The sequence below is a fragment of the Bos grunniens genome, chromosome 13 (genome assembly GCF_055505025.1).
Source record: "Bos grunniens cultivar Pamir isolate PY7600 chromosome 13, Bosgru_T2T1.0, whole genome shotgun sequence".
NCBI classification, from domain to species: Eukaryota; Metazoa; Chordata; class Mammalia; order Artiodactyla; family Bovidae; genus Bos; species Bos grunniens.
Window position 1 is genome coordinate 29626158 of NC_141177.1, and position 132154 is coordinate 29758311.

A 132154-nucleotide genomic window follows, 5' to 3' on the forward strand; every position below is an offset into this window, starting at 1 on the left:
TGAGCGGTTTGCCTGGGGATGGGCTTCTCTGGCCCCACCAGCACCACCCAGCTTCTCCTCATGCTGGAAGTCCCCAGTGGCTCCAGTCCTGGACCTTGAACCCTGGTGCTGTTTCTGTGACTGGGAGGCTCCCTGAGGCTGGAGGAATTGCCCCTTTCTCCAGTGGCACCCCAAAGACCCATTCATCAGGTCTGTTTGGAAGGTGACCACTTCTGCCATCCCTCAGGGTCCTGGCAGGATGTGGCCCAAGAACCCCCCTAAGCTGTGACCTTGTCTCCGGGAGATGTCTCTGGTGAGGGACCCTCAGCTTGAGGGAGTAGGGCTTGGTCCTAGGCCACCACTGACTCTGGGGAAGTGGGAGGAAGCTGTCCCACCCACAGGCTGGTGGCTGAGTAGGGTGAGAGCCCTGAGCTGCATCACACATGTGTGTGTCTGGGGCCATGTGCTTTTTGCACACGCATGAGCAGGTGTGGCTTTGATATCTTCTCTGGGAGCTAGTTAGCCCCTAGATGGACTCGGGGGCCCCTCCTGGGATGACCTAGTTCCTGCCCAGCTCATCAACTGTCTGCCTCATTTCTCATCTGGGAAGAGCTGGCCAGACAGAAGGGCATCTCTGCCTCCTTGCCTGTCAGCACTTGAGCAGGGCCAGGCCTGCTGCAGGCTCCAGGCACTAGAGCACAGGATGAATGAATGAATAAATTTGGCCCTGGAGACGGGGCTGGAGCGGGGAGCTGTCCACTTACCAGGTTGTGGGGGAGAGGTCCCTTCTGCCGACCTTAGGGCTGTGTCGCTCCTCTGGCCCTGCGCCTGACCACCTCTGGACCAAACTCCCGCCTTTATCTGCTGCCCTTCGCCTGGCCCCCACCCAGAGACTTCCTGTCCCCGCCCCACAACTAGCTTTTCCATGACATGGCCTTTGTGAGGGGGGGCGGGGAACCAAGAGAGACCAGGAGGGCAGGAAAGAGTGAGACCAGGCCATGAGGTGGAGGGGACATCTGTGTGGGGGCTTCTGACAGCCCACCTACTGCAGCTGGGAATCTGCCTCAGGTTTGTGAGCCAGGCAGGTCTGCACCCTAGCAGGTACCCTTGCCCAAAAACTGTGAAGGCAGGGCCGGACGTGGTTTCTGGCCCTGACAATGTGGCCGGCTCGCTGAGGCACCGGCGTCTCCCCTGCAAGTGGGGCCCCTGTGGCCAGCACGAACTCCTCACTGCTTCCTTCAGCCACCCGCACACCAGTCTCCTCCCCCCACCCGCTCCCCCTGCCGTGGGACAAACATGCGGGGTGTGGGGGTGGCGGGGGTAGTGGTTGTAGAGGCTGCTGACACCTTGTAAGACCCAGAGCCCTAGGTCCAGGCCAGGTGGCCACCAAGGGCCTGTCTAGCAGGTCCAGGAGCTGCAGGTCGAGCTCTGCCCTCTCCTAAATGTGGCCGAGCCTGGACACGAGGAAAGTTAAGTACAAGACCAGGACCCCTTGTCCTGCAGGGGCTGGGGGCGGGAGGAGGCAGGGCCCTGGCCAGAACCCAGTGGAGGGCAGGCTCCCTCAGTCCTCCAGTTCCATGGGGGCCTCAGAACTTGAGGACTGGGGCAGCCCTGGGGCCTGCTCCCCAAGCCAGGTCCAGGTGGGACAACAGTCCTGGACCCTGCTCACCGGCTGCGGCTTCCTTTCCCTAAAGCTTTATTTTATAAAATGTTTAGACAAGTTACATGGGTAACACTTTTTTTAATTAAAATAAATTAACATCTCTACTCCGAGCTTCAAGGGAGACAGGGAGGCGTGGGGAGTTGGGGCAGGTGGGTGGCTACCCAGTGGAGCCGCCTTCTTCGTCGTCGCTCCCGTCAGGGACGGCATCAGTCCCAAAGTAGCGGTCACCGAAGTTCCCTGGGGGAAAAAGCAGGTCCTTGTGGTGGGGTCTCAGGCAGGCCCATCTGCCCACCCCCTCGCACCCCACCCCACCCCTGAGCGCCACTGAGGAGGCCAGGCAGCCTCACCGATGCCAGGGATGATGCGGAAGAGGTCATTGACGCGTTTGTCTACTGCTGTGGTGATGATTCTAACGCGGGGGAAGGCATAGGCCACCGAGTGGACGCCCATCTCCGCCATGAGCAGTGACAAAAGGAAGATCTTGTCCTCCGGCACGTCGTGGTCCTGTGGGGTGAGGGGCTGAGCTGCGGCCCTGGACCCGCCCGGCCCCACCACACACCCACTCCTCGTCTCCCCCTCACTCACCAGCAGCACCCGCACAGCCATCATGGCTGCCGCGCCCGTGGACACTGTGCAGTCCATCAGGATCACGTGGTCGTCACTGATGTCCTTGGGGAGCCGCAAGTAGTGGAGCTGCAGGAGGCCCCAGGGTCAGGAGGTCCCAGAAGGCCCACCAGGGCTCTCGGGGACTCCACCGCCACCCCCTCCTCTGGCTCCACCCATACCCCGCCCTCCCCGAGGTTCCACTCCCTCACTCCCAGGGGCCCCTCACCTCGGGCTCTCCAGTTTGTTGGTTGGTCTGGATGAGGATAGTGCCAATGCGCACGTCCTTGCATACGGCCCGCAGTGCAGGCTCCATGGTCTCGCCGGCCCGCAGGATGGACACGCCGGTGATCTGGGGGATGAGGTTGAGCTGGTCAGACCCTGCCTCCCCAGTTTCCACCTATCTCCCACTGCAGGCCAGGCCCCTGGTACCTGCTTCCCCGCATAGCACTTGCCGGCGTAGTCCTGACCCTGTGGAGTCTGCACCACACAGTCCTGTGCAGGGCAGGATGGGGGCATGAGGGTGAGGAGCCTCTTCTCCCCCTCCCTGCTACCCAGCCTCCCCCAGCCCCGTCCTCAGACCTGGAAAGGCAGGAAGGAGAGTGCGTGCTCGATAAGCAGCCGCATCAGCCTCTTAGAGTAGAAGATGAACTCGTCGCGGCTGGTTTCCCGGTCTCTGTGGGTGGCGGTCATTCGCCAGGTTAGGGAAGGGCAGCTCGCCCGCCCGCCGTGCCCTGAGGGGAGAGGGTGGCTCACCTGATGATGGTGTGCATGCCCCGCACCTGCGGCGTGCTCTTGAGGACACTAAGCGTCCTGGGCAGGGGGTGGCACTGGTGCGCCGAGGCCAAAGCAGCTCTGAGGACACAAACCGATTGGGAACTCAAGGAGGGCATTTCCCCCAGAGCCCTACCCTCCCGCTGCAGGCTGGGGGTCGGGGGGCAGTAGTGGTGCGCACCGCAGTGTGTCGGGTGGGGGCTATCCTCCCCGTAGTTGATCTGGAGGAAGGCCCCTATTCCCGGATGCCCTCCCCCATAACAGCCAGGCAAGGGTTAAAGGGCACGGTGGAAGGCAGAGCAGCTGACTGTTAGGCTGGAAGCAGGGGTTTCGGGCGAGCCTCCCTCCCCGCTCCAGGTGCCCTCCCGGTCCGGGTCCTGGCAGACGAATCTCTGCCCCCAAGCTGGGCACCTGGTCCCCAACCTCAGGACCCCTCTTCCAGGGGAAACAGCCGAGCTTTGAGGCCAAGCCCCGCCTAAGTTTCCCCAAGGTGATGCGCAGCCCCCTCGGGAGAGGGGCAGAGCTGGCTTCACAGCCCCTGCTGCCCCGGCCTGGAGCGGAGAGGGGCGGGGCCTGCGGGGGGGGGGGCGGGGCCTGCGGGCGCCGGCACACAGCTCGCGGGCAGCACCACGGCCAGAGCACTCTGTCCTCACAGATCCCAGCGCAGCTTCCTCTGCCCGCCAGGTGAAGAGGCGAAGAGTAGGTCAGGGAGGGAACAAGGCAGGAAACCCCAGGGTTTACAAAGAGGAAAAGAAGAAAGAGAGAAGACCACTTAGCGGCAGCACCGTGGTCCCCGCAGCCACCAGCTGGACTGGGGAAGAGCAGGAGGCTGGGGGAGGAGGCAGGCGGGGCGGTGGCAGGAAGACCCTGCAGCTCGCACCCCTGGGCCTGCGAGCACCCGCCAAGTCCACAGCAGGCGGCCCTGCAGGTCCTTTCCACCCAAGGCAGCCACGCTTCCTGGAAACTTTTATGTCTCTGAACCAAGGCTTCCGCTGGAGCCCTGGGCTGGGTGAGAGGCAAGCGGAGACTGATGCGTGGGCAGGAAGCTGGAGGCCGGCGACCGGCCTGGAGGCATTTCCAACGCAGCTGGAGCTCGGGGCTCGGTCTGGTGCTTCCGGGCTCCGAGACTGCTGCATAGGGATGGGGCACTATCTTCCGCCTTGTGGGCGGAAAGGGCACTCAGCCCAGAACTCCTGAGGGCTCCACCTGGCTCTCTGCGCCTTGCCTCCAGCCCCAGGGTGGGCCAGCATCCCACGGGGCAGGGTGTGGGGGGGAGTGGGGGCGCGGAACGAGAAGGGGGGAGGTGCCTCACCACCGCTTAGGGGAGGAGACTGGCTTCTTGGCTCAAGCAGAGAAGGGGCAGGCCCAGGCCCTCAGCTGCAGGACGGGCTGGTGGCACTGCCCTGGGGCCCAGGAGTGCTGGCTCAGGATAGCTGTGCCCTGGAGTCGGACCATATACAACCAGCCCCAAGTCAGATAAAAGCCTCCAGAGAGGTCAGGGTACTATGTGATGTTGGGCAGGTCCTTTGACCTCTCTGGGCCTGAATTACCTGGCAAGGGCAGGTAGAAGCAGTGTGGGGGCCACCACACCACCCCTTCTGTGCCTGGGGCAGGGCCACCACAGAGGGTGGGCATGGTGGGAGGGGACAGCCCAGACTCCGAGCTCCCTGTGGATGTTGGAAATGCCTCCATCTGTGCAGACAGGTGTGGGAACTCTTACCTGACACTGAGCTCACGCTGCGGCAGCGACAAGGAGACACAAGGGAATGGGGTGGGTGTCAGAGACGGCAGCACCGCTCACCTCAAAGTCATGGGACGGCATGGCCTGTCGCCACCGTGTGCCTCAGCCAGCCGGGCCACCCCCACCCAAGAGCAGACACACCATAGCCCCGGAGGGGAGGGTCATAGGGGCTGCCTGCCATGGGAGAGGGTCAGCTTCCTGTGGTCTGACACGGTTACCTCTGGGCGGGATGTCAGAGCCAGGACCCCTGGAGCTCTGTTCGCAGGCCTCAAGCACCCCACTGTGAAGCCAACCCCAGGGATAGGTGGCCCCCATGGCCAGCCTGTGGTGTGTGACCTTCTAGGATTTTGGGGACAAGGGACCCAGTGCCAAAACCCCAGTCACCCAGACGGGCTGGAAGGGATAGGCTGTACCCGTCCCTGCAAGGCCCACACTCCCTCAGGGAGCCCAGCTGCCCCTGGCCAGTAAATATGGGGCTGCTTGGACAGGTAGCCCTGGGCAGTGGCAGTGGGGGCTGGCTGGTAGGGCTGTGGGGTGTGGGAGTGGGGCCAGCTGTGGCTCACCTCCTCCAGCTGGCTGTGCACGTGCTGCACAATCAGGTCGATGGCCACTGTGTTCCCGCTCCCTAGGGGTGAAGGAGGAGGGTGAGGTCCAGTCCCTACTCTTCAGGGGAACAGGAGGGAGGATAATGTCTGGCTGTGCCCCCCATCCCCGCCTCCCTGCCAGATGGGCCTGCAGGCTGACCCCGGGGCACCACGATGTCTGCCACACGCATGGTGGGCTGGATATACTGGTCGAAGGCGGGCTTCACAAACTTATTGTACTGCTTGATGACGCCCTCGATGTCCCGGCCCCGCTCGCTGATGTCACGGCGCAGTCGCCGCACGAGGCGTATGTCAGAGTCCGTGTCCACAAAGATCTTCATGTCCAGGAGCTATGGAGGGTAGGTGCAGTGAGCAGCTGAGGGCCAACACTGGCAGGGCAGCACAGGCCACAGGGGATGGCCTCTGGCAGAGACCCTGGCTTGGGTGTGGGCCCAGGAGCGGACAAGGCCCTCAGGGCTCCTCTGGGGTGGGGAGGGTGTGGTGTGGCTGAATGTGTGTCTGGTGTGCATCATGCGTGGAGTGTGTGTGTATGCACAGCAGGCAGTGGGGTTCCCAGGGCCTGAGCAAACTCACACTCGGGACCAGCACAAGCAGCAAGGCCTAGGGCAGAGCCAAACATGCAAAGACCTCGCTCAGAGCAGGGAAGGAGCCATCCGCAGCCTGGCTGGAGGGTGTCACCTGCAGGGCAGCTGCCCAGAGGACAGGATGCCTTTGCGGACAGCGCCCACATGGGAGGCTAGTTCCCTCCCAGGTAAGAACACACATGTGCGCACACACACGTGAACCTATCCCACACAAATGTGGCTCTGACCTTGGCAGCCACGTGACGCAAAGGGGCTGTGTGAGATTCAGGAGACAAGGCAGCTCACCCAACCCTGGGCCTCAGCACAGGACGGGAACTGGGATGGAAGCATGCTTAAGGCCAGTCCTGCAGGAGGACCCGGGTCGTCCACCTGGAGCCTGTTCTCACCTCCAGCAGCGTCTTGTCAGCAAAGGCCATGATTCCCTCGAAGATGATGACATTTGCACCGTACAGAGTTTTCTGCAAAGGAACCGTGTGTGTCAAAGCAAATCGGCCTGGGGCCCCTGCGCCAGCCCAGTGCAGCTGAGCCCACGGCCTACCCAGTCCTTCTTCCGGCTGTGGGTGGTGAAGTCATAGATGGGCACCTTGACGCTCTTGCCCTGCTTGAGCTTCTTGAGCGTGGAGATGATGAGGTCGAAGTCAAAGGCATCTGGGTGGTCAAAGTTGAAGTTGTTGTGGGCAGCCTGCTCCTGCTGCTGCCTGGTGAGCACCTGCGGTGGAGGGGAGGGGAGGAGCTGGGGGCAGCTGCAGGCTCAGGCCCCAGGCCAGGGCGGGGGCCACGAGCCTCCCAGAGGCAGCCTGCACCACAGGGCACCCGCACCTTATAGAAGGAGTCCATGGACAGCAAGACCACCCAGGGCACATCCAGGGCCTCAATGATCATTCTGGCCACGGTGGTCTTCCCAGAGGCACTGCCACCTCCCAGACCTGTGGGTGGGGTGGAGACCCTGAGCACAGTGGCCCAGCCCAGCTCACAGATGAGTCCCAGTGGTGCCCGCCACTCCCACACAGCCTCTTCTGACCTGGACCGAGGGGCCCAAGCAGTGCTAGTCACAAGACACCAGCACAGGCGTTGGACATTGAGGTGGGTCCCACCCCTCTACTCGGGGGTCCCACCAGATGGTAGCTTTGGCCCACCCTTCCTGCCACAGCCATGCTCACCAATGGCAAAGGCCTCCTTGGACTGGGTACCATGCTCGTTGTACCATGGCGGCCGCCCTGCTGTGTAGATGGTGCGCTTGCTCGTGCGCAGGAGGGGCGGCTCAGACTTGCACTGGCTGGTGGTACGCTTCCTCGGTGAGCGCCCCGCGCCCACAGGTGGAAGCAGCCTGTCCAGGGACTCCGCGTTGCTGCTGTGGGGAAGGGGGACACGGTCGTCTTGGCCCAGGGCCATCAGCCCCCAGCCACCCCACATCAGGACTAGTGCGACTAGTCCATGTGGTGCCCCTATGCACGCACGTAGGCATGGTGAAAATGAGCAGACTTGTGTAGGGGTACAGCACACCCGGCTGCAGCCCATCCATCCAGGGGACAGCGGGGGACACCAGGGGAGCACTGTCCTGGCCCAGCTCTTCCTCCCACGTGGAATGGGCATCAGGGAGATGGGAGGTGGTCACGCCAAGGACAGTCAAGACCCATCAAGGACTGTGTTCCTTCCCCTGACACACTCGGGGCAGCCCTCTCCTTTTGTGAGACCCAGTCCCTGCCATCCTTCTGGGCACAGAGGGAAGGGCTCCAGAGAGAGAGGATGGAGCAGGAGGGAGACCCAGGGCACCGTGCCAAGTACAGGGAAGAGGGTGGAAAGGCTGCACTTGAGGTGGGGTGGAAACCTGACCTGGGGGAGGGAGGCAGACCCCACTGGGGCCTTTTCCAGTGAGCAGAGCTGTGCTGACTTCTTGGCAGATTTATACCCCAAAGGGGCATGGACATGATGGTTGGCTCGAGGCCCCAAGGCCTGAGGGGACAACAGGGGAGGCTCAGGTTGTCAGCCTGGCCGAGCGATCAGACGGGAGACAGACTTGGACACAGAGGCCCGTGTGAAGGTGGCCCTAGGCACAGGACCAGCTTAGGGAGAAGGCGCTTCAAGTCACTGCCTGAGAGAGCAAGTGGACTGCTCACAGCGTCAGCTTGCAGACCTGCCCCAGAGACGCCGAAAACAGGCTGACAATCCAGGCAAGGAACCAGGGCACTCTGGACAACCCGGGTAGGACATGTCCACCTGCAGCCAGAGCCCAGTGATGGATGTTGCTCAGATACGGGTCAAAGCCTGAGAAGGAGCCACACACTGAAGACGTCCTCGATGTGCCATCAGGTGAGAAGGCAGAGTGCCACGAGCCATAAAGGCCAGCACACGCCTGTCAGGTGGAAGCACAGACAGCAAGCTCCGGCCTCAGACACCAAGGTCAGGGGCAAGGACTTCAGGTGTGTGTGTTTTATGAGCACATGCCCCTTCATGATCAAAAACCAAACCAACCCTTGGTCTGTCCCTGAAGCTCGCCGTCACTGCTATAGCCTGCCATCGTGGCCAGGATGTGGCCAGGTACAGGGCGCTGTGAAACTGGCCTTGGGGAGATGTCCCCAGGAGTGCAGGGCCGTCTGGCTCACTTCAGGATAACCTAGCATTCCCCTGGCATTCCCAGCTGTGTGGCTCCCAGTGCACCCAGTGTTGCCAAGAGGCAGGAGGACAACGTCTGTGCCCACGTGTATATGGAGGGGGAGGCGGGGAGAGGAATTAGCTCAGGGCTAACACGTGATGAGTCACACCAGCGGCTTCCAGGGCACAGAGGGCCCTGTCAGCACAACTGAAGCAGCTGAGAACCGTCAGCTGGATGTGACAGGAGGTGCAGCGTTGTCCCAGGGGACACAGAGCGCCGGGCTGCCTTGGTGCTCTGTCATCTGGATGGTGTGGGTGGGGAGCAAGCCCGGGTTCCCTGGCCTCTGCCCCCAGTGTCGCCTCTGCGGCTCTGAGGAAGCAATTACGACGCGTCTGTGGAGCTGAGCACAGAGCATACAGCAGGACACCCAGGTGACGGGGCAGGGCTGGCTTGCCCGGTGTCACACTCCTCCAAGCTGGATGTCTCCAGACCCTGGTCAGAGGGCACCGCTGGCCATTCTGCTAGCTGCGCTTGGCCCCCAGCAGTGAGCACAGGGCCTTAGGGCTCAAATATAGCTGCCCCCAACCTGCGAGCAACCCCCAGACCCTGGAGGTGACCTATGGCCCGTAGCTGGGGAGAGGAGCTCCACATGCCCCCAGAGGAAAAAAAGTCCAGTCTGTGCCTTCTACTTGAAAAGGAAATGCCAACACAGAAACCTGGGTTTGCAGAGGGGCAGAGAGGCTCTGCCAACAGACCAGACATCGTGCCGAGCAGGCTCTGGGACAGACAGGCCGCCTTGCGGGACCGGCGTGGGACAGGAGGCCTGGGCGAGTGCTACTACCGTCCCCCCACTTTTCCCTCCAAGCTGGGGCCCCAGCAGGAGCATCACCTTTCTCGGTGACTGACCCTCATCCCACTGAGGTGACGATGACCGCCACCACCACTGCTCCCGAGGCCTGCGGTACTGACAGCCTGGGAGGGATGCCTTCTCAGGGAAGAGCTGAAGGTAAGCAGGGGTGACCTTGCCAGAAAGCCGCCCACCGAGGGCTGGCAATGGGTCTGAATAGCATCCAGCCGGCAGCCAAGTCAGGCCCCACCACCTCCCCAAGTGCCAGGCTCTCCATTCACTGCACCCTCCAGAGCAGGCCTCTCCCCACTTTGGCAAGAAAACAACCTTTGATTTGGAAAGTCATGCAAGGCCTCACCTGCCTGCTCTCAGATGTCAGGGTGCTGCCATCCGCAAGGACTAAAGGCAATGTCAACCCAAGGGATTACAAACCATAATGGACAAAGGTCAGCCGATAACTGAGAGCCCCAAGCAAAGCTGACATTTGCAGGTGGCAGGCCTGCCTAGCTCCCTGGCCTGTCTGCCCTGGTGTCTACCAGACAGTGCACGGGGCTGGGGGTAGCCGAGACACAGTGAAAAAAGGAATCCTCACCGGAAGACGGCAGGCCTACCACTCACCTGCCTTCTGCTCCAAGGGTCCAGCACCCTGACACCCGGATGCCAGGGTAAGCTGGGGGGCTGCTCATGGCCAGGACACGAGGGAGACTGGGATGGCAGGATGACCCCAGGTGTGTGCAGGGGTGTCCCTGCACTGCCTCTTAGGCTCCCAGCAGTCCCTCAGGACAGCTCAGGAGCCCCCTGAGCTGCCCCTCCATGGGTGGGCAACACAACCAGTGCGGAGCTGCAGTGAGGTCCGAGCCCTGATGGGAGAGGCTGCCCACTGGGAGTCGGGGGGCCAACGGGTGAGAGGCCCCAAGAGAAGCAACAACACTCACCACCAGCCTCAGGGGCCGAGGCCACAGGCATAAGAGGATCACCAGCTTGGGGCTGTGCACTGGCCTGATATTAATAGCACTGACCCTGCCGAGGAGAACAGCCAGGCAGACTCAGGCCAGCATCAGGGTGAGCTGCCCCTCCTGCGCTCAGGCTGGCATGCTGCCCAGCCAGGGCTGGCTAAGGAACCCCATCCGGAACACCCTGGAGAAAGTCCCAGACCCCACCTCCCAGGGGCCGCAGGGCGCAGGGCCCCCAGCCCCAAGACAGGGAAAGCAAAGGTGTCTTTAGGCTGAGCTATCAGCACAAAGCCGAGCTAAGCGCCCCACCCCTGCCCCAGGTGCCTCCTGAAAGCATAAACAACCTGAAACTCTACCCCCCTGAGGCCTCCTCCAAGAATAACTGCCCCCTCCCCCAGGAAGGCTCCAGCACATCCCTCAAGGCCACCATCAGTGCTCAGTGCTTAACTAGGGTCACAGCCACGCCCCAGGCCAGCAGTAGGAGGAAAAGCAGGCCCTCTGGTGTGTGGCCGCAGTATTCACTCACATCCCAGGTCCCCAGCCTCCTCCCTGTGATTTAATGCAGTCCATACATCAGCTTTTCTACTCTGTTTCAGGGCTCAGAGGAAGCCCCTTCTGGGCACCACCTTGGGGTAACAGGTCTGCCCCCACCCACCAGGAGCTGCTCCCTCCCGCCCCCACCCTACCTGCCCTGCTCAGTCTCAGGGCTGCAGAGGGGGCCCTGAGCCCCATCCTGCTTTAGGAGAATTTCCTGGGCGAGTGAGTAAAAGAAGTCAGAGGAGAGAGCAGCTGGCCCACTGGGGCCTGGTCTGGGGGTAGGTGGCCCAGACAAGCTCAGGAACAGAAATCTGGGCAGACAGAACTGGGGCCGGGGGGCTGCAGTCCTGAAGGGGTACAGTAGGCTCCAGGGACTTGCAGTCACCACTCCTCCCACTGGGAATCCCCCTACAGGACCCTCTCCTTCCCGCTGCTTTGAGCAAGTAGGCCAGCTTCCTTCCACTAGCCCAGTGGCAGCTCCCAGACCTGTGTCCACCTGGACCCCACCAGAGACAGCCCAAAGGGTGCTCACTAGTCCACCAGCACCTCCAGTGCAAAGGGAAAGTCAGTCCCTTCCGGAAGGCCAGGCGCACAAGAAGCCTTCATGCAGACCACAGAAGGCAAAGTGGAGCCGAGGTCAGGCGAGAGCCTCAGTGCGGAGGCACCTGCACAGACACCCAGACAAGGAAGGGAGGCAGCTCTGGTACCTTCACCAAGGGGTTGGGGGGCAGGGGGGTGTGCAGGGACTGCGTCAGGGTGGAGAGGTGTGTAGGGCTGTGCAGGAACTGCGGGGGGAGGGGAGCACGTGCTTGAGGAATATCCCAGAGAAGAGAAGGCAGGGTGTAATGAGAAATTCCCCGAGATGTCCAGAAGCTTCAGGGCCACTCCATGAGGCTCTGTGGGAGAATGTGCTAGTCTGTGCTTACTGCCCACAGGCCCTGGCTCCCCTCCTGTCGCCTGGGGACCACGCTTTTAGGAGGAAGACCACTGTCACCCTGGCCCTGCCAGGGGCACCTAGGTCCACTACTCCATCTGTGCACCAGGCAGGGCCGCCAGCCGCTGCCAACTGGTGTCTGCAGAGGGCGCTCTTTTCAAGAGTTTATCTGGTCTCCGACACATCAGATTCTCTGGAACTAACAAGTGTCACAGATTCAGGTCCCTCATCTCCCACCCTGTCATCCGAGCCAGGATCTCAGTCACTGCTGACCAGGAGGCTGTGAGCCTGGAGGGACACCAGAGGCTCCTTCAGGCGCAGGGGGCCTGAGACCCTCTCCCTGCTTGCCCAGCAGCTCTGCTGGCAGCTCCAAGTCCTGAGCAGTCCAAGCCATGGCACTTTGGCACTTTCCAGACACACCGCCAGGCTGAAAAGTTTTTCTTTGGACCCAGCCTGTGGCCAGCGCTGGGTCAGGCGGGGAGGGGGGGTGGGGCGGTGTTCAGACCCGGAAGTGAAGAGCCAGCCCTCCCCTGAGCGCTGCTCTGCCTCCTGGGTCCGGGCCCCAGAGGCTGAGCGGGAGTTGCCTCCCCAGCCAGGGGACAGAACTCCGCCTCTCCGCCACAATGTCCCCTCCTGCAAAGTCCCCAGAGCCGCGACTGTCCGGGTGCCTAGGCGGGAACTGGAAGACACCGTGCCCCGCACCACCCAGCATCACGACCTCTGGCCTCAGCTGGGAGGCCGAGTCTGTATGGGTCCTGGAACGAACTGACCACCTGGGAGCATCCGGCAGGCTAACAGTCCAGCCCAGTGCTCGTAGGCCCGGCGCCGCGTCGGCTCGGGACAGAACGAGCCCCCATACGGGCCCTGCCCGCGGCAGTCCATGAGGGCCCTCCCCCGCCAGGCCACGGGGACCGGCCACGGGGAACGCTGGCTGGTCCAGGCCCGGATCCCTGGGCCGCTCCTCCCACGGAACACGAGGGGCGCGCCGCGCCTACCGGTCCTCGCACGTGGTCTCGGTCTTCCCCTCCGGCCGGTCTGGCCCGTCTCCAGCCGCGAGGGGCGGCGGCGCCGGTCTGGGGGCGTCGGCCGAGGCCGGGGGCGCAGCCATGAGCTCGGGGGCCTCTCCGCGGGAGGGGTGGGGCGGGGCTTGGGGGACGGCCGCTCAGGCTGTCGGGAGCTATGGTTCAGGGCCTGGCGCCGCGCGCCCTCCAGCGCGCTCCGCGGACTACAAGTCCCACCAGGCCGCGCGCGCCCCGCAAACTACAAGCCTCACGAGGCCTTGCGGCGGGTGTGCAGGTAAGGACCCCAGCCCACGCTTTACCACAAACTAGGCTACACAAAACCGCTGAAAAAAAATCAATAAACATTTATTTGATACAGTTATTTTTAATACATACAGTTGATGGCCCGCCCCGGGCCACTCCCGGGACCGGGGCGGGGACGAGGACCAGGGACAGATGGTCACAAGGCGGGCAGGGCCCGAGCTCACCGTCAAAAACATCTTGCAAATAAACACTTTGTAGATAGAATATATATGTATATATATGGTTACAAGTGATAGCTGGAACCTCTCTTTCAAAATGCACTTAATACGGAGAACTGGCATTAAAAAACCCAAACCAAGAAACCCAAAGTACAGGCAGGAGGTGCTGGCTCCCCCAGAACCCCAGGCCTTCAGGACAGCTGCCTGGAGCCCACGGAGGACAACACACAGGGACTCTGTGGGTCAGGGTGCACCCATTCTTTCCCTTCCAAACCAGAGGGACAGGAGGGGGCTATGGCCGGGAGGGCCATCAGTCACACCAGGGGACACTCATCTGCCCTTGCATGAGCAAAAAAAAGTGCATCCTATTTTGTGTGAAGTTTCGGTCCCTTGAGTCAACCCTTTCCTGTTCTCAGGGCAAGGGGGGTGGGCTGGGCCAGAGGTAGATCTTTAGAAAGGGACCTGGCATTGTGCCCTGGGCCTGGGGTCTCAGGCAGGGTCCATGCCCACCACACGGAGGGGGTTGTCTGCCACTGGGTCCCTCTCACTGAAGGTGTCAATCAAGGCTAGGTGACTACCTGGTTGCACTCCCATCAGAATGCGATGTAGACAGATTCCACCAAGCCACCAAGGGCTCCACTGCCGTGGGAGGAGGGCTCAACAGACCAGCTTGTCACTGCCACCCACCAAGCCAGAGCATGGACCAGCAGGGAGGGAAAGAGGAGAAAGGGGCCCCCACCCAGCAGTCCCCACACCTTAAAGACAAAGAAGGGGGTTAAAGTGCTAAACATCAAGTTACCCAGGACCCCACTTCTTCCCACACGTCTGGTGAGGTTCCCACATCAGAGATCGCACGTGGATGGCAGGGGTGACAGTGAAAGTAATCCCCCAACCAAAACCAGCCCCCACTCCCCAAGGGCCAAGTACCTGAGAGGCCGGCCAGGCGGCCATCCCCTGCCGAGGTGCTGAGGTCCAACCTCTTCCCACCATCGATGACAAGGACAAAGTGCAGGTGGGGCCCCACCAGCGCCTATTCCCTGGCACCCTCCCACAGCTGCCCCTCTGGTGGCTGCCCACCCACCTCTACCTCCACCAGCCATACACCAGCGACACCCAGGAATACAGGAAGGAAAGCCCTCCTGCCTGAAGCTGTACTGCCTGCCTCAATATTTGATGCTGGATTTCCTGCCCCTGCCCAGGCCTCTACCTGCCGATCAGATCAGGTGTGTGTGAGTTGGGGGAGTCCACATTTCCACATCCCCTCCCTAGCACACAAGCCAGGACTGCCCAGGGTCAGAGCACTCCGGTCAAGCGAAGAAGCTAGAAACAGGCAGTATAGCGCCTCAGCCCCCAAGCCTCCTGGCAGCCGTCTCCCTGGTGCAGGGTGAGGAGAACTGAGCCCACACTGGACCCTCCTCTCCAGGGGTGGGATGGGGACAGGAGCCCAGGGGCAGGCATGCCCAGTTAGCACTGCCTCCCTGAGCAGGGGAGGGACCCCAGCCCAGCCCCTAGATCCACCGTCGGCACCAGGAAACCCTTAGCACCAAAATGTTAGATTGTGGTGAGTTTTTGTATAAAAAACAGAATTAAAAAAAAGGTTTGTTACTTGTCACAGCAACGAGACTGGCATCCACTACACCCAGGAGACACACGCACACAAGCAAATATCAAAATTCACATCATCCAGGATCGGCAAGGCCAAGCCCTCAGCCCACCCCCACCCCCCAGTAGAAAACAGCCTCCGTCAAAACCTACAGCTCTGAAACCCTCCCTGCCCCAGCAATGCCACGGCGGGAAGATGTGGCTGCATCCTCAGTGCCCTGGACTCCACTTGACCCAACCTACAGACCTCACTGTCCTCAGGGCACCGAAGGGAGCCAAGACAGAGCCCTGATGCTGCCAACTTATGTGACCTCGGCCAAGTTCCCACCCTGGCCTTCGGCTCTCACATCAAAAGGCCACACAACCAGAAATGAAAGAGCAGGTAAAAAAGGAGGAAGGAGGCTTCCACGGGAGCTTGGCCATGGGTCAACCCAGGCCAGCAGACTGAGGCTGCTTCCCACAGTGGTCACTACTTAAGCCAGGCCCCAGGTCCCCACTCCACAGGCCTATGGGCCCCAGGTGACCCTGGAACCCAGACTGGCCCTCCCTAAATCCATTGGGCTATGTGATCTAGGCCAGTGGCATTAGCAAAGCTGGAGGCTGAGGCCAGAGCTCGCTTCACACAGTCCCTCAGCCCTGCTCAGCAGTTCTGCGATGGCAGAAGAGCCTCTGCTGGCCTCAAGCAGAGAGCACTACTGGAGACTGTGGAGCAAGACAGCTTCCCCCATCACGATGGACACAGGCCAGTGGGGCAGGGGCCTGAGCACAGCAGGGGTTGCACAGCAAGGGAGGGTGGGCCTAGAGAGGTAGAGCGCAGAAGTGCAGGAACCAGAAGGCAGCGGGGCACGGGTGGGGTGGGCCATCAGGTCAGCACGGTAGTTGTCAGACTTGGGGTCTGTCCTGGGAGGTAGCTGGGGGTGCTGGGGTTCCAGTGTTGGGTCAAGAGGCGAGGCCGCTCACGTATCCTCATCAGCCCAGAACAACGGGCTACCCAGGGACCCCCTGAGCCTTGGACTCAAAGCAGATGGGGCATAGAGCTCATGTGCCAAGGGCCAGAAGGCCATATGCCTGCTCTGCAGTACCCACATCTGAAGCCCAGGCTGTAGCCCTTCCCCCACCGCCCGTGATGGTCCCTCCAGACTATTGCACTCCCAGCTGCCCGGCCCTCCTGGGAGCCCCAGCCCAGGGCATCCTGCGGCAGCCTGCATGGGAAGGGGCTACCTTCAGGGAGGAGAGGACTGCCCACCGCTGCTGAACAGACAAACAGGTGGGGTAGGGGTGGAGACCTGGAGGGCAGGAGGCTCTGGTGCCCCACCCCAGACACAGGGGCCGGGCCAGTGTGGGGGCCGGGCCCCACCCACCTGCCAGGCTCCAAGCTCACTTCTCAGGTGCCTTGCCGGCTCCCACCTTCCGGCCAGTGGAGCCCCGGGCCCCCTTGTCTCTGCCTGCTGGGGGCCAGTCGTCTTGGTGGGGAGGCGTCCCGGGGGCCGGCTCCTCGGAGGGCCGCTCTTTGGGCTTGCGGCCCCGCTTCTTCCCGCTGGCTGGACTCTTCTCTTTCCTGGGCACAGGGGAGTCCACGCCCTTGTGTCTGGGAGGCGGGTCTGCCGAAGTGCGGAACCAGTTCTGAGGAAAGAAGCAGCAGTGGAGACCCTGGGGTCTGGGACACTGCAAGGCAGAACAGAGGGACCCTAGGGTCTTGGGCACCCAAGATTCCAGGGAAGCCACTCTGAAGAGAAACCAGAAGCTTCCTCAACAGTGGCAACTTGCTCAAGCAAAGGCAACAAGAGCTGTCATCCCGACCCCCTCCTCTGCCCCTCCACGGGGCCAGTCCATCCAGCCGCACCTCCGCATGGGTCTTGAGGATGTGGTACTTGACGCCGCTCTCGGAGCTGAATTCCTTGGGACACAGCAGACAGCAGTACTTCCCCACCAGGTGGTCCCCCTGTAAGGCACATGGCAGTCCAACCCCCAGAGGTTGGCCCCCACCCTGGCCCTTGGAGGACCAGAAGTTCCCAGATGCAGCCGGGGCCCCCACACTTGTGAGGTTTGTCTGGATGGGTGCCCACTGGGCAGGCTTCACAGACCTACGAGGCTGCTGTGACAGGACCACCAAGGTGCCCTAGCTGCAGGAGAGAGCACAGCGAGGGTGGCAGGAGGCAGGTGCTCCAGGGAAGGGTCACACCCCACTGCCGAGGGTGTCAGCCCCAACCCTGGGTTGACCACCCACCTGTATCAGCACAGATGAAGAGCCCATAAACAGGACCAACCACGACTGACTGACTTACGGCTGGGCTGAGGCTGGGGGGAGAGTGTCCTGGGCTGCGCTGGCCCTGGACCCCAAAGGGTCAGGGGGACACACAGGATGTATGGGACCCTGGGGAGCAGCTGGGAGCACCGAGCACACAGATGAGGGGAGGGCCTGGGCACTGACCTTGCTGCAGCTGGCCAGGTGGGCCTTGAGGCCGGACACGCTGGAGTAGATGGCTTCACAGCACTGGGGGTGGGAGGTGACTGTGGGGGCGGGCTCTCCAGCCTGAGCCCACTGCCCACTGTGCACCCCTTGCTCAGCCCAGGGGACCTGGGGCCCATCTGAGGCAGGTGGGTGGGTGTGATCCCAGAAGTCAGAGGGTGTGACAGGCTGAGCTGCTAGGGCTGAGGTCAAGGCCTCTGCCTAGGAAACTCGGGCCACACGGAAGTCTCCCCCAAGGCCAGCCCTGGGCCCTCTGTCCTGAGTCCCAGAGCTCCCACGCCTGCCCAGCCTGCCCAGCTCACATCGTTGGGGCAGTTGACGTGGCCTTTCTCCTTGACCTCATTCTTCCATGCCTCCAGCAGCTCGGGGTTCAGCACGGGAAGGCCTGGCCGTGTGTAGTTGAGCTACAGACACAGCAGTTGACAGGGTGAGCTGGAGGTGACCCAGACATTCCCCTCCACAGATGGGAGGTCTGCACCCAGGAGGCGGGTGGACTGCCCAGGTTCCTCCCGGGGGCCTTACGCTCAGAGACAGGGAGGAGGGCTCACCCGTGCAGTCTCAGGCACCAGGTCATCCTTCATCCGCCGCTTGGTCCAGTCTCGGGCCAGCTCGTCCTCTGCGATCTCCTGCAGGTGGAACACAGCGACCTGGGCCGATGTGCGGCGGATACGGCCGCTGGGAGTCCGCTCCACACCCAGTGGGTCCTCAGCCTCAGAAGCCTTGTCGGAGGGCTCCTCAGGGGGCTGTGGAGGAGGAGGCTGGGTGAGCTGGTGAGTCACATGGCATGTGCCACACAGAGAACACAGGAGAAAGCAGGCTGGGGACACAGACGCCCGTCACAGGTTCATTCCCCCGACACACCAGTCCCCCAGAAGGGAAGAGGGAGCCCACAGGGCAGGTGCCTGAGGAACGAGCGCCCAGGCTGTGGCCACTCACCGGGGCTGTGTGCTCTGAGCGCACGTGGTAGTCATGACCTGCTTTGGAGCGGTAGGGCTTGCCACAGTGGGTGCAGGGGAAGGACGGGGTCTCCACTTCGCAGGGCGGCTTTCCACAGCGTCGCTGATGGTACTGGTAGCCCATGAGACTAGAGAAGGCAGCCCCGCAGCCCTGGAGGTCCGAGGGGCAGGTGAGTGTAGCGAGCAGCCGGACCACATCCACCTGGCGTCCACACCTGCAGGCCCACTCACCTCTTGGGGGCAGCGCAATCGGCCCATCTGCTTCAGCACCTTTCGCAGCCGCTCCCGCTCCTCCTGCTCGCTCCCCTCCGAGGCCTCGGCATCAGAGGGCTGAGGGGCAGGCCAGCCTCAGTGCCCCTGCCACCATGGGGCCCGCCCCTGCCCAGGGCCACAGATGTCCCTAGTCAGGCACGGGAGCCACTAAGCTGTGCCAGTGAGGCCAGTGGTCAGAGCCAGGCAGGTGGGGGGAAGGAGACCCGCAGCCAGTGCGCAGCATGGACGGCAGCTGGGCCCGGGGGAATACCTTGGTGCTATGCTCAGCCATGGTGTGGTAGTTGAGGCCGGCCTTGGACTTGAACTGCTTCCGGCAGTGCTGACACTTCAGTGCATCCTGCAGCTGCAGATGGGCATGTTGGTGAGAGGTCGGTTCTGGGGTGCCTCCCCTCCCGAGCCAGGGGGCAGCCCTACCTTCTGACACACTTCCATGTGCTTCTTAAGCCCCACGAGGGTCTTGCGGGTGACCACATTGCAGGTGGGGCAGACAGCCTCCCCCCGTTCGTGGATGGCCCGTTGCCACTGCTCCTCGGGGCCACCTGCAGGGCAAGGCCAGGGCCTCAGGTGAGGGGCAGGAGCTCCCAGATGACCTTAACACCAAGCACAGAACCCAAAGCCCACACTCTGTCCCCGTCCCCATGGTTCAGGACTGCCCCCATTGTCAAGACTTGGCCTGTGCCTCCCAACTCAGCAGCCCCTACCTGCGGCTGGGTGGGTCATAGGAGCTGGCACCTCCTTGCTGACAGCGCTGGTGGGGGCTGGCCCCTTTTTCCGCGTGTCTTCAGGGCCTGGGCCCTCCTGCTTCTTGGCCCGATGGATGCGGGCTTTGTCTTCTGCCTTGGCCAGTCCTGTGCGCACAGGCAGGGAAGGTAGGTGTCACCTGAGGGTGTGGCCACAGCGTGTGTCCGGCCCCGAGGGTGCCTGGCTAGTCTAGGCCTCACCTTTGAGTCCAAAAGTCCCTGAGATGGACGGCTGCTCACCCGTAAACTTCTTGGGTGTTTTCTGTTTCCTTCCTGACTCAGGAGAGAGAAAACAGAGGCCAAGGCTCTGGTTAAATAACCATTGGTTAGGTTAGGCCGGCTCACTACTGGCCTCACCCTGGCCGCTGCCTCCCAATCCCATCTTACTGTGCTTTACGCGCTCTGCACCCTCCTCAGGCGGGGACCCGGGGCCTGGAGCCCTCGGCACCTCCTTGCCCCCTGAGGGCCTGCTGCCCAGAGAAAGGGGGCTGCTGCTGGGGTCTGTGCTCAGCTGGAAGGCCGAGCTCTGCTCTGGGGTGGCCGGGCCGTACTCTCCGTTCTCTGGCCTCGCATGCTTGGGTGGGATGGGGCAGGTGTCCAGGCCATCCGCAGTCCTGCAGGGAGCAGGGAGTAAAGACAGGAGGGCCTGCTCTGGGCCCTGTTACCCCTGGACTGCCCTGGGGACACCCAGTCCCAACCTGGCAGGAGCCCCCATACCTTTTCTTACCGCTGCTCCTCCCTGCAGCCCGAGGAGCTTTGTTCTCAGACTTGGTCAGCAGCACCACCTTGCAAGGTGGTGTGTGTCTGCTGATGGCAATGGGCCTGCTGACCGTCACTGGCTTACTGACCACGATGGGCCTGCTGACCGTCACTGGCTTCGCAACTGGCACGGGTTTTGTAACTGTTACAAGCTTTGTCATCGGCACCGACTTGTTGATAGTCACTGGTTTGGTGACTGGCACCGGTTTGTTGACTGTCACTGGCTTGGCAATTGGTACAGATTTGGTGACTGGTATAGACTTGTTGACTTGTACGGGCCTAGTGACCGGGACAGCTTTAGTGACTGGCACGGGCCTGCTGATCGTCACTGGTTTGGTGACTGGCACGGGTCGGCTGACCGTCACTGGTTTGGAGACTGGCACGGGCCGGCTGACTGTCACTGGCTTGCTGATGCCAATGGGCTTGCTGATAGTGACCGGTTTGCTTACTCCAATGGGCTTGCTAACCCCAACCGGCCGACTGACAGTGACTGGCCGGCTGACTGGCCCAGGCTTGGGGGCAGGCAGGGGTCGGTCCATGTGGTTCCAAATCCGGTGCTTCTCCAGCTGGGTCTTGGAGGTGAATGCAGCCTCACAGAAGGGGCAGGGAAAGGTCAGCCTTTCTGAGATGGCACCCTGGTGGAGAGGGCAGACATGGACACTCCCAAGCCAACAGCCAGGGCAGGGTGGGCCCCAGGCTTCCCCTTCCCCAGGCTGCAGTCCCTTACCCCTTGGCACCGCTGGTAGTGGTACTTGAGCCCGTAGATGCTAGGGAATTCCAGCCAGCACCCGGCATTTGGACACTTTACCCTTGAGTGCGCCTTGAACTCGTCTTTCCATTGGTTCATCAGGGAGAGCTAGGTGTGGGAAAGGCCAGGCTGCTGACTCTGCAGCCACCCAGGCCTCTACCAGCCAGCCCCAGACTCATTACTGTCCCTAGGCCTGCAGGACTCCCACATGTGGTCCACTGGGCCCCGTCTCGAAGCCCTTGCGCACAGAGCAGCAGGCAGATGTGGGCAGATGGCTCAGCGCTAGACCCACAGCAGGCAAGCCCGGCAAGGCAGTGGGCTTCCAGGCACACCTTGCAAGAGCCCACCCAGCCCTTGGGGAGCTCACAGGAATGTCTCGGAGTGCCTGATTCTCAGCTTTTGGACGCCCCTTTTTCTTCCCTTCCGTCCTGTCGCCAGCTGGACTTTCCAGGTCAAAGCAGAGTGCGGCCTGGCTGGGCACCGTCTGCCCAGCCCGGACCACTGGCAGCCCTGCAGCACACGACACATCAAGCCTCAGAGAATGCATTCCCCACAGCCTCATCTGCCAGCCGGGGGGGCTGGTCCTGCCTGGAATGAGCCTCATGTCCCCTGCACTCATGGAGACAGGGAGGCAGGAGGCTGTGGTCCGCTTTGGTCAAGAACCCTGGGCCCCGGCTGCTCCCTCCCCAGGAAGCCTCTCAGGAGGCCAGGCTGGGCACCCAGGAGCCTGACATCCGGGGAGGCCTACACCCAGCACTGGCCACCCAGGACCACTGGCCGCCTCCTCTTACCCAGCTTTGGGGGCTCATGGAGCACAGGAAGTCGGACCTCGTTCCGGCTGCCATCCTTCCCAGGCCCACTCCTGCTGGATCCTGGGACCCGGCGGCCTCCTCCAACACAAAAGGGATCAGTCATCTCTGCAGAGCAAGTGGACAGACCCGCCGGGCCCACTCAGGACCTGAAAATGGGCTTCCCTTGATCCCACCCCCGGAAAGGCCCACACTCTGGCCTGAGGAGGGGGAGCCTGCTGGCCTGTGCTTTTAGTCACAAGGGAAAGGTTGGGGGTGGGGGGGGATTAGTTCTCTTTTAAGGGAGGGGCTGCCCAGCCAAAGTCTCCCTGGATGGCCAGGAGACATCATCAGCTTGGAACAATCTAGCCCTGTCCTGAGACCCTCACCTGCTCCAGAGGGCTCCCTGTCTCCAGACACATCACCCCAGACAGCCCCAGGGAAGGGAGGTCGAGGACACCCCTCGGAGGCCAGTTATGACACCAGTGTGGCTGCAGGTCACAGCTGTGCTGGCCTGGCACCTAGGAACACCTTCCCCCACAGCCCCGCCCAGACCCAAGGCCATGCTTGGGACCTGAGCCGACACCCTTGCATTCTTCTCCCCAGGACAAACAGCCAAGGTGGGAGCTAAGGGCCCCCACCCTCCCTAGCTGCACACATACCTTCTCCAGTCCCTGTGCCAGCAGAACTGCCCTCCCGGAGCCTCTGCTCCACCTTGTTTCCAGCCGCAGCCCCTCCAACCAGATGGACGCCTCATGCTGGACCCCTCCATCACTCCTCACCTGACTGGCCTCCTCGCCTCCACCCTCAAGAAATGCTGTCTCCAACCTACAGGCCCACCAGCCCCACTCCAGAGACCACAGACTCTGAAAGCTGGAGCGACTCTGAGTCCAGCCCAGTGGGTCCTCCCACAGGGACTCTCAAGGCCACAGAAGGTGGTAGGGGTGTGTGGGCAAGTGATCCTTCCCCTGATGATTTCTAACTTCTTTTTGTTTTTTTCAGGTCACACCTCATGGCACGTGAGATCTTAGTTCCCCGACCAAGGATGGACCCTGAGCCCCCAGAGTTGGAAGCGTGAAGTCTTAACCACTGGACCACCAGGGAAGTCCCCTCACTAACTTCTATCAGAGGAAAACGGGAGGATCTGCTGTGCCTAGGAGGTTCAGAGGCCCTCTGGGCAGGATGAGGTCAGAGATCAGGGCAGTCACTGCCCATGGCCACAGGGTGGCCTGTATCCAGAGCCTGAGGGAGGCGGGTAAGGGTCCAGAGAGCTCTAAACAAACTTCTCTAGAGTGCTCACACTGATGTTTCCAAGAAGACAACCCAACAGCAGTCACCCCAACCCCACGATGACCCCAGCGGCCAGCGGTGTGGGTACCTGCTGAGCCCGGCCTTTCCAGTCCTCCTCCAGCCTGGGTGGAGAATTCAGAGTTGGGTGGTCGGGGGCCAGAGCTGGCCTAAGAGGCAGAGACCCTCCTTCCATCCAAGGCCTGTGACTCGCGCTCCAGGAGGAGAACAGGCTTCTACCCTCCCTGAGGAGCCAGCAGGGTCGCAGAGGTGGGACCCTCACTGGGATGGAAAGGAGTGCCACGCGCTGACCGCAGGCGACGCTGGAGGCGGGACTGCGGTCCAGGCCGCTCACCCCGGGACCCCGGCCTAGGCCCGGGCGCGCGGATGAGGCCGGCCAGGGGACGCACACCTGGAGGCTTGCCTCGCCACCCACCTGTCACCTGCGGGGGGTGCGGGCCCGTCCTGGCCCCGGAAGGGCCGATCCCGCGAGCCTGGGGGGGGGGGCCCAAAGGCAGTGAACCAAAATGGCGACTTTTTCTGGAGAAGGAGGAGGCAGGGACGCGGCGCCGACGCGGGGCGCAGGGCGAGGCGCGGGGGTCCGGGCGCGGCGGGGGCGGCGGGCGGGGGCTCGGGGCCCGGCCCCCCCGATTTGCGCGCGGGGTCAGGGTCGGGGGCGCGGCCGGCGCGGGGGCCGCCCGGGGGCGCGGCCGAGGGTGCGGCGGGGCGCTTACCTGCGGCGCCCAGCAGGCTGGGGCCGGGCGCAGGCAGGGGCCGGGCCGGGCCGGGCCGGGGCGCGGGGCGAGGGGCGCAGGGTCCGGGCGGCGCAGGCTGCGCGCCGCGCTGCGCACATGCGCGCTCCCGCCCCTCCCACCTTTGACAGTTTTACTGTTGGGGGGAGGGGGCGAACTCTCGCGGTATTCCTGCTGCTGCTCGGCGACGGGAGAGACGGGTCGGGGGAGGGGGCCTGTTCGGCCATTCCCTAGCCCCGCTGCCTGTCGGTCCCCTGCGTGGGCTGGGCCGTCAGAGCAAAGTGGCCAGTGACGCCTCCGTCGGCGGTTTTCAGGCACTGGGGTAAACTGAGGCATGGTGGGGCGCTGGGTGCTGTCCCAAACCCAGCACGCACGGATGGAAGCGATTAGGCATCTCTACCACCTGGCCCGGGGAAGGTGTGGCCATAAAGGCCGCGCTCTTCTGGGACCTTGAACTCCTGGCCCCGGGGGGCCATGAGCCTGCCAAGCAGGATCCAGCCTCTTTTCCAATCAGCCCTGTAACCACGTCTGCCTGTGGCCACCCTGGGGAAATGGCCTGGTTCCTGGCAGTGCCGGAGCAGTTTGAGGCCTGTGGGCTTTCCTGGGGTTGCTGATCATCTTCTTGCTAATCTGGGGGGTGGTCCTAGACCAGCCACCAGTGCCTTGCTCCTCTGTGCCCCAGAATTGGGCCCTCCCCGGGGCTGCTGGTATCAGGTCTGGATGTGACAGCGCACCCACCTCACTATGACTTGTAATGAATGAAGTAGAGTAGGGGAGTAGTTTGGAACCGGAGGCACAAGGAGCTCCCCTTTCCCCGAGGCCCTTTCTGCCTCCTCTGCTTGTCCACACTGGAGCAGGTGTGGCTGCACTTGTGGGCAGGGCGCAAAGCTCTTGGGCAGATGTGCATCCTGTTCTCCCAGGGACCCTTTGGAGCTGCTTCTCTCAAGACATGTCCACTCTGGGGCAGAGGCAGGGCGGAGCCCTCTGGGGGGGTCAGTCAGTCCTTCGCCTGGAAATCAGAGCTAGAGAAGCCTGGGTGATCCCTCCTTAGTTCACTGTGCCCACCCTGGGGTCATGACCTGCAGGATTTTGCGAGGTAGTCACTGTGTCTGCTCTGATGCATCCAAGGCTATAGCTTTCCCTGTATAAGTCTGCATGTGTGGCATGTCAACCTCTCTGTGTAGGTGTGTCTACGTGACCACGTGTGTCAAGACACCAGGGTGTCAGGGTGTGTCTGTGTCCTATGCTAGGTGGGAAAGATGCCTGTTGTATGTTAGTACCCAAATGGTTGTCCAGGTCTTAGTGAATGTGTGTCCAGGCCACAGGGCAACATGTGATGTTGTGTGTATTGTGTGTGGGGGGTGCACTGTGCCTGGTGTTTTCTGTGTGCTAGGAGGTCACAGGATGTTGGGACCCTGTGTGTCACTGTGTTGTACATCTGGACACAGGTGTCTATATGTCCGTGTTTGTGCCTATGTGTCCAGCTGCAGGGGCCTGTTAGTATTTGTGTGTGCCTGGTTGCTGTGTGGGTACGTATGGGGGCATGTACTGTGACCCGTGTGTTTCTTATGTCAGGGCATTACCTTCTGTGAGGGGCTAAATGGGGACCCCCCCCCCAAAAGACAGCCATTTCAGGTCGCTGGAACCAATGAGTGGGACCTTATCTGGAATGAGGGTTTTGCAGACGTGATTAAATTAAGGATCTTGAGATGACAAGATCACCCTGGTTTATCCAGGTGGGTCCTACCTCTCAAGACAAGTGTCCCTGTAGGAGAGAGATTTGATAGAGAGGTGATGGGACCCCAGAATTCAGGATGTAATGGTGTGTCCATGAGCCCAGGGATCCCATGGGGCAGCCCCTAGAAGCTGAGAGAGACAAGGAGGTGTTCTTTTGTGAGTCCTGGAAGGAGTGCTGCCCAAGGATTTCAGACTTGTGGCCTGTAGTACAATGAGAAAGTTCGTTTCTGTTAAGCCTCCTCGTTGTGTCATTTGTTAAGGCAGCCCTAGGAACCTAACACACCTGTGTCTGTGTCTGGGTGCAGCCCACCTGGCAGCCAAGGCAGGCAGGGTCTCGGTTGGGGTGGGACACCACTGCCCCCTAGTGGCCCCAGCTGGAGGCAGGTGCTCAGGGCACCCACTCCTCCCAGGCCCAGGCTTGTGCCCCCTACCAAGGCTCTGAGCAGCACCCCACATGCCTGGATGGTCTCAGTCAGACACCACACTCCGGGCACTTGAGAACCAAGTTTATTTCTGATTCTTTTGTCAGAATATAAAAACGCAAAACAAGGAAGACAAGACAGGAGCACAGTGAGGTTGAGGGGGCAAGACAAGGAGGCACTAGGGGAGAGAGGAAGGATCCCTAGAAAGGGTCATGTCATGATGGCATGAGGTGGCTAGGGATATTCAGGGCAGCCTGGAAGGACGAGGGGCTTCCTATGGTGGGTGCACAGGGTGGGAGGCACCAGGCCAGTTGTCCAAACTTCATGTGAGACCCCCAACAACCAACCTCCCATCCTGAGGCCGGCTCAGGGCACAGCTTAGGGGCTCATGGCTCAGCACCAACTGACCCGAGGTTTTCAGAGTCCCCTTGGGGAGTGAGTGGGCAGAGGAACAAGAGGTGGGGGCTGTCTCGACCACCCTAGCTCTCCCTCTGCTTGGCTGCACCAGTCCCAAATCTGGGGCCCTCTGACCCACTGAATGGTTGCATGGGTCTCCATTCATGGTTGCATGCTGGCTGGGTCTCCCCTGGGTGGGCAAGGGGCGCTACTGTCAAGAGATCTCTTGTGTGGATCCAGGTTTCCTGGAATGCCCACCCATGATTAAGCCTGGAAGGCAGTCTCCATGACCCTGGGAGGACAGAGCCATCCCGCAACCTAAGGCCAGGACATAGCTGAGCCTGGTATTGGTGCTGGGTGTGGTTCTCCTTGTGTCTGTCAGGTCTTGGGTGTGAGTCCCAGTCCCCATGAGTAGATGGAATAAGGGTTTCAGAAATGAGTGAGAGCACTTGACATGGTGCCTGGCTGGACCTGTGCTGATGACCACTCTCTGGGTGGGAACAGGGGAGGGGCACACACCAAAGGGAGCCTTGGCAGTTCATTCCACCTGTGCGGACAGTCCTCTCAGGGCTGGGGAAGGGTGTGACTGGGGCAAAGGGCAGACCTCTGGCCCTGGGAGAGGGCAGGGTGCCTAGAAGACACATGACTCAGCAGGCAGTGGAGGGCGGACATCAACGCGGGTGAAGGGAATATAAATAAACAGGCTCCCTGGGAGTCTAGGGGGATGTCGAGATCTGCTCTGGCTCCAGGTGGCTGCCCTGCATGCCGCCAGCAGCACCAGGGGGTGGGCCTGGGCTCAGGTCCTGGTAGGAAGGACCCCACCCGGTAGGGGGCCCTGCCTACCCGCTCACCCCACTCCCAGGCAAGCCCAGAGTGCACAACCAGAGATGGTTGGTGGAGGCGACGCTGGTCCCACCTGTCCACTGGGCTAGGTTTGGCCACGCAGGGTTTGAGGGGCTGCAAGGCCAGCTCTGCTTCTTCCTCACTGGGGCTCTGGTCACAGTGCTGGGGTCCGGATTTCAAGCCTAGGCAGCAGCTAGGACATGTTTCCGAAGGAAGCTAAGAGGTGGATGGGGGTAAGGAGAGTCGGGGGCCTCTGGCATTGTCCCCTCTGCCTGGGTGCAGGATGGCCCTTACTGAGGTCCCGGGCCACCCTCCTGAGGTCAGTGTGCCCACCCTGTACTCCAGGGCTCCTCCAGGCCCAGTCCCCCACCCCCAGGCCTGTCTGAGCAGGTTGGCTCTCTTGGCTCCTCCCACTGACCTTGGCTGAGCAGCTGCAGGCTCCGCCCCTCCTCGCGCACCTGCAGGTGCAGCAGCTGCTGCAGTACCTCCTGCCGCTGCGCCTCCTGTGCCAGCCCCATCCGCTGCAGCTTCTCTGCGTTCAGCCGCAGCAGCGCCCGGCCTGGGAGGGAGGGGAGAGGAGAGGGGTGGAGCCCAGGTCACCATCCGGGGCTTCAAGAGCAAAGGTGGAGACAAAGGAAAACAGGTGGTGTGGGCAGAGACAGAGACTCAGAGAGAGACTCAAAGAGACAAGGCAAGAGAGGGAGAGAGGTGAAGGGAGGGTAAGGATGAATGGAGACTGAGCAGAGCAAAGCCAGGTAACAGCAGAAACAGAGAGACTGGGAGAGATGACAACCCAGAAGAAACCGAGAAAGAGAGGATGGGGGAGGAGCCCCACGCCCCTGCCACACCCCAGTCCCCACCCCCCAGGCACCAGTGATGGCGTGCTGAGAGAAGGCCTCCACATAGACGAGGTAGTTGTGGGGACAGTGCTTCTTGAGCCACTTGCAGACGTCCTGCTGACTCCACAGGACCACAGGCCTCGTCAGGCCACCCAGGGACGGACTCGTGTGGTATAGGCCATAGTGGTCAGAGTACAGCCGGCCCTGTGGGGAGAGGGGTGGCTGGTGGAGAGAGGTGGTGAGCAGGGCAGGTACTGAGGTGGGTATAGTGGGTGGGTGGATACCTGGGGGGCCTCGGTGCCAGGCTGCTGCAGGAGCTTGACTGGCCGGCCGCCAGCTGCCCTCTGGCTTCGGGAGTCATGCCACGTGAGGCTGGTACCTGGTGTCCGAGGCAGGGGGCAGGGGATGTTCTCGGCCGACACCGTGTGATCCAGGAGGCTCCGGCAGAAGTTGAAGTGGGCAGTGGCTGCAGAGTAGGGGTACCTGGTCACAGCGGTCAGGGACAGGGGCTCATCTCCCTGTAAGCTGGCTTCCCACTGCTCAGCCCATCTTCCCTCCACTGAAGGGGAGAAGCACTTTCCCAGCTATGGGTTCACCAGCCCCCTAAACAGAAGGAAGTGTGCAAGAGCTGTCTTCAGGACACCACCTTTGGGAAGCACAGTCTGTGCTCTGGTGAGCTGGATGGATTTTTTTTTTTTTTTTAATTTGGCTATGCTGGGACTTAGTTGCAGCATGTGGGATCTAATTCCCCGACCAGGGATTGAACCTGGGCCCCCTGAATTGGGAGCATGAAGTCCCTTGTTGGATTCTATTTAATTAGAGTGAAACATGCTTGCCAGGGAGCTTCACACTCAGAGCCAGGTGAGGCACTAGCCTGGGTCAGCCCTGACCCCTCCTTGGACTGGCATAGCCACATCCGACCAGGATGCGCACACAGGACTTGCCTGTGAGGAAACGCTGGCCCGAGCATCCTGGAAGCCCCTGTGTGGTGGTGAGACCTCTATGTCTGGGCTGCCTGCCCACATCGTCAAAGGCACCCAGTCCCTGCAGCCCTCCCTGGCATTCCTTCCAGGCTCGGCCTCTTCCTGCTGTGCTCACTGGCTGTGACTCATGAACAAGAAGCTCAACTCAGGGCAAGCCTACAAGGTTCCTGTTCCCCCCCAATCCCCTGCAGGGCCCCAGCCCAGGGCAGCTCCTGGCACTCCTGCACTGGTCAGCACAGACATGCAGGCTGCAGCCATGTGCTCAGGGACCTTAGCTGACACCTTCTGCTTTCTCTTCCCACACCAACTTCATTACACTCACCACATTTTAGTTTTACGGTCATTTCTGTGCTGGTTGCTGACACAAGTCAGGGGAGGGCAGAGCCCCTCCCAAAGCCTTGCACAGGTCTTTGGACACAGGAAGTGCCCAGAAACATTGTGAATGACTGAATGGATGGATGTATGGTATCCACAAGTCAACAGTACCCTGGGGACAGACAGAAAGCAGGGCTCAGCCTGCCCCATTTTCCAGCATCCAGGCCTTGACTCAGGGGGCAGGATGGGGATCCCAGGCCGGGATTCTCCACCCACCCTGTCAGCAGGATGGGGTGAGAAACCCTCGTTATGACAGACACAGCTCCTCACCCCACTTATGGTTGGCTTCGGTGATGTGCCCAGAAGGTTTCAATACTGAGGGAAACCCACATCCTTCTCCCACTCTTTCCTTCCCATTCCTGCAACTTTCTGGAACTGGATGGCCACCAGTAGCTCTAAATTTGAGGTCTAGGGTCAGACAGCTGAGAAGGCAATGGCACCCCACTCCAGTACTCTTGCCTGGAAAATCCCATGGATGGAGAAGTCTGGTGGGCTGCAGTCCATGGGATTGCTAAGAGTCGGACGCGACTGAGCGACTTCCCTTTCACTTTTCACTTTCATGCATTGGAGAAGGAAATGGCAATCACAGAGTCGGACACGACTGAAGCGACTTAGCAGCAGCAGCAGCAGGGTCAGACAGACTGTGTGGCCAGTGTGGCCGCTGCCTAGCCTAGGTGGGTTCTAGTAGGGAGGAAGGAGATTCATTCTAAGCCAGCATCCTGAGGGAATGGGCTCTCGGGTCGCAGGGCTTCGCCTGGTGTGGCCTCTGGGCGGGATAACCAGTTGGAAGTAAGTCTCTGCACCTGTCTTGGGCCAGCCAGGCCCCGCCCATTTCCTCCCCACGCCAGGGGAGGGCTCTCCATCCGTCCGTCGGTCCGTCCCTCCCTTCCAATGTCAGAATTCCAGGAGGAAATGGGGCGGGGGCTCCCAAGCCTTCCGTGGCCTTGGCCCCCTCTGGGCCCCACTGCAGGGGCCGAGGGAGATTTACTCCGCGCGAAGGAAAAGGTGACCGCAGGGCGGTGCTAGCCTGGGGATAGGAGCCCCGGCGGGTCACCTCCCCCAAGCCAGGGCGCGCCGACCCTCAAGCCCTGACCACCGCCCCCGCAACCCCCGCCCTGGACTCAGCGCGGGACAAAGACATTGGGGACCCGGTTCGGCCGGGACGCGTCCCCTGTTCCGACAGCGGGGGCCGTTCAGAGTACGCCAGGACCCGCCCCTGTCCCTCCGGTCCTCAGAGCCCGCAGACAGCGATAGCCCCGCGCCCCGATCCAGCCCCGCTCACCATCCACATCCCGACGCTCCCCGAAGCCGGCGCGCACAGCCCCGGCACGGCCTCGCGGGGGGCTCGGCTTGGTTCTCAGCTCCGTGAACATGGGGCCCTCGAGTGCCCCGCCGGTGCACACGCCCCTCGCCGGGCGCAGGGCGGCCCTTGTGGCCGGCGGGGAACGCGCGCCGCCGCCCCGCCCCAGCCGGCCCCGCGCCTGAGCCGGTCCCCGCGCCCGGCGAGTCTGCGCGGCGAGGCACCTGCCGCTGAGCCCTGAGAGCCGGGCGCGCTCCGGGAGCTCCGAGGGGTGTCGGCGGCGCGCGGATCTGGGAGCGCGGAGGGCGGCTGCCAGGGCAAGGGGAGGCCGTGCGCACCTGGGCATGAATCCAAGAACGAGTGACTCTGTGCAGCTGCACGGCGTCCAGGCGTCCGCGGAGCACCTGAGGCAGGGACCGAAAGGGGAAAGGGTCCTACTTTCTCCTGGGACCTTCTGCCCTCTGGGGCTTAGGTCAATGGCCAGACCCACCCCTCCCCTCCATTCTCCTATATCAGTTTACTTACCCATTCCTTTATTTATGCATTCTGCAGACCTCTACGGAGGTCTGCCTTGGAATGGGCACTTGTTTCCCCAGAGAAGCCAGTTTGACCGTCTCAGCCCGAACCACACTGTGAACTTCAGGAGGACATCAGGGTCTCTTCCCTGCCTTCTGTAGCTCTGGAATCTGACTCAGTGCCCAGAACGTGGTGTCAAAAAGGGGTTGGCTGGGGACAGACAGGAGAGAGAAACTCCGAGGAGGCTGCAGCAGGCAGACGCACTGTGCTTGCTTCGGAACTCTAGTGAGAAGTGTTAGGTTGGGCTAGCAGCTGCCTCCTCCAGTAGAAGGCTAGACTCGTGACCAGCTTTTTGCCTGCTCTGCCAACAACCTGATGGCTCTCCCCAGATATATGTGGGGGCCAGAGAATGTCCCACAGCCATCTCAGCAAAAGTGCACATGGACACTCAGACATGCATGCAGGACAGTCCTGCATGTGCACTTCAAGTAAGTACGGATGGTAGGACTTGCATCTGTGCCTACCAACACACAAGGAATTCACCCACATGTGACCACCCATGCCCATATACTGGCTTGTTTTGCTGCATTTATTTTCATCAATTAACTCTTTAGGGTCTGGGTTCTGACCCTCTCTGGAGACACGGGGATGTTCAGGGTATAGTGGGGGTGTGGGAAGGGCCCGAATTGGGCCCAGGAATCTGAGTGTTGAGAGCCAGGGCAGTAGACTGCACACGGGGGCACAGCGATCACGACACATACAACCCACCAAGCTCTACACAACGGCCTAGGTATGCAGCCCGTTCAGGTGTGTTAGGCCTTGACCCAGGGCCAAGACGATTCTGAAGGGTAAAGTGTGTGGCTCAGGGAAGAAGAGGACCCATGGGTCCTGCTAGTACAGGAAGGTCTCAGAAATGCATCGAGAACAGGCTGTAAGCAGGGCCGCCCCTGCTCAGTTCGGAAGTCTCACAGGACTAGCCCAGCAAGACACCGTTCGCCCGCGGGGCTCGACGCTCCTGCGCACGCGCTCAGCGTCTCCGCCCCTTAGCCGCGGCCTGGAGCCGCTGGAAGCTGCCGGAAGTCTTGTTTCGTGAACTTCCGCCCGGGGAATCCACGGTGGGCGGGGCTGCGTCTTACGGGGCGCGCTGCTTCCGGGGCACGGGTGACGCAGGCGGCAATTGCTTCCTGCGGCGGAACTTAAAGAGTTTTGTACTGTTTCGCTTCTGGTTGCGGCCAGGGTCTTTTACATTCTTGGCCTTTGGTGTCACCGGCGCCATGAACAAGAAGAAGAAGCCGTTCTTGGGCATGCCCGCCCCTCTCGGCTACGTGCCGGGGCTGGGCCGAGGGTGAGGCCTGGAGCGGGCCGCGCGCTGAGGGAAGGGGCCTGGGTCGGGGCGCTAGCCGACGGCGACGGAGGACGAGAGCAGGGATAGTTTGGGGTCAGTCCGATCCTTGTGGGAAGAACAGCGCGTTGGATTAGGGCGGACCCGAGGGAGGTTGTCTGCCCCGAGGTGGCGGGACAGTTGGAGTTGGTGCGCCGGCTCTGAGCCTGGTTTCAGTCCCCAGGGTGGATAGTAGCACTGTCTTGCTAGCTGCAGTGGCGAGGTCGCGAGTCCCCGTCTTGTAGTCGGAGCACCATGGCTACTTTAACTCCTAGGCCATTCAGACCTCCCAGCCCTGTCTTGAGCGTGACAGATTTTCTCCCCACGAGCCGGGCTGAAGTCCTCTGTGTGGCCGCTCCCCGTGGTACCTCATTCACCTCTGAGGTGCTGCTGGTCGTATTACTGCTTCTTCAGACTCTACTCCCCCAGGGTAGGTAGGGGTGGCATTGGTGAGCCTTGGGACTGCGTCCCCCAAGTCAGGTGCCTACCGTATATTGTTGAATAAATGAGCAATCATCATCCTATTTGTTTGTTACTCATTTGGTCAAGAAGACTATTGGGTTTCTCTTGTTGCGACTATTATGTCCAGCGTTATGCACGTTAGAATCCGGGGCACACATAAGTCTAAGATAATTGACAGCGTTTTCAGTGGACTTGCAGTTTAACAGGAGAGATGAGGTATTTGTGTAAATAAGTACATAAAGAGAAAGAGATTTACAACTCTGGGATTCCGGCCACCAACATCCGAACCAAGTTTAGAAGGAGGATGTAAGGGTGTACAGTTGTGGCAGGGTCAAACAAGAAACTGACCCATTGTGTGTTGGGCAGTTGAGAAAGAAGATGAAGTGTGGAGGAAGAAGAGGAAATTGCGAGGAATCTGTGTGGGTGGAACTGCAGGAGCAGAGGGACCAGAGCCCCTGTAGGCATTAGTGAGGCAGATGCCTCAGTATACTGTGCTCAGAGCTGCTTTGAAGCAGAAGGAGAGTTACATGTGGGGGTAGCCAGAATGGGAGGAGGGATTTTGGCGGTAGAGCCTGTAGAATTTGGAGACAGATGGGAGGGTTGTTGTTCAGTTGCTCAGTCGTGTCTAACTCTGCCACTCCGTGGACTGCAGCACGCCAGGCTTTCCTGTCCTTCACCATCTCCCGGAGCTTGCTCAAACCCATGTCCATTGAGTCAGAGATTCCATCCAACCTCAGGATGCCATCTCATCCTCTTTATCGTCCCCTTCTCCTCTTGCCTTCAATCTTTCCCAGCATCAGGGTATTTTCTAATGAGATGGGAGGGAGAAGGAAGCAAAGTTGATGCTGTGGTGCCTGGGGGAGCACTGTCACCATTGACTGAAACAGCCCTGAGCAGCTGTAGGGTGGGCACAGAGGAGGAACTCCGACTGGGCCACATTGGATCGAGGACCTGGTGGATTGGGAGAGAGGGCTGATTGGCAGGCTGTTGGAAATGGGAGGCTGGGACCTAGAAGCAGGGAGGTCTGGTGCCCAGGCGAATCTCGGAACTTCCTTAGGTTTCTCTCCTGAAGAGGGCAGACAGGCGGTGTGTGAGAGCAAAGCTGTATGGAGTTCACTGTCTCCGGGCTCTTTGAAGATTTCCCAGAGGAGTTAGGTGTCATTAGGTGACAGCTGTGAAGCGTCTTGGCACAGGATAAATGGGCCCCTTGGGGTTTCCTGCAGCGCCACTGGTTTTACCACTCGCTCAGACATCGGACCTGCTCGGGATGCCAACGATCCTGTGGATGACCGCCATGCGCCCCCAGGCAAGAGGACTGTCGGGGACCAGATGAAGAAGAGCCAGGCTGCCGATGACGATGATGAGGATCTTAATGACACCAATTATGATGAGGTGACTTATGTGGGACACTGTGCTGTGGGCATTTGATGAGGGGCTTGGAGTAACAGGTATATTGACTGTTTCAGCTACTCAAGGTTAGGGGACAGTGTGTACAGAGTGTGAGGGGGAGCAGGACAAATACAACGAAATATGCTCTTTTGTGGTTGCTTCAGAAGAGATGCACTTGCTAATATTAGAACTGTCACATTGACGTATCTCGGCTGGTCTTTAAAGATGAAAATTTTTTTTTCTTAAACTAATTTTTCTTACTCTTTTTTGTGGGGCTGTACTGGGTCTTCATTGCTGCACGAACTTTCTTTAGTTGTGGCAAGCAGGGGCTACTCTCCAGTTGCAGTGGGAGGGCTTCTCATTGTGGTGGCTTCAGCTGTTGCGGTTCCTGGGCTCTCCAGCACAGGCTTAAGAGTTATGCATGGGCTGCTTGTTCTGAGACATGTGGGATCTTCTGGATCAGGGATTAAACCCATGTCACCTGCATTGGCATGTGGATTCTTCACCACTGAACCACCAGGAAAGCCCTGATGAGGGGAATTATAAGTGGAATTGGTGGTAATGTTTGTCTTCATTTGCATTAGTTCTCATCTTCTTAGTTAATTCTTATTTGGTCTATGAGGTTTTCTATAGACATATTACAATAGATGTTATTTTTTCTCAGAGGAAAAGGTTTTTAAAATTTTAATTTTGAATTAAAAAAATAAAAATTTAATTTTGAAATAATTTTAAAGTTATAGAGATGTTTCAAAAATAGTATGGAGACTTCCTGCATACCCTTCACAAGTTTCTCCTCATCTTACATATCCCTAGTACTATTATTGTGTTTTTAAAAAATTTACTTATTTACTCTTGGTTGTGCAGCATGGTGTGTGTGATCTTAGTTCCCCAACCAGGGACTGAACCAGCACCCCCTGCTTGGGGGTGCATTGGAAACCACTGGACCACCAGGGAAAGCCCTATTTTTATTTTTTTAAGTTTTTATTTATTTGTTTTTATTTTCATTTTTATTTTAAGGTATAGCTGATTTACAATACTGTATTTCTTCTGTACAGCAAAGTGATTCAGTTATACACTTATATACATTCTTTTTTATATTCTTTTCCATTATGGTTTATCCCAGGATATTGAATTTAGTTTTCTATGCACCCTAGAACTATTATTGAAACCAGGAAATTAACATTGGCACAGCACTATTAACCTATAAATCTTACTTCAGTTCCCCTGGTTTTTCCACCTGTGTCCTACTCCTGCCTAGGATCCGATCCAGGATCCCACTCTGCATCTTGTGTCTCTTAGTCTCCTTTGATTCGTGTAGATACACTCTCTTGCATGCCCTTGACAATTTTGAAGAGTACTCATCAGCTATTTTGTTATCCTTCAATTTGGGTTTAACTGCTTGAAAAAAACTTGTTGAGCTTGCATTTTGCAGCTAGATGTGTTCTGTTGCTGCCAGTAGGGGTTGTATTGGAGGAAAAGCTGCTCCTCTAAGAATGTTGTTTGGTTCTCAGTTTAACGGCTATGCTGGAAGTCTCTTCTCAAGTGGGCCCTATGAAAAAGACGATGAGGAAGCAGATGCTATCTATGCAGCCCTGGATAAAAGGATGGATGAAAGAAGGAAGGAGAGAAGGTAAGACAGATTATTAGTCTTCACTCTGTTTATCTAACTTGAGGGGGGAAATGTGTTTGTTTTTAGGCGCACTGTGTAGCATGTGGGATCTTCGTTCCCCAACAGGATTGAACCTGTGACCCCTGCAGTGGAAGTGTGGAGCCCTAACCACTGGACTGCTGCGGAAGTCTGAAAAAAGCTTTGATTTATTTCAGACTTGGAGAAAAGTTGCAAGAATAGGACATCTGTCTGCTCAGCTTTGAGGTTGCCTGGGGCTCGGTCTGTGACTGTTTCCCAGTAGCCTCAGGGCCTAGGGACTAGAGTGGAGAGCTTAGGAACTCCTTGTTTGACTTTCTGGAAATCCACAGAACTGGGGGGATTATTCTGACTGTGCATTGGGTTTACCATCTTTGAAATGGGTGTAGTGATATTGATGAGTATATATTAAGTAATTTGGAGATTCACCGAAGATAGCAAATGACCATCGAAATCCTTGTGGGCAGGCAGCTGTGTCTGGAGAGTCTTGTTGCTCATGTTGTTGTTGGACTGGGCTGGTAGGGACAGACTGCAGTGAGCTGGAGGGCAAGAGGCTCAGGCAGGCTTAGGTAAGACCCACCCTCTCCCTGCCCCACCACAGGGCCCTCCTGTTTTCCCTCTGGTAGCTCAGGTGGGTGTTTAACACTGATCTTGGGCTGGCATGTCTGTCCTTGATGTTACCTCAGTGGCAGCTTTCTGGTTCCTTGTCGTTTACTGGGGAAATTTATGCAAAGTAAACACAGGACTATAATAAGTTTTATTGCTTATTAAAATAAGTTTTATTGCTTTATAAATTTTTTTTATTTTTTACTACATAATGCATTCTCACTGTGGAATATTAGGACAGAGGGTTTAAGTTTAGGTAAAAGGGTAATGTTTATTCATAAGCCTGGAAGGTGACAGGTAACATTTTGTTTACTTTTTTATTTCTACTGCTCATTAAACATAGAGTTCTCTTACTTCTCATATGTAGAATTTTTAATTTTTTGGAGATCTTATTAGAGGCGTGAACTTCTGTTTTTCAGAGAAGTTTTTTTAATCAAGAATATCATTATTTTTTTAATTTATATTTTAATTGGAGGAAAATTGGTTTACAGTGTTGTGTTGGTTTGTGCCATACGACAATACAAAAATATGGAACACTTCGCGAATTTGTGTGTCATGATAGCACACGCATGAATGCATACGTGTGTGCTCAGTCGTGTCTGACTCTTTGCGATCCCATGGGCAGTAGCTCGCCATGCTACTCTGTCCAGGAATTTTCCAGGCAAGAATACTAGAGTGAGTTGCCAATTTCTCTTCCAGGGGATCTTCTCAACCCCAGGATGAAACTCGTGTCTCTCGTGTCTCCTGCGTTGGCAGGCAGATTCTTGACTACTGCGCCCCCTGGGAAGCCCCATCCTTATGCAGGGGCCATGCTAGTCTTCTCTGTATTGTTCCAATTTTAGTGTATGTGCTGCTGAAGTGAGCACCAAGGGAGTTTTTTAAAAGCACATTCTTTAATGTGCCTGAGTTTATATGTATTGTAAATAAGTGGTTTTGTGTGTTAAAGAACACTTGATTGCAATCTTCTGGAATTCGTTCATTTAAGAAAACTTGAGTGACATGTATATATTCAGAAAGTTGTATTAAGTAACTTTAGGCCACATAGCCTGCACTGTTCAGTTTGTGCACTTGCTTGGCCTGCTTCTGCAGGTGGGCTTTGCTGGGTCCTTTCAGGTCAGTTTGTCCTGGCACTGAGTGGTCCATCTTTGTTAACCTGATAGCTGGTTATCATCGTACTGCCTTTCCCAATCAGGATAGTCAGAACCGCTTCTTGGGCATGTCCCCTAGGCACACACACCCCACCCCACCCCTTTACTGAATGACTGCCCAGTTCCTTAGGGTGCCTTTTGTTGCCCTGTCAGTGCTTCTGGTGGATTAGAAGTTGGAGCCCCAGGTTTGGTTCAAATCACATGGAATGTCGATGGCCAGAAAACCACGAGCTGTGATGATGGACTGTCTCTGGTCCACAGAGAGGTTTTTGTCTTTCCAAGCACGTCATTCGTCAGTGTACATTCAGATTCCTATCTAACCTTATGGAGGAAAGTGTGAATCTCAGTGTTGTGAAGTCGTTACCACTGGACTGGCGTCCCTCTGGTTTAGCCCACTTGATTGACTCTTTGTTGTCGTTGCCCACTGCTCTCTGGGTTCACATCAGCCTGGCCTGAGTCACCAGGAACCCATTAGGATGGGCAGCTAGGACTGTGGTTCATCTTTCCTCCTGAGATAAGTATCGTAAGATGGCCCTACCTTTGAGACTTTATAGAATTTTAAAGCAGTAAATATACTTGTGTCACGAAGGAGGGCATGGCAACCCACTCCAGTATTCTTGCTTGGAGAATCCCCACGGACAAAGGAGGCTGGTGGGCTACAGCCCATGGGGTCACAAAGAGTCGGACATGACTGAGCAACTAAGCACAGCACAGCACATGCTTGTGTCAGATGCAGGTGTTTATCGTAGTAAGACAAGTCTTTAGTTTTTATCAGGTAGCAAATTGAGTTATTGTGCGTGTGTCCATTGTTGCCTTAAAACAGATTTGATTTAGCTGCTTAGTGTGTGAAATTACTCTTGTTGGTGATTTAATTAGGAAGGATAATAAAGTGATTTGTTTCAGAATAGACATCCCGGATTTCTAATGTGTACACACATTTTATTTCTAGGGAGCAAAGGGAGAAAGAAGAAATTGAGAAATATCGTATGGAGCGTCCCAAAATTCAGCAACAGTTCTCAGATCTCAAAGTGAGCAGACGGGTGACCTGCTGTTCCTCACGCCCTTCCCAGCAGAGAACAGAGCCTGTGGGGCTCAGTGATGAAGCTCTGCTCTGTGTTTTGTTCAGAGGGTGGGAGAAGGGCCCTGCATGCAGAAAGCTCCTCACCAGAGCAGCTGGGACAGAGGGGCTGATTTTCTTGTAACTTTGTAGCGGTGTCATTTAGATGTCAGGTTTTCTGAGCCTGTCCTCTGGGCTTTGACAGAACAACTTACATCTGAGTGAAGCAGAGCAGATCCAACAGATTGATTTTTCTAAGTGAAGTAGAGAAATATGTCTGCATCAGAGCCCTTCCTTCAGGCACCGTGTTTGGGTGATAGGGGTCAGGGAGAAAGTAGTTTTTCCGGTGCCTGTGAAATTAATGTTTTGGGGGGCCTGGTGTTTCCAGAGGAAACTGGCAGAAGTCACAGAAGAAGAGTGGCTAAGCATCCCTGAGGTTGGCGACGCCAGAAACAAACGCCAGCGGAATCCCCGCTATGAGAAGCTGACCCCAGTTCCCGACAGTTTCTTCGCCAAACATTTACAGACTGGAGAGAACCACACTTCGGTGGATCCCCGGCAAACTGTGAGCCTCCACAGAGACAGTGGACAGGGCTCCTTCCGTGTGGTCACACACACCAATGGTGGGAGCAGTGGGTGGGAGGGGCAGGGGCTGGAGTCCGTCTGACAGTTCAGATGTTTGGCTCCAGTGGAAAGACTTTGGAGAGATGAGAATGAAATGCATGAAAATGCAGGCCAGCCTTTTGTCCTTTCTCCCCCAGCAATTTGGAGGCCTGAACACACCCTATCCAGGCGGACTGAACACCCCATACCCGGGTGGGATGACACCTGGGTTGATGACACCTGGCACAGGTGAGCTGGACATGAGGAAGATTGGCCAAGCCAGGAACACTTTGATGGACATGCGGCTGAGCCAGGTGAGAGCTTGTGTCGTGCATTATTTTCCTATAGATTATATTAAATAATTTTGGTTTTGCTTATTAAATTTATATACATTTGTGAAAAGTTCACCTTTTGAAGTGCTTTGTCATGTGTTAAACAGACCTGTGATGTGTCCAGTTACACAGAGTGGTAGGATTCTGCCCCAGGCTGGTCCTCTGGGGTGGGTCCAGGTGTGTTGCACTCGGCGCCAGCAGCAGAGGGCTGCCTGGTGTGCTTCTCCTGCTCCCTCGGGGCCTGGGGTCTGTGGCAGGTAACGGGGCTGCCTGAGGAGCAGCCCAGACATGCATTCACGATAAGCCACGTGCTCAGTGTTGATGTCACTTAATGCCCTTCCCTCTTTACGTGAAAATTGAACGTGGGTGTCCCTCCCACACCTGAGTGAGTGGTTGTCCTTATGGGGTGTGTGCTTGGCTCCTGGCTCCAGAACACCTTGGCTGGATAAAGACCCTTTCACTTTATGACATTCTTGTCAGAAACAGTGAAGGACAGTGCTTTCACATTTAACTATGTACAGATTAAAAACTTTTGCATGACAGAAAGCACCATAAAGTCAAAACAATCTGCAAATGAGGAAGGAGTTGTCATGCTCATGAAAACCAGACCCAGAGTAGTGTGTGTGTTGAAGAGAGTGAACCCACACAGATGGATCTGCACACCCACACCACTGGGAACACTTTGTGTTTAACATTTTTACAGAAAAGACTCACACATACTGAGAAACATAAAAACAGCAGAGTGAACTCCTCAGCCATTCCTGTTGATGCAGTGTGAAATTTTTAAATTTAAATTGAGCTTTTGCTATACTTGAGTTTTTATAGTGAGCAAATATTCTATAGGAGAAAAACAGCTTACTGATCCAAAAAATTGCACATTTTTGTATTGCTAAATACGTGTTTATAGACTGGAAAGTAGTTCACTATGAGTATCATGGTTTAGTCTTTGATAGATCCTTTGAGTGGTTTCTACATTTTTGTGATCACAGACTATGTTTTGATGAGCTCCTCGTGCTTCTGTCTTTGCAGATTTAGGTGAACATTTTTTAAACGTTTTAAAAATAGTATTTTTAAAGTCGCATTGTTAGATTGGCATATTTCCACTTAGGTGCCAAAGTGTGTCTCAAAGTCAGGATATCTTGCACTCAGCAACATGGAGGAGCTGACCTCTGTCTTTGCCTGTCTGAGGGGCAAAGCCTGTCCCTTCAAGAGCTTCCACTTACTCTGCATACTTGTTCATGGTGAAACTGAGTGTCATTTATGTTCCATGGATTTAGTTTGTTGTTTATTGTTGTGTGTAAAATATGGGATTGTTTTCTTAAAGAAGCTTTATTGTCATTTTTTGTGCTAAAATATTTTTTTAAGATAAAAATTTATAGTTGCAATCGTTAAAAATTTTTTTGGTTGTGTTGGGTCTTAGTTGCTGTGCGTGGGCTTTCTCTAGTTGCAGCAAGTGGGGACTACTCTTCATTGCGGGGCTCAGGCGTCATTGCAGTGGCTTCTCTTGTTATAAAGCACAGGTTCGGGTGCACAGGCGTAGTTACTCCACGGCATGTGGAATCTTCCTGAACCAGGGGTCAAACCCATCTCCTCTGCATTGGCAGGCAGATTCTTATCCACTGTACTACCAGGGAAGTTCCAGTTTTAACCAATTTTAAATGCCCTCAGGGGCATTGAGTACATCCATATTGTGCCCCATCACCGCCATCATCTCAGAACTTTCTCTTCTTCCCAAACTGAGCCTCTCACTCCCCATCCCCTGGCCCACATCCTATGTTCTATCTGAAGTGATTACTCTGAAACCTGGTGAATAGGTTCATATAGTGACTGACTTTTAGTGATTGGTTTATTTCACTTAGCTTCATTTGTGTCCTCAAGGCTCATTCATGTTGTAGCAGGTGTCAGGATTTTCTTGCTTTTTAAAGCTGAGTGAGGGACTGCCTTGGTGGTCCAGTGGCTAAGACTCTGAGCTGTCAATGCAGGGGGCCCAGGTTCCATCCGTAGTCAGGCAACTAGATCCTACATGCCGCAATTAAAGATCCTGCCTGCCATAATGAAGATTGAGGATCCCGGGTGCCACAACTAAGACCTGGTGCAGCCAAGTAAATAAATAAAAAATAAATATTAAAAAAAAAAAGCTGAATGGTACTCCATTGTATGTATGTATAAACCACATTTTGTTTACTCTTCATCTGTCATGACACTTCTGCCTTTTGGCAATTGTGACAATTGCTGCTATGAGCCTTGGTGTACCTGTTCAGGTCCCTGTTTTTACTTTCTTTTAGTATAAACTCAGAAGTGGGATTTCTGGATCGTGTGTTAATTCTCGGTTTACTTTTTTGAAGAACCTCCATACCGTTTTCCAGCAGGCCACCACTGTGCAAGGGCTCCAGTTTCTCTGCATCCTCGACAACACTGGTTATTTTCTGACATTTTCCTAGTAGCTGTCCTCATGGGTGTGAGGTGATAGCTTATTGTGGTTTTCACTGGCATTTCCCTGATTTCATGATGTTGAACATCTTTTCGTGTGCTTGTTGGTCATTTGTATCTCCTTTTTGGAGAGATGTCTGTTCAAGTCATTGGCCCATTTTTTTCAAGAACTTGTTTTTTTGGCTGTGCTGTGTGGCTTACGTGGAGAGGAGGTAAGAGATCCAGAGCAGCCAATGCAACATCAAAGCAGAAGAACAAACCTGGAGAATACAACCCAACTTAGAGACTTCTTATAAAGATACAGTAATGACGACAGTGTGGAAATGGGGAAAAAAAGACAAATTGGTCAACAGAACAGAGAAGCCAGAAATAGTTCCACAATTGTTTCCCCCTCCAAGGATTGAACCTGGGCCTTTGACAGTGAAAGCACTAAGACCTGACCACTGGACTGCCAGGAAGTTCCCTGGGTGGTTTGTTCTGTTGAGTTTTAAGAGTTTTCTTTATATTTTAGATAATAATTCTTTATCCGATATGTCCCCTCTAAATGTTTTCTCCTGGCTGTGGCCTGTCTTCATTCTCTTTAAAGTGTCTTTCACAGACAGAAATTTTTAATTCTGATGAAGTCCAGCTTATCAGTTCTTCCTGTCATGAATTGTGCCTTTTATGTGGTATCTAAAAAGGTCATTGCTAAATCTCAGGTCATGTCCGTTTTCTCCTATGTTATTGTCTACGAGTTTTATAGTTTTGCATCTTATTTAAAAGTCTGTAATTCCCCCTTCTTTTTTAAAAACTTAAACTGCATATACCATACTAATTTTTAATTTACTTTTTAATTAAATTAAAAAAAATTTTTTAGCTGCCTCATGTGGCATATCAGGTCTTAGTCCCCTGACCAGGGATCAAACCTGTGTCCCCTACATTGGAAGTGCAGAGTCTTAACCTCTTAACCAGAGTCAGGACCACCAGGGAAATTCTGTGGTTCCTTTTGAGTTAACTTTTGTAAAGACTGTAAAAATCTGTCTCAGTTTATGTTTTGTTTTTTAATTAATTAATTTTTGGCTATGCTCTGTCTTCGTTGCTGCTCAGGCTTTTCTCTAGTTGTGGTGTACAGGCTTCTCATTGCAGTGGCTTCTATTGTCAAGCACAAGCTTTAGGATGCTCAGGCTTCAGCAGTTGTGACACATTGGCTCAGTAGCTGCAGCTCCTGGGCTCTAGAGCACAGGCTCAGTAGTTGTGGTGCGCAGGCTTAGTGGAAGCATGTGGAATCTTCCCGGATCAGGGATCAAACCCGGGTCTTCTGCATTGGGGCTGATTGTTTACCACTGAGCCACAAGGGAAGCCCTTCAGTTCATGTTTGCATGTGGGTGTCCACTTGTTTCATACCATTTGTCAACAAAGATTCTTTCTACATTGTGTTGCCTTTGCTCCTTTGTTGGACGTTGTTGGCTGAACTTGTGTGGAACTATTTCTGGCTTCTCTGTTCTGTTGACCAATTTGTCTTTTTTTCCCCATTTCCACACTGTCGTCATTACTGTATCTTTATAAGAAGTCTCTAAGTTGGGTTGTATTCTCCAGGTTTGTTCTTCTGCTTTGATGTTGCATTGGCTGCTCTGGATCTCTTACCTCCTCTCCATGTAAACTTTAGAATCAGCTTGTCGGTATCGCAGGTAACTTTCGGGGATTTCGACTGGGGACACGTTGAATCTCCAGATCAAGGTGGGAAGAACTGACATCGAGTGACAGCACTAAGCTTTCTGACGTGAGCACGAAGACTCTCTCCATTGATTTAGTGTTTGATTTCATTCATTAAGATTTTGTAGTTTTCTTCTTATAGATCTTGTACGTATTTGTTAGATTAATTGTCTAGGTACGATTAACTCTGAACTTTGTGGGGTTTAGGGGCATTGGCCTGTGTGCACTCAAGGACTGTCCATATGGGTGGTCCCGCGGCAGTGGGTTCAGCTGGCTGCAAACTGCATAGCACTCTGGTACGTGCTGAGGGGGAGAATCCAAGTGTAAGTGGACCCATGTAGTTCAAACCTGTGGTAAGGGTGCACTGGGTTTCACAGTTTTGGGTGCTCCTCTAAGTATTGTTGTTTTTACTTTTAGATTCCGAGTTTTCCCTGCTGGTGTGTGGGATAGCGATAGGTATTAGATAATCCATTACCTACAAATGAAGGGAGTTTGATTTTTTCCTTCTCATTGCATAAGTTACCTGCAAACAAAGGGAGTTTTATTTTTTCTTTCGTATCACTTTTCCTTTCATTCTTTTCCTGTCTTGCTGCAATTTTGGTAATTTTTTACCCAGGCTCTTGTGTGTGTGTGTGTGTGTGTGTGTGTGTGTGTGGTTGTCATGGCAACTTTAAGACTCACAGCTTTTAAAAACAATTAATTAATTTTTTGGCTGTGCCAGGTCTTAGTTGCAGCCTGTGGGATCTAGTTGTCTGACCAGGGATTGAACCCCGGCCCCTGCGTTGGCAGTGTGGAGCCTTAGCCACTGGACCACCAGGAAAGCCCCTTGTGACTCACAACTTGAGAGAATACTACAGTGAATTGCTGTGTGAAAATGTAAAGAACTCTTGACTCCTGGGTTTCACTTATTCTTGGATGGCCTCATGTTCAGTTGGGTTTTCCTCCTGGGACTTTATGGTTTCCTTTTTTTAATGTAAGTTTTTGTTCTGTATAGGTGAAATTTGCTCATTATTATTACAAACTATTGTTTGAGTAAGTTGTTTTGTTTCTTTAAAAGTTTCTGTGTCCACTGATAGTTGGGATTATGGGAAGGGGTTTAGGGACCCTCCAAGGACTTCGTTCTAGGCATTCCTGGCTCTGTCCAACCAACTGGGCTTGGCCTGTCTTGTAGGTGTCTGACTCAGTGAGTGGGCAGACTGTGGTCGACCCCAAAGGCTATCTGACGGATTTGAATTCCATGATTCCGACCCACGGAGGGGACATCAAGTGAGTACCCCGGAGGGCTGATGGCTGGGTAGGCTCAGGTTCCTGGGAACGTATTGGATTTTATTTGAAAAATATGCAGCCAAAATGTGGCTATTCTAAGAAAGAGTGGGATTGATTGATTTTCCATTCAAAGTATGTGGATGTTAAATTTGTAACAGGTAACATTCAAAACCTATGTGTATGCCAAACTAGGGAGCAGTTTGCTAATTGTCTCCCATGCTTCTGACCTAGTCCTGGTGCTCGGTGCCTGTGTGCATGGAGGTGCAGTAGGCTTGGGAGGGTGCCGACCAAGTTCTCACTTGGTTCTGTCACCAAGGACATCTGATATGACAGTTGGATGTTGTGTCCATGGGGGTGCCTCCTCTGGCCAGGCCCATACACAACACGTGGCAGTCTGACCCTGTGCTTTCTTGCCTGCACAGTGACATCAAGAAGGCAAGATTGCTCCTCAAGTCTGTTCGGGAGACAAACCCTCACCACCCGCCAGCCTGGATTGCATCAGCCCGCCTGGAAGAAGTCACTGGCAAGCTGCAAGTGGCTCGGAACCTCATCATGAAGGGGACGGAGATGTGCCCCAAGGTAGGGACCCTCCCTGAGGTTGCACCACACCCTTGAGGGGCCTTGGCATCTAGGCTGCGCCAGACGCTGTGGAAGTGAGCTGGACTTAGAGGGGATTCTTTGCCCCCTTTTGGTGTTGAAGCTCCAGGCAGTGGGACGGGGAGGGGGGAGGAGGGGGAAAAAGCAGGAAAGGGCTTTTCCTGGTAATTTTCACTTGGAGTGAAAACTTGACTGCCACTTGTTCAACAGATGACCTTAATGATAGATAGCAAGACTGGTCAGCCCTTCCCCCTTCCTGATGTCAGAACCTGGAGGTCGGCCTCACAGGGGCCGTGATGATGTGGGCCTCACAGGGGCCATGATGATCAGCTCTAGAAAGTCCTGAGACCCTCAGGACTACAGGCTGACTGTGAAGGCTGGGGCACCCTGACAGTGAGAGGCATCTTGTGAATTCTTCCCCCAGACATGAGCATTGATCTGAAACTCCCCAGCAGATACATGACCGCCTGCCTGTGTGTCCCCACCTTGTCCATGGGGTGACTTCTTACCCAGAGGGCTGGCTGTCCTCACCTCACAGTGTGGTGATGTGTCTTTCCCATGCACAGATGTGCTGTAGTCACATTCCCACGTGTAGGGGTTTCAGGGGGTCTCTGGGGCAGGCGTGCCTATGGGTCTGATGAACGCAGCCCCTCCTGTTTCTGAGACTTGTGTGTGTCCTTCAGGGGTGCCTACCACTCGGCCAGCCTGACATACCTCACCAACCTGCTCTTCTGTCCCACAGAGTGAGGATGTATGGCTGGAGGCAGCCAGGTTGCAGCCTGGGGACACAGCCAAGGCCGTGGTGGCCCAAGCTGTCCGTCACCTCCCACAGTCCGTTAGGATTTACATCAGAGCAGCAGAGCTGGAAACAGACATCCGTGCCAAAAAGCGGGTTCTTCGTAAAGGTGAGCTTCCCTTAGGGGCCTGGCAGGAGTGGTGCTGCTGAGCTGCATCCCCGAAGGTGAAGGGGTGCTGCCTCCCTGCCCCGGTGCTGGCCAAGGGAGCTGCCTCGCCACTGCTCTGCTCAGGCTCTGCTGGAAGGGTTCGAGAGTGGTGGATGTTTTTCAGGCTTTATTTCGGGCTATGTTGGTCCCGCCCTTGGACAGTCTTCAGGGAAACTTTTGGTTGCGGTGCTTGGGCTGGGACCTCACACCTGCCACTTCCTGCTACATGACCTTGCGTGGGGGCAGTTGCTCTGTGTCCCCGGTGGGCCACACTGTGGGCCTGCTGTGCCAAGTGAGGGAGCTGCTTGAAGCGGCTTCATAGCTGCTGGCTGTACTGTCCCTTGCCCCTGGCGGAGAGGAGGTGCCACTTGGTTCTGAGTCTTTACTGCCTGGGTGCTCACACTACAGAAGCACGTTAATTAGCTCCTTCCCGTCTTGTGACGCTCCTGCAGGGCAGCATGTTGGTTTATGTGCCATTGGCTCATGTCACTGAACGGTTTGCGCATCAGGGAAACTGAGTCCACCCGGGAATCACTGCCAAGACGGAGCTTCTGTGGGTAGTTTGTCTTTCATTATTGCAGAAGTGAGCAAAGAACAGTGTTGCTCCTTGACTGGAGCTGAGGGGAGGTGCTGCTGGTGACGCTCATTCCAGATTCAGCACCTGCTAGTCAGAGGCCTGACCTGGAGTAAGCCTGTGCTGATGGCTGGCTCCCCCTGAATTGTAACATGGGTAAAATAGGTGTGTTTTATGGAGTTGAGGGTGGCTTGTAGTGGGTGGTCTGAGGTGTGTGTTGGCATGAGCCCTCGGAGGCACTGGGGTTGTGGACTGCAGCTTCTGACGCTTTACTCTGTGTTTGATAGGGGCCAGGTGGTGGCCACCTTGTGTGTGACCCTGAATGTGCTTGAGTATGTGTACACTCCAGTGTGTTGTCCTCTCTTGGGTCTGGTTTCTTGATTGCAGCCCTGTTGCACTTAAAATGAGGCTGGGGTGGAAAGTTAGCACCTGTCTTGGTTTGTAAAAATCAGCTCATCCCTTTTCAGCCAGGAAAATAGTTCTCTAATGACAAACACAGTAAACTCTGGGTAATTAGCACTATTTGTTCAGGAATGCTCTCCTGAATTTCCCCTGCCACAGCATGATGGATGGTCAGGATGGCTTTGTGGCCACTCCCTGTTCACCCCCAGATTACCTGGGTTCACTTCCAGTTGGCTTCAGATTTGGAGAGGGAACTAGGCCTGGAAGGGGGCCGCCAGAGGGTGTCGAGTGATTGGTTTCCAGGCTGTCTGGGGTCTCGAGGGCAGTGGGCCCCCCTGCTCTCCTTTCCCTCAGGCTTCCCCAAAGTGGGGAGAGCATAGAACCCTCAGCTGGCCTCTGCCCTGCTCTGCAGGCATGGTCCTGACTTGACCCGTCATCAGAGTGTTTCCACAAACAGTGCTCTTTCTCCAGGTGCCGGGGGCACAGCTGGAGATGCCTGCTTTAGCTCCAGGGAACCCTGACGCTGCTGTGGGAAGGATCTGATGTGTGGAGACTGAGGACAGTTCCTTCCATCAGTGACTGGGGTGGACTGTGTGCTGGCCCTCAGTGTCTGCGTGAGCTCTGGGTTTCAGCTAGTGCAGCCGGCGTCCTGGTCCTGTGTTAGGAGAATTTGAGCTTCATGTGCTGCTCTGAGGCCTGAGACCTTAGGTGACTGAGTGGCATGGGGCGGGTGCTTGACCTCAAACTGTGTGTTATCATACGTGAGGACACACGTGGGCCCAGCTGCAGCTACTTCCCATGGGCTGCACTCACGATGAAGGTGTCAGCTCCGTGTTTCTATGCTGGTTATGCAGGCCTGGAGTGTGAAGTGGTTTTGTCCCGAGACAGTGCACTCTTAGCTTGCAAGTGAGCACAGGGGCGGCAGCACATTTCCCTTGCTGGGCCTGCAGGCTCTCTTAATTCAGACTGCTCCACTCCTGCCCGGGCCGGCCCTTCCTGTCTGGCAGGCCACAGCTTCTGGTGATGACCTTGACCCAGCATGGTGGCTAGTCTCTGGGCAGTACCCGGGTGAGAGCTGGACTGCTCAGTGGTAGTCTGCTTTAGCTCCAGTCCTGTGGGCTATTGATAAAATGCCAGTGGAGGAGTTCCCAGTCTTTCCTGAGAAGTGGGGACAGCCCTGGGTGTTATGCCCATCACTGGGTAAAATTAATGACCCCCGGTCCACTGGAATGCAGTGTGACCTTGCAAAAGGGGCAGGCAAGGTAGGAGGTCTCCTCCTCTGACATCACTGCTGAGGGGCTGTCCCCTTGGTAGTCTTGCTTTCTTGGGCTGCTTCCTGGTGACTGTCACTCCGGGAAGTGGGACGGCACTGCCAGGCCTCAGGATGCCCGGGGCTGTGGTTTCAGTCGCCCCTCCCTACATGGTGGTAGCTTGGTCTCACCATAGGGGTCAGGGCTCATGTTGCCAGCTAGGCTGGTCCAGCAATACCTGGAGGCCTGAGAGCTGGGTCAGCCTCAGCCTCCGTTGTATGAGAACTGTGGCCACAAATCTTGGTGGAGACGTTGTCCCTTGGGACAAGACCTCTGGATGGTCGAGTTCCAATGCGTGGGGAGAGGGACCAGGTTCCCCCAGGCACAGTGACATGTAGCCCGGGGCTGCTTGCCTGTCAGAAGCCCTCCTGGCCCCTGGATCCTGGCAGAGTGAGAAGCACCTCTGTCACCACATGTGGCCTCCTGAGAGGGTCCCTCATCTGGCACCAGCCAGTGCTGGACTGAGTGACGGGTGTGGTCAGGCCTTGGAAGCCCAGGGACTGAGCCCTTGGCCGCACCTCTTTTGCAGGCTGTGGTGGCGCTGTGATCCTTGCAGAGGCCTGGGCCCCAGCCTGGGGTGTTGTCTTCCATGGCAGGTGGTTCTGGAGTGGCAGCTTGCTTTTTGTCATAGTGGGGAGGTGCCTATGAGCCCTGGACCTTGGGAACCTTTGAAACTGACTTGGGGTAGGCCCTGGGGGTCCTGGGGTGTCTCCCCTCCTCCAGCCCAGTTGTCTAGAGCGTCTGAGCATGTACTGCTTCCTGCTCAGGAGCCAGGGGGCTGTGTGGCTACCTGGAGCCACTGCAATCTGGTTTAGCTGTGGGAAAGAAGGGGCACCCGTTTGCAGGGCCTGCAGCGGGGAAAAGAAGGGGTGCCCCGTGTATAGGCCTGTAAGGAAGGGGAGCTGCTTCCACTGGAGGAGGAACATGAGAGACTGTAGGTCCACTGATGCTACATCATGGAATCTAGTGTCTTGTTTCCCACGAGCTTGGCCCATGTGTTTTCTAGAAAGAAGAGTTCCTTTGGGTGCTGTTCTGGCTTCTTGCCTTCATCGGCTCTTAGTCACCGTCACTCCTGCCAGGAGCTGCCAGAGGCCTTGCCTCATCCTCCCCAGTGCCTTGCTGTGGGGCTTTGTGTTCAGCTGTCTAGTGTTTTGGCCTTTTTGGTAAATTGCATCTGAAGGAAGGGCTGTGCTTGTTAAACAGAGATTTGAAAGTTTCTGGACTCCAGGATGTCTTGGCCTCTCCTGCTCGCTGCCCCTTCCCCACCGCACCCTGGGGTGCAGCACGTGGTTCTTTGCTCTCGCGTCCCCTGGGGCGCAGGGAGGACCCTTACTCTGCCGACCTGGGCAGGCGTGGACCCCAGAGTTGTTGGCATGTTTTTTCCCCACGGCTCACACGTGGCCTGCAAGGCTGGCCCTTCCTGGGTGGCAGGTGCCTCGTCTTCTGATGCTGATCTTCAAGTGTGAACAGGAGTGAGATGATGCACAGCCCTCTCTGCCACCTTGCTTGCTGATTCAGGGCGTCTGTACTGGTCTCTCTGGTGTCTGTCTAGACCCAAGGGACTCATGTGAAGTCCAGGCCTGTCCCCCGGGCAGAGACCATCTGGCCGTGCTGGGAGCCGCATCCTCTGTGACACAGTGTCCTGCTTTCACGTCCCTTTTTCTGTGACCTGGTTTCTTGTTCGACCTTTCCCAGCCCTTGAGCATGTTCCAAACTCAGTTCGCTTGTGGAAGGCGGCTGTGGAGCTGGAAGAGCCAGAAGATGCTAGAATCATGCTCAGCCGAGCTGTGGAGTGCTGCCCCACCAGCGTGGAGGTGAGTCTCCCACCCCGAGGGGGCCTGAGCCTTGAGCTCACCAGGGCGAGCTCTGTGCTGAGCACTCTCCTGCAGGGAGCAGTCCTTCTGGTTCAGCTCCAGGTTCGTCAGTGGGACCTGAGGGTGAAGTGGTGGAGAGGGGGGTGCTTGTTTTCCCAGCTGGGGGTGGCTCTGCCTCAGAGCCACTTGGATTTCTTGAGTTTTAAATTTCTGGTTCATAGCATTCTCTGAAGTGACTTTTGGTCGTGGGTCTATGATGTCCAGCCTGTCTTTAATTATCTTATGTGTGTTGTGAAATTCTCCAAACAAAATTAATCTTAATTTATTTACATAAAAATAAATAGAGCTCATACACATTTTTGGTGATGAAATGTTGAGAATCAAAAGCTGGGGTGTGAGAACTCCAGGCAGCTGAACACCCGAGCCCTTTCAGTTTGTGAGGTGACAGTCCTGTCCTGTTCTTCTGTCCTAATACTGTGTACCTTTAACCAGTGATTGGAATGTGGGACTGAGGGCCTGTCACCTAGCCACTAGACTAGGTCAGTCAAAAGTGTAACCAAACAGCTTTCGGATGCGCGGGAAGTGCTGCCGCACATGATCCTGGGCCCTGTTTACATGGTCCTTGAGAGCTCGTGCTGCATCCCGTGGAGGGTGCCTCTGACTTGACGGGTCTCTCTGTGCAGCTCTGGCTCGCCCTGGCAAGGCTGGAGACCTACGAGAATGCCCGCAAGGTCTTAAACAAGGCCCGGGAGAACATCCCTACAGACCGCCACATCTGGATCACGGCCGCCAAACTGGAGGAGGCCAACGGGAACACGCAGATGGTGGAGAAGATCATTGACCGCGCCATCACCTCCCTGCGCGCCAATGGCGTGGAGATTAACCGTGAGCAGTGGATCCAGGTGAGGTCAGCAGGTGCTGTGGTGTCCGCTTTAAGCACGGATGCCCTCCTGCTCGTTGGAGTCCCTTGGTGGGCCAGGACTTTGGGGTGGCACCTGAAAGATGCGTCCTCACACTGGCAGGCAAAGCAGGCATGGGGTGGCCTCTCTTGTCATCGCCTTGTGGCTTCTGTGGTGTGAAAGCCTGAGCAGCTCAGGGGAGACTTTAGCATTTTTACAGTGCGCTTAGCCCCACTTTTCCAGAAGAGAATATGGTTTAAGAGAGAATGAGCTTTAGTGCATCTGTCACTCTTCTCAACTATGGCCAGCCAGGTCTCTGAAGGTGTTCTAACCCAGCCACCAGGCCAGGTGCACTCTCCTGCCTCCTCCTCCCGCTGCATGAGCCATTGCACGGGCAGCCAGGAACAGTGCCTCTTTACCTGCATCCACCTCGCTCCGTTAGCAGGAGCCCTATAGCCAGCCCCTGTGCTTCACCATTGCCTCTCAGCTTCGGAAGAGGGCCCAGACCCTGCCCCTCCCTCTCGTGCCCCTGCTGCCACTGTTCTACTTACCCTTCTCCCAGTGGCCCCTCTGCTGCTCCAGGTGTCATGGCTGAGGGCACCTCCCTCCCCCCAAGGAGAGGGTGTCGGGATGCTATGTCCTGCTCCTGGGCCCCTGCCTGAGGGCACCTGCCTCCCCCAAGGAGAGGGTGTCGGGATGCTGCATCCTGCTCCTGGGCCCCTGCAGCAGTACTGTTTTCTGTCCTTCCTGTGGTGGGCATATTTTAAAATTTTGGGTGCAAGGCCTCATATATACCCCTGAAGTCTCATCGTCTGGATTCAGCTCCTTTATTAATATTTATATTTGTTCAATGCCATCTAACCATAATCATTCCCATTTTGACATTCTCATACCTTTGTGTGGATCCAGTTTCCAGCTGGTGTCTTCTTTCTTCTGTCTGACGGACTTTGTGACCATTTTTTACAAGCAGGCCTGCTGGTGTTCAGTTCTTCCAGCCTTTAAATGTCTGTAAAGAGTCTTTACTTCATCTTTGTTTACTTCATCTGATGAAGGAAACGTCATCACGTTTCCCCTCTGTGTGGAGCTCTAGGTTGGCAGTCTTTCCTCTCAATGTTTTTTAAAGACACTGTTCTTGCTGGCCTTGTTTCCAGTGAGACACCTGCTGTCATCTTTGCTCTTCTGTACATACGTCTCTTTTTAAAAATTTTTAATTAAATTGAAAAAAATGTTTCTAACTTAAAAGATTTAGAAATGCTTTTAAGAATTTTTTTATATCATTGGTCTTGAGCAGTTTGATTGTAATTTGCTTTGTGGTTTTCTTCATGTTTCTTGTGTTTGGAGTTCAGTGTCTTAAATCTGTGGATTTCCAAATTGTATCAAATTTGGAAAATTTGTGTCCCCTGTTTCTTCTGTTCAACCTCTTTCAGGTATAATTACCTGCACATTAGGCTACTTGAGCTGTCTCGGAGCTCATGAAGAGCTATTCATTTTTAAAATCATTTTTGTTTTATTTTTAACAGTTTATTAAGCTATAGTTAACATTCTGTAAAATTTCCCCATTTAAAGTGTACAATTCAGTGAGTTTTAGTATTGTATATTGGGTTATCTTTTAATTGTTTATTATCTGTTACTGAGTTGCAAGAAGTTTTTACATACTAGGTACAAGTATATAATCTGTTATCAGATTGCATGATATACAAATATTTGCAACCATTCTGTGGATTGTCTTTTCACTTTGAATGTGTTGCTTGTAGCACAAGTGTTTTTTAATCTTAATACAGTCCGATTCATTATTTTGTTTTGTTACTTGTGCTTTTAGGTGTCATATCAAACTTTCTGTAACGTGAGGTTATGAGGGTTTGCTCCTCTGTTTTCTAAGATTTTTATTTTTTTGGTGTTTACATTTAGGTCTGTGATCCATTTGCATTAAAAGTTGAGCTTCATGCTTTTATAAGTGCAGGCCCATCATCTGGCTCTGCTGGGTCTCCCTGCGCTGAGTCTCCCCCCACAGTCCAGCGCTGTAGAGAACCATGGTCCTGTGTGTGCGAGTTCACTTCCAAGTCTCTGTCCTCACTGGGCTGTGCGTCCGTGTTGTGCCAGCACCACTGTGTTCTGCATACTGTGGCTTTGTAGGAAGCTTTCAAATCAGGAAGTGAGTCCTCCTGCTTTGTTCTTTATAGATTGTTTTGGCTGTGCTTGGTTCTTGTGTTTTCAAATGAACTTTAGGATCAACTTGTCAGATCCTGCAAAATAGCCAGAGGGGATGTTGACAGACACTGCATAGAATCTGTAGATCAGTTTGGGGACTATTGCCTGCCTAATAGTAGTAACTCTTCCAATCCGTGGGATGTCTTTCCATTCACTTAGTTCTTTTAAAACTTTTTCTGAAAAAAAAAAAAGATGTATTTCTTTAGTTTGGGGAGCTCTGCTGGGTCTTTGCTGCTGCACGTGGGCTTTCTCTAGTTGTGGTGAGCGGGGGCTCTTCTTTGTGGTGTGCGGGCTTCTCACTGCGGTGGCTTCTCTTACTGCACAGCACGGGCTGCAGGGCTCAGGGCTTAAGTAGTTGCAACTCGGGTTCTTGAGCACAGGCTCAGCAGTGGTGCACGGGCTTAGTTGCTCTGTGGCATGTGGGATCCTCCTGAACCAGGGGTCGAACTTGTGTACCCTGCATTGCAAGGTGGAGTCTTAACCACTGGACCACAAGGGAAGCCCCTAAAATTTTTTTCGATAGTGTTTTAACATACTACTATTGCACTTACTTTATGTATTCTAAAGTGTTCTACTATTTTTCATGCTGTCACAAATGGATTTTTTTTCTTAATTTCATCTTCAGGTTGTTCGTTGTTAGTATATAGGAGTACAGTTGATTTTTAAATATTGATCTTATGTCCTGCAAAATCATTTATTGTAACACTTTCAGTGATTCTTTAGGATTTTCTGTATATTGAATCATGTTGTGTGCAGATACAGGTTTACTACCTTTCCAATCTGGATGCGTTTTAAAATATACATATATATATGTGTATATATATATATATATTTTTGGCTATGTTGGGCCTTAGTTGCAGCACACAGGGTCTTCCATTGCAGTGCATGGGGCTCCTCTCTAATTGTGGTGCGTGGGCTCAGTAGTTGCCACATGGCATGTGGGATCTTAGTTCCTCCACCAGGGATTAAACCTGTGTCCCCTGTATTGGAAAGCAGATTCTTAACCACTGGACCACCAAAGAAGTCCCTGGATGCCTTTATTCCTGTTTGATTGCCCTGGTTAGGGCCTTAGGACATGCTGAAGAGCAATGGTGAGAGCCCGCTCTGGTTCTGGGAGACATCTGGTCTTTCCTGTCGGTGTGATGTGAGCTCATCCGCTCACTGATGCTCTGATTCATCTTATATGACTTCTGTTGCTTTGTCCTCACGTTTCACTAATCTTTTCTTCTGTAATGTCTCGTCTGCTGTGATTGAGGACATTTTTCATCTCAGATCTTGCCTTTTTCACTGACAGGAATTTTGGCTGTTTTAAAACCCTTCTTTGACCTGTTTCATGTTGCCACACCGCAATTTGCCACCTGTGGATCATGGTTATAATAGTTGTTCTAGTGTCCTTGTCTGGGCCTATCGGAGTTGATTTTGGTAGATGTTCTCCCCTCATTATGGATTGTCTTTCCCTGATAACCTTTCATTTGTCACATTTTCCCTTGTTGGGTGCCGGGTGCTTTTGTGCCTCTGTGAACGTTCTGGGCTCTGGTTTTGGAGCTTGGTTCTGTTACTGAAGGTGTTCTGACCCTGTGGGTCTTGCCTCACACTTGCTGGGTGGGACCAACCGCAGTCAGTGGGGTAGGTTGGAACTCAGCCCTCTGTAGAGGCGGCCTCTCCAGGTTTCTGCTCAGGGTCCTGTGTCTCCTGGGGGTCTCCACTTTGGCTGGTGGGAACAGGTGCTGTCCTGGACACACCTGTGTTCTGAGGAATGCTCCTGCTCATCCTTTTGGACAGTTCTTTCCCTCCCTCCTATGCTGGTTTATGCTCAGTGGAGACTGGGGGATGCTGTGCAGACTGGCTGCCCGGGCCGTCTCCCTGGGCGGCTCTCCTCCCTTGTGCCAGGTGCTCTGTGCTCTGCCCCCAGTGGAGGGCTGGCCTGGGCCACCTCCTGAGCCTTTGGCCTTGGCTCTGCTCTGCCTGGGATGCTTTTCCCTTCACAGCCAGGAAAAGGGAAGCCTGACTCAGCCTGTCCCGCCAGCCTAGGGTCTCTCGGTGATGGCAGTAGCAGGGTGCTTCTTACTCTGTTAGCCATTGCAAATGGTGTCCTGGTGCACCCATCATTTGGCATGAATGGGAATATATTCCTTAAAACACTTTGCTGGGTGAGCCTCTGTGAGTTTTGTTTTGATAGAGAACTTGAAGTTGCCCTCGATAGAGATTGTCCCTGCATCCATCCCATCTCAGCCTGTGTCTCCATGTTGTGGTCTGATGTTTGTGAGCGAGCCCTGCTCTTTGCCTTGCTGGCCCTGCCTGCCCGCTACGCAGGAGGCTCAGGACACTTGGTGTCTCATCTCTGAACCATGGCTGTTCTCTCTGCTCATTCCGAGGATTGTTCTTCTGAAGTCTAGTGCTTTTCTGCTGAACACCCTGCCCCCCGCCTGCCGGAGCGCCTCAGTGGCTGATCTCTCCCCAGGCTGTCTCGCTTTCCTTGTGCTGGGCTCCATACCCCCAGCAGGTCTGTCTCTTGGGTTAGAGTGGCTCTTCCTTTTGCCCATTTTGAATCTGAAGCCAGGCTGACAGTACGAACATGTGTGACAGTATGAGATGTTAGTCCCACTGCTTTGGAACTTTGCTGTGGCCACCAGGTTGCCTACTCTAGCACTTGGTACACATTAGGTGCTTCTGTGATATTTGTTAAATGGATAGGTTGGGGGTATGAGCACTTACCTGCTGTGAGGCAGGAAATGATGTTTCACAGTGAGTGGCAGCGTCGAGGACCCTGAGGGTTCCAGCACCCTCAAGGCCCGTTCCTGCAGCCCTCTCCCTCGGGCCTAGCGTCTGTCTGCCAGGCCTCTGCAGCTCTGGGCAGTGAGTTCAGTTCTGTGCCCTCTTTCAGGATGCTGAGGAGTGTGACAAGGCCGGGAGTGTGGCCACCTGCCAGGCAGTTATGCGTGCTGTTATCGGGATTGGCATTGAGGAGGAAGACCGGAAGCACACGTGGATGGAAGATGCCGACAGCGTGAGTGTGGCTAGTGGGAGTGTGCGTTGTGGGGAACGGGGTGTGGTTTGGAAATCTTTCTGATCTGCTGATTTTTAAATACAGTCACAACTGTAAGGTGCATAGTTCTCTATTAACTGGGGTCTGCTGCAGAGGTGGGGTGTGAGCACTCACAGCCCTGACCTGGCCCAGTTCCTATGCTTTCCCAGCTCTTCACCCCTGACCTCTGGATGTCCCCTACCCCCATCTCTGCTATAACCTGCATTTCAGAAAATAACTGCATGTGAAGCATGCACTTTGAGGAGACTCCCTTGAGTGGTGGTCCAGAGACGAGATTATGGGCTCAAGATCGATAAACATATTTAAAGCTTTTAATACCTTAAATGTGGTCCTCTCTTTTTAATAGCCTTTTATTTTAAAATAATTTTAGACTTAGAGAAAAGTTGCAAAACTGTGTGGAGAATTCTTTTATGCCCTTCACCTAGATGCCCCCACATTTACCGATTTCACTACATGCCTTTTTCTTCTCCACATGTGCACATGCTTGCTCACACGTGGCCTTTATTTTCCCCAAAGTGTTTGAGACCACATCACACATGTGGTGAGCCTTTTCCACTAAATACTTCAGTGTGTGTTTCTTTAAAAGGAACCTTCTCTTGTGCAACCACAGCACAGCTATCAGACTCAGGAGATCAGCGTTGATTAGGACCAGGATGTAATCTGGGGCCTTATTCAGATCTCATCGAGGGGCTCACTGAATGCCTTTTGGGTTTTGGTGGAGAAACTGCCCAGGGTCACATGTGCAGGGTCCGTGGCCCTGAGTCTGGGTGGGGGAGGGACCTTTGATCCGTCATCATTGTTCATGATTCTGGCTTTCTTGAGGGCACAGACCCCTTGGTTTGGTCTCCACACTGTGTCCTCACAGCGAGTTCTCCTCTTTGCGGGACTCTGTCCCGCTGGTGGGTGGGGGCACACTCAGCTCTGAGTAGCTCAGGGGTGTCTGCCAGCTTCCTCCACAGGAGGCTGCTGCGGACCTTTGTAACTCATGTTCTGTGGGGAGACCCTGAGACTGCATAAACGTGCCATTTCTCAGCAAACTCGGCCCTCTTGTTTGCACGTTGGTTAGTGCTCCTTTTGGCCTGAGTCAGTTACTACTGCAGGATGTGTCAGGTGCTGGTTTCTAAATATCATGGCACCTGCGTTTGATGAGAGATGCTTAGTTGGACTCCTGCCGGCAGAGCTTTCCTTTCTCCCTTGTCCACTCGGGTGCTCACCTCGTCCTCTGGTCCCTGGACACAGGCTGTGGCTGCTGTCTGTCTGCAGCTCACGTGGCATCTCATTTGTAAGCTGGGTGCCTTGTGAGCACTAACGATGCTCTAATGTCAACTGTCGTGGTTTAAAAGCTTTTTGTTATGTGACATTAAGACAGAAGATTGTGAAGGATGACCTAACAGTCTCCTGCAATCTCTACCCTCGGAGTAGATCGCCAAACGGGCAGCAGAACCCAGCTCCTTCTGGTCGTTGAGCCCTTTTAATTCTGAGTGTGGGCTTGAACTCCATGCCCCTCTTTACTTACCTCATCTCTCTTGACAACATGGGGACCTCAGTGGGTGTCACCCTGCAGATGTCAGACTGGGGAGCAGAACCCTCAAGCCCTCTCAGACTTTCTCCTGTTTCTCTGTTGTGTCTTTGGGTTGGAGCAGGCCTGTCCTCAGCGCTGTGTGGCCTGCAGAAGGAGCAGAAGCCCTTGGTGCTCAGTATTACCCCAGGGGCAGGCCCGCCCACCAACCCCCTGGAGTCCTACCTACTGTACCACGGAAGCCACAGGGTCTTTGTAACGGGCTTCCAGGGCCTGGGTCAGGAGTCGTGGGGCGGGTACCCCTCCTGGGTTGGTGGCACCCAGCCCCCTCACTCCTGTCCCCAGCCCCCTCACTCCTCTCCCCTCTCTCTCCATCTAGTGTGTGGCCCACAATGCCCTGGAGTGTGCCCGAGCTATCTACGCCTACGCCCTGCAGGTCTTCCCTAGCAAGAAGAGCGTGTGGCTGCGGGCTGCATACTTCGAGAAGAACCACGGCACCAGGTATGTGGCAGTCCTGCCACCCTGCTCTGAGCTGAGGCCTCTTATCCCCATGGGTGGGTGAGAGCCTCGTTGGAGGTCAGGCCTCTGCAACGAGGATGGACTCTCCTGTGGCAGTTGGGCCGTTCAGCCAAGCTCTTTCTGGCACCTTCTGCAATAGCATTCCTGCTGCTGTACAGTTGAGGAGCCAAGGCACTGAAGGGCCCGTCTGCCTGCAGTGAGCTGGGACCACTGGGGTCCTAGGGCTTCCTGGGCCAGGGCTGGGGCCCGGAGGCCCCCCAGTCTGTGGGGCTCTGGCTTCAGCAGCGTGGGCGGTGCGGCATCTGGGCCTAGGCAGGCCTGTTTTTCATTTCAGCTGTGCTGGATTTGGGCTTGGGCTGGTTTTTGTGCTCTGAGGAGGTCCGTGACAATTTTATTTAATTGTTCTCTCTAATTGAAAAAACCTTTTGTGTCTGCTTTATTGGCTATAAGTGCTGATTGAATTAGATGTTGCAATTCAGTCAGCAGTTAGGTGGGCAGCCTCTGCCTGGAGCCTCTGCTGCACCCTCTGTGTTCGGGCCTTGCTGGTCCCACCTGGGCTGCAGCTGGGAGCATGAGGCCTCTGTTGCTTTGCTGTTGTCTCACTCAGTCTCAGGCTTCTCAGGAGTCTTGCCTCCTGATGTTCCTGTCCCCCCGCCCCCACCCACACACCACCCCCAGTAGTTGCTCTGTATCTTGCAGTTAACTCCTTTGGGCACATTTTGAAATGACTGTGCAAGTTCCCCCAACTGTCCTGTCCAGAGCAGGGCCTTGCCCGCATGTCTTTGTCCCTGGGTTCAGGGGCAGTTCCCATCCCCCAGGTCTGGCGCCTATGGTGGGCTTAGGAAGCCGAGCCTTCTTGTGCTGGTGTCAGGCTTCTTACCACACAGAGAAACTCCGTGTGCTCACTCAATCTTGCAGAGACTTGAGGAGAACATCTGTGCCGGGGGTGTGCCAGGGTGGTGGGCCACACAGGGTTGGGGCTTCATACCTGAAACCCGGGCTTCTTGCTTGATAGTGACCTAAAATAACTTCCTTCCAGAAATAAGACAGTTTCTCTGGATGCCAAAGAGTACGTACAGGTTGTAATCTTTATTGGCGGATCTGTGGTTAGAGATGAAAAGGCCCCCGGCTCCCAGACTGCGAAGTTATCGCGCCTCTGGGACACCCGGCTATAAAAGGCTCCCTTGAGAAGCTCCATCAGACTCCGCTGTTTGAACAATGCGTGGCTTTGTAGCACCCTCCTCAGTAGTTGATTTTAGAGCCTTTATGGAGAGAAAAGATTTCCCCACACTCTCCCCATTGTAAAAGTCTGGTAAATCATTCACAGCATCGAACTTTGAAGCAGTAACTGTCTTTTCAGCGCTCGTGGCCTGGCTGCGAGTGGCCCGTGTGCTTGTGGTGACCGTCCCCCTGTCTTGCAGGGAGTCACTGGAGGCCTTGCTGCAGCGGGCCGTGGCCCACTGCCCCAAAGCAGAGGTGCTATGGCTCATGGGTGCCAAGTCCAAGTGGCTGGCCGGGGACGTGCCTGCGGCGAGGAGTATCCTGGCTCTGGCCTTCCAGGTGGGTGAGGGGTGCGCTGTGGCCCGAGAGCTCCAGGGTCCTGTGCCTGCCTCCCCCAAGCCCTTGCTGCATTATTGACAGGAGCTGACCTGAGAGGCTGATTATGGTCCGACCCAGGGAGTTTGGGTGCTCTGGGGGCAGCTGAGGCCCTGAGGGGGTCCGAGAGCAGGAAAAATGGCCCGGGTGATGGATACCTACCTCTCGTTTGCTGTCATTCAGTGTGACCCTGGGCTCAGTGTTCCACAACATAGACTCAGGGAGACAGGAAGGATGGGACAGCCAGTGGAGAGCCGTGTCCCCACACGTGTCCCCTCCTATGTGAGTGTGAGGGTGTCTGGTGCTGCGGGAGGAAGTCCTGCCCTTGTATTTGAGCACAGGCATCTGCACTGGGTCCCACGTGGGCTGCCCGTTGCCGCCCAGGCTGTCAGTGGGTGGAGCTGTGTTTGTGGAGGGTGGCATCGTGGTTGGTGCCGGGAGCTCTGCGTTTATTGTCACATGGAACATCCTAATAGTTTTTGACAGCAAGGTTCAGTCAGTGGTTTCCAGCATGCTTTTCTGTTAACTGGAAAGACGATGTCACTCTGTGGTTTTCATCTAGGCTGGCATAGTGATGCCTGTCCCTGCCTGAGTGAATATGTGGAGGGGGCTGGCCTGGGTTTCCCTCTGCTCTCGTGTCTGTTTGGGGGCCCTGGGTGGAGGATGCCGCTGCTCTCCGAGTGGTTCTGGCCCTTCCCACCACCACCTGGCAGTGCTGCCTGTGTCCTGCCCTCTCCTCTCCTTACCTGTCTCTGTGGGGCTGCTTCTCAGGTTGGGGACATGGTCAGGCTGAGTGTGGCCAGCAGGTGACTGTGCTTTCAGGAGACTGGAGGGCACTGCCCACATGTCTGCTGGACTCTGGGTTGTACATGGCCTAGTCCCAACCCTGGGAACCCTCCACATATAGTCTGCGATAACCCGGGCATCCTTCTGTCCTTCCCACACTGACACACTGGGCGGCCAGCTCCTCATCCCCAGGTTTGGGAGCCAGCAGGATTGGTTGGGTGGATCCATGCAGGTGGGACATGATTGAACTTTTGCAGTAGGCAGAGGGTGGTGACTGGCAGCACGGCCTGAGCGCTGCAGCTGCCACACATCTGTGCCAGTGAGGCAGGCCGGCTTGTTCGTGAGGAAGTCCACGTCCTGAGGCTCTGTTGCCTATTAGTCCAGGACATGCCTGCATCAGACTGTCCTGCTGCAGAGCACGGCACGGCACGGCCCAGTGCCTGGATTAGTTGCTTCCAACCAGGGGAGCCCTTGCCCCACTCATGGCTGATGCTGCTGTTCCTCTGCAGGCCAACCCCAACAGTGAGGAGATCTGGCTGGCGGCCGTGAAGCTGGAGTCTGAGAACAACGAGTACGAGCGGGCACGCCGGCTGCTGGCCAAGGCACGGAGCAGTGCACCCACTGCCCGGGTAAGCGGAACCCCCTACCCACTGTTAGCAACCCCCAAGGTCATGTGCTCAGAGCTCATTTGTTCACTCTTGGCTTTAAAATGCACCAATGTATGTAGCCGCAGTTTGTCCCAAAGACACGGGGCAGCGCTTGTGCTGAGCTCTCAGTGAGGCAAATGCCAGAGCCAGGCTGAGGCTGTTTGCTCCCCAGGTCTTCATGAAGTCCGTGAAGCTGGAGTGGGTGCTGGGGAACCTTGTGGCCGCCCAGGAGCTGTGCGAGGAGGCCCTGAAGCACTATGAGGACTTCCCCAAGCTCTGGATGATGAAGGGGCAGATTGAGGAGCAGGAGGAGCTCGTGGAGAAAGCCCGGGAAGCCTACAACCAAGGGGTGAGCCTCCACCCCACACGGGGCACCTCACCCCAGATAGGAGTTGTTGCAACCTGCTTGGGCCCAGGCTCAGGGGACCTGTGCTGGGCTCGAGGCCGGTCTTCCCTCACCCAGCCTTCTGCCCCTGCCAGGCTGTAACTGCTATACTCAGCAGAGTACGGACTACGGCCCATGTAAGGCATAGGCTCCTGAGTGCACACCCCTGTGCATATGCGTATGGCACAGCCTGCTCACAAAAATGCCCCATACAAGTGTGTACGTTACAACCGTGTGCATAGTGACAGACCTGGGTGTGAAGTGGCTGGGTCTCTGAGGGCACACGTAGCCCTGACTCAGCTTGAGGTGCCGACACAGCGTCACAGACGCCCGCTGAGTCTTGTCTCTTGTGTCTATGGCTGCAGTTGAAGAAATGTCCCCACTCCACCCCCCTGTGGCTTTTGCTTTCCCGGCTGGAGGAGAAGGTTGGGCAGCTGACCCGAGCTCGGGCCATTCTGGAGAAGTCTCGCCTGAAGAACCCAAAGAACCCCGGCCTGTGGTGAGTTCCCGTGCCCCCAGGAGCTGACTTCGCTCACACCAAGTCCACGGTGCAGCACTTTCAGCTCAGGCTCCGTGGGAAGGTGCAGTCTGTGAGGAGTCCTGTTCCAGCTGTGAGAGTGTTCACACGAGCCTGAAGATGGTTGGACGCAGTGTGGCTTGTGGTGGGATTGAGGGTGCCCGGGAACCAAGAGCTAACGAGGGGGCCTTGGGGTGGATGGTGCCAAGATAGCGGACTCTACGGAAGAGGTAATATCTGGGAGGGACCTTGAGGGATGAATAGGAGTTTGCCAGATAAACATGGCATTCTGTCCATAGGAGGCTGTGCACACAGACTCCAGGTGTGGGGCTTCAGGGTGTCAGTGCCGTGAGGTGCCCCAGCAGGCCTGTCTTTATCCTGCCCATCTTCACTCACACCTGAATGACCTCAGAGTCCAGGTTTATGGCCACCCATAGGCTTGAGGGTGGAGATCACCCACGTCTCCCTTCTCTGGTGGACGAGCTGCTGGGCAGCACAGACAACTCCAGCTACTTAGGCTCCTCAGGACCTTCTGCTTCATCAGGCTGCCAGTGGACAGTGCTCTACCCTGCCCGGGTTTCTCTCCGCAGGCTGGAGTCTGTGCGGCTGGAGTACCGTGCGGGGCTGAAGAACATCGCCAGCACGCTCATGGCCAAGGCCCTGCAGGAGTGCCCCAACTCTGGTGAGCACCCACCTCAGGCTGCGGGCAGCAGGTGTCAGATTCAGTCACAAAAATTCCTCCGTTATGCTTGGTCATTTAGATGATTGAACTCAAGTTTCAGTGTGGGCAGTTGGACTGCATGTTCTGAGATGTTACCATTTCTTTTTCTTTTAGGAGTTAATTTTTTACTATTTTACCCCAAGTCTGTAAATTAGTGCCTGTGCAGTATAAATAAATTTGGAGTAAAAAAAGAGAAGATGAAAATTGCTGTGAGTCCAGTACTTGGAAATCACTGATTTTAGCTTTTTTGTATTGTTATAATTTGTATTATTGCACAAAATCAAGTCATACTGTGTATTGTTTTGTCCCCTTTTTTTTTACAGTTGAAAATTCTGTGAGGATTTTTCATTATCACTGAATCCTTAACGATGAACAGTTTTTAGTGGCATCGTAGAATTTTCTGGGTTTATGTCAGATATATGGCCTCAGGCCGATCTCTAGGCTGGTATCAATCCCAGGTTTTCTTTCTGCATAAATCCTTGGTAGCACTTTTTGTTACTTTGTTACAGTGAATTCTCAGCTGTGAAGTTAGTCAGTGAGTGTGAAACCTTGGAGGCTGTTGGGACTTCCAGCCTCCTCGCCCCCCGGATGATGTCATGGCCTTGCCAGTGGGGCCCTGTGGCTCTGGGCAGGCCGCAGGGTGGGGGTTGGAGGGTATGGAGTATGGGGCGGCATAGGCGGCCCGGCCATGCGGGAGGCACAGATGAGGATATCCTGAGTCTTCAAAGGCCTCCCTGTGTGTGATGGCTGAGATGGGCATCTGCATGTCTGGATTTCAGGGGTCCTGTGGTCTGAAGCCATCTTCCTGGAGGCGAGGCCCCAGCGGAAGACCAAGAGTGTGGACGCCCTGAAGAAGTGTGAGCATGACCCCCACGTGCTCCTGGCTGTGGCCAAGTGAGTAGGGGTCCTGGTGGCAGTGCCAGTCCTCTTGCTGGGGTCTCCAGGTCCCCAGAACAAGGCAGTTTTCCCTGGTCATGACCCCTGGGAGGGTGGTCTCTTCTGGGCCCCTGACCCTCCTTCCCTTGTCCTGGTTCTTTCTCAGGTTTCTGCGCTCTCTGTCTCTCGCACTTTTCAGTTTATTCCAACATGGGTCTTGGGTTGCAGGACAGACACAGGCCTGCTGACACTGGTACACGGAATTTAGGTTACAGCTGTGAGCAAGACAGTTGTTTCCATCGTGTTAGTGCCAAAAGCCAGACTGTTTGACCTGTGTAACCCTGGGAACAATCTAGGGCCCATTGGTCAGGCTCTTGGTGTGCCTGGGGATGTGGAGGCCACCTGTCCTTCAGGGTGCTGGCCTCAAGGACAAGAGGAGGTGAGCAGGCGACCCCCCACGGTCAGCTTGTGCAGGGTACTGGGCCCGTGGCTCCCCGGGGAGGTGTGGAGGGCCTTCAGAACCTCCTGAACCTTCTCTGTTCCCTTCTCAAAGGAGGACAGTGGCCTGAGAGGAGCGGAACCTGGTTGTGGTTGGGTGTGGTCAGGCTGGGAAGTGACTGGGCTTGGGGTGGAGGGCTTGTCAGGGCTCTGCCTAGGGCAGGGGGTGTGTGGGGCCAGAGGCTCCTGTGTGCTCTTGCTGGCCCAGCTGCTTCCTCAGTGCCCACCAGCACCTCCTCCCTGGCTGCTGTGGGGCTGAGGGTGCTGCGTGTGGGGCTTCCCACGAACTTCTGAGGCCCCACCTGGGTCCCCAGGGCTCCTTCCCTCTCGCCTATGCTTCCACCTCCTGCTCTACTCTGATAGGGCTGCCATAAAACCTTGTAAAAGGCTTTGTAAAGTAAACAGGTCCCTCCTTGCTGTTCCCAGGCTGGTGCTCTGTGTGCTGCTATCTGGGTTTGTGCTCTTTAAATCACAGTTTATCTGACACTGAGCAATTAAGAATACCACAAGGCTTAAAAAACAATCAAGCTATCAGGCATGAAATTACTCCCTTTTGTAGCTGAGACCAGCCAAGGCAGCTGCCTGGAGGTGCCTAGTGCACAGCTGCTCTGGAACTTGACTGCGGAGCTGGTGGAGCTGGCTGTCAGAGTGCCCATCATGCCCTCTCCGGCACGTGGGCAAGGCTCCCAGGACCCTGACTCGGTTTCTGATGCTGTGGATCTTCTCCTGGGCCTAGTTTCAGGGGTCTGTGTCTGCTTTTAGACCAGGTTTTCAGTGTGGGCTTCAGCTCCTTCTGGAGATGCCTGGTAGGACAGAATGTTCCAGAAGGTGAAAAGGAGGAGCAGGCAGAAACTTCTCTTTCCCTAATCACAGCCTTGATTGAATTTTTTGTCCGATTGGTTACTTTCATCTCCCTATGTTTTACTCAGAGGAAGATAATAATTTCTTGCTCTGTGGGTGGTTTTCTGAGAAATGCCTTGGGTGGACATTTGAAGGAAGGAGGGTTTCAGGTAGTGACCTGGAGGGGTTTCTGGGTGGCTAGGCCTCATCCCTTGGCACCCCAATGGAGCCTGAGCTCTCCAGGGAGAGGTCAAGACCAGCAGTCCCTGTGCCTGACTCTCTGCCACTGCAGCGGGTCACAAGGCTCGAGGTCTAGCCCACCATGGAGCGGGCCAGGGTTGCCCCCAGCGTGGCTCCCGCGGCCCCAGAGCACCACCAGCACTGATCTGTGGCCACGTGGTCCCCCACTGCTGCTTCTCAATAGGCTATTCTGGAGCGAGCGGAAGATCACCAAGGCCCGGGAGTGGTTCCACCGCACTGTGAAGATTGATTCAGATCTGGGGGATGCCTGGGCCTTCTTTTACAAGTTTGAGCTGCAGCACGGCACAGAGGTGAGGCGCCTGCTGCCCATGACCCCCACCCACCAGTCCCGAATGAAGTGCTGGCGGCTGACACAGCTTCCATGGCTGCTTTCTGGCTGTAGCCTTGGAGTCTCAGCCTGAAATTTAGATGCTCGGGGGCATCTTTTAACAAGTTGGTTGTGATGGGGACTCCGGGCTGTGGCAGAAACAGGGCTGGAGCTGGAGGCCTGAGGGTTGTCTTTGTGTCACAGCCGTCCTGTCCTGCTGGACAGAGACTTTCCAGAGCCCAGCGCCCTCGGGGTCTACCCTGCCCCGCCTGATGTGGAAGGTGGGTCCTCTTTGGGGGGCGGGTGCAGGCACTGGTGTGAGGCCTGGTAGAGCACAGTGGGAGTGGGTTGGTTCAAGCATCTGCGGTCCCCACCCAGGAGCAGCGGGAGGAGGTGAGGAGGCGCTGCGAGAACGCCGAGCCCCGGCACGGGGAGCTGTGGTGCGCCACGTCCAAGGACATCGCCAACTGGCAACGGAAGATCGGGGAGATACTGGTGCTGGTGGCGGCGCGCATCAAGAACACCTTCTGAGTGTCCTGCGCAGGGGTGGGGTTAGGGCGGGGGTGGTGGCCGTCCTGCTTGTTGATTAAAGGTTTTCTAGTAGTCGTGGGGTTCGTGGCAGCGGGTTTTCTCCAAATCCTACCCTCATGTGCTTTGACCATCCCAGTCTGGTCCCCACACTGGATAGGGCTAGCTCTCCAGGCCTCGTAAGAGCCTATGCCCCGCAGAGGAAGTGCCAGCAGAGCTGGGCAACTCTGTAAGGCTTTTTGGAGATGGAGGCAGGAACTTGTGTTCTGGGTAAAAGCTGTGTGTGGGAACAGTAAGGGCCCAGCTGGCCAGGTGACCCCAGTGCCCCTGCATGTGCGGGTCTTCTCCCGCCCCAGGGGGTCTGTGCCTCCTGTCCCCCAGCAGCAGGCTGTGTGCACCCCAGGAGGGTGAATTTCCTGAGTGCTCTTGGGCCTGGCCCCTGAGGTTCTACCACAGGATGGCGAAAAGGCCCTCGGCATGTGAGAGGGTCACTCCCATTGGCGGGGGAGTTAATTTTTGCTAATTTGTAGTTAGTGATTTTTACCCTAAAGCTCTTGGACCCATTCTTTCTCTGGATGGAAAATGCACTGGTTACCTGGAGACTTGAATATGCTTCCACCATGTGAGGACAGGAGGTTTCCTTGGGCTCTGGATCCCTGGGTTTGTGTCCAGTTGGAAACTAGCCAGCTCTCTGGGAAGCGGGTGTGTTGGCTGTGGGTGGAGGCATCTAGCTGGAGGTCAAGGGTGGTCCAGAGGCAGTGGGTGGATTGTCACTTGTGGTGACAAGAAGGGCGGTTGGCCGTTGCTCCCACACATTCTTGTAAGAAGTAATCCCAGAGGGGCTTCTCTGCCTTGTGTTGGAGTTAGTCACTGACCTGTGGCTGCCGAGGGTGGGGGGCACGCCCTCCCTGTGAACACCTAGGGCGCGGGCGTCTGCCTGTAGAGGACAGACCTTGCTGGGTCCAGCCCGGGGCAGGATCAGACTGTCCCTTCGTGGGCTCAGGAAGTGCTGGTGCCTCAGGGTGGTCTGAGACTGGAAATCCTTCCTGTCCTCTGTGAGGCCAGTCTGGACAACCGTGGGGAGGTTCCTGCGTGTCTTCACTGAGCCTCTGGAGTTTCCTTCCGTCATTTTTGGAGGAAGTGGGAAGGGTCCTGCCTGTTGCCCTTCTAAGAGCTTGAAACCCAGCCTGTCCCTCCACAGATGTGGAAACTGAGGCCCAGGCTGCGGCCACAGGCAGCTGGAGCTCTCAGTTGGGTGTGGCTTCTCCTGGACACTTCCTTTGACTTCAGGTCAGGTGAGACCTCCTGCTGGGCCGGAGAGTTCCACAGCTTCTGATAGCACGTGCAAATGTCTTTCTTATTTGCCTGGGGGTCGTTTTCTTAACGCCTTGGGGTGGTGGTGAAACTGCTTTTCTCCTTGGGGAAAACATATCTTAGCTTTTCTTCCACTGACATGTTTCAGTTCCAGCTCAAGGCTGAGTTCCTCAGCTCCCCTTGTTCTGAAGCACTGCTGGGGGTAGGGCAGGATGGTGTCCACAGGCTGCCCGGCAGGGTGCTGTGGTCCAGCTCCCTGCAAGGTGGTTTGGGCGAGTGGCCATGAGCTTCCCCAGGGAAAGACCCCTTTGACCCAGGAGGGATGAGCAGCAGGAGGCATCTCAGCTGAGCGCTGGGCCAGCGAGGTGCTGGGAAGTCCCCTTCCTGGGACCTGCTGGGGCAGGACCCCCGGACGTCAGGGTGGAGGAGCTGGGGGCTGGGCGGGTGAAGTTCTGCTCACCTGGTCCTGCTGGTGTTCAGGTTCCTGGAAGAGACAGCACCTGCTGACCACCAAGGAAGGTCCTCTTCCCTGCCAGCTGGGCCCCACCCTGCTCCGTGCCCACCTAGCACCCTGCCCCTGCCTTGGCGGAGGAGATCTCCCCGGTAGATGGCTTAATCCAAGATCCACTGGATGGGAAGACAGCCCTCTAGGGCTGGGCTTCAGGGTCAGGTTAATTGAAGAAGTGATTGGATAGGGGGTGGGGAGAGGGAGGGGGAAGGCTGGGATCCTGGGCCTCCCTCCTGCTCCCTCCCTCCTCTGCTCGGAGGAGCCAACTTCAAAAGCCTTGTCCGCCTGCCTCCGCCTGCGTCCAGGGGAGCTCTGTTGGCCGGGCTCGGAACTGGACCTGAAGTGGCAGCCGCACTCCCTACCTGAGGACCCCAGGATCATGTCCGAGGTCCCCTGGCGGGAGTGAGGGAGAGCCTGATCCTGAGAGGCCCATGGTGAGCAGCTGTGGGCCGCCGGGGTGGGAGCTGTCTTGGGCTGCTGTCCCTCAGTGCCCCCACTGGGAAATCCCCCTTGGTTCCCGTCACTGCCGCCCGGCCTGGGTGCTCCTGCCTGTCCTTCCTGGCAGCTACAGAGGGAGGGGGAGTTGCCCTCCTGTGCAGGGGCCACCCTGTCCTCGGGGGCTGAACGGCCTCAGCCTTGGGCCCTGCTCAAGGGCCAACAGACCTTCCCAAGACCCCCTGGGCAACCAACCTACCCTACTTGGACATCCCTCCAGCACCAGTGGCTCCTGTTCTCACTATGATCTCTGACCCTCAACAGGCAGAGGGGCGACTCTGAGTTGGCCATTATGTGAAGCTTGTCTGGGGAGGGGGTAGTTTTGGAGAAGGGGCCACAGCTAATAATTGCATGTGCTCCCCCAGCCAGCGCTGCCTGGTGCCTCAGGCAGAGCTCCCGTGGACTCCTGCTCCAGCCCTGTGTGGTCAGGTTCTTCTACTGGGCTGGGAAGCAGAGTCAAGTTCTGTGTCTGAGTCCCAAGTCTCACAGTCAAGTTCTGTCTGAGTCCCAAGTCTCGCTGGGTTCGCATGATTAATTTCCAGCCGCTGTGTGACTCCAGCCTGGGGGCTGGGAGCCTTTCAACAAGCAGCTTTCTCTCTGATGTTTGGGCTTCTGGCCGTGGGGGGTGGTGGTGGTGGCTTCTTATCCAGGTGAGCCAGTTCCTTATTCTAGGGGAGGGGAGGCCTGGTGGGGTGGAACATGGTCCCCTTCCTCCCTTCACCTCTGGCTTTCCGCAAGCCTTCCCCTTCTGAAGGGGTGTGGCCTTGAACTCTGAGCCCTCACCCCTGTCCTGGTTGGGCTGGGGGTGCAGAGGGACCCATGGTTCTCAGAGCTGGTAGCAAGCCATTGATTGGGGGGAGCTGCCCAGCGATAGAGGGGGGCAGATTCTGCCCTCTCCTGTGGGGCATCTGGAGGTGAGCAGAGTGCCAGGGGTTGGGTGCCCAGCAGAGGAGAGCCCAGCTCTGATGGGCATGGGTCAGGGTATGGCCAGGAGCAAGGCTATATGGCGGGTACTTGTTGCTGTACCCAGACCTAGCTCAGCCCTGCCCTCCAGTCTTGGTACTTGGGCATGCAGAGCAGGGCTGCGGGTACTGATGCTTATCTTTCCCCAGACCTGCCACAGCAGTGGTGCCTAGAGCATTTGTTGAGGGGCATGGCAATATCTCTGTTTTAGGCAATATCTCTGTTTTATACCAGCTCAGCGAGTCCCCTGTGTGTGGGGGGCGGCTGGGGGAAGCACATTACCCAAAGCGCTGTCGGAGGGTCAGCCCCTCCCTAGAGCCGGTATCCCTTCCAGGGGCCTCCCAAGCCCGCGCTCTGGGCGCTCCTGCTGGCGCTGTTGGGGGCCGCTCCGGGCTGGGCCGGGATCGGCGCCTGCAGCGTCCCCGACGTGCTTCACCACTACCGCGCGGTTATCTTCGAGGACCTGCAGGCCGCGGTGAGGTGGACCAGACCAAGGGTCGAAGGGGCTGGACCAGGCTTCAGACACCATTTCATTCAGAAAAACCTGACTGGAGACGCGGTCTCCCGACGGCGGGGCCGGGTGGGAGTCTCATGTGGTGCCCAGAAGGTATGGAGACACTCCCACCCAAGCCTTCCAGCCCTCTCCCCACCGGGCTCCTCCCCCAGTGCCTCGTCTCCTCCCTCCCCAGGAGCACAGTATCCTACTGTCCATCGTGGCCCTGGGTCGGACCCTACGTGGGGCGGTGGCCCGGGGCCGCCGTGGGGCTCTGGAGAAGGCGGCGTGGACTGTGGCGGTGCGCACTGAGGCGGTGATGCGACGCCACTGCCGGAAGCTGCGCCAGGTGCGCGTCCCCGCCCGCTCCCACGGCCGCGGCCTCCCTTCCCAGGGACCCGACACGAGCTAGCGGGGAGGGGAGGGTGGGGACCGTGCCCACGCCCTGACCGACGCGTCCCCGACAGCGGAGCTGGCGGCCGGAGACGCGCCCTTCCCGGCGTCCGGGCGGCCGGAGGCGGCTCCTGCTGCGCGCCTTGGACGCCGTCGCCACCTGCTGGGAGAAGCTGTTCGCGCTGCGCGCCGCGGCCACCGATGGCTCCTGGGGCTCCTAGCACCCCGAGCCCGCGGGGCTGAGAAAGAGCCCCTCCCTCGCCGCGGCCCGCACTCTTCCCAGGGCCTGGGATTGGAGGCAGTGCCCGCCTGGCGAGCTGGTCCCGGAAGGGGCCCGCCCTCTGCTCCGAGCAAGGCCCCAATAAACTGAGCTGGTGCTGCGGCCCGGTTCCACCTCTCTTCGCCTGCCAACTGTGGGGCCCGGCCGCCCCCGTCCGCACCTCGTCCGCACCTCGGTGGGGAGGGGATGCTGAGGCCGCCGACACTCGCGGAGCAAGGCAGAGCCGTGGGGTGGTGTTCCCAGGCTCGACCAGCAGGGGGCGCCATGGGATGGGACTCCCCCTCGGCGCTGCTTGCGGAGGGGGCGGGAATGTGGAGGGGGAGATGGGGGTGGGAGACTCCTGCTGGCCCTAAAATGTAGCAGCGTATCCGTCCTGCTTCCCTCTGGGATGGGGGAAGGGTGGAAATGGAGGGGAGGGGAAGGCTGAGCTTTGTGAATTCGGAGCAAAACAACCGGATAAAGGAAACGGGCCTGAAGGGAAGCAAGCTGTGGCCCTGGCTGCAAGCTGGACCAGGCCATTTCCTGTGGCCTGGGAAGTGTGGCAGCAGCCCCTCTGTGGGACTGGACAGACCAACCAGGGACCCACCGTCTTGCGCTCTGGGACCCTATGCTTGCCTGGACGGGTGGGGGTCCGATCTCTAGGACTGGAGGCCTGTGGCCCCTCCCAGATCACAGCCTGTGGAGAAGGGGGGGACAGGGCAGGCAGAGCACCTGGCCAAGGCGGATGCTTGGCAGGCACACCTGTCATCAGGTGGACAGGCCCAGTAGGTACTGAAGCACCCTTGTCCGGGGGCACCCTGACAGGACAGAGGCAAGCAGGAGAGATACAGACAGGTCTTGGTGCCATCAGTAGGGCACAGCTGCCCCTGATCGCCCCCAGTGTGTGGGTGTAAACGCTCAGTCTGAACAGAGCAGCAACAACTACTGTCCACGGTTCATAACTAGGAAACTGAAGCAATAGGTTTCAGGACTTGCCCCAAATCTCAGCCAGGAAGTGTGAGAGCTGGGATGAGAGCCAGGTCCCAAACAGAGGGACACCCATGTGTGGGGACTTCGGGGTGCATTCATTCACCTAATGGCTACCAGGCCATGAGAGCACGCTCTGGGTGTGAGGGGGCCCTGTGCAGTTAAGGTAAGGCTGAAGGAGAGACTTGGATGTGAATGGGGTGAGGTCCAGGCAACCCCAGAGTGCTGACCTGAGTCCCTGGGTGAGTCCTCATCTTGAAGTTGGGGAATGCTGATGGAGCAGCAGCTGAGGGGAGCAGTCACATGGCTGGCTCCTGCTATGTAAGCCTGGGGCTGTGGCCAGGTATCCAGGTAGGAGGGGAAAGGCCCACTTTGGTTGGAGCACAATGCTTGGGGGAGTCAGGCCTGGAGAAGGTCAGTAAGAGAGTCCGAGGGTCTGGGTGCAGGGACAGGAAGGGGACAGGCTCTCCACAGAAGCTCCCCTTTCCCCTGTGCCCCCTGCTTCCTCGAGGGCACCTGGCTGTCTGCCCAAGCCCCAGGGCCTGTGGGGAGAGCGCTCCTCCTAACACCTCTTTAGTGTGGCCTCCTGGGCAGTTGTGGCTGCTGCCATGGTGGGTGGGCAATGGGCAGCCCTTCCATCCACCCATGCCTGAGGCAGGTTCCAGCAAACCCATTTCAGGGGAGCTGGGAGAAGGGGTAGAGGCCTCAGTTACAGGGCCACAATCTCCATCTGGGTCCTGGGCTGCAACCACAGGGGCAGACAGGGTTCCTGTAGCCAGGACCTGCAGTTTCTCCCTGGGGGCTCCTATCAGAGTTGCCCCGGTACTGAGGGACCAACAGAGAGATAGGAGACTCAATGGTGAGGTCAGGGCCATGGGTCATGAGGCCACCAAAGGCAGAATATAGGTGGTTTATGCAGTGGATGGGCCCCACCTTTCGTGGATGCAAGGCATCTGCCAGGTCCCAGTGCCTGCCATCCCTGCCAAGGCCCCAGGCATGTGGCCTGAGCCTGGTTCTTGCACTTTTCTGGAGCACGCACCTGGTGGGGTTGGGGCCTGCACCCTGTGGCGCCTTGCCCTACATGCGTGCCTTCTCAGCAGCTTGCACCCGGGGTGGAGGCTGGGGCCCAGAGGGAGGGGCTGTGCAGGGTGGCAGATGGGGCTGCAGGGCACTGGCCAGGGAGCTAGACCCCCCATGCACAGTGCTGCAAGGAGGGCCCAGACAGGCTTTGAAGGGTAGTCCGAGTCCCACAGCCTCCCCAGACTGGTAGCCTTTGAAAGAACATCTGGAACATGGACGACAGGCAAACTAGTCTCTGGATTCAGAAAACCAAGAAGTTAATCCCAACTGTGCCACTTGTGTGTTCCCCTGCCCCGCCCATGGGCCCCACTCTCTCTCTACCTCCCAACTCTGCCCCTTCCCAGGCTGCCAGCAGACCATAGGGCTGGGGTCAGTGCCAACCCAAAGCACTGGCTCTTCTGAGAACCGCAGAGTGCTTTACCCTGCCTGAGGCCCACTCACGGGCCCCAACAGCACCTCCCCCATGTCCCCTCCCCAACTGGCCACCACCCCAGCCCAGCTGAGCACCATGAGGTGGTGGGAGAGAGAAGTGCCTGCCATGCCAGACTCTGAACAGAGGCACCTCCCACGTTCACGGAGCCAGGACTCAGGCAGGACGTGAGTTGGTCAGACCCTGCATCTGGCACTGGGGGCTACCAAAGCCAGGGAGGAAACACCTGCACCAGACCTGAGGGCCCTTGGCCCTTGCCTATGAGCCTGAGTGTGGGGTCCTCGCCTGCAGGTGTGCACGGAGGGCTGTGGCAGCCATGGTTGATGCGGAAACACAGGAGGCCCCCACTCCAGGAAGCAAAGCACATACTCATGGGGGAGGAGTGCCAGGTGTTGGCGCCCATTGTCCCTGCCAGTGGCCCGCGGGACCCTGGTGGGGGGGCGCCCCGGGACAGTCCCTATCCTGCCCCCTCTCCAGGAAAAGACCTAGCTTTGTAAACAGAAACAAACAACAACCATCCCCCCATCCCCAAGTTAAAGCCCGGAAGAACCAACAGAGAGCTCGCACCTGCTGGGCAAAACGAGTCCTTGTTTGGGGGGAAATGGGGAGGTCAGGGCCTAGGCGTGGAGGGTACTGTGCGCTGTGGGGGAGGTGGGGCACCCTGGGGTTGGATGCTGGCCCCTGGGTCACCCACCGGGCTGGAGAGGCACAGCCTGGTTCAGTGAAGTCCTGTCGCATCTCTCCATGGCCCGGTTGTGCCAATTGTGGCTGGGAGGTGAGGCAGCCAGGGCCCCCACCAGGTGAGCAGGCCTCTCCTCCGGCTGCCCCCGCGCCCCCTGCCCAGCCTGCGCGGGGCGTGAGGCCAGGGGTCCGACTGCGGCCCGAGATAAGCGCCGCACCCGTCGCCGCTTCCTGCGCTTCCTCCCAGCGCCGCCGCCGCGGGCCCCTTCCTGTTTTCTCGCGCGGGCGGGCAAGGGCGTGGGAGACGGGGCGGGGTCGTGGGGATGGGCGGGGTTGTGGGCCTAGGGGAGTTGTGTGGGGGAGGGGCGGGTTTGTGAGGCAAGGGGTGGAGTCATGGGGGGACGGGGCAGGGTCGTGGGGGAGGGGACAAGGGAAGGGAGGGGTCCTAGGGGGTGAGGCAGGGTTGTGCTGGTTGTGCTGGTTGGACTGGACGTGGCGGGGTGGGTGGCGGCGATGGGGTCTTGGGAGATAAGGCAGAGGGTGGGGAGCCTTGCTGGACTTCCCTGGGAGGCTGGGTGCTTGTGCAGAGGTAGAGGGGGTGGGAGGAAGCAGAGTGGGCTGTGCTCTGAAACACAAAAGAGGAGGAACATCGGTGTTCCCATCCCTCCTCCTCCCCAGTCCTGGATCAGGAACCCCCACATACTTGGCCCAAACCCTCTGTGGACTGAACTGGAGCCTGCTCCTTAGGGCCTATCCCCAACCTGGGGCAGCAGTGGCAGTGGGCGGGTGGGTAGAGGACCAAGTCTTGGTTTTGAGGACCTGTTGGAATGGGAGGTCAGCTGCTCTGGATCCCCTCCTTTGGGGATAGCTGCTCCAGCGTATTGGGCTTCCCTGGTGGCTCAGACGGTAAACAATCTGCCTGCTGTGCAGATTAAGATATTTAATCTGCTTGTTCAGACTTGGTCATTAGAGATACGTTTATGTTACTTTACTGAAAACACCTCGTGGTAAAGAATCTGCCTGCCAATGCAGGCCACCAAGGTTCCATCTCTGGGTCGGTAAGATCCCCTGGAGGAGGACATGGCAACCCACTCCAGTATTCTTGCCTGGGAAATCCCATGGACAGAGAAACCTGGAAGGCTACAGCCCATGAAGTCACAAAAGAGTCTAACAGGACTTAGCAACTAAACAACAATAACATAGATGTTGTAGGCTGTCAACTGAGTGACTGGGCTGTCTAGGGTGTTTGTCCATCAAGTAAAGAGTTAAGTCCCTCTTCACCTGCCCAGCCTAGCCTTGTTGGGAGCAGCCCTAATGCTGGCATGGTGTGTGTCTGGTTGTGTCGGGGATGTTACTGAGGTTGTGGAGGTAGTGATGACCATGTCTACTGGGGAGAAGGGGTGCACTGTACCTGCTCTCAGGCATAATCCCTCCTCCTCTGGGCAGTTTGGGGGCAGGGTTCCACACCTCGGCTTGGGTCACCCCAGTGCTAGGCTGGGTCCTGGGCATGAGAGCTGTGACTTAGCCAGGCCAGGCTGCTAGAACTTCCCGCCAGGAGCTAGGTCGCCTGGGTCTGTTCCTGGCGAGCCTGACTCAGCGGGAGCTGGGGGTGGGGACTTCCCTTCTCCTGACCCTAGGGGAAGCAGGTGGGTGGGGCCAAGAGGGGGAGGGGTGGGAAGCCTGATCCAAGGCTGGAACCACCCAGGCCCTGAGGCTGTGGTCCTGCCTAGGAGGACTGGGTCTCTAGGCCCTAGGAGGCCAGTCTGCCCTGGGTCTTGTGTGGTGCTCACTTGACTGCTCTCTGAAAACAGCTGCCATCTGTGTGTGTGTGTGTGTGTTCGAAGTCCTGATTCTGCTCCTGAATTCCCCCAGCCCCTGACTCCAAGGACTTGGCCCAAATTGAGACCCCGCTCCTCCTACCCTGGCAGTGAGAGAGGGGCTTCTAGGGGGCAGGTTGCTTGGCCGCTCCCACTTGGGCACCCTGGGGCCCCCATCCCCACCCCCACCCCAAGGGTGAGGTGAGGAGAATGTTAGAAAACTGCTCCCTGTACAGGAGAGACAGTCAGCCTCTCTGTGTGTCCATGGGTATCTCTGGGATGGGGACACAGGTGAGGTGATGCCTGTGCCCAGGCAGGGGTCTCTCAGTGATAGGAGAAGCTGGGCTGGCACTCCCTTCGCCATGTCCTGGCCAGGGAGTGGGGTGAAGATGTGGGAGGGTCTGCCCTGGGGGTGGGGAAGGGGGCAGAAGCTACTAGACTCTGGCTACTATGGGTATGCCTCCTACAGAGACTACCCCCATGGCAGGGGGCACACCTTGGCCCAGCTGACCCGGGGCTCCAGTGGATGGGTCATCTGTCCCCCAGGCCCACCCCAAGTGGGAGTTGGAGGCCATGGGAGCTGAGTGTGCACACTAATGGGTGACATGGCCTTTGTGCCTGAGCCCGGGACTTGGCATTGGTGTCTCAGAGCTCCCCCCATCCCCTGGACTGGACCACCGTGTCCCTTTGGGCCTCATTCCCTGTTTCTTCCTGTGTACCAGCACTGTCCTTGGTGTCCTGGAGGCCATTTCTGTCTGTGCCTTAACCTGCCCAGGGCTCCTCTCTACGTCCACATCCATCTCTTCAGTTTGTGTTTCTCTGTCCCTTTGTTTTGGAGGTCTCTGGGCCCTGCTCACAATGCGGTGGGGATGGGGGTGAAGGGGGCCCAGGTGCCGCTCCCCCATTCCACCCGCTGAGGTGTGAGGCTCATGCCAGTTTAGAGAGGTGATTCCTTGGAGGCAGGACACCAATAAGAACAGCCCATCGCCTGTTCACCCCTTCAGACACACTCAGGCAGTGGGCCCCTGTGCACCGACACCCAAGCTGACAGGGAGACACACGTGCACACAGTCTCAGACACACTGGGTGTCACACACAGTCATCGTGGAAGGTCACGTTGAATCACATGGTCACACCGTCACAGCATCATTGCCATGCTCAGAGCATGTGCAAACTTGCTCACATGTAATCAGGTTCAGGCTCATGGCAGCCACGGAGCAGCCCACATCATCGCCAGATGCCCGTGTCCCAGGGTGCATGTGCCATGTCAGGCAGGGTTGCCAGAGATCAGCCCCATATGCTACTGGGGGAGGACAGGCCAGGGGGACACATGACCCCTCCTCTTGGAAGACCTCTTGGAAGACCTGTGTGGCCCGAGAAGAGTGTGGGTGTGTGGAGGACCAGTGTTGGGACCCTGTTCCAGGAAAGAATCTCCCAAGATGATTGTTGCAAACTTTCCCTGAACTCATGGGCTCCCCAGCGCTGGGGGAACCAAGGAGGCTGTACGGAAAGGGCATCCGGTCCTTCAGGGACGGGGCACAGGGCTAGAGTGATGGATTCCAATGTGGGAAGCTTGAAATGGGAAGCCTGAGCCCCCTGCTCTGGTCATTGGCCCTGTGTCACTGGAGAGCCTGCACAGGTCACCCTGGGGGGCCGCAGGGATTGGTCATGGTGCTACCGCCTCTTGGGACACCAGGTTGAGTGAGAATGATGGACTGGGGTCCCAGGATGTCAGGTCTGCAGACAGGCGTCAACCCCACCAGCCTCCTTGAGAAAGAGGTGCTGTCTTGGGCAGTCACTGGGCTTGAAGAAAGTTTTAAAGATGAGATGAGGATGGTTAAATCCTCACCTGGGTGAGAGTGTGGGGGGATTTCTGGGTGTAGTCTGACCCTTATTAGGCTTGAGTTAAAATAGAGAGTGGCAGGGAACTGGGGATGGGAGGGTGAGGAGTGCCCACACCTCTTGCCTCCCACCAGCTGCCTGGGGTAGTGTCCTGGAAGGATGGACCCCCCCAACAGCTCCCTCCATCCCCACTGCAACAACCACAGACACTAGAGTTCGGAGGAAAGGTGAGGTGCTTTATTGTGGCCTCGCCTGGTCCAGGGGGACCCAGCTCCTGGCTCCTCCTTTACAGCAAACAAATGTTATTTTAAAAGCCCTTGCTACATTGGTGCTTTGCATCACTGAAACCCCTTGGGAGGAAAAGTTTAATTAAAACTTAAATATATTGTTTTATGAATATAAAAAAGGCAAAGTAAAAAATACAGCCTAGTTCTAGAAAATACACTGCAAGAAAAGGATTAAGCTTAGCCCCGGCAGGGTCAGCCCACACGTCCTAGGTCTGGGCTTCCCGGCCAAGCCCCAGTACGTGGGGACCCTCCCGTCGCGGTGCCCTCGACCCGGCCAAGGCCCAGCGTCGCGGGTTCCTGCGGGGCTGTGACAAATAGTGGCAACTCTGCCTGCGAGAGACAGAGCCATCGCACAGTGCCCCGGACGACCTATCCCGAGATGCAGGCGCTGTAGTAGACAGCAGAGCTGGCATCGGACAGCGCGGCGATCAAGCTGCTCTCCTCGGGGCAGGACATGGTGCGTGGGGCCAGCTTGGCCAGCGCCACGTGGTACGGGAGCCCGGCGGCGTCGGGGCGAGTCCGGCTGCAGTTGAGGTACTGGTCGAACTCGGTCAGGTCCACGTCGGCCCACAGGTCGGCGGCAGGTCCCAGCGGCTCGGCGCTCTCCAGGGGAGGGGCTTCGGGTGGCGGCGACAGAGGGCCGGGGTAGGGGCCCGGGCCCGGCGCGCCCGGGGCGCTGTAGTAGAGGCCGCAAAGCGGTGCGGCGGGGCCGGGCGCTGTCCTAAGCGCCTCGGCTGGCGGCGCCCCGAAACAGCCACCTGGGTTCCTGGGCAGCTCGGCTGGGCCGTAGGGCGCACGGAAGGCCCGCAGAGAGCAGTCCTCGGGCGCCGCGGGCGGAGGGAAGAAGGCGGCCTCGCCGGGTTCCAGGCCGTCCAGCGGCGAGCGCTCCGGTGTGGGCAGCCCCAGACCGTCGAACTCGGCGCCCAACGGCGGCAGCTCGCGGAAGACCCGGGCCGGGCCCGTAGCCGCGGGAAAGGGCTCGGGAGGCGGCGGCGGCGGCGGTGGCGCCAAGCCTGGGAGGAGGAGGCCGGGCTCCAGCCGCCGGGCCTTGCGCGCCTGCTTTTTGCGGCGCGGCCGGTACTTGTAGTTGGGGTGGTCGCGCAGGTGCTGCACGCGCAGCCGCTCCGCCTCCTCCACGAAGGGCCGCTTCTCCGCCGGGCTCAGCTCCTTCCACGCCTTGCCTGCGGGCCGCGGGCGCGGGTCAGCTGGGTGCCGTCGGGAGAGCTGGCAGGCTGACAGCCGAGCCCAGCGCGCGCCCCGGCGTGAGGTCCCCCGGGAACCCCCCCCGCCCCCATCCCCAGCTCCCGCCCCTGCCTCGCGGCCACTCACCCAGCATCTTGCTTAGCACCGCATTGTGCAGGTCTGGGTTCTGCTGCGCCAGCCGCTTGCGCTCGTCCTTCGCCCACACCATGAAGGCATTCATGGGCCGCCGGATGCGCGACTCGTCGGTCCCCTGGCGCTCCCCACGGCCGGCCGGGCTAAGACCATAGCGCCCCGGCTCGGGGCTGCGAGGCGGGCTGCGCGGCGGACTAGGCGGCGAGGCAGGCGCGGCGGGCGCGGTGGGGACGACGGGGACGGCGGGGAGGCCGCGCGGCTCAGCGGCGGCCCCGGGGCCCGGGGCCCATGCACAGTCGCGGCGGGCGGGCGGATCGTCCTGTGCGCCGTAGCCGAGCGGCGATCTCTGCATTCCAGCTGGGCGCGGCCTGGGCGGAACGGAGCGCGGGAGCGCGGAGGGTGGGCGGCGGGCACGTCGGGGTCGGACGCGCTGGGCTGGCGGGCGGCGGTGGGGACGGCAGTGGCCTCTCGCCGGGTGGGCGCCCAGATATAGCAGCGCGGGGGCCAATGGGCGGCGTGGCGGACAGGGCGGGCCGGGGCGGGCCGGGGCCGCCCCCCTCCTCCCGGGGGCTCCCTTTCTTCTCCGCGGGGCGAGATTCCGCTGCGGCCTCCTCGAAGCGGCGCCCCCCTCACCCGCTCCGAAGGAGAGACCCCCCTGAGTGGGAGAGGGCGGCTGATGTGGCCCGAAGCTTGGCAGGGGGCAGCCTTGTGGGGGCTGTCAGACTTTCAGAATCAGACCCCCGGGCAGGAACTGGGGGCGGGGGCGGCTGTCTTCCCAGCAGATTCTGACTCCAAGGGAAGTTCACCTTGGGAAAAGTGCTTTGTGTCTTGAGGGAGCTGCTTTGAGTTACCCCGGGCGTCCCTGCTCACTCGTCCTTCACCTACATGTGGAACTTGCAGCTCTGGGAACTTTGAGCCTCCCCCAACCCCCACCGCTCCCCAGGTCTATTCATGGGGTTAAGGGAGATGTTCACCGTGTCCCCCACCGCACTCGCAAGCGCTGGAAAATCGGCAAACCGCAGCAGCTGAGTACCTGGAGGAGAAGGTGGATGGCAGGCACCTATAGCAGAGCAAGGGAAGGGGTCCAGTGGGTGGAGCCCAGCGCCTCATCCCCCTCCCCAGAGCCTGATTGACCAGTTGTAGTACTGGTTACCCAGTCCAGTGGGCCAGGCCAGCGCTGCTGCAGAAGTGAGGCTGGGTCAGGTGGCAGGAAGAGGGGCCTTCCCCTGGGCCCTCAGACCCCTGAGGATGTCCAGAGGAGCTGCCAGCCTCCTTGAAGTCCCTTCCCACCCCTTCCAGAGGGTGTCTGGGTTCCCAGACCCTGACGGGTGTTCCCCAGGCAGGCTGCTCCCCTGCCCCCATGCTGAGGGTGGTTCTAAGGGGGCTGTGAGTGTGTGTGTGTGTTGGGGGTGTAGGATAAGTTTCCCTCCTGCACATCCACTGGCAGTCTGTGAGCTCTGTAGCTCCACTACCTCGTCAGGAGCCCCATCGCATGTGTTGAGAGCTTCATAGTGAGTGACCTCAGGTGATGGTGATCCTAGGTGTGGGTGGCCAGAACTCCTGGATCCTCTGTCCCTGGTAGTCCCTCTAGGCCACAGTCAGGGCTTATGAGGGGGCAGGTCCCCTGTGGGTCTGACAGCTCCCACAAGCTGCTGCTCCTGAGCTGTCCTGGGGAGAGGCCAGCACCCCCACAGGGGTCCTCCGCCATGAGGTCAGTTGTGTGTGCATTCCATCCGCAGCGCAGGCTCTGTCATGTAGGGTTGGGTGGCTGCTATCAGGTTTCTACATCTCCCAGGCTCTGGCGCCTAATTCATGGACACTGAGCCCATGCTGATGGACTGGGGACAGTTGAGGGGGTCCCATTGAGTCTGGGGGGAAGATTGGCTTTTCCTGGCGGGTAGACAAGAATGGGGGGCCTGAGGGTGGACGGGTGTACAGCCTCTCCCAGATGTGACTGTTTCCCTTTGACCAATGTGGGTGGACTGGGGCTGGGAGAAGAGACATGTGAGAAAGACTTGGGCTGAAGGATGGGTCCATGGGACCAGCATCTGGCAGAGGTGACATCGCCCTGCAGCCTTCTGGGTGTGGTCTGGGGTCAAAGGCCTGGCTCAGCCAGAGCAGCAGGAGCCTGAGCTGATCACCACTGGGCTTGGGAAGGTGGCTTCTGGTTCCTCCACTCCAGCCCCTGACCCTGTGGTGGATTTTTGGCTCCCTCAGGGCCCTGCCTGGCCCCCTGCAGTCCCTGAGAGCCTAGCAACTCAAGCTGCTGGGAGCTCCGTGGCCAGAATTACCTCACCACCAGGGCCCCACCCCCCAGGAGGGCTGCTTCGCCTGGCGCCAGCCACTGACCCTCCCTCTTGGCTGAGCTCCAGCACTCAGGTGTCCGGCTGTCACGTCCTGTGAACTGGGGTTCAGCAAGGCAGGGGAGAGCCTCCTGAGGTGACCCCCACCTCCTCGGGGTCAGGCTCCCTCCTCTGTGTGCTGCCTGGCAAGGCTGACATTAGCTCTGGCCCACCATCCAGATGGGAAAACAGTGGGGTGGGAGCTGCAGTCAGGGTGGCCCTGACCTTGGAGCCTCAGGGCTGGGGATACACCCCCGGGCTGTGGAAGGGCTGTCATGGGTGTGACCAGTTGGGCATCAGAGGTATATGTCGGTATGTGGTCTGTGTGTCCGTGTCTGTCTGCCTAGGTGTGAGGATGAGGCTGGACTTTGCCATAGGAGATGAGGTCCTGTGGGGAGTGGAGGCCTGGCCCTGGACATCCACCAGGGGAGGAGTTCCCAAAGACTTCTCTGGCCACCAAGCTATGGCCCCCAGTCCATCCACAGTCTGAGGACGTTACTGTGTCTCCAGGACCCACCTGGTCCAAGTCTGCTGCTGCCCACTTTGGGAGGTCCTGTCTGCAGCCCCCCGTCTCCCCAGACAGGATGTGGGCTGGTGAGCAAGCTTATTCTGTGAGCGGGGGCTGGCCTGGGCGTCCAGTGGCCGCTGCCTTCCTGGCCCTCCACCCGCTCCCTCTCTCAGCCTGGACTGGACCCCTAGGCTCTGGGCAAAGCCTGCAAGGGATTCTGGGTAATCCCCTCAGTGCCTCTGAGTGGGAGATTTGCTGGGCTCTGGGGGTGGCAGACCTCCCAGGCACTGCCCGGGGCATAGACCTCACAGGCTCCTAGCCACCCAGGCCTGGCTTGCTGCAGGAGCAGTAGCGGGGCTGGGACGAATTACTGAGTCCCTAGAGGCAGAACTACCCTTCTCCTAGAGGGCGGGAGCAGGGTCCCCATCAGTTACGGGTCCAGGTGGAAAGGTCTCTGGTCTCCTGACTCCTGGGCTTTGGAGCCAGGCCACCCAGTTCAGGCCCTGCCTTGTGGTCCTGGAGACTGGGGCTCAGGCCTGGCCCAGATCCTCCTGTTTGTCCTTGAAGCTGCCCCAAAGGCTGGATGGGGGTGGGGAAGCCACCCGATGGCCTAGAATCAAGTGGGCACACTCCCCATGTGCATGCATGACTCGCCTAGCAGCAGGCCTAATCCTGGGGGACGCTGGAGCTCAGGCTTGAGGTGGCTGGCTTGTCCAGCCCATACCTTCCTGCTCTCAGTCCTGGTGTGCAGAGGGCCATGGGGTGCAAGGGACCTGGCGCGGTGCTCACACTCACAGGGCAGTGTCTCAGAAGTGCAGGGGTCAGGGCACAATTTGCCACTGTCACTGTCGTGGGGACCTGGAAGTCCTGGTTAGAGCTGGGTGGTTTAGGAACTTAGGTGTCAGTGTGCTCGTGGGGGTGCTTGTGGGGCATGTGGGAGAATGGCACCCCTGCAGGTCCCAGGGCTGTGGTGCAGGGTTTGGGTCTGCCCCTGAGTGCTTCAGACTAGCAGGACCAGGTGGGTGGGGGGGCTTCTCTGGGTTGAAGGGGACTTGTGAGTTGGGGGTGGGGGCACCGAATGTAGCCTGTGTGAGGAGCCCTCTGGGACGGTGGCTTCACCGGGGCAAATGGGCTGTGGCCGGTCATGTTAGATCACTTTTGTGGATGTCCCAGGTGTCAGGGTCCGGCAGGGGCGCTGTGTTGGATCGGAGCTGGGGTCCCAAGCAGGGCGAGCCCTGGGGCATTGTGGCCATGGTTGTCCTCCAGTGTCCTGCATTCTGTGTGGGCCTCTCTTGGTGCTCAGCGGGGGCTCCGTGGGAACCAGGCGGGGGGGTCAGGGGGAGCCCCCAGGCTGCTCTCAGTTTCCATGGCAACAGTAGGGCGGAGCCAGGAAACACCAGCTCAGGAAGGAAGGCCACAGCTGCGAGGAGAGAGTGGAGGGCCAGCCTGGCTGAGCAGGCGCCAGACACTCTGTCTGTCCAGTTGTCCGGCACAGCTAGCCTGCCAGGCCTATTGCTCTGCCCTTGGCTCCACCCCCATGCCAGTCAATCCGGGCTCAGGCAGCCGCTGGAAAGGGGTCTTTGCTCAGACCTTGGCGCCCCAGGCCTGGGTGATACAGGAGTGGTGCCCTGGTTCCCTGGAGACTCTTGGTGGGACAGAGATGGGCTCTCTGTGTGCCCTGGCTGGGGGGCTGTGTATTGACGCACTTGGGTATCCTGAGCCCCCACCCTATGACTACCCTGCTCTGGGCTGGCCCAGCCCCTCTTCTCTCCTGCCAGGCTCTGCTGACAGTCCTTATTTGCCCTGGGAAGCATGGAAGGAAAGCCAAGCCCTCCAGGTGGTCACTGGCCCACGGGGCCTGATGGGCACTGCCACTGTGTGCTTCTTTTCTACTGAAGCCCTGGCTTTGGTAACAAGTGGCTCTGATGGTCCAACCGATTGTGACTGCTAGCTGGGCTGGAAGGCAGGCCTGTGTCTTGGGGACCAGCCGCCCCTTCTCTCTCAGGCTCAGGAGTTACCCATCCATCTACCCATTGGCTACTGACCCACCTGAATAGGTCAGGCCCTGTTTTAGGAGATAGAGGTGTAGCCGCGAACAAAACAGACCCAAGTGCTGCTTGTGGGGAGCTTCTGTTCTGTAGGAGTGACAGACAAATCAACAAATCCACAAAAAGTCAGAATCCAGGGTGCTAGGCTGTGAAGGAGAGAGAGGGGCTGTGTCAGGGTGCTCACTGCCTATCCGTTCAGGAGGGGACCGTGGAGCCAACCCTGAAGAGTACGTGAAAGCAAGGAAGGGACACGGGGAAGAGTGTTCTGTGAAGAGAAAATAGTATGTGCAAAGGCCCTGGGGCAGGCTCGTGCTGGAGAGGGGACCAGGGCTGTGGGAGGTCTGGAGGGTCTTGCTTTCTTCTCTGAAGAAGACATGGGGGCTTGGGAGAGTTTTGAGCAGAGGAGCAGCGTGACTGGATTTAGCTCTTCACTCCACGCTGCTGTGTGGAGGGAGGTGGCCCAGTGCAGGCAGAAGGAAGTACTCACCACCTCTCCACCCGCAGAGAAGGCAGGGGTCGCTCTGAGAATGGGGCCTGGCTCCTGGGCCCCCTGGTCTGCTGCCCCTAAAGGAGTTTCCTTTGTTTCTCTCCACCAGGGAAGGGCTGGTGTGCCTGGACCCCTGGGAGGCACTGCCTTGGGGACCCCTGTGAGTTAGACCTCCTGCTTTCATCAGGGCCCCTGACCCTGCTTCTGCTGGAGCCCCTGGGGAGGGGGAGGGTGGAGTGGCCGCCAGCCTGGCGGGCTGGCAGGGCAGGGAGGGCGGTGTTTCTGGGAATTGTGTGGGGGAAGCGCATTGTTAGAGCGAGCCTGGAGCAGGCCGCCAGGGCCTCTGCTGCTGGCCTCTGGGGGGTGCCTCCTGCCTCCCCAAAGTGCTGCTTCTGGGGGAGGGAGCTGGGCCTGGGCCAATCCCTGGGCGGGGCTGGGACTTTCCAGGAGAGGCTGCTGGGGGCGGTACTTCTTCCCATTCTGCAGACCAGGAGACTGAGGCCCAGAGAGAGCACTGGCCAGATGAGATGTGCACTGGCATGCAGGATGGAGGACTTGAGCTGGACCTGGTCCCTGGTCACCACCCTGCCTGAGCTCAGAGGCCAGGACCTGAGGGAGGCCTGAATGGGACTGGCTGGGGTCAGAGCCCTGTGGCCCACGGCTGGGCTAGAGGGCCTGATGGAATAAGGCGCGGAAACAGCTGGGCACCAGGGTCAGGGAAGCATTGCCCACAGCACAGCAGAGGGAATGGGGGTTTCTGGGACTGCGACATCTCCCTGCCCAACCCCTGTGGCCATGGGAAGGGGGAGGGGGCTCCGTGTGAGTTTGGCAGCACTGGGCTTCCCACCGAGGCCCCTGCCCCAGCCAGAAGGGAAGCAGGATTCGACCTGCGGGGGTCATGGCCAGCTCTGGGCAGGCAAGCATGCGGACACAAATAGAAAAATAAATGGCCTGAGCTTCCGATGTTTCCGTGGTCTGAGGATGGGGGAGGGACAGGCCTCTGGGCCAATAGTGCAGCCTGTCTGTGTGGGATGGACCTTGAAGTGTTGTTGGGGTGTCCCCAGGCCACTGTCAGGGCTGCATCTGCCCACAGAGCCCCCGGGACAGGCCAGGCTCCCCACGGAGTAGGGCCCTTGTGGGCAGACCCATGAATCTCTCACCATAAAGGGGTCAAGTGTGGAAGACCCCTGCAAGGTGGGACACAACCCTTGTGTGACTTGGGTTGTGTGCCAGTACCCCAGATACAGCAAAAAGGATGTGGGGTCTGGAGCCCCAGTGAGCACCCTGCTGTGGGTACAGCCAGGTTCACTTCACAGTCCTGAGGTCACCCTGCAGGCACAGCTTTCTGGCGGGGGGTGGGTGGGGAGGATCTGGGGGCTCAGGCAGCTTGCTGGGGGAAATGCCTTGGAGGAGGAAGTTCCCAAGATTCAGTAGGGTCCAAGGGGTCTTGGGTGGATGGTGACTGTCCTGAGAAAGGTTCTGGGGGTCATGAACTCATGACGGGACCAGGGACTTCTAGGATGGAGAGTCAGGGGTTTGGGGGTTATTCAGTCACTACTACTCCAGCTTGAGCCCTGGCCAGAGTGGGACTCACCCCCAGAATCCACACATGAGGGTCTCTCTCCAGGACTAACCACAATCTCACCTGGGCTGCTTCATGGCTGTGGCCAGAACCAATTGGACCTCCTGGCCTGGCAGGGGTGGGGGTGGAGGGCCCTGGCCCACAGGCCATCTGTGGCTCACTCCCGCCACCCAGAGGCCTCTGCTTGGGGCCTGCAGGCCACAAGACAGGTCACCGGGCCTGGACCCTGCATGGCATCACACTCCTCCCCCTGTGGTGGTGGCTTCCATATGGGACTGCACCTTGTCAGTGTTCAGGGTTCCCGTCATGGGGCAAAGGGCTATAGTCCCCAGGTCCAGCCAGGAAGCCCCCACCTCCCCTGTCACCCACCCCCACTTGCCTGTCCACTCTTCCCAATCACCCTCCCTCCTCCCACACCTCCTGATCACTGGTGTCTTGGTCTCTGTTCATCCGCAGCCTTGGTGGCCTCAGTCAAGAGCCTCTGAGCCATGCCTGGCTCCTCATGAGCTGTCTCTGTGGTCCCTGTCGGAGGGAGGAGTAGGAGGGCCCGAGGTGGGTTTTCCTCCTGGCTGGGCTAGGGCAGGGCCCTTGTGCTCAGCTGACAGCCCCCTCTTGCCTCCCTGTCCCAAAGTAAGAGCCCAGGTTGCCATGGAAACAATTACACTAAAAGAAAATTATTTTCTAAACTGTGGGATATAGAACCCTAGCGCTTCTTTATTGGTGCAGCTCAGGGCAGCAGTGATTGTGTCAGGATGCTGGGGGCATCAGCACAATGGCTGAGACATGAAGGGGCTCTAGTCTGTGCTGTGGTCAGTCCTGGCCCTGCTGTGATATGTTCACGGCTTCATTCATAACTGAAGGGACAGTATGCATCCCTTGAAGAGCAATGCAGAGGCGACTGGGAGGCTTTCCTATGGGGTTTCTTTCCTGCCAGGGGATGGTCTCTGACTCCCAGGTTGATACCCTGTCCTATTCCCTCCCACCTGGCCCAGTCTCCCTCCTCAGCTCACAGACCTGCCCTGTTTCCATCTCCCCCATCCCCCTAGTTGGCCCCTGACTTGTGGTCACCCCTGCCCCTTTTAGCAGCTTGTATATGGTCACTGGCTGGGGGACAAACTCCAAACCCCTGTAATACAGCCCCCAATCCCTCAAATCCCTGCCCTCCTTGGGGTGCCCAATGTTCAGTGTCCACTGGGCTGGCTGGGAGGCCTGTGCCTCTGCCATTTGAGGACAGAGGACAAAACCTCCAGGCCCCATCCACCCTGGGGGATAAGGGGCAAGGCTTTTCCTTCTTAACCAGCTCAGAGGTCACGCTTGAGTCTTTGTGGCTTAAAACGTCCAACCCAGCCACACATTGGAAGCCTCCCTCACTCAAACCCCGGCACTGGATGGGGTTAGGAAAGTGCCAGGGACCTTGAAGATGTGGGTAGGGCCCTGCCTCTGGAGATGCTGAGCTCAGCCATGGCTTCTGACAAGCCTGGAGCACAGGGGGGAGAGTGTCAACCCATATGGTCAGCATACAGCAAAGCACTGCAGATGTATGTCCAACAAACCGCTTCTGGTCCCTAACACTAGAGTCAGAAGGAGAGGATCAAGAAAGGCCTCTCAGAAGCATCACCTGTGCTGTCAAGAAGGGTCCATGCCAGACAGCGACTCAACCTTAGTGGAGGCGCCAGTTGGGGCAGGGTCTGGGCCATCACTGTTAGGGAGCCAGCCTCGAGGCTAGACCCCATCTGATTTCTCCCCAGAACAAACCAGGATAAAGTGCTGGGGATTAAGCAAAATGGCTGTCTGAGGAGGCCTTACAAATAGCTGTGAAAGGAAGAGAAGCGAAAAGCAAAGGAGAAAAGAAAAGTTATACTCATTTGAATGCAGAGTTCCAAAGAATAGCAAGGAGAGATAAGAAAGCCTTCCTCAGTGATCAGTGCAAAGAAATACAGGAAAACAATAGAATGGGCAAGAATAGAGATCTCTTCAAGAAAATTAGAAATACCAAGGGAATGTTTCATGCAAATTTGGGCTCAATAAAGGATAGAAATGGTATGGACCTAACAGAAGCAGCAGATATTAAGAAGAGGTGGCAAGAATACACAGAAGAACTATGCAAAAAAGATCTTCATAACCCAGATAATCACAATGGTATGATCACTCACCTAACCCAGACATCCTGGAATGTGAAGTCAAGTGGGCCTTAGGAAGCATCACTATGAACAAAGCTAGTGGAGGTGATGGAATTCCAGTCGAGCTATTTCAAATCCTAAAAGATGATGCTGTGAAAGTGCTGCATTCAATATGCCAGCAAATTTGGAAAACTCAGCAGTGGCCACAGGACTGGAAAAGGTGTTTTCATTCCAATCCCAAAGAAAGGCAATGCCAAAGAATGCTCAAGTTTAGTTCAGTTGAGTTCAGTCGCTCAGTCGTGTCTGACTCTACGATCCCATGAACTGCAGCATGCCAGGCCTCCCTGTCCACATTCTAGAGTTTACTCAAACTCATGTCCATTGAGTCGCTGATGCCATCCAACCATCTCATCCTCTGTCATCCCCTTCTCCTCCCGCCCTCAATCTTTCCCAGCACCAGGGTCTTTTCAAATGAGTCAGTTCTTCACATCAGGTGGCCAAAGTATTGGAGTTTCAGCTTCAACATCAAGAATGCTCAAACTACTGCACAACTGCACTCATCTCACACTCTAGTAAAGTAATGCTCAAAATTCTCCAAGCCAGGCTTCACCAGTTCGTGAACCGTGAACTTCCAGATGTTCAAGCTGGATTTAGAAAAGGTAGAGGAACCAGAGATCAAATTGCCAACATCCTCTGGATCATCAAAAAAGCAAGAGAGTTCCATAAAACATCTATTTCTGCTTCATTGATTATGCCAAACCCTTTGACTGTGTGGATCACAACAAACTGGAAAATTCTGAAAGAGATGGGAACACCGGACCACCTGACCTGCCTCTTGAGAAATCTGTATGCAGGTCAGGAAGCAACAGTTAGAACTGGACATGGAACAACAGACTGGTTCCAAATAGGGAAAGGAGTACGTCAAGGCTGTATATTGTCACCCTGCTTATTTAACTTATATGCAAAGTGCATCATGAGAAATGCTGGGCTGGATGAAGCACAAGCTGGAATGAAGATTGCTGGGAGAAATGTCAATAACCTCAGATATGCAGATGACACCATCCTTATGGCAGAAAGTGAAGAACTAAAGAGCCTCTTGATGAAAGTGAAAAAAGAGTGTGAAAAAGTTGGCTTAAAACTCAACATTCAGAAAACTTAAGATCATGGCATCTGGTTCTATCACTTCATGGCAAATAGATGGGGAAAGAGTGGAAACAGTGATAGACTTTAGTTTTTTGGGCTCCAAAATCATTGCAGATGATGACTATAGCCATGAAATTAAAAGACGCTTGCTTCTTGAAAGAAAAGTTAGGACCAACCTAGACAGCATATTAAAAAGCAGAGACATTACTTTGCCAACAAAGGTCCGTCTAGTCAAAGCTATGGTTTTTCCAGTAGTGATGTATGGATGTGAGAGTCGGACTTTAAAGAAAGCTGAGCACTGAAGAATTGATGCTTTTGAACTGTGATGTTGGAGAAGACTCTTGGAAGTCCCTTGACTGCAAGGAGATCAAACTAGTCAATCCTAAAGGAAATCAGTCCTGAATATTCATTGGAAGGACTGATGCTGAAACTGAAATTCCAATACTTTGGCCACCTGATGCAAAGAACTGACTGATTTGAAAAGACACTGATGCTGGGAAAGATTGAAGGCGGGGGAAGGAGACGACAGAGGATGAGATGGTTGGATGGCATCAGCGACTCAATGGACATGAGTTTGACTAAACTTCCGGAGTTGGTGATGGACAGGGAGGCCTGCCGTGCTGCAGTCCATGGGGTCGCAAAGAGTCGGACAGGACTGAACGACTGAAGTGACTGAGTGACTGAGGCCTCCAGGGTCCCCGAGACCACAATTCCGGCCAGAGCGCTCAGGGGTTCCGCGCAGGACTGGGGTCGGGCAGCGGCCCCCTGGACTGAAGAAGGTGGCGAAGGAGGGCTCAAGGGGTGGGGAGAGGGGACCGACCCCAGCGTGCCTTAGCGGCCTCTTGCAGTCGGACTCGGGTCGCCCCCGCGCGGTGTCCGGAGGAAAGTGCAGCGTTCGGCGCTGCGGCCCCTATGCACGGCCGGGTCCCGCGCTGCCGCAGCGCCCTCCTCCGACTAACCGGCCCGCGCGTGTTCAGGCCTTGGGCGGCGGCCCGCATCAGAACTACACTTCCCAGGATGCCTTGCGCGCCTACCTGGCTCCTGGGAGTTGTGGTCGGGAGCGGGGCCGGCTCCTGCAGGGTGGGCGGGAGCGGGAACTACATGTCCCAAGATGCAGCGCGGCGTCGCGGGGGCCGGGGGTTTGAACGGAGGGTCTCCCGCCCGTGGCGGGGCTGCGTCTACTGCGGAGGGTGCGGGAGGCTGCGGCTGCCGGGGCCGGGGTCCGGGCCGGGAGGCTGAGGCTGGCACGGCGGGCACTGGGGGCCCTGCCCCCAAGGCGATGATGGGCAAGGAGGAGGAGATAGCGCGGATCGCCCGGAGGCTGGACAAGATGGTGACCAAGAAGAGCGCGGTGAGGGGCGCGGGCCGTCAGGACCCCGGGACCCCCGCCCCGCCGAGCCCCCGCCGAGCCTGCCGAGCCCCCGTCAGGGTCGCGGTGACCATTCGAAGGGCAGGACGAGGCTCCGCCCTGGCAGAGACTCTCAGGACGCGGGGAGACCCCCGCCAGAGGCCGAGACCCCCATCCTGGGCCAGCCCTACCCTTCACCTCGCACCCACGGCAGAGGCCGCGATCCGACCTGGACCTTGTCCCGGGAACCACCCGGTTTGGACTCAGACCCCAACTGTCAGGCTGAGACCCCGCAGGCCTGGGCTTCGCCCGCTTCCACCCCTCACTCCAGACCCCCTTGGGAGGCCGGGCTGGCGGAGACCCTCCTCGGCCCCGCCCCTCCAGGCCTCGCTGAAGTCCGGGCCTGTACAGCCCTGACTGGCCGCCCGCCGCCTTGGCCTTCCTCCTGCCCATCCTAGGCATCCTCGGAGTCCCCCAGAACTCCCTGCCAAGGCCCACCCCGACTCAGAGCCCTCTGTCCCACCTTAGGTCTCCCACATCCTTTCTCCGCCTTCAAGAGTTTGGAGTGTGAGATTGGACCCCTTGTTCCCTGGAGCTGTGGCGCCTCCCCTACCTCTGCCTGGTCTGGGGCTGCGGCGGCCCCGACGTCTCATTTCTCCAGCCAGCCGGCCAGAGGGCTTTCTTGGGTGGGAAGGCCTTTTTTTTCCTTGTCTGTTCAGTCACCCAAGAACCAGGTTGCCCAAATAAATTCTTTCCCTTCCATAGCCATGGCTCAGCCAGCAGCTCCTGGGGAGTGGGTAAATGCGTAGGCACCTCGGGAAAGAGCCCTTGGAGGCCCTGAGCCTGCCCTGGGAATCCCGGGGCTGCGGACTCCAGCCAGCCATGCTCGCTGTGGGGCTGGTCCTCCGTTGTCCCTAGGACAGTGAATCTTTGGGAAAAACTGAGCTGGGGCTCAGAGGGCCTAGAATTGGGCCTCCAGTTCCAGGCCCCTCTCAGTTTTGGGCCTAGGTGACCCGCGTACCCTCACAGGAAGCATCTTTACTCAGTGGTACCTGCCTCGAGGGGTGGAGGGGGTCCTGCTGCTCCTAGAGAGGCTCAATAAACAAAACGTGCTCTCTCCCCAGACTCAGCTCCTGGGGTGGGCGAGTGGTGGTGGGAGTTGTGGGGGAGGTTCAGCTTGGAGCTTAAGATGCCTGCCCAACCACCCCAGGGCTGTGTGCCTTCACTGGTGGTTTGGGGCTGGCTTTTGGGCTGAGCATGGTTGAGTTGGTCTTTGGACAGGGTTCTCCACCCAGGCGGTGGAGGGGGCTGGTCCCCGTGCTGTCATTCATCCATCAAGCAACAGCACTGCCTCATCCCCAAACCCTGCACCATGTTCACACCCCTGGGAGGCAGTGGGCAGCCCAGAGCAGGGGTGTGGGAACGTCTATGGCTGTTTCCAGAGATGCCAAGAGAAAAAAGTTGCTTTCCCCAGAGGAGACAAAACAAATGTCCCCCAGGTCGGGGCAGAGATGGGTCAGGGGACCCACGGAGGACTGAGTGGGGCCAGGCAGGGCTAGGGGAGGGGATACCTAGGTGGAACACCGCGTGGATGGAAGCCCAGGGGAAAATGAGGAGGGGGGACAGGTATAGACTGGGAAGGGCGTGAGGAGGTTTGAGGCACCATGGACCGGTGAGTGAGAGCCGGCAGAGACTTCTGGTGGGTCCCAGTGCCTTCAAGGCCCCTTGGGGAGTAGGGGGCCATGACTGGGAATCCTGTTTTATGCCTCCCTGTTCCGGAGGCATCAGAAAGCTGGTATCCTGCAGCCTGGGGCTCCATTTTGGGGAAGATGATTGCTAAGTTGCGCTGTGCCCTTGTCTCTGGTGACCGTTTGTCCCCTGTGAGGAGCTTACCATAGGGCTGGACTCTGCAGCCCGAGGGGCAGGACTTGCCAAGGGTGATGAGGGGGAGGCTGCAGCCTGAGCAGAGATGCCATCCAGTTTGGGGAGGGGCAGGTTGTGCCTCTCCCACAGCTAGGCTGCCTTGGGTGGCTGCCTCCCCCATGTCCTCAGACACACACACGTGAAACCTCACTGGTGGGTTCCCTGAGGCTTCTGTGGAGGAAGGCAAAGCCCAGAGCGGGTGGGGTGGTGCAAGGCCTCCCCCTCACTACAGACCTGTGGTTTCAGCAGAGCTCTACGAGGAGATGGGGGCAGGTGTGTTGCTGGTGGTGGGAGGAGCAGGGCCAGAGGTCCTGAAGGGCCCCAGGGAGCTGTCTGCGTGGCGTCCTGTGGCTCGTGTGTGTGTGTGTGTGTGTGTGTGTGTGTGTGTGTGCGTGCGTGTGTGTGTGCGCGCCCTGGAGGAAGCAGACGTGGGCGAGAGTGCTGGTCAGAGAAGGGAGACAGGGCTCTGTTGGGCCAGGCGAGGTGACACAGCTGGAGGGAGTGAGTAGGGTGTGGGGGTTGATGTGAGGAGAGGAGAGGCCCCTGAGGTCTTGGCCTCAGCAAGGGGCGCTGAGGAGAGGCTGCCAGAGTTACGTGGGTGGAGGACATGGGACCAGGCAGGAGTGGGCACTTCTCAGGGCTGTGTTTCTTCCTGGTATGGCGCCCCTGCCAGGGAGGGCTGGGGCCCTTTCCCCTGTTGGCCCTGCGGTGGTGGGTTGGGATTAAGTGCAAAGCCGCTTCCTATATCATGCCTGCGTTCCCGGGGCATCTGACCCAGGTGGGTCTCCAAATTGTCACTGCCTGTGTTTGTTCCCCCAACCCTCATGTGTAGGATGAGGTGGGCTCGCCCACCGAGAGTTGAGAGTCATTTACGTGGGTCCTCCCTTCTTCCAGGAGGGAGCCATGGACCTGCTGCGGGAGCTGAAGGCCATGCCTGTCACACTGCATCTGCTGCAGGTAGGGCCCCACGAGCCCCCCAGCTCCCAGCACCTGGCGGGGCTTCCTGCCCCCGCCCTGCTTTCGGTTGGCATGAATCCCTGCCCCTGAGGAAACGGTCCCTGCCTTTCTCTGTTGCCCCATGAGATAGGAATGGGCATTCATGAGAAACCGACGGTGTTTCTCACTGAGACTCATGCAGATGGAACGGTCACCCTCAGGAACGGCGCCCCCTCCCCTCACTGGTCCCCAGCCTTGCCCTGTGGGAGTCACCATGGGTCTGTGGGGAGGGTTTGCCCGCTGCCCCCAGCCTGGCCACTTGCCTTGCAGTCCACCCGTGTTGGCATGTCCGTCAATGCCCTGCGGAAGCAGAGCTCGGACGAGGAGGTCGTCACACTAGCCAAGTCCCTCATCAAGTCCTGGAAGAAGCTCCTGGGTATGGGTCAAGCAGCCTGGGCTGAGTTCGGGGGCAAGGGGCACCCAAGACTCTGGCCCTTCGCTGGGCAGCATTGGGTAGGGTGCTAGCTGTGCTGTCCTGGAGCAGGGAGTGACCAGTCTAGGAAGCACCAGGAGGAGAGGGGCCCCATGAGGAGGGAGGGGAGAGGTGGAGGGGGACTGCTCTGAGCCCTGGAGGGGGAACCTGAGGGGGAGCTGGGGGAGGTCACGTGGGGAAAAGTGTCAGGGCAGCCAGGGGGCAGCCCCGGACCTGAGGCAGGAGAGCTTGGAGGGGAGATGGAGGAGGAACAGGTAGGAAGGACATGGGGTTAAGAGGAGGATGGGGGGTGGTCTGCAGCCATTCAGAGGAAGTGGGGCTGTGGGGCGACTGGGATGCCACCACCAGACCCCGAGGTGCCCCTACCTTCCCAGCTCCTCCTGGGCTCTGTCCAAACCCTCAGGAAAGAGAGCTGCATGTCCTGGGCTCCATCTCTGGGGACTGTCACTCTATGGAGAGTTTCTGTACTCAGGAGGCCTTTCCAGGACCTTCATTGGCCGGGGAGAGAGGACCCTGGTCTTCAGCAGGAAGCTGGGGTTGGAGGCAGGGTCCGAGGGCTGGGGCGGTGCCTTGGTGGTGGTCTGCCCGCCTCGCTGGCCCTGCGCTGCCCTCCTGGTCTGCCTTCTCCCGGCCAGCCCTTCCTTCTTTCCTGGCACCTGTAGATGCTTCAGACGCCAAAGCCAGGGAGCGGAGGAGGGGCGGGTCTCTGCCCACGTCGTCCTCCAAGGAGGCCTCCGAGGCCCAGGACCCCAGGTAGCGCGTCCAGAAGGCACATGCCTCCCCTCCATGGCCCCGCTTTCTCGGCAGACCAAGGTGCTGAGTTCTGGGAGCCCTGGGGTGGGGGAGCTGAGGTCCCTAAAACACATTGGTTCTTCCCACTCCTTGGAAGGGACTCTCCCTGGGGTTAGCCTCTTGCTGCACACTGACCCCCTAGAGATTCCTCTGGGTCTTTTCAGCCCCGAGCATCTGAGGGGAGGCTGAGTCTGCCTGGGTGCACACAGCTGACACACACCCTGAGCAGGCCTGGGGGAGCCTGCTGCTCTCATCCCCAGCTCCAGACCAAGTCCAGGGGTGGTTCTCACTGGCCAGCTCTGGATATCCCCCTTGGCCTGGTGTCTGTTGATGCTGGTCCCTCCTTCCCTGGGGATGCCCCAGCCTGTGGCGTGATGCAGGTTCTGGAGCCATGAGGCCTCTCTGCCGCCCTGGTGATGGCTGTGGCTGAGAGGCAGCTGTGCTCTTGACTTCACTGGGCAGCAGTGGCCAAGGGCCAGGAAAAGCTGACCCTGAATCCATGGCATGGCCTTGTAGAGATGTGGGCTCATCCGCCCACCTGCACATGTTTTTCCTCCAGGAAGCTGCCTGCTTCCACTGACTTCCATGGAGATCATGGGGTCACGAGATCCAGGAGTGTGAGAGGAGGGCTGGCTGGATACAGGGGGTGCCCAGACCTGCAAGGGGTGGGGCTACCTGTGTAGTGGTACCAGGTTTTGGATGACCCCTAGCCCCGACCTGGCAGTCTGCTTCAGGCACTGTGGCCCCATGTTCCAGGCCTCCCTGAGGCAGAGACCCTATCTGGGATTGTGCCCCACTCAGTGAGCCTCACTGCCTCTGGCTGGACTGCATGACACACTGGAGCTGACTGCAGATGGGCAGGGTTGTGGGCTGCTGTCAGAGTGGAGCAGACGAGGTCTGGGGGCATCGTGGCTGTGACGTTGGCTTTTCTGGGGACTGCATCTCATGGGGGTGCATGTGGCCCGAGTGGGCCTCTCTCCAGCCGCAAGAGGCCAGAGCTGCCTAGGATGCCCTCGACACCAAGGATCACCACATTTCCCCCGGTGCCAGTCACCTGTGACGCTGTGCGAACCAAGTGTCGTGAGATGCTGACCGCTGCTCTGCAGACAGACCGTGAGTGCTTGGGTTGGGGCCACCCAGCACACCTCAGGGTCCTGGCTCCTGACACACACTCCATTCCCAGGCCTGGGCCCTGCCTGCCTGCAGAGGCCTGAATCCAGCTGGTGGCTGCTGCCCTTGGGGGTGGGGATCCCACACAGGTTGAGGTGTTGGGGTTAGAGCTGGCAGGGCTCTTTCTTAGAGCTTATCAGGGCTCTTTCTTACAGATGACCACGTGGCCATTGGTGCAGACTGCGAGTGCCTGGCGGGCCAGATCGAAGAATATATCCTTTGTATGGGGGCTGGGCGCTGGGTGGGCTGCAGTTTCTGGGGGTTGCAGGGTTAACCAGGCCCAGTTCCCTTGGCAGCCACTGCTTGGTCCCCTTAACAGGGAGTTGGGCAGTCGGGGGCCCTCCTAGACCCTATGGAGTCTGACCACGCCTGCAGTGGACTTGGGTCCCAGACCCTGCGCCTGCAGTTGGGCCTCAGCCAGGAATGTGTCAGTGTCCGGACCCCGTGTTGCTGGCTTTTCTGACACGGTCCCCATGGAGAGGCCCTCAATAGCCCAGGGACAGGTTGGAGGGCAGGGCGTTGGCTTTGGGACAGGTCCTTAAACACCCGTACGTATCTTCCGGGATGTGGGAAACACAGACATGAAGTACAAGAACCGTGTGCGGAGCCGCCTCTCCAACCTGAAGGATGCCAAGAACCCCGGCCTGCGGCGCAAGGTGCTGTGTGGCGCCATCACGCCCCAGCAGATTGCTGTCATGACCTCAGAGGTGAGCCTACCAGGGGCACAGGGGGCTGCCCTGGGGGCTGCGGGCTAAGCATGTGCCCCTCGCCCTAGGAGATGGCTAGCGATGAGCTGAAGGAGATCCGCAAGGCCATGACCAAGGAGGCCATCCGTGAGCACCAGATGGCGCGCACAGGTGGCACACAGACGGACCTGTTTACCTGTGGCAAGTGCAGAAAGAAGAACTGCACCTACACGCAGGTAAGCGCTGGTTGCCTCTGGGGCCCTGCCCTGCCCTTGCTGACAGCTGGGTCCCACTTGCATAGACGCATATGGGGTACGCTGTGTGAGAGATGCTGAGGTTCGGGTCTGACTTTAGCCTCTGACGGGGCTGGAAGCTGCCTTCACCCTTAAGGCCTCCTCCTTGCCAAGGTCCCCAGTAAGCAGCCTTCAGTGGTGGGTATAGTGTGCTCTGAGTCACTAAAGTTGGCGGGGCCTGGCCCAACTGTGTTGCTGCTGGCAGGGGGATGGGTGCCCGGTAGTGGCAGTGGGAATACACTGAGTCATGGAGGTAGACACTGATGGGGCCCCAAGAGATGTCAGGGGGCCCTGTAAGCAGAAAGCAGTTGGGGTGGCTCCAAGGTTGGGGTCGCTGGGTAGGCTCAGCCCAGGTCATCCAAGAGGGCCAAGGTGTCATGAGGCCAGTGCTGCCTGAGGATGTAGGGGGTGCTCCCCAGGTTGTGACTCCAGGGAAGTCCTGCTCCCAGGGCCCTCCAGCTGCCAGTAACTGAGGTCCTGGGGCTGGGTACCCCGCCATCATGACCCTCCCCACAGGTGCAGACCCGCAGCTCTGATGAGCCCATGACCACCTTCGTTGTCTGCAATGAGTGTGGGAACCGCTGGAAGGTAGGGGTGAGCCCAGGCCGTCCTGTTCTTTGGAGGTGGTTGTCTGAAGTGTGAATTCGGGGATGGCCATGCCGACCAGTCTCTTGGGAGCTGTGAAGGTGGTGGATAGCCCTGCCTCCTGCCCTCCGGGGTCCTGCAGGCCACATGGATGCTGCCTCTTGTCTGTTTCTTGCAGTTCTGCTGAGCCCTTGTGCACGTGTGCCTGCAGCCTTGGGCCATGGCCAGTGCTGGCCAGTGCCCTTTCCCCATCCTCTGCTGACAGATACAGACACAGCTTCTTGGAAACCTGCCCTCAGAAGGCAGCACACCCTGCCCTCTGTCCTACCTGCAGTGCACCTTTCCCCTCAAATCATTAAATGTTTCTTTTTGCCACCGTTTTGTCCCTAGCCATTGGTCCTGGTGGGCCACGCACAAACTTGGGCTTCAAGCTGGGTCCCCATCCCCTCACTTCTGGTCTGTAACCCCCACCACCCGCTGCTGTAGGAACAGTCCATCTGGGGCCATGTGACACAGGCTTGGCCTGGTGGGACAGCCCTGGAGGGAAGAGCCAGTGTGTGCCCATGGCGGGGCAGGGCTGGGCATGCATAGCATGAATGGGGGGAGGGGTCTTGGGTGCACAGAGGACCAGGGTCTCAGGATCTCTCCAGGTACTGCAGCTTAGGGTCAAGGGATCATGCAGGGAGGTGAAATCTGGGCCCACAGCTGTGCCTGCCTGCAACCCTTCAGGATGCCCCTGCCCCACTGCTTGTGGAGGCAGTGTGGATGGGGGTGGACCCCTGATGAGGGTCCTGGGCCCTGGTGCAGCTCTGAATTGCTTACCAACTGGAAATTCAGGGATCAGAGGGGCAAGCCTGTGCCTTGTGGGGCCTCTGACACAGTATAGGTGCCACTGCCTGGCACCCAGGTTCTCAGAGACGTCACCTCGTCAGTGTCCTGCCCCGGCCTCTGGAGACAATCTTTGATACCTGCCAGGGACCTTGCCTGCTGAGGACCTGGCCAGTACCTCTTGTGTTGCCAGCTTTGATGGCAAGGTGCCTTGGGGGCTGCACTTGCCTGATCACAGGCCCTCAAATGGGGAGGGCTGAGCACCTGGTCCCTGCACTGGGCAGGGCTGCTCCCCTGCTGGGGGTCCCAGACAACTCATCCTCTCAGAGAGGAAAGACTTTTGCTTTAAAAATATCTTCAATAATATTCTATTTTGGGAGTAAGAGGAGCGGAGTTAAATACGAAAACATTTTCTTTTTTTTATAAGACACACAGTGCCATATTTCCTGGTTTAAACTCAATGACCATATAAAAGAGAAATCCGGTCCTGCTGCCTTGAGCCTAGTTCTGAGGTCCTCAGTCTAATCCCGGGGTGCATACGGCACCAGGCAGAGGTCTCCTTGTATCACAGAACTAAACAGAAGGCCTGCTGTCCACGAAAGGGTTTCCCAGGGACCCTGTGAGGTTTGTGGCTCCAGGATGCTTCCAGGGAGGGTACCTCCTTTCCCCACGTGCGAACCCCAGCAGGAGGACTCCGTGGCCAGAGGCAGGGGGTGGTTGATTCAAGAAAGGTCGCCTGGGCCCAGAGGCACTCACGCCTGCCTCTCAGCAGGACCCTGGTACACTGCGTCCCCCAGGTGGGCAAGGGGCCTCTGGCGCTGCACCTGCCACTCTTGCCTGGGACCACCCCGGGGTGCTGGGCCCGGTGGGTGTTCCTGACACCTGCTGAAGCGCTCCCGTGAAAGGAGTCTCTGCCGCGGGAGGCGTCCCACATCTGGGCGGCCACGTGGGCAGCCTAGGCCTCGCTGGAGGACTGGGAGGCCCCCTGGAGCAGCAGGGCGCGGTAGGCGGGGGAGCTGAGGAAGCGGGGGTAGGAGTCTCGGTGCATCAGCGTGTAAATCTGCAGCTGTGCGTCATCGAACGTGTGCGCCGACGGCTCCTGCATCTTCTTGTTGATGCCCTCCCGCACCCGGGAGTCCAGGCTCACCTGCGGGACGGGGCCACGGTCAGGGGGCGGAGACGCCCCCACCCTCCCACCCTGGGCCCGACGCAGCGCACCTCCTTGGGGGACAGGATAGACACGTAGTCCTCGTAGATGAGCCGGGCCTTCTCATCTACCACATGCTGGTTGGCTTCAGCCTTGAGCTCCTCGCAGGCTAGCCAGAAGAGCATGTTCTCCTCGCTGTACTCCGTGCGCAGGAACTCCCGGAATACACTGCGACCCGCGGGGCTGTGCATCAGCTTGTCAAAGGACTGGGCCCAGCTCCGCACCTCTTCCGGGGTCGGGGTCGGCGTCGGCGTCGGCGTGGCGCTGCGGGGGGCATCCGGGCATCAGCCGGCTTCGTCAGGCTCCACCCCCTCCCGCGCAGAGCCCCAGGGGCAGACTCACCAGACTTCACAACTGGGGAGGGGCTGCAGCCTGCTCTCCCGGGAGGCTCGCCAGGCCCGCCTCCGTTCTTCGTTCCTGCGGGCAGAGGGGAAGGTGGCACTGCCCTCCAGGCACACGTATGCATGCAGGACACTCCGCACACAGGTGTTAGAACGGGCAGGAGGCCTCGGGTTCTCAACACACGGGTGAACCCGTCGCAGGTGGGTGTGCTTCTTTCCCAGCCTTTGGTCCCGCCTTGGGACGTCTTCTTGCCTTCGGGGCTTCACAGGCCCCAGGTGTCTGCCTCCCTCCCTCCCTGGCCTGACCTAGACCCTTGCTGCTTTTTCCTACAGACCCCACTGATGTGGTGAAGGCCCAGCCCGTGTGTCTGACCCCTGACTCTCCCCAGGCGATCTGCTTCCCTCCTTAGCTCCGGGCGCAGCATCGGTGATGGCTTCCAAGTCCACACCTCCAGCCAGACCTCTCACCAGGGTCAGTGATATGGCTAAGGACATCTCAGACTCAGGGTTTGGACAGAACTCAGTTCCCTCCTTACCCCACCTTTCAGATGCCATGCCAAACTCCTCTCCTGGTCCCTACAGGCAAAGGTTAAGTGGGTCCTAACAGTTCATGGCCTCCCATCCCTAACCCCAGGCAGTTTCTCTGTTTCAGGCATGGGCTCAGGTCTCAGTTGTTCACTGGTTGGCTGATCCCCACTTGGGTCCCCTCAGCACTGTCTACTCAACAGCCAAGGACTGAAAACCTGTAAAGAGCCATATGCCTCTGAGCCACAAAACCCCCAACAGGTTCCCTATGTGCTTAGAAACTAGTTCACCCCTGGAGGCCCAGTGCCTGCCCCCACCCACCGACTGTCCCAGGGCCAGGTTTCTGCTCAAAGCCCCTCCACCTGATGCTGTCTGTAGGACCTGCTTTTGTCTTGTTTTAGTCCCCAGGGCCAGTCTGGATGAGTTTACAGAGACAGACAGAGACAAGACAGACACACATACCACCCTAACTTACAGCAGAGACACACACGCACATGCACGCTAGATGCCTGCATGTTAGACACACACACCCAGCTTACAGTAGACACACACACACAGCTAGCTTACAGTAGATACACACACATGCATGCACGCCAGGTGCCTGCATGTGGATACCACCTGCACTGACCACTAGTCACCAAGCCCCTGGATAAGTGCTGTGGGTGGCAGGGGTACCCTACTTGGAGGTGATGCCTCAAAAGCCTCCTAAGGACTAAGGAGCAGGGTCCTGGATCCTAGGTCTGCTCAGCGCCCCCTCCCCACCAGGCCTATCAAGCATCCCCAGGCCCACGTACCAAGAGCAGCTGCAACAGCAGCACCAGCACAAGCAGCAGGGGTTTCGCCTGGGGGGAGCCGGGGGAGCCGCATCATGACTGGACATCGAGGGGGGCTGGTCCGCCTCCTCTGGCCCTGTTTGCTGGGGGAAGACAGGGCTGCCTCAGCCTCCAGGCAGAGCCCATGGTTACCACCCGCTTTCCAGCCCCAACTGCCCACTGGACGCCACGCTCCCTCCCAGGACTATGACCCTTGTGACCTCCCAGATGTCCATGGGTCTCTGAACTCCTAGTCATGCCCTTAGCCCCCCCACCCCCCAAGGGGCGGAGGCCAGGGTGGGGGCAGCCCACCTGCTTCTCGGCCTCAGGTGGGGTGGGCATGGATGGGTGGAGGAGGTTGCCAGGGCTCCGTGGTGCCTGTTCCAGGACACCTGTTTCTGTCACCACAGCCTGGGGGTCTGAGAAGAGAGGCCGGGGTTCTCACTGAGAACCTTACACCTGCCCTGGCTGGCACCCTGCCAGGCATTCTGAATCTCTCCCTACCTGCCTCCCCGGCCTCCCACCTCAGACTACTCTGCCCAGGCCCCACCCCCACTCTAGTCTACACAGCAGTTGTGAGGGGATGGGGATCAGGAAGGAGGAGACCCCAGACAAGATCTCCACAGGAGGTTCTGGGACACCCCCATCTGCTCACTCCCTGAAAGCCGGAAGCAGGGGTTCCTCTTTCTTGGTTTCCGGCTCCTGGCCCCTCCCAGGGGGCTGCAGGCCCCCAGAGACTGAGGCTCTCAGGGGTGGTGGTAGACATTTGGAACCTCCATCCCAGCTCCCTCCATCCCAGGTTTTCCAGGGGATGGGTGGTGAGAGGTGGGGAGGCTGCTTCCCACCAGGAGTTGGGAAGGGTTGCGGAGCCTTGGAGGACTCCCACCTGCTCCCAGGGACTCCGCAGAGGGAGCAGACCAGGCCTGTGGCACGGAGCACGGGAGTAGGACTTGGGGCTGAGGCAGGACGTCCTGAAGGTGCGGGCAGTGCAGCAGGCACGGCTGAAGAGGGCTGAGAGCCGCCAGGCACCACCGCCTTTTCAGCCCGGACGCTGGCTCCGCACCCAACCTTCGCTCCGCACCCAGCCTTCGACTGGCACCTCCGGGTCTCCCAGCCTCCCTTCCCCTCCCCACCCCCAGGCTGCGGAAACCGCTGCGGCCCCAGGCCTTGCCGCAGGCGGGCGGTGGCGCGTCTTGCTCCCGGGCGGGTAGGAGCCGCGGGGTCCCTTCCGCTCGGAGCGGCATCGGGGCGAACCTTCCCCTTCCGCAGTGCGGGCGTGCCGGGGGTGCCCAGTCCCACCCGGATGAGCGGCCCCTGTTGGGAACGCGGGGACCGAGGGCGGCCAATCAGGCTCCAGGAGGCAGTTTTGAACGCCTTCCCACCTGCCCTCACCCCACCCCCACCTCGGCCCAGGTGAGGCATCCGCCCCCTTCCCCGGCCCAGGGGCGGCCCCTGGCGTGTCTGGGGCGCGGACCTTCTGAAACCCCGCCGCGAGAGGCTCACGACTTGGTTTCACTTTATTTTCTCATTAAATGAACATTCTCTCTGCTGCACCCCGCCCCCCCCCCCCCCACCCCGCTTCCATTCCTCAGCTTTGGCCTTTCAGTGCCTGTTTGGTTCAGTTGGCCTCTTGGGGTCTGCGATGGCAGGAGAGGAAAACGATGTTGCAGGATGGGCCCCAGGGCGGTCACTGGCTGGGCAACCCCAGCGTCCCGTCTCCTGGCCAGGTGCTGGTGCCCAGAGGTGACAGCCCGAGATATGCACGCTGAGGGCACCCCTGTCTTCAGTCTAAGCATGCAGAGGCCCCTGCCCTGACCCAGATCTGGGGGCCAGGTGTAGGGGCCCATGGGGTCTTGGCCTGGCTTCCCCTGGATCATGGGAAGGTGGACCCTCAAGCTTCCAGCAAACAGACAAGATGGGGAAACAGCAGCCCCACAGCTTGCCTTCCCGCAGGGGTCAAGTTTCTAGGGAAAGGAAGGGGTGTGGCAACCTCTGAGGTCTGGTAGCTGTACCCCAGTCGGGCTGTGACTTCCCCAGGCAGAGCGGCTCTTCCTCCTCTGCATCTCCACCCACTGTGAGTGGGGGCAGGGCCCCAATTCCCCCCCACCGCCCCCTAGCTCCCTGAAGATTAAACTCCCTAGGTTGCCTTCTCCAAATCAGCTCTGAACTGGAGGAGGGGACCTGCCTGAGAGTGCAGCGCCCAGGTGCTGGGGGCTGAGTTTGTGGCAGAGAGAGGGAGAGGCCGCCCCTCTGCCCTGGTTGTAGGCCCTGGACGTTGTCGCCCACCCCTGGACCTGGCTCCCTGCACCATCCCCAGGCTGGCTGGGACCACTTATGCCTCTGGGGCACCTGCTCTCTCTCCTGGTGGGGTTACAGGATCAGTATCAGTGCTCCTGCCCCTCATCCAGGCATGTGCAAGGGGGCTCCTTCTCCTTCCCCAGCCCCATCCAGGCTTTGGCCCCTAAGTCTAGGATGGGAGAAGCTGGACGGGCAGTAAGTCTGGCCTCTGGGGACAGAGGTTCCCTCGGGAGCAACTGCTGCTCTGCTCCACAGAAGGAAAAAGAACGTCCCCGAGCCCGCCCAGTCCAAAAAAAGAATAAGAAAATGTGACAATCCCAGGAAAAAATGCCATAACCTTTGTGAGGGGGGTTGCCAGAGGGGCTCCATTCTCTTCTCATCCTCCTCAGCACCTTTCCTGTCTGCTTCGCCCCCGCCCCTCCACCACTGGGCTGGTAGGGAAGTCCCAGCCTAGCGGCTCCAAGGCAGACCAGTTTTCCTAGCCCTGGTGACCCTCGCCCCAGCCCACCTCTGCGATGGCAGGGGCAACCCACCTCTCTCTCTCCCTCTCTCGGCTAATAGGGTCTGGCCTGGAGAAGTCTGCCCCTTTCTCCGGCCTCTGACGCCCCCACCCTACCCTCAAGGAACTCGCCACGCGCCCCACTCACCAGCGACCCAAAGGCGAGGTGGGGGCGGGAGGGGCCAGGTCGCTCTGGGCCCCACCCTGGCTCCGAAGGGGCGTGCACTGCAGCAGCAGGACTCAAGTCAGACGGCAGGAGGTCCTCCTGCGCGTTCTGGAGCGAGGCTGGCGCCAGGAGCCCCCGATCAGCTCGGGCCGGGGGCGCAGCGCCTCCCCTCCGACTGGCGGGGATGACTGGCTGCCAGATCCAGCGGGGTGGGGGCGGGGGCAGTACGGGTGTCCCGCCTCGGCCCCTCCCCACCAGGCTGAAGGGGGGACGGGAGACGCGGAAACCTGGGTTCTTCCGGCCCCCCCCCCCCACTTTGAGCAATCACTTCCCCAGGCTTTGAGCTGCAGAAAAAGGGGAACCCGCTTGCAACGCCCCCTCCCCCACGCGCGGGGACTGCATCCAGTCCCGCCGCGGCCCAGGGTCCACGTGGACCCCGCGGCGGGAGTCCTTGGGGCGCGGATCTGGGCGCTGGTTTCCGAAGCTCCCGCCCCACACAGCCCACGGGCCCCGGGCCGGAGGGGCAGGGCCGCCGTCCTGGGCGCCGCGCGCGCACTCACCGGCCGCGCTCCCGAGCCGCTCGCGCCTCAGCCGCCGGCCCGCGCGTTCCGAGGTCCGGCCGGATCGTCGGGGAGCGGGCGCAGGCTTCAGTGCGCAGGCGCCTCGGCCGCACTTCCCCAAAGCGCGGGGCCGGGACTTCCTCGCGCGGGGAGGTGCCCGGCCCGGCCCGCCCCGCCCCGAGCTCTGCCGGCTCCGCGCCCCACCCGCCCCCTCCCCACCGCTCCGCGCGCTTCTGCGCGGCGCCTGGGTCCCCATTGTCGCTGAGTGGCCCGCGGAGATGAGGTGCTGATGCTGGGGCCTCTGGCTCCCGGAGCGGCTGAAGTGGTACTGCGGCAGCTGGGGGTGTGGCCGGGCCTCCAGCTCTTCTCGGCGGGGCCAGTCCAGCGTTGCAGTTACTGGGGGAGTGGGGGTGTGTGTGTGGGGGGGGGGGGGTGGGGGGGGTGGAAGGGGGCGACTGCATAGGCTGCTTGCCCCTCTTAAGGAAGGGAGAGGCGGCTCGAAAGGACTGGACCCCGTGGTCACTCCTGGGCCGTCCCTAGGCTCTCTGACACTGAGTATCCTTAGCTGTGAAACGCGGTTAAGGGCGTGCTGTCAGTCACCGTGCTGTAGGGCCTTCCCAAGGAAGGCGGTTCCTGGGCTGCAGCGCCACTGGGGGTGGGGTGGGGGGCAATGGTTCTTATATCCGGGCTGTCCTTATATCCAAAGTCCCTGTCCATGTGGCCAGCTGAGTCCCTTTCAACCCCTCCAGTTGCCCCAAGATGTTCTAAAGTTTAAAGCCACACCCTCGCCTTTGCCAGGAATGCCTGTCTCTTCTCTTTGGCCAAATCTCGTATTTTATGACTCGATGAGTTAAATACCTTATCCCAGCATGCTTTGGGCCCGTGTTTGGACGGCCCTGACCCTGCTCTGGAAGTGGTCTGCAGAGTGTCTGAGTCCCCTAGCCTCAGAGCGTGTACAGCTCCTGTCCCTTGGTCCCCGGGCCTGCTCACAAAATGCCTTCCAGTTGCACAAAGTTGTACATGCTCACGTTTTTCAGCGCTCTTGGGGATATAAAGGGAAGGGGGGAGTTTACAACTGTCTTCATCCTGTGAATGTCTGGGTGTTCTCTACGTGTCAGCATTGGGACCTGGCAGTGGGCAGGACAGACCAGCCGCGGAGCAGACAAGAAATAGACTCGCAGACTGGGTGAGAGGTGAGGAGGGCTAAGGAGAACCACAGAGCAGAGAGCGGGTGTTTCAGACCTGCATCTTGCTTGGCAAAGGATAGAACTGGAGCCAGTAGGGCAGCTAGGCAGAGCTGAGCTGGAGAGTGCAGGCCAAGGCCAGGGAGGAGGGAGAGGCCCCGCAGGCTGGGGGCCCTCTTATGCTGTGTCCTCAGAGGGCTTGGCTGTCATGTTGACAGGCTGGCTGGGCCAGAGCAGAGGCCAGAAGCCTACCCAGGTGGGAGGTGGCTGCTGCTTATATAACCTAGATAACAGTCCCAGGAGGTAAGGCCTTCAAAGATGGGCCAACACTTAGTCCAGGCCACACAGCCATGCTCATGCTGTGATGCTTGACATGGCATCTCCACCTGCATCCTGAGACGTGTAGGGCAGCTGGATGTGGTGGGGGTTGGTGTACCTCTCTCCTGGGGTAACACTGGGGGTGCGATTTGAACCCAGGACCCTCTGTCTAGAGCATGAACTCCCAGCCCTGGGGACCCCCCCCCCAACCCAAATCCCTTATAGCCTCCAGTCATTGGGTTGTGGCTTGCAGTCTTTGCTTTCTCATAGCAGAAGCCTCCTCCAGGCCCTGCAGCAATGTCCTCGACCACTTTCCCAGGTATTCTCTTCAGACCAAGGCCGCCTTCCTGGTGGGATGATCAAAGTTACCCCCTGTCCCAGCCCCCACCTGGTGCAGAGCTCCAGGTGAAGGGTGGAGCCTTCATCTGGATGGCTCCTCAGGGCTGTGTGCACCTCTCTCGTCCTCTGCCCTTCAGTGCCTGCCTGTTTAGAGTGACCCTTCTCTTATGGAGCACTTACCTGGGGCCATAATGCCATGTGAGGTCATTAAGGCTTCCTTTTTAAAGATAAAGAAATGGAGGCTCAGAGGAGTGATGAAGTAAAATGTGCTTTTACTAAACAGATGAAATCATTCCAGTGCTTGGCACTTCCCCAGAGATGGAATGCTGGGGTTCAGACGCAGGGAGCTTAACCAGGGGAGCCAGGGCTAGTTGGCATCTTGCACGTGTCAGCAGGTAAGTGGTTGTTGCTCTGTCCCATGCCCAAGTCACCCTCTCTCCCTTGTTCCTTATTCTCTCTGCCTACCCTTCTGTAGAGAGCTCCCTCCTCTCTCCTGGAGCTTCCAGACTTCAGTTCCACACAGTTCTGGCTTGGATCAAGGCTAAGGGTGCAACAGCTCAGAACTGGCCAAGTGTCCTGGTTGGGGTTAGGGCTTGCTGGGGACACAGAGGGTTCTGGTCCCCATCCTGAGTCCGGTCAGGGGCTGCCATCAAACAGGACTCCTTGCTGACCCCAGCTCTGGCCTCTGTTAGTAGAGGACACACCCCTCTAGGACCAGTTCTCTGCTGCAGGTTGGTGACTCTGCTGGAGTCTCCTGGCAGGGGATGGCCTTGTGTGAGGCCCCCACCTCTGTGATAACCCATTGGACTGCTGAGAGGGAGGAAAAAGGACAGCCGGCTAAGAGAAATCCCAGGCTCTGCAAAGAGTCTGTGTTGGGGAGAAAAGTAAATTCTTGAAGGGGAAATCTGTCCAGAAACTTTATCCAGATGTTCTTTGGAATCCAGAGGTTTTGCAGGATGTGGGTTTGTCAGAGTGGGACAGGGGTGGTGTCCTTCCTGTCCTCTGTGTGTGTGTTCCAGTAAGGGGGAATCAAAGGGGCAGAGAGGGACTATCAGGATGGAAAGGAAAACCAAGAGTGACTTTCTATCTGGGTGACTCAATGGACATGAATTTGAGCAAACTCATGGAGATGGTGGAGGACAGAGGAGCCTGGCGTGCGGCAGTCCACAGGGTTGCAGAGTCTGACATGACTGAGTGACTCAACAACAAGAACCAGAGGTCTGCCTTAGGAGATCTCCCCTTCCCCAGTCTCCCTGTCTTCTGAAGACCCTCCTAGACAGAGCTGACTGTCCGAAGGCCAGCGTTGGCTCTTGTCTGAAGGTCAGCGTTGGCTCTTGCAGTCACTCTCCTGCCCAGAACGTCAGCTTCCTCTCTGACCCTCTGATGGAATGGCCTGTGGTCTAGGGGTCCTGCTTTCTCCCTGAGGTTGCCCTCACTTCTGGGGTTGCAACTCTTGCCCAGCCAGGCTCTTCTTCCTGGCACAGCCAGACTGGAGACCCCCACGAATTCACAGGGCACCAGGTTGCCTGCTGGGGGCAGCATGGGATTTGGGGGGTTAGGAATGTCCCTGCCCGCTGTTAATCTGATGTCCGCCAATTTGCATCTTTCCACTTTGTTGAAGGAGCCGCACCCTGTGTACCCTGATGTCCCGTGTGGGAGATCCAGCATCCATCCTAACCCCTTCCCTCCACCGCCGGGGGACTTAGAGAGGGGAAGCGTAGAGACCAGGGGGTGGTTGGGAAATGAGACTTTATGTAGGAGGGTGGGGCGCGGTTTCGCGCTGTGGGGTCGCTGTCAACGTGGGAAGATGCTGCCGTGGACTTTCTCCTCCAGGATGGTCTCCACGCGCCTCCTCTGCGGGGGAAGAGGGGCTTGGGACCGGTGTGTAGGGAGGCGGGCGGGCGGGCCTTCCCTCCCGCCCTTTCCCGGGCTCGCGGGCACCTCTTGCCGGTCCAGGGGGTCTGGGATCCTCGTGGGCTTCAGCTGCGGCGGCAGGAACAGCTCCAGCCGGATGGCGGCGCGCGCGGACCTCTGGCACTGAATGAGGAGCGAGATCTCCTCCGCCTGCGGGATCGGGGTCGGGGCCGGGCTGTTGCGGAGCCTTAGCGACGACGGGTGCCCCCCCTGGCCTGTAGCGCTCCCGTCCTGGCAGTTCCCCCCGCCCAGGCCCCGTCCCTGCCTCACCCGCATGCGGGCGTAGCGCAGCCGGAGCGCGCGGACTCGGCCGCGGGCCTCGGCGGCCTTAAGGACGCCGAGGAGCCGGTCCTGGCGCTGCGCGGGTGGCTCAAGCGGCAGCGTCCACGCACGCGAGTCCGGCATGCGGTACCCCACCTCCGCTGACTCGCACGGGAAGAGGCAAGTGGCCGCGCCCACGTCCTCCAGCAGGTCGCCGAAGAGCAGGTGGCTGTGGCGCTGCGCGGGCCGCATGGCCGCCAGCCCCTCCAGCGTGAGGGCCCAGCCCGGCTTGGGGGGCTCCGCCTGGGCGCGCCCCACGCGGGCCCCTGCTCCCTGCGCGCCCTTGTTCGCTCGCTCCCGCGGGCCCCTCCTCCTGGTCTCCTTCGCTGGCTCCGGCTGCATCCTCGAGCCTTGTGGAGGGAAGACAACATCCAGCCCTTGCCCCCTGCCTCTTTGGCCTGACCTGGACCCACCTTGGGCGCCCAGCTCCGGCCCCTCTGGACCCTGCGGAACCCACTTTAGGGCCTGGACCTGTGATCTCTGCACCTTTACCCCAACCTCGCACACGTCCCAGTCAGCTCAGCCTTCCTACTCACTCAGGCAGTCCGCTAGAACTTTCTGATCCACTCCCTTCGGACTGTCTCTCTGTCCAGTGAGAAAAAGCTGAGACCCCTGAGTTGACCTCAAGCACTGACCAGGGGTGGAGACGGCTTGAGACTGCTCTGGATGAGGCTTGGTGGACACTCCCCATGCTGGGACCCTCTTTGTGTTTAGTCCCACCACCTGCGTTGGCCTTAGGCCCATCTGTTTTAGTGTTAGGGACTGGAGATACAGGTTGTGGGTCTTCCTTGTATCTGAACAGACGACTCATGCTTTTCTGGGAGAGAGGTGTGTGTGTGTGTGTGTGTGTGTGTTTGATTTTCTTATGTGGGTCAGTTTGTCTGTAAGAGGTCTCACTTGTGTGCGGTAGAGGCTCAGAGTCCAGTGGACAGCTGGCTTGCTGTGGGGGAGATGCCATCCTCCCAGTCTGTCCCCTCTGGGTGTAGATGGGGTAAAGGAGAGTGGAGCCCAGGGAGGAGATAGGGGGTGGGGAGGGAGGGCCCACGAGGTGGGAAAGGGAAATACCCAGAAAGTCCCTTCAGGGCTCCTTTCCTCACCCAGCCCATCCCACAGACCCCAGGCCAGCTCCCGGCCCACACTGGGACAGAGGCTGACGGCCGCTCCCTCTCTCACCCCATCCTTAGCAGCGGGCAGTGGAGTGCCCCTAGCCCTTGCATCCCGTCCCCACACCCCATACTTTCCACCTTCTCGGATCTGAACCTCCAACTCAGCCCGGACTCTCAGGGACTTGTTGACGCGGTTGCTGGGTAACCAGGAGACCCGCCCCTCCCCCATGCCAGCGGGGGCGGGGCGACCCCTCGGAAGGTGCGCAGTTACAGCATTGGTCCAAGAGCGAAGATGCCCTGGACACCTGCGCTGAGGGACTTCCCAGGTGTAAGGACCCTGGGGGAGATGACCACAGCTTCTCCAGACAGAGTGCGGGCTCTGTGTTTTCCGAGTAGCCCCAGAGTGCCCCAGGGCTGTGGGCTCAGCTTCCTGGCTGGAGAGCTGTCTGCTGGCCAGTTTTGGGGTTAAGGGGCGCAGCTCTGAGGAGACCTTCCAAGTTGAGCCCCTTTCCCCTCTACGTGGCCCTAGAGGCCTCCCACAGCAGAACACGGGGTTCTCCCCTCTCCCTGGGCAAGTTTGGGGTCTAGAGGTCTAAGACTAAGACTCAGGCTTTGATGAACCCTGAATCTCTGGGTCCTGGCTCCTAGATTCCTGTTATCTATGTATTTATGAGTTTCATAACATTTTATAACTGATTCACTTAATTTGATTCTTTAATTTGTTCATGTACTCATCAATTTATTCCAGATTCATTAATCCATGGACTCATTCCAGTTTACCTTAGGCCAGAATTAGTGCATTAGATCCATAATTTGTTCATGTATAGGTGGTTCCCACAGTGCTGACATGCCTCTCCCTTTTATTCCTGGTTGTCTACTTGGGCCCGTGGATGGTGCCCTTTTGGGAGCTCATGACCTGAGCCCCTGAGGGGAGGGACTGTCTTGGCTTTGGGGGGGGGGTCTCAGCTGGGGTTCTGGCCTTTTGGAAGGAGGCTGTTGACCATTCCCATTGTTTTTTGAAAGTTTGCTCTGGCTTCCGGTGAGAGGGTAAACTCTGATTCGGTAGCCCCGTATCTCCAGAGCTGGCATGCCATCCACCCCCTTCCTGAAGCTGCATGGAACAGTCCATCCTTCCCACCCCCAAGTTATGAGAAGCTGTCCCTGGGACTTTCCCCTTCCTGCTGCTGGGCTGGTTCCTTTAGGATAGGGCTTCCCTGGTAGCTCAGATGGTAAAGAATCCGCTTGCAATGCAGGAAACCTGGATTTGATCCCTGGGTTGGGAAGATCCCCTGAAGAAGAAAATGGCAACCCACTCCAGTATTCTTGCCTGGAGAATTCCATTGGCAGAGGAGCCTGGTGGGCTACAGTCTGTGGGGTCACAGAGTCAGACAGGACTAAGCGACTAACAAACACACTAGGCCTTGGGATTCAGCTTCACCTGGGGGCTGCTGCTGCTGCTTTTTTAAAAAAGAATTTTGTTAGGGTGTACTTGATTTAGTGTTGTGTTAGTCTCAGGTGTACAGCAAAGCCATCAGTTATACGTATACATATATCCACTTTTTTTTTCTAAAGTGGTGTGTACGTGTCAGTCCCAATCTCCCAATTTATCACCTCTTCCCCCCTTATTCCCTGGTAACCACAAGTTTGTTTTCTACATCCGTGACTCTACACCTGCTGGATTTTGAAGACAAACGTCTCTGGGCTCCAGAAGAAGCAGTGAGGGCTTAGGCAGGCTGACCTAGCAGGCTGCCTCCTTCAAGCAGTCCTCCTGGACATATGAAACCCAGGCTGGGACCACCTCTAGCCCTTACTTGGTGCTCCCCCGGGAGGGAGTTCTCTGAGCCAGAAGTCTGGGCCCTCTTCTCAGCTTCCCTGGGTCCAGGCCAGGGAGTTATGGTGTGGATGTAGGGTGTGGAGAATGGGCACAATCTCCTGCAAGAAGGGATTCCCTCTGTTTTTGTAGGACTGAGAACCTTGGACACTCTCTCCTGATTCCCGAGGGGGCCCGATGCTGGCAGAGCTCACATTCCTGAGTGGAGCTTCTTCCTGCTTCTCCACCATCTTCCCCACTCTCCTGGGATGGGAGGTGCTCTCGCTGTCTGGGCCAGCCACTGTGAGATACCTTGCCACATCTCCTGCTTGTTTCTGTGTCTAGGTCTTGTGTTTGTCAAGGGCAGATGGAACTGCTGAGGTCTAAGGCCTGAAAATAAAACTTGGAAATAATATTAATAAGTATTATTAAATGGCTGCAAAATTTAACATGATATTGCAAACCTACAATTCTCTGTCACTGTATGTAAATATTAAGAAGTTAAGATCACAAGGGAAAAGTAATATTTTATGAAGAAGCCCAGAATTATGAAAATCCTTTTACCTTTTAACAGCACAATTAGTCTGGTGACTGAATTCCCTGGGGATGGCTGAATTCCCTGGAGGCTACCAGCAACTGTGCTTCGATTCCTGTGCCCTGCTCAGGGGTGGTGAGACATGTGGGGACCAAGGGGCAGCAGCCAGTGTGCCATCTGGTGTTGATGGGCCTGGGGCCCTGGCGCAAGAGTGAGGTGTTTGTGGGTATCAGTGGCACTTTGGGACCTGTGTCCTGCCCCAAATGCCTGTGACCTCCACGTGCATCCCTGGTCAGGCTGTCACTTGTGGACGTCGTGTGTCTTGGGCTATCCCTGGTGCCCCTGTGTGTTCTGTTTTGCCTGTGTGTTTGGGGTTGTCTTGCTTTGAGGCAAATGCTCACGTGTTCCCTGCTGCCCCACCTATGACACATACATTTTGTGTCTCATCCTGGCTATGCAGGGGTCCAGAAAGACAAGGCCATTTCCTGGGCCAGCCCCCTTTGTGAGAACACTCCAGAGTCCAGCGCTGGGGGGCTGCCATCTCCAGGGGATGTCATCAGCACCCCAGCCTGGCCACCCGCCACCCTGTCCTTGGACTGAGACTGCCCTGTGAGGGGCCGGGTGTCAGCCTGCAACCACCCTCTGTGCTTTCTCCATCTGATTCGCCTTCCTGGGAGGTCTGTCCAGACCGGAACTCACATTCAGCCTCACAGCAGCCTTCTACTCAACCCCTACCTCACGCTGAAGGCCATTAGGAAATGCATCTCCAGAAGCTGGCGGCCAGGTGGGCCCAGACAGTGGGGGGTGGAAGGGGATTGGCTACTCAGACCTTGGGGAGTCCAGTTCAGTTGGGGAGGCTGCAGGAGGCTGAGCCCCCCTGGCTTCCTGCCCTGCCGGGCTCCCACGGGCTTCAAGCTTCGCCTGGAGAATGTGATGCATGTACGTGTCCCGGGGGCGTCTGAGGCCTTGATCTGTTTCTTCTCCCGTGTCTACCATGTGCTTCACATGCACCCTGGTATGGGTTTGCGTGGCTGTGGCCCATGTGTTTGTGGGTCAAAGATGTCTGTGCATCTCTGAGCACTTAGCTGTGTCTGTGCATTTCCCTGGGTGCCTGTATGGGCATCTTTGTGTGTGTTTGTGAGTCTTTGTGTCCTGATTGCCTTTGTGGTTGTGCCCTGTGTCTCCACACGTGTCCCTGAGTTGACTGCAGTGAAGATCTAGAGAGAAATCCTGGGACAGCTTGGGATGCTGAGTCCTAGGGTATCTGCTGTGTCCTCTCCTGATTTGCCAGGTATCCTAGCAACGTTGCTGCCAGTTGCCTAGCAACCACATGCTCCAAGCAGGGTCCAGGCTGTGTGGGCAGAGCCTGGGTAGGAAGAACGACCCCATGATTGGGTAGAGCTGGCAGTTCTGCTCAGGGGTCACCCGTATGACATGTGACCCCAGTGCTGGGAAGGAGGCATGTTCAGTGGTGTGGGTGCTGGGGGCCAGGCTGTGAGGGAATGACGCCCAAATGTTTCTCTGGAACTCAGCTGTGGCAGAGTTGCCCTTGGTGGGTCTCTAAGTGGCAGACAGACCTGGGTTTGAACCCTCTCTCTGCCACTTCGACAGGTGGCTTCATACTGCTGAGAAGCTGAGGCTTACTTCTCTTGTGGGCACACAGGGATGCTGAGAGCAATGGTCAGGGGTAGTGGGGATGGACCAGCTTGTGCTCATGATGGGCTTGGCACACAGGAGGCCCAGGGGCACACTGGACAGTCAGACATCCTGCTTGTTTATGAGGTTCTGATCTGCTAGGGGCTGGCTGGGCAGGGGCCCTGCCATGTATTCACCCACCTGCCAGCCCACTCTGGCTCACCAGCCCTGGGAGCCTAGCTGAGGGGCAGTGTTCTGGGCACTGAACTCCAGCCAGGGCAGGTCCAAGTCCATGCAAGTCCCTGTGTCTGTGTGAGACGAGACTCCATGTCTGTCTGTCTGTGTCCGTCCCCCTGAGTCTCTGTTCCATGTTTTTGTGTTTCTGTGTGTCCTTGTGTGTCTGTCCCCAAGTCCCTGTGTGTCTTTGTGTGTGTGTGTGTGCGCGTGGCCATGTGTCTGTGTTCCTGTGTGCAGCTGTATTCTTGTGTCCGTGTGTCCAAGCCTGGCTCTGTTCATCTCTGAGGGTGTACCCTGGTCCTCGCATCTGTCCTCCGCCAGCCTGGGGCCCCCTCCTCCAGCCTGCACGGCCCCTCCCGCTGTGGAGCTGCAGCCTCCTCCCCTCCCCCAGCTCCGCACCAGGCTGCTGCGTCTGGTCTGGCGTCTGAGAAGGAGCAGGAGCAGCTGCCACTGTGCGGCAGCCACAGCCCCATCCGGACCCAGGGCTGAGTCAGGCAGGCGCTCCGAGCCCTGCTCTGCTGTTGGCCAAGGGAGTCAGGGTCTCTGGGGTCCCAGCTTCCACGGAGGTTACCGAGGTAAGACTGAGCCGCTGAGGGCTGGTGTGGAGGGGACCCAAGGTGGCTGCGGCTCTCAGGCAGGGCTGGGGAGGGACGGGTGGAGGCCCTGCGCTAGTTGCCCTGTGTCCTGTGTTCCAGGTGTTTCTGGGTGTGTCTTCGTTGCTTTTGTGCCTGCATGTGCATGAGGGTGGGTTTGTGTGTGTGTGCGCACTATGTATCCGTGAGCCCCTGTGGCTGGACATTTGTCCCTGGTGTAACCACCTCCACGCACACCGTGAGAGAACCGCAGGCCAGCTGAGACTGTGTCCCTGAGTGTGCACATGTCGCCTGTGTTTGCGTGTCCCTGTCTGGGCATACACGTTTGCATGTCTCCAGCTGCTACTGTGTGTGTGTGTGTGTGTGTGTGTGTGTGTGTGCGCGCGCACATACGTGTATCTCCACGTCTGTGGCCTGGGGCTGGGTAGGTGTGGGGTGCTGTGCTCACGTGTCCCTGTGCTTTCCCAGGGCTTTTTGTGCGGGGTGTTGGCATGGAGTCCCTCTTCCCTGCCCCGTTCTGGGAGGTCCTCTACCAAGAGCACCTGCAGGGCAACCTGTCCCTCCTGAGCGCCAACCACAGTCTGCTGCCCCCTCACCTGCTGCTCAACGCCAGCCACGGCGCCTTCTTGCCCCTTGGGCTCAAGGTCACCATTTTGGGGCTCTACCTGGCTGTGTGCATCGGGGGGCTGTTGGGAAACTGTCTCGTCATGTACGTCATCCTCAGGTAAGCTGGGTGTCCCCCCCTCCCCCAAGTTAACTGCAGGTGAGTCCTGGGCAGCTCCAAGGGGCATAAAAAGGGCCTGCTCTGGGTGGGTCTGGCAGGGGGGCTCTGCCCCTCCCCCTTCAGTTCCTGGTCACCCTGTCACTGGGCAGGGTCAGTCCTTAGGCCCTGGGTGCTCAGTTCCTTGGGGTGGAGGCGCCTGACTCGGGGAGGGGGTAGTCTGGGTGAGGGAGGAGGTGCCACTCTGCCCCAGATGGTGTGTCACCCTGACTTCTGAGAGATGACTTCCAGGTCTCAGCCATGGGCCAGGCTCCTGGCCAAGCTGCTGAGCGAGTATCTCATGGGCCCCCCAGTGATCCCAGGAGGCACCTCTTGTCAGGGTGATCCAGGGCCCATGCCAGGGAGGTGCACGAAGACCCTTCCTCCAGCTCCAGGGCTGAGTTTACTGCTGGTGTCTGGGCTGGTTCCAGCATTTGCTGGTGCTCAGAGTGGGAATACTCATGGGGTCAAGAGTGACAGCCAAGCTGCTAGAGGACATCATAGGTGGCAGTGTGGGGGCAGCGTGGAAGGATGGCTGAGACAGCGTGAGAGCACAGCATGGGGAACCGGAGTGGTAAGGGCATGGGGGAAGAGTGTGGGGACAGGGTGGGAACAATGTGTGGGGATGGCATTGGGACTGCATGGAGTCACACATGTGTGTGTATGTGCATATATGTACATGCACATGTGAGCATGTGACTGACTGTTCACGAGTACATGCATGAGAGTGTGTGCACATCTGGGTGTGTGCATACTCAGTGTGTACTGCACCTTGTACATGCATCTGTATGCATGGCTACAATACATGTGAGCACACACGTTTGTATGTGTGAGCATGGACATGAATGAGCTTGAACACATGCATGTGTGCACAGGTGAGTGTGCCGCACAGTGCAAGTACACATGACCTTGTGTCTGTATCTGTGTCCATATGTGTGCATGTGTTTGAGCATGCCCTTGTATGTTTGTATGTGCTGGTGTGTCTCACTTGTGCACTCAGACACAGACCTGCGAGGAGCAGCGCCCCTCCCTCATTGCTGAGACCATGGTACCAGACTCACATGCCTCTTGTGGCTGGAGGGTTTGCTGTGGGTGAATGTGGCACCTGGGGGTGGGTTTGTCCCTTCTTTTTTTAATTGTATTTATTTAGCTGTACTGGGTTTTCGTTGCTGCACGCACTTTTTCCTCTAGTTGCAGCAAGTGGGGGCTACTCTCTAGCTGCGGAGCATGAGCTTCCCATTGCAGAGGCTTCTCTTGTTGAGGAGTATGAGCTCCAGGGCGCGCGGGCTTCAGCAGTTGCAGTGCACAGCTCAGTAGCTGCAACTCCTGAGCTCTAGAGCACAGGCTCCGTAGTTGTGGTGCAAGGGTTAGTTGCTCTGTGGCATGTGGAATCTTCCCTGATCAGAGATTGAACCCGTGTCTCCTGTATTGGCAGGTGGATTCTTTACCACTGAGCCACCAGGGAAGCCTGGCCCTGCTCTTTTTAAAGGCAATTTTTTAGAATAGTTTAGGTTCACAGCAAAATTGAGCAGAAAGTACAGAGGTTTCCCATATAGTCCCTGCCCTCCGGTCCCCAGGCCTAATCTCCCCCATTATCAACATCCCTCCCAGAACAGGACGTTTTCACGACTGATGAACCTACATCAACACATCATAATCCCCCCAAATTCATAGTGTGTGTTAGGTTTCCCTCTTGGTGTTATACTTTCTGTGGCTTTGGACAAATACATAATGATATGTATCTACAATTATGGGGCTTCTCAGGTGACTTAGTGGTAAAAGAACCTGCCTGCCAATGTAGGCGACGTAGGAGGTGTGGGTTTGATCCCTGGGCTGGGAAGATCCCCTGGAGAAGGAAATGGCAACCCACTCCAGTATTCTTGCCTGGAAAACCCTACAAACAGAGGAGCTTGGTGGGCTACAGTCCACAGGGTCACAAAGAGTTGGACACGACTGAGCTTGCACACTCATCTACAGTTATAGTATCATGCCAATCTATAGTTTCATTGCCCTAAAAATCCTCCTCAGCCTTGCTACCTCCCAACCCCTGGCAAACACTGATCTTTTTACTCTCTCCATAGTTTTGCCTTTTCCAGAATGTTGGCATCATGCAGTCTGTAGCCTCTTAAGATTGGCTTTTTTTTCATTTAGCAATATGCATGTAAGTTTCTTCCATGTCTTTTCATGGCTTGATAGCTCATTTCATTTTATTGCTGAATAATATTCCATTTTCTGGATAAGCCACAGTTTATTTATCCATCCACCTACTGGAGGACATCTTGGTTGCTTCCAAGTTTTGGCAACTAGGAATCATGCTGCTGTGAACATCCATATGTAGGTTTTTATTTGGGTGTGTTTTCAACTCATTTGTGGAAATATCAAAGGGTAGGTGATGCTGCATCTTATGGAAAGAGTCTGCTTTGTAAGAAACTATCAATTGTCTTTCAAAGTGGCTGTACTGTTTCATGTCCTCACCAGCATTTAGTGGGTCAGAGCTCCAAATGCTGGTCATTCTAATAGGTATGTGGTGGTATCTCGTTGTTGTTTTAATTCCTATTTCTCTGATGACATATGAGGTGGAGCATTTTTTCATGTGCTTATTTGCTGTCTGTATATATTCTTTGGTGAGGTTCTGTTAAGGTCTTTGGCCCATTTTTTAACCAGGTTGCCTCTTATTGTTGAGTATTAGCAGTCCTGTATCAGATGTGTTTTTGGCAAATCTTTTCTCCTGTCTGTGGCTTCTCTCCTAATTCTTCTGACTCACTTTTCCCTTTATCAGCTCTATGGCATTGAGAAGGCCATTTAGATCCTCTGAGCCTGAATATCCTCATGTACAGAGTGGGCATCAAACTAGCAGTTTTGAAATCTTAAATGAGATAAAACTCAAATGAAGAACTTGGCACAGGCATGTGCCATCATCATTATCATTGTTATTCTGTCATAATTAAGGCCTCTTTGGGATTATTCTTAATCCCTCTCTAAGATGCAGAACTAAACCCCAGATTCCTTCATGGTAGCCTAATAGACATGGAACCTTGTTGCCTCTGCTACCACCATCACCACCATCACCACCATCACCCCATCATCACTGCCACCAGTAAGAGTAGCAGCAGCAGCACCACTGCCATCACTACCACTACCACCACCATCACCACCACCACCATCACCATCATCACCACTATCACTGCCACCTCAGTTACCACCACCACCATCACCACCACCACCGCCATCACTACCACCACCACCATCACCATCATCACCACCATCACTGCTACCACCACCACCACTACAACCACCATCATCACCACCACTGCCATCACCACCACCACTACCATCACCACCATCATTGCCACCACCACCATCACTGCCACCTCAGTTACCACCACCACCATTGCCCCACCATCACTGCCACCAGTAAGAGCAGCAGCAGCACCACTGCCATCACTACCACTACCACCACCATCACCACTACAACCACCACCACTGCCATCACCACCACTACTGCCATCACCACCACCATCACTGCCACCATCACCATCACTGCCACCACCACCATCACTGCCACCACCAACATCACTGCCACCTCAGTTACCACCACCACCATCACCACCATCACCCTCACCATCACTGCCACCAGTAAGAGTAGCAGTAGCAGCACCACTGCCATCACCACCACCACCACCGCCATCACCACCACAACCGCCATCACCATTACAACCACCATCACCACCACCACCGCCATCACCACCACCGCCACTATCACCATCATCACCACCATCACTGCCACCATCACCACTACAACCACCATCACCACCACCACCGCCATCACCATCATCACCACCATCACTGCTACCACCACCACCACTACAACCATCATCATCACCACCACCGCCATCACCACCACCACTACCATCACCACCATCATTGCCACCACCACCATCACTGCCACCTCAGTTACCACCACCACCATTGCCCCACCATCACTGCCACCAGTAAGAGCAGCAGCAGCACCACTGCCATCACTACCACTACCACCACCATCACCACTACAACCACCACCACCGCCATCACCACCACTACTGCCATCACCACCACCATCACTGCCACCATCACCATCACTGCCACCACCACCATCACTGCCACCTCAGTTACCACCACCACCATCACCACCATCACCCTCACCATCACTGCCACCGGTAAGAGTAGCAGTAGCAGCACCACTGCCATCACCACCACCACTACCGCCATCACCACCACCACCACCATCACCATTACAACCACCATCACCACCACCGCCGCCATCACCACCACCATCACCACTACCATCACCATTACAACCACCATCACCACCACCACCTCCATCACCATTATCACCACCATCACTGCCACCAGTAAGAGTAGCAGCAACAGCAGCACTATCACCACCACTGCCACCACCACCACCACCATCAGCATCATCACCATCATCACCACCATCTTCACCATCGCCCTACCATCACTGCCACCAGTAAGAGTAGCAGCAGCAGCACCACTGCCATCACTACCACTACCACCACCATCACCACTACAACCACCATCACCTACCATCACCACCACCACCACCATCACTGCTACCACCATCATCACCACCACAACCACCATCATCACCACCACCGCCATCACCACCACCATCACCACCATCACTGCCACCACCACCATCACTGCCACCTCAGTTACCACCACCGCCATCACCACCATTGCCCCCACCATCACTGCCACCAGTAAGAGTAGCAGCAGCACCACTGCCATCACTACCACTACCACCACCATCACCACTACAACCACCATCACCACCACAACCATCACCACCACCATGATCACCATCATCACCACCATTACTGCCACCAGTAAGAGTAGCAGCAACAGCAGCACTATCACCACCACTGCCACCATCACCACCACCACCATCAGCATCATCACCATCATCACTACCATCTCTACCACCATAATTACCACCATCATCAACACTACTACCATCACTACTCTCAGAACTGTTAATTCATTCAGCAGATATTAAGCACCCACAATTTCCCCAGCCCTGTGCCAAGTTCTTGGATACAATCAGACCCCATTAGCATCCATCCCCTTCCTGTCACCATTTTCTGTCTCAGTTGCTAAGCAACAGTGAGGCCTGGTTTAGTGTGCTCTTACAGATTCTGGAGTCCCTGGAAACCTTTGATGGTGGAAGGCCAGCATTTTGGTCCAAGAAGGGTCTTAGGGTAGCCTTAAAAGGGAGGAGGACAGGTTCTTTGTTTTATGAGTTCTTCCTCTGCTCTCATGCAGGGTCAGGCTTATACTGGTCTGCCCACACACTCATCTTTTCCAAAGCAGACCAGTCTTTAGTTTATGAACTGTTTTGTATACTGTAAGTACTTGAAAAATTTGTTAAAATATTTGCCTCCAGGCTCCATATCACTGGGCTGGGCCCAGGAGCCTACATTTTGACAGGGGTCAGAGTGGTTGCCCCCTGTGATGGCCAAGAAGAAGGGCCCCTTGCCCTTTGCTGCCAGGTCTCACAGGCCAAGTGAAGCCTTCTTTCCTCTCTGCAGACACACCAAGATGAAGACCGCTACCAACATTTACATCTTTAATCTGGCCCTGGCAGACACTTTGGTGCTGCTGACACTGCCCTTCCAGGGCACAGATGTCCTCCTGGGCTTCTGGCCGTTTGGGAATGCCTTGTGCAAGACAGTCATTGCCATCGACTATTACAACATGTTCACCAGCACCTTCACGCTGACTGCCATGAGTGTGGACCGCTATGTGGCCATCTGCCACCCCATCCGCGCCCTCGACGTCCGGACATCCAGCAAGGCCCAGGCCGTCAACGTGGCCATCTGGGCCCTGGCCTCCGTTGTCGGTGTTCCTGTTGCCATCATGGGCTCGGCACAGGTTGAGGATGAAGGTCAGTGCAGTGGCCTTTCCTCCCCAGCTCCCTGCTGCCCTGGCTCTGGGTGGCTCCCTCCCTGCCCACCTGCCCTGACTCCGCTCTTCTTCTTGCAGAGATCGAGTGTCTGGTGGAGATTCCCACCCCACAGGATTACTGGGGCCCTGTGTTTGCCGTCTGCATCTTCCTCTTCTCCTTCATCATCCCCGTGCTCATCATCTCCATCTGCTACAGCCTGATGATCCGGCGGCTGCGTGGCGTCCGCCTGCTCTCAGGCTCCCGGGAGAAGGACCGGAACCTGCGGCGCATCACACGACTGGTGCTGGTGGTGGTGGCAGTGTTCGTGGGCTGCTGGACGCCTGTCCAGGTCTTTGTGCTGGTCCAAGGGCTGGGTGTCCAGCCGGGCAGTGAGACCACAGTGGCCATCCTGCGTTTCTGCACAGCTCTTGGCTATGTCAACAGTGGCCTCAACCCCATCCTTTATGCTTTCCTGGATGAGAACTTCAAAGCCTGCTTCCGGAAGTTCTGCTGTGCATCAACCCTGCGACGGGAGATGCAGGTGTCCGACCGCGTGCGCAGCATTGCCAAGGACGTGGCTCTCGCCCACAAGACCGCTGAGACAGTGCCGCGGCCAGCATGACTAGGCGTGGACCTGCCCATGGTGCCTGTCAGCCCGCAGAGCCCATCCACACCCAACACAGAGCTCACACAGGTCACCGCTCTCTAGGCTGACCCACTGTCACTGTGCACTACCAGCCTCCATGGCTTGCCCTGTGGCCTCGGAGGGTCTGCTGCCATCATGGGACAGGTCAGAGCAGGACGGCCGCCCTCAAGGCCCTGGTCCTACTAGTGCAGGGCAGGGGGCAGATGCATGGACTCAGCTGCCTGCCAGAGGTGCGCTGGCATTGTCAAGCCTCATGGACCCTTCTGGTCTCTCCCTCAACATCTTGCTGTGGATGGACACACACCCGGAGGTGTAACTGCAGCTGTACAGACCCATGTGCCCTCACGCTGTGTGCTGTCTGCTGGGAGCCTTGCAGTGTCTCCTCTGGGCAGCTGGACAGGCATGGGGCTGCCTGGAGAGTCCAGCGGGCATCCCTGGGCAGTGGGACTTGTTCTGAGAGTGGAACTTCCTTTGGAGGTTTCTTGGCAAGCCTGTTTCCTCCAGAACACATGAACCATTGCACCGCAGACATGGCTGTTCAGGTGTGCGAGGTGCCCAGGAGGACCACTGCAGGCCTTTGTCATTTGTGGAGCAGCCCTTGTGCCTGGTCTCAGCTGCAGGGAGTGGGGAGGGCTCTGTGGTGATCTTTCTGGTGTGCCCGGGCCTCCCTCAGCCCCCCTCAGCCTCCCCCTCAGATCCCTCGTTTCAGACTCCATCCGAGGTCAGCGGCTGTGCAGCCAGCAGAACCCTCTGCCCTGTCTGTTCTGGTGGCCTTGGAAGGATGGTAGTGGGCCAGGTTCTGCTCTGCATCCCCAGTGACTGATCACTACTTCATTTTCAGGCCTCCAGGTGTCTGTGGGGGACCTTCCTACTGTTACAACTTGTCTTAAGCAGTGCCAGTTAGAGGACAGCTTCGTATGCAGAGCTGGTAGGAGAGCTGGGGCAAGGCTGCAAGGACTCTCTGGGCCGTGGGGACCCTGCCCACCATGGCCACCTAGAGAAGCACCCTCCTGGTCTGTAGATGAAGCCTATAGGTCAGTGACTCGGCAAAGGCTCTCCATGCAGACTGGCTGCTGAAATAGCTGCCAGGTGAGCTGCAGACCTGGCCAGGTGACCTGAGGCAGAGAGGGGGCAATGCTGACTCTGGACTGGCCTCTCGTGCTTTGGGGTTCTGGGCCCTGTGGGGTTGTTCCTGGGGAGGGTGGGGCTCTCTGTGCCGCCAGCAGCGAGAGGCTGGGAGGACCAGAGCCACTACAACTGTGGCGTTTTCTCACCAATGCTGAAAGATGTGTCAGCCTGTTCCTGTGTAACATGTCTCCGTGTATCTGTGCATGCCGAGAGTTTGATTTCCCCTGCATGTAAACTGCCCTGAACTGTCTCCAGGGTCATGACAGAGGGTCAGAATAAACCCCTGCATGCTGGTCAGAGCGCTCTGCCCACAAGGTGTTTCTGACCCTGCGGCGGGGTTTGGGAGTAGCTTTTCTGGGGTTAGGGCATGGGATGCCAACCTGCTCCTCACCTGCCCAGGCTCTGTGTGTGACGACGGTCTTCCTGGGAGGCCTCCAGTCTGGGAAGGGGTCGAATAGTTCATGATGTGCTGGGACCTGTCTCCTTTGCTTCAGCACAGAGTTGCTCCCCAAACAAGCACTGACTCTGTGCCGCTGCAGCCAGTGGTTCCTGTGGATCAAGTTGGTGGGCGGTTCCCCACAGGGGGCCGGGTTCTCTTCACCTGCATTTAGTCTTAGCAGACCCCCACCTCACTCTCGCCCCTTCCTCTTTCCTCAGGTGGCTCCAAGGTAGTTTGATGACAGACAGACAGCACTGCTCCTTTGGTGGCCCTGAGATTCAGAGATCCTCCTGGTCCTTGCAATGGCCCAGTACCACGCAGGCTGAACCTGGGGCAGAGAGCCCTGTCAGAGACAGGGCTGGATGGCAGTGCTTGGGCACAGGCAGAGGGGCCAATGTCTGGTTTTACATATGTTTTAATGACAAGCAAATAGCAGTTAACACAAAATTTTAGCAACAGAGTAAAGTTTAGGAGGGAGGAGCCACTCATTGAGCGTTAGCGAGGGGGCACTCAGGTCCCAGCGGAGGCGGCGGCTCCGGGTAGGCCCCTGGAAGCTGCGCTGATCCTGCCTACTAGGCCCACGCCACAGCGATCGGATCGTCTGCGCTCATCCAGTCCTGGGGGCGCTGAGGGGTCGGCCAGGAGCCCGAGGGGCCTCGGAAGGGGAGGGGGGGCCCTGGCTCGCTCGCTCTCCCCACCTGCACCCCGACCTCACCTCGGTTCCCCCACCTTCCTCCAGCCCCATCCGCGCTCCCAACCTCCCCCCAGCCTGCATCCGCACCTCCGCCCGGTCCTTGCCCCGCCCCCACCAGCTGGGTAGGGTCAGTCCCCCAGCTTCTGCGAGCCTTGGTTTCCTTGCTTTCGCAGAAGGCACCGCAATCCTCCTCACGGGATTGTCGGGGAAGGCGGGACTGGGGAAGGGTCAGCTGATGGGCTGGACCGGGGAAGCTGCGGGCTCACCTGGCGCTCCGGACTTTGACCACCAGGGGCGCTGTGGCCCGCGGAGACTCTACCCACTAGCCCTGCCGGGCGGTGCTGGGCCGGGGTCCTGGCAATGGGGCCGGGCGGCGGGGACGGTTGTCTGGGGACTGGAGGAGAGGACCAATTCTCTATGGGACCAGGAGCCCAGAGCGTGGGGACACCCCCTCCCTGCTCCCCAGCCCGTCTCTGGCGTCACGGTGGAGGGGGGGCGGCATTTTCCTCGGGGGTCCGTAACTCACTCTCCCCTCCCTCTATCTTGGTTGGCTCCCCCACCCTTGGTGTCTGGCGTGAAGACCCTCCCTCCTATCGGCTGGGCGGTTCCTGTGGGCCGCCTGGCCGGCCCGATCCGCCTCGGCTGTGGGAGTCGAGGGGCCACCTCGGGGAACAAAGAGTGTGGGGTCCGCTGAGGAGGCTTGGTTGGCCCCTCCAGTGCTGAGGAGATGTTCTGCTGGGGACGGGGCGGGAGACCCTCCGCGGCGCCCCTCCCCCGTGCTCCCGCCGGCTTCCCGCTGACACAGCCCGGCCCACGCCCTCCGTGTTCCCGCCGAGCGCATTTACACCTTGGGGCGCCGCTGGGGTCTCAGCTGGGGTGTGGGAGTCTCAATTCTCCTCTCAAGGAGCTCACAAGGTGCAGGATGAGCGCAGACGAGGTAATTACGGCTGCTGCTTGGGGAGGTGTGACTGCGAGGCTGTGAGGAAGCCGATCTTCCTGGAGAACAGCTGGTTCTTCCTGGAGAGGCTGGGAGCTGGTGGAGGCTGGAGAAGGTCACAGCCCCTGAGTGTGTGTCGGGGGGGGACTTGCGGACTCGCTTCTAAGGAGCAGAAAGTAGCGGAGTGGCTTCCCAGATAGGCCTTGATAGTGTGGAGTTTCCCCCCTGGCTGTCTCTCCGATGCTGCCCTGGAGACCCACCTGGTGCCATGTGTGGGAGATGCCCGAGCTGCCTGTGGACAGTCCACCTGGCCAGGAAGTGAGGCCTCTTGCCAGTGGCCTGTGAGGAAGCCGCTTCTCCAGCCGCAGTTCAGCCTTCTGGTGCCTGGGTCCTCAGCTGAAGTCCTGCCTGAAATCTCAGGAGAGACCTTGAACTGGAACCAGCTGAGAGCTGCCCTGGGGTTCCTGACCCACATTCTTTGTGAGCGAATAGAGTTGCTCTGAGCTGCTAATTTTGGGGGAAATTTTGTCATCAAGCAGTAGCTTCTAATACGATGTGGTCGGGAAGATGAGAGGATGGAGGTAACCGCTGACCTGTTTCAGGCTGGAGGGCGGTGGTGTGCCTGAACTGTTTCACATGCCTGGGTTGGGGGAAGTGGGTACGCACCCTGGTAGCCACCTCATGGGGTGTCGAAAGGTGGGGCCTGCTTGCCAGCTGGACAGACCTGCCAGAGCCATATCACAAGGACCAAAGCCAACCTGAGGCCCCACAAGGGCCCAGGTTACTGGGTTCCAGGCAGGCAACTCACAGAATGGTAAAGCTGGAGCCCCAGGCATGGGAGCACCTGGGGGCTTTGGGGCTGAGAGTAGGGGGTCTGGCCAAGGCCCACCAAGGCTGTCTTCAGAGACCTGCCGTGTCCCCCTCCCCAGTGGCAGAAATGGTCTCTGAGCGGCCAGTCCATGAGTGTTCCACTCCATCCCCAGACTCAGCACAAGTCTGCCCCTCAGGCCACACGTCAGGGAGGAAAGGGTCCAGGTGCCAGCCCTTCTAGGTTACAGATGCCCCCTGTTATTGGTGGGGTCCAGAAGTCCTGGCAAAAGAGCCTTGGGTCCCATAGCAGGACAGTAGGGGGTCACAGTCAATGGTGCAGAAAGCACAAGGGGCATGGGGTTGGGGGCCCCTGAACCCTCATCTGGGAGCCAGAAAGGGATGCAGCACAGGCCTCATGGTGGAATGTCACCTGGGTTTCGGGCTGTGAGAGCTTCGTGGCCTCCTTCGATGTGTGTCTTTGGCTTCTGCAGCAACCCCTGACTTTAGAAAAGACCCTGATGCTGGGAAGGATTGAAGGCAGGAGGAGAAGGGGATGACAGAGGATGAGCTGGTTGGATGGCATCACCGACTCAATGGACATGAGTTTGAGCAAGTTCTGGGAGATGGTGAAGACAGGGAATCCTGGCATGCTGCAGTCCATGGGGTCTCAAAGAGTTGGACACAACTGAGCGATTGAACAACAACCTGGCTTTGTTGCCTGAGGTGTCCCCCAGGATATCTGTTGTGCCAGGATCATCTCCTGGGGTAGGCAGGGTGGGGGGAGGGTTTGGTAAGACCCGAATCCCCACACCTGACTGCCCAGGGGCTGTCCAGGGGGCAGAGTCACAGGTCTAGAAGGTCCATGGCCCTCTCTGCAGGCTCAGTGGCCAGGCTTCATGGGTGTTTCTTTGTCTGGAGGAAATAATGATAGAGGGTGAACAGTGGGATGGTCCTTGAAAGGCACAGAACCTTTCTACTGTCTGCAGGCCATGAGGGGGGCGCTTATGCCCCCTGGCACCGACATGCGGTGCGGAGGCTCTTCCGGAAGCTGTGATCCAGGAAGGCATAGAGGAAGGGGTTGAGGCAGGAGCTGGTGTAGCTGAGGCTGGTGACCACATAGGAGACGATGATGACCAGCGGTGTCTGGGGCAGGTCTGTGGTCAGGGCCACAATTGAGGCCAGGTGGAAGGGCGTCCAGCAGAGCAGGCCCACGGCCAGCACGGCCAGGACCAGGAGGCTCACCTTCCGCTTGGCCTTGCCCAGAGCCTTGGCTCCGGAGTGGAGCCTCAGGGCCCTTAGCCTCCGCAGCAGGTCTGCGTAGAGCACGCAGAGGGTGCACATGGGCACCACGAAGCCCAGCACCAGCGTGTAGATGCGGCTTGCCTGGAACCAGGCCCTCTCGGGCCGCGGGAAACTCAGCCCACAACTTGTGACCTGCAGCTCATTGTTGTACACGCCTGCGAAGGTAAGGAAGGGCAGCACTGCGACTGTGACACCCAGCCAGACGCACAGGCTGGCGACCTTCGCCCTGCGGACGGTGCGCCGGGGCATGCGGCGGGAGCGTGCCGTGGCCAGAACCACCAGGTAGCGGTCTATACTCATGGCGGCCAGGAAGTAGACACTGGAGAAGATGTTGCAGTGGTCAATGGCCAGCACCAGCTTGCAGAGCACCTCCCCAAAGGGCCAGCGCTGCAGCAGGTGCTCAGCAATATTGGTGGGCAGCACCAGCGTGAAGAGCCCGTCGGCGATGGCCAGGTTCAGGATGAACACGTGGGTCACTGTCTTCATCTTGGGAGCCCTCAGGATCACACAGATGACGGCTGCGTTGCCCACCAGCCCCACGGCACAGATGACAGAGTATACCACCGGCAGCAGCACGTAGAGGGCAGGCAGCGGCTCGGGGAAGGTGGCATTGTGTCTGGTGCCATTGTCCCATGAGAGGCCGGTGCCTGTGCTACCTGGGCAGGGGGAGCTTGTGCTTTCCAGGCCTTCCAGCCCGCTGGCCTCCATCATGGGGCGAGGCCGTAACGGTTTGTGACCTGGAAGGTGGGAGGTGCTTCCAAGCTGGGGTTCTGGGCAGGGGCCTCCTTGGGCTGGATCTTGAGAAAGAAAGAACCAGAATCTCTGGGACCTGACTGTCAGCTTGGAACAACAGGTGCCTCAAGTTTTCTGGCTGAGGCTGTGGCCCCTTTGCCAGGGTCATGGGCACATGGGATCTCTCTCCACCCTGTCCAGTGGCCTCAGAGAGCTTGGGCGGGTGCTGGGGATACCTTCTCCTGGGCAGCGCTTCTAGCTGATCAAGCTCCCTCCCCACGCCCCTTCCCTGTTGCAGAGGCTGCCAATAACCCTTCTGGGAAGGGCGGTCTCTGATCTGCCTCCACCCCAGCCCCTGCTGACCACATCCCTCAGAAGGGGAGGGCTTGGGTTTGCCCCCAACCCCAGCCCCTGTCCCAGCCACACCCAGAAGCACAAGCTACTCAAGGCAGGCCTTTGGAAAATGCACCTCCCAGTATACCCCTGGCCCCCTTGGATGGGGAGTCCTGGAGGGGTACCCTCCCAGTCACACTGTAGACCCTCCATGTGTGGCCATCTGCACTTTTACTCACTGACCTGTTCGGAGACACGTGGCTGGAAGTTGGTGTCCTTGGTGGGCACTGGTGGTGGCCAGCTCAGGCAGCGTCAAGGGTGGACGGGGGAGGTGTGGCTTCCACCAATGGACCCCAGTCAGGGTCCCAGACCGTCCTTAATCACCTGGGGAGTTTTCAGGACCTGCTCACTGGCAGCCTCAGCAGTAACTGGCTTCCCGCAAGGTTTCTAGCCCGATGGCAGCGCAGCGCTGCTGCATCAGTGAGGGAGAGAGGGAGGGAGGGAGGGAGGGAGGGAGGGAGGAGGGGAGGGGGGAAGGAGTGGGGAGGAAGGCGGTTCGGCTGGCTGTTGTGGAGCCCTGGGTGGGGGAGCCGAGGCAGCGCTCTCATTCCCAGGATCACTGTGGGGCTCACTTGTCTGATTGGACTCTCCAGTGGGCGGCCCTGGGGTGTGTGTGTGCACGAGTGTGCACGTGTGTCGGGAGGTGTGCGTTGCAGGGGCCTCCTGGCATGGGTGGGTCCGCGGGCTCCTGTGAGCGCATCTGTGTCTCTGTCTGTGGGTCCCTGTGGGCCTTGGCACCCTTTCCTGTATGTGTGTGTATCTCGGTGGGTCTCGTGTCTGACCTCGTGAGTGTGCATGTCTGTGTGCGTGGGCTTTCTGCGCTGATCTCTGTACCTGTGTTTGAGAGAGTCTGTTTAGGTCCCTGGCTGGGTGTGGGGGTCGGGGGTTCTGTGGGCTTTCACATGGGTATAGAATCTGTGGCCCACACACAACCCAGCCTCTTTTCTGTTGTTCAAAGAGGAACGTGTGCATGTGAACAACCTCGCAGGTGGAGGCACCGTCTCACCTGGTGCTGGTCCCTCCCGGAGAGGCGCGCTGTCACCAGCAGGGCTCCCAGGACCCCGCACAGGTGGTGAGACCTGCGTGCTGCTCCGCTTCACGTCTGTTGCCCGGCGACTCTGCTGGACACTCCTGACACTGGCGTGTGGACGGCTGGGCAGTCTCTGGTTGTGCTTTTGCCGTGACGTTGCCCTCGTGACAGTGTCTAGTGCCTTCCCAGGCAGTTCCTCAGGTAGACGTCTGGGTCGAAGGGTCTGTGAGCTGCCAGCTCAGGGGGGCCTGGTGGCCTGTTGCTGGCAGGGTTTTGAGGCCATCACGCCACCCTGGCAGGCCTGCTTCCTTTTCTGGACTGTGGTCCCTCTGGGCCCGTGACCTGGGCCTGTGGTGGGCGTTCTCACCCTCAGGCCCCTCCTTCTCTTTGCCCCAGTTCTGTGAGTCACTGCGTGGCACCCCAAACTTGCTCCAGACTTGAGGTTTCTAAGCAGGTCTCCCCTCAAGCTGCTGGAGGCACAGTGGTGTCAGAACCAGGGGTACCTCCCTGGTGGTTTCCCACCCTGACCCTGGCCTCTTTGAGGCCAACCATGATTCTGGGGTCCCTGCTCACCCCACCACTGAATGGCTGGTCTGGGGCTCTGAGCCCTTCTCAGTCTGACCTCTGCTCTCCTGAATCTGTGCTGGGGGCCTCTGGCTCCCCACCTAGCCTGTCACATCTGAGGCGGGCTAAGAGTGGAAGCTGAGAGGATGGGGGGCCCTGGGGCAGTAGGGGTTGGGGGGTTGAGGAGGAGGTACTAGGCCTGCAGGTATGGGGACCCCCAGTTGTCCATCACTCGGAAGTCCCTCATCCCCTGGTGCAGCAGTGGGGAGGGGGAGGGGTGCCCCAGCCTCTGCTTCTGGGTCTTTGGAGCAGCAGGGGGCTTTTTCTGCACGTGGGCCAGGCATTGTGTACGTGTCTCTATGGGGAGAGGAGCTCCATTTTCCGAAAGGAGTCGGCTGTTTCACTTAGCCTATGAGGGCTTTCAGGCTGTAGAGGGAGAGGTGGGGAGGTGGCCGACTTGTTGCCGGGGGCTGGGGGCCTGGCCAGGTGGTGGGAATCCTTGGGAGTCTGCGCTGGCTTTGTTTGTGTTCTGTACAGCGGCTCACTGTGGGTGGGGAGAAGCAGGTCCTTGCGAACCCTACCACCACCTCACCAACCCCCAGGGAAGGGAGGAGGAGTAAGGGAGGAGGGAGAGGGTGCAGCCGCCCCGGCCCCTGCCCAGTGTGGCCAGAGAGCAGGAAGACCAGACAGTGTGAGTCACAAGCAAGCTCAGTCCAGCTGCTTTCTCAGTTGTGTGTCACTTGTCTGGTTTGGCCGCCCCCTTCCACCTGACCCTGATGGTTCATCTCACGTACCTGCACACACAGACACACGCAGACACACACACACAAACCGTTCACACACACAGACGTGCACACGCACACACACGCATGCATGCACTTAACACACACTCACAGCTATGTCCTCAGGCAGAGGTGAGTATGTGCTCCCCCGTGTGCCTCTGTGTGTGCTTTGGCTACCTGGGCTCGGCTCTGTCCAGGCAGGCAGGGGCAGATGCCCTGCGCCGGAGTCCGGGCCCGTCCCTTCTCCTGATGTCAGGTTCAGGGCTCAGAGAGGGCCTTGCAGGCAGTGCTGCCTCTAAGGAGAGAGCCGGGAGGCTTGGCTCAGTGAGAAGAGACAGGTGATTGGGGCCCATTTCCAGGGAAGCAGAAAGAGAACTCGCTGCCTCTCCCTCTTCAGCACTTCAGCACCAGTGGGCACCAAGCCGCCCCAGGGGCAGGGCACGCTCGGTGGTTGGGTCAGGCTGGGAGGGAGATCCTGGGCTCAGGGCTGGCGGGACAGGCCAGGGGCAGCCAGGCTAGGGTTCTATGGGGGCTCTGC

At 57.8% G+C, this 132154-nt stretch overlaps 11 protein-coding genes, 1 long non-coding RNA gene and 1 other non-coding gene across 72 annotated transcripts; 5 read left to right on the forward strand and 8 right to left on the reverse strand.

The window, feature by feature from the left end:
- Nucleotides 1-1700: 1700 nt before the first annotated feature.
- Nucleotides 1701-12936, reverse strand: UCKL1 (uridine-cytidine kinase 1 like 1). 40 transcript variants are annotated; one of them, XR_015139289.1, is made up of 17 exons: nt 12809-12936; nt 7110-7300; nt 6769-6875; nt 6488-6658; nt 6336-6407; nt 5505-5694; nt 5324-5385; nt 4740-4756; nt 4332-4459; nt 3900-4024; nt 3002-3100; nt 2828-2921; nt 2678-2740; nt 2475-2597; nt 2228-2335; nt 1990-2146; nt 1701-1879 (listed from the first exon to the last, which is right to left on the reverse strand). XR_015139289.1 is itself a non-coding variant. In XM_086332956.1 (15 exons), the coding sequence occupies exons 5-15, from the start codon at nt 6363-6365 to the stop codon at nt 1800-1802; spliced, it is 1131 nt and encodes a 376-aa protein (XP_086189082.1). In that variant the 5' UTR covers nt 6366-6407; nt 6488-6597; nt 6769-6875; nt 7110-7297; nt 12809-12936; the 3' UTR covers nt 1701-1799. The 40 variants fall into 40 exon arrangements, 27 of the variants coding, with proteins under 27 accessions (XP_086189082.1, XP_086189067.1, XP_086189062.1 ...); XR_015139286.1 differs by having other exon boundaries at nt 3900-4178; XR_015139287.1 differs by having other exon boundaries at nt 3673-4178.
- LOC147360619 (uncharacterized) lies at nt 8728-13196 on the forward strand. Its single transcript, XR_015139298.1, has 2 exons — nt 8728-10054; nt 11815-13196. It is a non-coding gene; the product is annotated as an uncharacterized LOC147360619 (long non-coding RNA).
- On the reverse strand, nt 13160-23811 carry ZNF512B (zinc finger protein 512B). Of its 4 annotated transcripts, none has more exons than XM_086332928.1 (18): nt 23654-23811; nt 23011-23089; nt 21636-21761; nt 21212-21354; nt 20824-20952; nt 20055-20731; nt 19725-19951; nt 19539-19610; nt 19299-19445; nt 19012-19136; nt 18848-18940; nt 18556-18654; nt 18305-18475; nt 17917-18111; nt 17671-17772; nt 17330-17392; nt 16742-16840; nt 13160-16521 (listed from the first exon to the last, which is right to left on the reverse strand). In XM_086332928.1, exons 3-18 carry the CDS (start codon nt 21757-21759, stop codon nt 16276-16278), a joined length of 2712 nt encoding a protein of 903 aa, XP_086189054.1. In that variant the 5' UTR covers nt 21760-21761; nt 23011-23089; nt 23654-23811; the 3' UTR covers nt 13160-16275. The 4 variants fall into 4 exon arrangements, with proteins under 4 accessions (XP_086189054.1, XP_086189055.1, XP_086189056.1 ...); XM_086332929.1 differs by having other exon boundaries at nt 23011-23044; nt 23654-23808; XM_086332930.1 differs by lacking the exon at nt 23011-23089 and having other exon boundaries at nt 23654-23786.
- A 2087-nt stretch (nt 23812-25898) lies between these two features.
- On the reverse strand, nt 25899-30858 carry SAMD10 (sterile alpha motif domain containing 10). 2 transcript variants are annotated; one of them, XM_086332967.1, is made up of 5 exons: nt 30549-30858; nt 28193-28374; nt 27941-28112; nt 27488-27628; nt 25899-27262 (listed from the first exon to the last, which is right to left on the reverse strand). In XM_086332967.1, exons 1-5 carry the CDS (start codon nt 30637-30639, stop codon nt 27252-27254), a joined length of 597 nt encoding a protein of 198 aa, XP_086189093.1. In that variant the 5' UTR covers nt 30640-30858; the 3' UTR covers nt 25899-27251. The 2 variants fall into 2 exon arrangements, with proteins under 2 accessions (XP_086189093.1, XP_086189092.1); XM_086332966.1 differs by having other exon boundaries at nt 25899-27285; nt 30549-30857.
- Nucleotides 30859-32245: 1387 nt separating this feature from the next.
- PRPF6 (pre-mRNA processing factor 6) lies at nt 32246-66965 on the forward strand. Of its 2 annotated transcripts, none has more exons than XM_086332932.1 (21): nt 32246-32427; nt 34149-34317; nt 35826-35944; nt 38663-38741; nt 39159-39335; nt 39532-39687; nt 44999-45093; nt 45516-45672; nt 46433-46595; nt 50616-50734; nt 51418-51636; nt 56726-56848; nt 58786-58907; nt 60347-60485; nt 61817-61936; nt 62127-62303; nt 62705-62838; nt 63447-63538; nt 64357-64471; nt 66216-66342; nt 66738-66965. In XM_086332932.1, exons 1-21 carry the CDS (start codon nt 32357-32359, stop codon nt 66888-66890), a joined length of 2826 nt encoding a protein of 941 aa, XP_086189058.1. In that variant the 5' UTR covers nt 32246-32356; the 3' UTR covers nt 66891-66965. The 2 variants fall into 2 exon arrangements, with proteins under 2 accessions (XP_086189058.1, XP_086189059.1); XM_086332933.1 differs by lacking the exon at nt 66738-66965 and adding an exon at nt 66564-66647.
- On the reverse strand, nt 37325-37431 carry LOC147360623 (U6 spliceosomal RNA). The gene has a single exon (XR_015140099.1). It is a non-coding gene; the product is annotated as a U6 spliceosomal RNA (small nuclear RNA).
- A 379-nt stretch (nt 66966-67344) lies between the features above and the next one.
- C13H20orf204 (chromosome 13 C20orf204 homolog) lies at nt 67345-71435 on the forward strand. Its single transcript, XM_086335187.1, has 5 exons — nt 67345-67366; nt 68109-68182; nt 70502-70774; nt 70857-71009; nt 71128-71435. Exons 1-5 carry the CDS (start codon nt 67345-67347, stop codon nt 71272-71274), a joined length of 669 nt encoding a protein of 222 aa, XP_086191313.1. The 3' UTR covers nt 71275-71435.
- A 6929-nt stretch (nt 71436-78364) lies between these two features.
- On the reverse strand, nt 78365-80658 carry SOX18 (SRY-box transcription factor 18). Its single transcript, XM_086333024.1, has 2 exons — nt 79766-80658; nt 78365-79617 (listed from the first exon to the last, which is right to left on the reverse strand). Exons 1-2 carry the CDS (start codon nt 80121-80123, stop codon nt 78806-78808), a joined length of 1170 nt encoding a protein of 389 aa, XP_086189150.1. The 5' UTR covers nt 80124-80658; the 3' UTR covers nt 78365-78805.
- A 10451-nt stretch (nt 80659-91109) lies between these two features.
- Nucleotides 91110-98602, forward strand: TCEA2 (transcription elongation factor A2). Of its 7 annotated transcripts, none has more exons than XM_086333041.1 (11): nt 91165-91352; nt 91878-92035; nt 94167-94229; nt 94539-94644; nt 95364-95454; nt 96461-96606; nt 96819-96875; nt 97216-97370; nt 97439-97585; nt 98159-98230; nt 98406-98602. In XM_086333041.1, exons 3-11 carry the CDS (start codon nt 94176-94178, stop codon nt 98412-98414), a joined length of 837 nt encoding a protein of 278 aa, XP_086189167.1. In that variant the 5' UTR covers nt 91165-91352; nt 91878-92035; nt 94167-94175; the 3' UTR covers nt 98415-98602. The 7 variants fall into 7 exon arrangements, with proteins under 7 accessions (XP_086189163.1, XP_086189164.1, XP_086189165.1 ...); XM_086333043.1 differs by having other exon boundaries at nt 96476-96606; XM_086333044.1 differs by having other exon boundaries at nt 96476-96606; nt 97442-97585.
- Nucleotides 98603-99407: 805 nt separating this feature from the next.
- RGS19 (regulator of G protein signaling 19) lies at nt 99408-105719 on the reverse strand. Of its 6 annotated transcripts, XM_086333030.1 has the most exons (8): nt 105464-105510; nt 104886-105022; nt 102827-103254; nt 102253-102359; nt 101923-102044; nt 100605-100679; nt 100274-100526; nt 99408-100202 (listed from the first exon to the last, which is right to left on the reverse strand). In XM_086333030.1, exons 3-8 carry the CDS (start codon nt 103182-103184, stop codon nt 100011-100013), a joined length of 1107 nt encoding a protein of 368 aa, XP_086189156.1. In that variant the 5' UTR covers nt 103185-103254; nt 104886-105022; nt 105464-105510; the 3' UTR covers nt 99408-100010. The 6 variants fall into 6 exon arrangements, with proteins under 6 accessions (XP_086189156.1, XP_086189160.1, XP_086189158.1 ...); XM_086333034.1 differs by lacking the exon at nt 102827-103254 and having other exon boundaries at nt 105464-105606; XM_086333032.1 differs by lacking the exons at nt 102253-102359; nt 102827-103254 and having other exon boundaries at nt 105464-105719.
- On the forward strand, nt 105670-124230 carry OPRL1 (opioid related nociceptin receptor 1). 5 transcript variants are annotated; one of them, XM_086333025.1, is made up of 8 exons: nt 105670-105788; nt 107588-107699; nt 112609-112758; nt 113030-113125; nt 113451-113774; nt 115924-116179; nt 121804-122159; nt 122258-124230. In XM_086333025.1, exons 6-8 carry the CDS (start codon nt 115947-115949, stop codon nt 122779-122781), a joined length of 1113 nt encoding a protein of 370 aa, XP_086189151.1. In that variant the 5' UTR covers nt 105670-105788; nt 107588-107699; nt 112609-112758; nt 113030-113125; nt 113451-113774; nt 115924-115946; the 3' UTR covers nt 122782-124230. The 5 variants fall into 5 exon arrangements, with proteins under 5 accessions (XP_086189151.1, XP_086189152.1, XP_086189154.1 ...); XM_086333026.1 differs by lacking the exons at nt 105670-105788; nt 107588-107699; nt 113030-113125; XM_086333028.1 differs by lacking the exons at nt 105670-105788; nt 107588-107699; nt 112609-112758; nt 113030-113125 and having other exon boundaries at nt 115924-116789.
- On the reverse strand, nt 109037-110829 carry LKAAEAR1 (LKAAEAR motif containing 1). Its single transcript, XM_086333046.1, has 2 exons — nt 109246-110829; nt 109037-109158 (listed from the first exon to the last, which is right to left on the reverse strand). The coding sequence occupies exons 1-2, from the start codon at nt 109879-109881 to the stop codon at nt 109099-109101; spliced, it is 696 nt and encodes a 231-aa protein (XP_086189172.1). The 5' UTR covers nt 109882-110829; the 3' UTR covers nt 109037-109098.
- A 3276-nt stretch (nt 124231-127506) lies between the features above and the next one.
- NPBWR2 (neuropeptides B and W receptor 2) lies at nt 127507-129563 on the reverse strand. The gene is made up of 2 exons (XM_086333045.1): nt 129424-129563; nt 127507-128912 (listed from the first exon to the last, which is right to left on the reverse strand). The coding sequence occupies exon 2, from the start codon at nt 128824-128826 to the stop codon at nt 127816-127818; it is 1011 nt and encodes a 336-aa protein (XP_086189171.1). The 5' UTR covers nt 128827-128912; nt 129424-129563; the 3' UTR covers nt 127507-127815.
- Between the last annotated feature and the right edge of the window lie 2591 nt (nt 129564-132154).

What these genes read in the sequence shown, in the direction of transcription:
- PRPF6 (XM_086332932.1), top strand. Translation starts at nt 32,357, where the DNA reads ATGAACAAGAAGAAGAAGCCGTTCTTGGGCATGCCCGCCCCTCTCGGC. An exon ending in GTGCCGGGGCTGGGCCGAGG is followed by an intron (nt 32,428 to 34,148) that starts GTGAGGCCTGGA and finishes GGTTTCCTGCAG; the next exon opens with CGCCACTGGTTTTACCACTC. An exon ending in ACCCACGGAGGGGACATCAA is followed by an intron (nt 45,094 to 45,515) that starts GTGAGTACCCCG and finishes TTGCCTGCACAG; the next exon opens with TGACATCAAGAAGGCAAGAT.
- TCEA2 (XM_086333037.1), top strand. Translation starts at nt 91,113, where the DNA reads ATGCAGCGCGGCGTCGCGGGGGCCGGGGGTTTGAACGGAGGGTCTCCC. An exon ending in TCACACTGCATCTGCTGCAG is followed by an intron (nt 94,230 to 94,538) that starts GTAGGGCCCCAC and finishes CTTGCCTTGCAG; the next exon opens with TCCACCCGTGTTGGCATGTC. An exon ending in CGCTGCTCTGCAGACAGACC is followed by an intron (nt 96,607 to 96,818) that starts GTGAGTGCTTGG and finishes TCTTTCTTACAG; the next exon opens with ATGACCACGTGGCCATTGGT.
- C13H20orf204 (XM_086335187.1), top strand. Translation starts at nt 67,345, where the DNA reads ATGGCGAAAAGGCCCTCGGCAT. An exon ending in GGCGAAAAGGCCCTCGGCAT is followed by an intron (nt 67,367 to 68,108) that starts GTGAGAGGGTCA and finishes ACTGAGGCCCAG; the next exon opens with GCTGCGGCCACAGGCAGCTG. An exon ending in ACTGCCGGAAGCTGCGCCAG is followed by an intron (nt 71,010 to 71,127) that starts GTGCGCGTCCCC and finishes CGTCCCCGACAG; the next exon opens with CGGAGCTGGCGGCCGGAGAC.
- SOX18 (XM_086333024.1), bottom strand. Translation starts at nt 80,123, where the DNA reads ATGCAGAGATCGCCGCTCGGCTACGGCGCACAGGACGATCCGCCCGCC. An exon ending in GGTGCTAAGCAAGATGCTGG is followed by an intron (nt 79,618 to 79,765) that starts GTGAGTGGCCGC and finishes CGCGGCCCGCAG; the next exon opens with GCAAGGCGTGGAAGGAGCTG.
- ZNF512B (XM_086332928.1), bottom strand. Translation starts at nt 21,759, where the DNA reads ATGACTGATCCCTTTTGTGTTGGAGGAGGCCGCCGGGTCCCAGGATCC. An exon ending in AGGGACTTTTGGACTCAAAG is followed by an intron (nt 19,446 to 19,538) that starts GTGAGGCCTAGA and finishes CTGTGCGCACAG; the next exon opens with GACTGGCCAAGGCAGAAGAC. An exon ending in TGGCTGAGCATAGCACCAAG is followed by an intron (nt 18,655 to 18,847) that starts GTATTCCCCCGG and finishes CCTGCCCCTCAG; the next exon opens with CCCTCTGATGCCGAGGCCTC.
- SAMD10 (XM_086332966.1), bottom strand. Translation starts at nt 30,639, where the DNA reads ATGTTCACGGAGCTGAGAACCAAGCCGAGCCCCCCGCGAGGCCGTGCC. An exon ending in CTGGCACCGAGGCCCCCCAG is followed by an intron (nt 28,113 to 28,192) that starts GTATCCACCCAC and finishes CTCTCCCCACAG; the next exon opens with GGCCGGCTGTACTCTGACCA. An exon ending in CCTGCAGCTGCTCAGCCAAG is followed by an intron (nt 27,286 to 27,487) that starts GTCAGTGGGAGG and finishes TCCACCTCTTAG; the next exon opens with CTTCCTTCGGAAACATGTCC.
- LKAAEAR1 (XM_086333046.1), bottom strand. Translation starts at nt 109,881, where the DNA reads ATGCAGCCGGAGCCAGCGAAGGAGACCAGGAGGAGGGGCCCGCGGGAG. An exon ending in ACCCCCTGGACCGGCAAGAG is followed by an intron (nt 109,159 to 109,245) that starts GTGCCCGCGAGC and finishes CTTCCCCCGCAG; the next exon opens with AGGAGGCGCGTGGAGACCAT.
- OPRL1 (XM_086333025.1), top strand. Translation starts at nt 115,947, where the DNA reads ATGGAGTCCCTCTTCCCTGCCCCGTTCTGGGAGGTCCTCTACCAAGAG. An exon ending in GTCATGTACGTCATCCTCAG is followed by an intron (nt 116,180 to 121,803) that starts GTAAGCTGGGTG and finishes TCCTCTCTGCAG; the next exon opens with ACACACCAAGATGAAGACCG. An exon ending in GGCACAGGTTGAGGATGAAG is followed by an intron (nt 122,160 to 122,257) that starts GTCAGTGCAGTG and finishes TTCTTCTTGCAG; the next exon opens with AGATCGAGTGTCTGGTGGAG.
- UCKL1 (XM_086332934.1), bottom strand. Translation starts at nt 12,921, where the DNA reads ATGGCTGCGCCCCCGGCCTCGGCCGACGCCCCCAGACCGGCGCCGCCG. An exon ending in CCATGGACTCCTTCTATAAG is followed by an intron (nt 6,659 to 6,768) that starts GTGCGGGTGCCC and finishes CCTCCACCGCAG; the next exon opens with GTGCTCACCAGGCAGCAGCA. An exon ending in GGCATGCACACCATCATCAG is followed by an intron (nt 2,922 to 3,001) that starts GTGAGCCACCCT and finishes CGCCACCCACAG; the next exon opens with AGACCGGGAAACCAGCCGCG.
- RGS19 (XM_086333030.1), bottom strand. Translation starts at nt 103,184, where the DNA reads ATGCCGCTCCGAGCGGAAGGGACCCCGCGGCTCCTACCCGCCCGGGAG. An exon ending in TGCGGAGTCCCTGGGAGCAG is followed by an intron (nt 102,360 to 102,826) that starts GTGGGAGTCCTC and finishes CTCTCTTCTCAG; the next exon opens with ACCCCCAGGCTGTGGTGACA. An exon ending in CACCTGAGGCCGAGAAGCAG is followed by an intron (nt 102,045 to 102,252) that starts GTGGGCTGCCCC and finishes GTCTTCCCCCAG; the next exon opens with CAAACAGGGCCAGAGGAGGC.
- NPBWR2 (XM_086333045.1), bottom strand. Translation starts at nt 128,826, where the DNA reads ATGATGGAGGCCAGCGGGCTGGAAGGCCTGGAAAGCACAAGCTCCCCC.